Below are 144,179 nucleotides of genomic sequence, written 5' to 3' on the forward strand. Positions count from 1 at the left end.
CAGAGATTAGATGTGTGATAATGCATTGTCACCTAAAATGGGACGTTTTGACACTTTGGAGTGCTAAAAGCAGGGATATCAGTGAGGACTTTAGCACTGTACCCGAGTCACACTAAAAGCCAAGTAGTGAGTGTTTTTTCCTTCAGTCATTTAGGATGTGAGAATACATGAATGGTACTCATATATGGAGGGTTATGGAACCTACATTAGGTTTTCTTATTTGATTCAATGAGGGACTGTTGTGGCGCAAAGATGCCAAAAAGCTGAAAGACAGTGTTGTTATGTGCATAATACGGTATTAGCTACATATGATACCCATGGTTGTACAGGTGGTGGCCAAAATATTCTTGCCATGCTGTATCTTAACTGTATGGGCATGAATATGAAAATATGCATCAGAAAGGCTAATTATTATATTTTCAAAGAATCGTTCACATTTTTAATTCAATTTTACTCCTTTTATGGAAACAAGTTAGAATAATTTCTTAATAATAATAATTATTATAATTTGTCCTGCAGCTCCAGGTTTCTATTTATTTCCTTACGGCATGAAAATCATTTACCTCTTGACTTGTATAATCCGTCATGTATGCGTTCATATTTTGTCAATGTTACATTATTGTTGCCTTAAAAGTAGATTTATTTGAAAAGTTTGAACTAAATTACCCCACTGGCTGATCACACACATTACTGTTTTGTCCATTTTATTTAGAGGCTCTTGTGTAAAATACTTTTGTTGTTGGAGCATCTCTAAATCTTTACTACCTTCATTTCTTACAGTGGTCACTGTGAAGAGAGAGGGCCAGAGAGCATCACACTACAGCTGGAGTCCACAGTTTGATGTTTGCATTCTTAAAGCTTTGCTGTATCCAACTGGCACATAATGTTATAGAGACTCACTGTATCACGATAAGCACACATTTACAGATGAACTTTCCATAACCCGGGTGTGTGTTTCACAATTGTATGGCTACAGATTTGCAAAACAGCAAGATCACTAACCTAAGAACACTTGCTAAGAATGTGGTCTTGTTTACATTGTTCATCATGGACATGTATCAAGGTACACGAGGAGACGGACATTTAAAATGCTGTAAAAGCAAATCCCAGTGGCACTGATGTTCAGATCATGTGTTTGACAGAAAGTCAAATTTTCATAAAAAATAATATATTCACTTGCAGTGTAACAGAAGGAGAAGCCTTTCCAAAGTGTGAGTGCTCCACTGCAACAGGAGATAAATGGATTGAAATCTGTGACATGTGGACAAACTATTGTATTGATCTCATTATGTTAACAAAAGAGGATTAATGTCAAAGGTGATGTCAAGAATGGGACGGAGGGAGGGAACCTCCACAGTTGCTGCCTATAAGATCGTAAGTAGTTTCATATATTTTTCCCAATAGGTTAGAAGAAATGCAGTCTGATTTTTTTTTTGTCTTGTTGTCAACAAATCCAACAAAAAGACCAAAACCAATAATGTGTTAGTCTTTTGACTTCTTGTCCTGTCTGTAGCATTCAGCCCCAAGTCTATTACTGAAGACGTAATATAAAGCTGCACTAATTCTTATATTAACAATGGACTATGTGCAATGTGGAAGGAGTTGCAAAGAGTAAACATCCAACTCACCTGAGCGTTTTATCATCTTTCCGCTCGTTGCCTTTCTAAGCAACCTCGATTCCAGCTGCAGCAGGCAGCTGTTTTCAACGGAAAAAGCTCTGATAATCCCACTGTACACCTGCTCAGCACCAAACGGCAGACAGACACAATCAGTGACTAGCTGGTATGGAGCATTTAGCAGCTAAAGAGCCAGATATTTCTCTCAGGAGTTGATGCAGACCAAAAACAGAGCAAAAAGGAGAGTGATAATGGCCTTACATTCATCTAATGTTGCTTTGTGTCTGATGGATGTGTAAATAGGCATCTGTTTGCTAACAACTGTCACCATATCAACTTAATAAGGTGATAATATGTCAATAATGTATTTACAATGTATTGCAGTGGCCAAAAAATAACTTATTGCAGATGTAAAACCAGACCACAAATATATTGTTTCATTTTGTTTTAAAAAGACTCAGTCATTTCCTAAAACAGCTAGGCATTGTAGTTTTTAGCAAACATTTTACTCACACAGAAGTAAATAGTGCATTTGCTGGGGACTTTATTCAGTCGCGGATTAAAACACATTTCGTGTGCTTGTGAGAATTTACAGCACCTGGACTGTATATGTGGGACCGAGTCAAAATAAACTACAGTGTGTGTGTGTTCATGGTAATGAAGCAACATGTCACCCAGTGCAACAGAGTGACTCATTGATGGGTTTTTTTTTCTTCTAATTTCTAATTTATTTGGAACAGAGGTACAGCTGTACGTGATATACAGCATAACTGTTTTTCCCTCACTGATGTGTTTTTAATAGTTTCTGGACAACAATGGAGCTCTATGGCACAGAGGAAGATCTATCAGGCTTGGGATACGTATAATTAGTTAGTTGGATCAATTCATTGTTGGTTTTGTTTTTTCCATGGGATTTGTTTACAATAAGAAAAATATAGACTATTGCCAGCTTTATCCACAAACACAACAATACAATTCATTGACTAGATGAAGGACTCTCACTTAGTGTTCACATGGGGTATTTACATCTCCTGGGAAATCAATCCGCTGACATGAAACATGCAGTTGAAGAGGCATTTGGCACTCGTCCATCCTTTAGTGTGTGAGAGTTTTTGGCTATGTTTGACTATGTTTACCAACTAAGCAAAATCAGATCGGCCCTGAACCATCTATCAGGCAGGGCCTAAGAGTAGACAGGGATGGGCAACTTTCTATGCCTTTAGATGTAGTTTGACCGAAGTCCCAGCAGATTAGACTGTTGTCAGGCTATCAAATAGGCGTTATCAATCACAATAAGCACCATAGATGTGGGTCAATATGGTTTCCGTGTGAAACCAATAATGTGTAGTTGTCTTTGTGTTCATAGTTATTTTAACTCAAAACACAATGTTTTTTTTCCCTAAACTTAACTCAGTGTATTCTTTTCTTCTTTTTTTTGCCTAAACCTAAAGAAGTTGAAGTTTTGTTGCTTAAACCTAAATAAAATGTAGTTTTATTGCCTAAACATTACTGTTGTTTTGGCGTACACCTAAGGAAGTTGTAGTTTTGTTGCCAAAACCTAAAGAAGTTGTAGTTTTGTTGCCTAAACCTAAAGAAAATGTAGTTTTATTGCCTGAATATATGTTGTTTTGGCCAAAACCTAAATAAGTTGTAGTTTTGTTGCCTATACCTAACAGTTGTTTTTGCCTAAACCTAAAGAAGTTGTAGTTTTATTGCCTAAACCTAGAGAAGCCTTTTTGTTTGTGTTCAAAAGGTGACGTTTCATTCAGTTTTACATGTTGTAACATGTTGCTTTTAAGTTTCACTTTCACTTTTACAATGTAGTAGGCGTAGTAGGCCCCTAATGACCCACATCTGTGGTGCTTATAGTGACTGACAACGTCTATTTAATGGCCTGATAACAGCCGAATCGGGTGCAATTCCAGTGGTTTGAAATGATACAAGAAGATGACAGAAGTAGTTCCTCAAAAGAGCCAACATCCCACATGCTGGCATTATGTCCAGGATATATGCAACACTTGTTCCTTCCTTCTAACAGCGCCACAGTGGTTGACCATTCTATACAGACCTGCTGTGTGCGCTAAAAACTTTATTTGGCAAGTGGGCCATTGTGTATTGTATGGAAGGAAACAATCTGTTTTTTGTCTGAGCTGATGCTTTTTGCTGCATCAGACCCCCTTTCCTGCCTCCAGCCCTGGGGGAAAGAAGGGTGAATATATGATACTCTGAGATGGTAAGGACTCATGTTAAACTCAAGTCACCAGCTGGTGCAATAGTTAAAGGTAACTGACCCCAGAGCCTTACGTGCTGTGGTTAGTTTCTTTAAAATGCCTTATGGCACCAACATCCTCTTTGTTCCATTGATTGATGGTGGTATGAAGATTATCTCAGTGATGTCTTTTAAGGGATTCCAGGCCTATATGATTAAGGAACACTAAAATATCTGTTTGCAAGGATCAATTCTACTATAGAGATCTTTTTCTTTTAAGCCCAGTCATTCCACCGTCTCTCAGCTGCACTCAGCTATTCAAACTGTAATTCTAGTTGGCATTTCCACTACATAATTACAGTGTTGTGGATGTGAAAATACTAGCCTATCCTCAACAGCTTTTATGTAGAAACATGATCAGCTACAGCCCAGGTCTCCCAACCCTTGAACAAGGTCAAGGGTTCAGGTTTAGGGTGGGAAACCTCCTCTGGTCTATTAGTGTGTTTGCTCCAGAAGAAGCAAAAATGCTGCGATGAGAGGGTTTTCACAGTGTTGGGGAGGTGCCTGGGTCAATGTGGCTCGCAGAATATGTGAGAGAGCCAAACCAAAAGGAACATTAGCAAAAACGGAACTGCCCGTACTCCTGTGGTCTTTACCCAGTACATTTTTCTTTGCCACAATAACAGTTCTTTTTTTTTTTTCAATGCATACAGGAATATTAGAGATTTTTTAGAAATGTTTTGTTCCAATGGTATCTTATTCAGCAGACAAAAAGTGATTTATGCTTCGACAATCAGAATGACTTTATGAGTACTGTTACACCATGTATTTCAAAGGGAAAGTGCAGCGGGTGAGGGATTTGAGTGGGTGCACATTCTTTGTGCCAGTTACAACAGGAAAAGGAAAAGTCTAAAAAGCATAAAATAGAAACTCAAAAACGTTGCTGACCGAGAGCTAAGACGAGGTCATCCCCTCGCAACACTCACTCTCACTCACATAAGCCTTTAATCAGAAGATCCCCTGACTTCAATCAAACGATGGCATTCCTAAACGGCCTACTCATGACGGAGCTCTCAGAGCATCTGACCTCCAGTCCGGCTGGCAATAGAGTAAACCTATAGGAGAGGTCAAGATCCGGGTTATGGACTGACCCTGGGTTCTTACACCCCCGAGGAAGGGCACAATGCTGGCCTTCATCACAGACATCCCCTAGGCTCTGTGCGGGTGGATCATAATTCTTGCACTTCCACAGTTTAGCGGGGCACGCTCTGCCCTCGGGCCAGCAGAAGCAGGATGGGCCAAAAGCTCTATTGGGGCAGTAGGTAACCCTGACTCAGACACGGGTCACGTCCCTCTGATCTCAGTAGGCACAGAGCTCGACGCAGGAAGCCTTTGATGAGAAACTGATCCAAGCCTGGGGAGAAAGGCACAACAGCCTCAGCCAGTGAATCACTTTATTATGATGACCTGACCTCAGAGGTCAAAGAGCAAAATGTGACACACTTCAATACTTCTTGAAATACCCCTAAAATTCATTTGGGATATATTTCAAACTGAATATTGGCCCATTAAATTACAGTTTCACAAAAGCAAATTAGATTCATTCATAGCAGCAACATCAAAATATAAAAAAATAGAATTGGTGGATACACCAGTGGCCTTAGTGGTGATCAATTTATTATCATGTTAGCACAGTGTGCCATTGTCAAAACTATATGTGTGTATCACATACTCACACACTGTATATACATACTGTATGTATATGTATGCATTTAAGTATAGAAAGTGAAAGAGACCAGAAATAAAGGCTGGTGAAAAGGGTACAGTTCATTTTTACAAGAGAAAGCATCTGAGAAGTGCCAATAGCAGCTGGTCTAATCCAACAATGAACTACTGTTCACACACACCACTGGGACCTGAGGAACTGCTAAGTAACTAAATTCTCCCTTAAGTGGGAGAGAATATTTAGGGGACCTGATGGATCTGGGTGATTAAAAAAAAAAAAATACATTAACGAGTGAAGTTACATAAAAAGAGAAAGAAAGAAATGTGCTTCGTTTAGTACTAAATTGTTCGACCTGATGATGGCACAAGATGAAAAGTCAGGGAATCACCAGAGTTATTACAATTCGTCCTCTGGCAAACACGAATATCTGTAAACCTGCTGGTGGTGCTATTTGAAAAGACAGGGCACCACCAAAGTTGTTATGATTTATCATCTGGGAACCATGAACGTCTCACCGAATTATGTATCAATCCATCCAGTACAATTCTACAATTTCAATGGATCGGGCACTGCCAAGATGGTTAGACGGCCAATCCGACTTGTTTTGTTTCCAGTTCACAACCTCTACTCTGTTTTCTGGCGGATCACAGCCATGCTAGGGCCAATTTCTGACCAAACGACGCAGTAGCCAAGTTTATTCGCTCAGTAACAGCTATTGTTACTCATCAATAACCTTTTTAGACCAGTGCAGATTGTCTGGTGCTGTGGGCTCCATGAACATCTTCCTACTTGCACTTTAAAGCTATGAGAGCTTTACTGTATATGAAAAATCTATTTTCAAGCTTTGCAGCATTTGTTCCATTGTGGGTCAGGTGAGGATAACAATCTTTCATCCACTTGACCCCTCTGCCCCTCTGATGCGTGTTTGTTTTGTCTGGTAGTGGCCATGGTTCAGGGTGTGAATGTCAACCAACAACAGCTGACTTCCTCCAAATGCCTTCTACTACGGGCAGCGGCACTTTATAGCCCTATAGAGTGAGATGTTTGCCAACTTAGGGACAGCTGAGGAGGGGATTCCACAGATAGAGATCGGATGTTTCCCCTCCCCACCTCCTCTCCACATTTCTGAGAGCTGGGCTAACAATGAGACTTACATGATTGTGCAGCTTTAAATGGGAAGTGCATCCAAAGGAACTATTGCATTTGCATATTTTTTTCTAATCTCGAGGTATAATTGACAAGGTCGGAATATGATCACGAATAATTCAAGATCAGAATGGGTGATTGAAGGGTTTTGCTACTGACAGTCTTTGATCAATGTAGTGATTTTTGTGTTTGAGTATAGGCGGGCCAGAGAGCTGAATATTCAGTTAAAGCTGCACTAACCAATAACAAATGATAAAATGAAATGTGAAAGGTGTTGCTTGTAGTTACAATCAAAATTATCACCCGATGCTGCAGTTCTACAGAGGTTTTTTTTTTGTCTCTTTTAGCTCATTGTTTTGGTTTTAAAGGCTGCAGTTTTGGTTAAGTCTCACCGCCCTCTCAGACAGCGATTTTTAATGAAAAAGCTCTGATTAATGCTCTGTAGGCTACCTGCTGGCACCTAATGGCAGACAGACAAAGTACGACTAGTAACATAGCGGAGCATTTCAGCCAAGTTGCCAGGAAAACCACAGATACTTTTGCATTCAGAGCGAGTGAAAGAGCAGGTGACATTGAGCGGGCGTTATTGAAAGTTACGTGGTATAATACCAGCATAACAAACTAAAAAGTCCACTAAGGCTGGACGGGACGGGTGGTGGATGGGCCAAATAAACACAATACTTTCACCCAGGAGAAACCCAAAGTAAACGTTGACTTTACGCTTGTTACGTAACGTTGTTACGTTATGTTCTTACGTTATGTTCTTACGTTACTTTCTTACATTATTACGTTATTATTTGAACACAAACCATGATCTTTTTTCTAACCTTAACCAAGTAGTTTTGTTGCCAAAACCACTTGGCATTGTGCGTTTCTGCAAGCGATATACGAAGCTGATATGAAACATATGTTTGGTTCAGACACGGTTCAGACAGATATTTTTCTCAGCTGTTGGTGGAGACCAAAAACAGAGTTAAAATGAGAGTGAATCCTTCTAACTTGTTAGCTATGTCAACTTTATAAGGCCATGGCATTATGCATGATTTTTAGCTTGTTGCAAAAAGTCTATCTCCAAGTGGCAAAAATGGCTTGATGCAACTTTAAGAGCAGGTGTGTCAACTTTAAAGTCAACATTTTGTGTTAAGCATTGACAAGGAAACATATGGATACACGGTACTATGTGTCTTTGCCGTGTTTACAGTAAAGACTGTGTGCCTCACATCACACCAATCTCTCCTCATCTGTGTGCTTTGTCTAATCATCCATTTCTGGCTCACTAACCTCTTGTTCTCCTCTCTGGTGAGACTCCTTACCCTGGGGCTATTTTTCTCCCATCCTCTCTCTAAGAGAATAAGGAATTCCAGTGGCAAAAGCAATCAGTAGGCTCCACTTCGAACCAGTCCCCAGCTGCATTTGCTGTCAAATTAAAAGTGATTTGTTCTCTTTCTTTTAGCACTCTGCATCTTTTCTTATACCCACATCCCCTTCCCTTGTCTGTAGTCTCTCTCCTCCTTCCCATTACTAGCTTTGCTCTGTTCAACTCTCTCTTTCCCTCCTGATTTTTCCTCTCCTCTCCTTTTTCTTGCACCACCTCTTCTTCTCTCTCTTCTTTCCTATTTCATGTTGCTCTCAGACCCATTTTTTCAGGGCCGGCCTGCCACTGTTAATTTTGGTCAACATGCCATCTAACTTTAGAAACTGCTCTGTATGCGTTTTGTGCGTATGGAGTATCCTTTTTCACCTGGGTTTTCAAACAGGAGGGTTTTTTTTCTTCCTTTTGCTCTAGTATGCAGAATAAAGAATCAAGGATAGTAATACATTATCTTTTCATTAGCAGAGCTTCAAGAAAGATACACAGATGCATGCAGAGGAAAGACAGGGCTTCAAAGCATAACAAATGCTGCTCCTCTATTATTGAAGCATATGCACTGCAGTTATCATAGATAAATCTAAAGAGACCTGACCCTGAGACAACAGAGACAGTGCAAAGAAATGTGTTTAATTTGACAACACATCAATTATGGTGTCATATCGATTTTAAAGCAACCAAAGAAAAAGTGTTTTTATTTCGACTTGATTTCAGTGACAGTGAAAAATGTATGTTTGGATGCCTTTGGCATTTTAAACAAAGATCTGAACACAGCACTTTAGATGAAATAAAGATATAGAGATTAATGTAAAACTCATATTAAATTGTTTCCATGTTCAGATAGTGATAAACAAAGAGGGCACTGGAAGTCAGACACTTACAGAACCCCCAAATAATTGCTCCACATCCCAAATAATGAAATAAAACCAATAAAAACTGTGAGGCGTCATTGCCATTTTTCCATAATTCAACTTGCTCTGTTTGCGATGACTTGTAATATCATGGCAGTTGATGCACACGGTTTGCTATAGTCATTATACATCTTTAAAGGAATATAATTTAGGTGTCGATTTTATCCAACGTGCCTGAAGTGTGACAGAGTTAAAGGGGTCGCTCTTAGTGATGAACTTACAGACAATTATCAGCTGAATCTGCAATCTTCATAGTGAGTTTATCTGCACGGCCCACAACCTTACTGTTGGTTCACTCTCACAGCTCTCGTAGCGCCGCTTTCAGCCACAGCAGGCAGCTGTTATCAACAATAAAAGCTTTAAAAACCCTCTATACACTTCTTGCTCAGCAGCAAACAGCAGACAGACACAGTTAGAGACTAGCTGGTGAACATAGTGGAGCATTTAGCAGCTAGAGAAACAGATATTTCTCTCAGGAGTTGGTAGAGACCAAAAACAGAGCTAAAAGAGAGTGAATGTTGACTTACATTCACAAACACGATTCCAAATGTGTAAATAAGCAACTGTTTGCTAAAAAGTTTGCCATATCAAGTTAAAAGTTGATGATATGTCAAAAGGCTCATTGGAGATGAGCCAGGCCTGCGCAGAATCGATCACCGGCGATCGCCGCGCAATGCATGCCGGTTAGATTTGTGTCCGACTTGATCACGACTTGTTCTGACGTCATGCACACGTGGGCAACGATAACCTCACGAGATCGAGGCGGCTGCAGTTTTTAGAGTCAGGCCGCTCCACAGTTGCTCTCCACCGACTGCAAGACACAGGGCATGATGGGAAACGTCTGGTTGTCGCATGATCAAAGAGCTGATTGTCTCTCAGCTTGACAAGGAATATCGCATGTTGTCGAAAGTCCAAACTTTCTGTGACATTTTACACTAAATTGTAGGCTATTAGTCTCATGTTGTGCAATAACGGTCTCATCTGTTAAACATATCTTGTGTGGTTGATAATAATAATAATAATAATAATAATGAAGGTTATTTATAAGCACATCAAAACGAGTGCTCATTACAAAGGGCTTTACAAGGCGGACATAAAAATAATATAGGACAGAATCCAAAGCCAGATATGCGCACATTTCCACATATATTTACAGACAAATATCAATAAATCCCAACATGGTCTGAAAATTACAAGTGGCCTCCAGATTGGATCTAACAGGATGCAACTTCTCCTGTGACTTCCAGTAAATTCTTTAAAGGATGCTGGAAACGGCTGGAAACTGTCCGACTTGAACGCCGCTTTTTGTCTCCACCCCCTGCTGCTGCCGCCTGATCTCGTCTACTTTCCAGGCGAGGCGCAATGAGCCTATCATTGTGTGTGCACAACTTGTTTTCACTGCACCCAAGTGGCCAAAAAAATCTGTTATTGCAGATTTAAAGACATATGATGACTATTCCAAACCAATTATTATACCTGTTGAAACTGACGGTCCTCCAGAGTATGAAAAATAATCATACTTTATACTTCTTACATATGGTTTGGTTTGTGCACTCATTTAAACATGTTGACTTTGCAACTTGTTATATATGTCTACTGTGTAGGCACCATGTGTGTGCAGTGTAAGTAGCATCTCTTCAAATCAAAGATGTTCTCATTAAAATCTGGTACTCAGAATCCTCTTTATGTGAGTGCAGCCTTCATACATATGGCTACAGTGAATGTACTGGTGTTTGCCCTCAGAGCTGTACTCGACAGCAGCCTGAGAAACGTGCCAAATGTGATTTCACTTGTAGCATACTAGCCCTACTTTCATGTGGCCTCCAAGGACCAAAGACCATGCTATCAAAGAAGACAACGCAGGGATCTAAACAGAAAAAAAGGAGATAGTTTATTTGAAATGTACAAAAACTATATACACACTCATGCACACACACACACACACCCACACACACACACACACACACACACACACACACGCACACTGAGCATAGTAAAAGTGAATGGTAGCATACACACAAACATTTTAAAGGCTACTTAGAAATTCAGCAAACATAATAAAACTGAGGAATTTTGCAGGGCTAGTTTGCCGATCCTGTCCGAAACAGGATTTCATTATCAAAGTCTGTGTCCCTTCCTGGACTCTCTGCAGTTCATCCAGAGCCCAGGGGGAGTATGTGGTGCAGCGAAGGGGGGGTTGGTATAAATGTGTTAATTAGGATCAGATCTCTACTGAGAACACACAGGGGTACTTGTATATTCTTTTAGAGAATGCTCCTCGTCAGACACAGGGGTTCATGTGCCCTGATAGACTAACACAGAGGCATATCCTTGTCCTTTTCAATCATTTACCCTTGTGAGATGGGACCATGGAGAGTTAATTCCTCTGATCCAGAGGGCGAAGAAGGAAATCTGATTTCACTGAGCCATCCCCGAGAGCTCAGACCATGATCAAAAAGCACTTAATCTCTGTGGATCATAATGTTGTACAACCACGTGTTTAAACTAGGGCCGTCAAATGCTTAATTTTGTGAATTGCAATCAGTCACACATTTCTGCTCGCACACTGAATTTCACGAAGAATGTTATTCCAAATTTTCAGCAATACAAAGACAGGTTGTGCACAAGACATGTTCCTATGAGGTCACTTCTTTGCTTATTTTTTATGCTGCAAGATAGTTGAATTAAGTGCAAACAATTTCCACATGCATGGCTTGTTTATGGGCACTTACTGTCACCTCGGTGCTTTAAGCACGTGCATGTTTGGCGGTGAAGTGACAAGCTAAACAAACTGTAATTCTGTGATAATTTAACTGCCTAAAAATGACATACATTGCCATGTACAGTATGTCCTTCTGAGCCATGAATAGAGTATTACAGCTTAGCCTTGTGAGAATATCTTTTTTTTGTTGCAATCCACGTGGTTAGCACAAAGCAAAAAACAAAATTGTAACTGATTTCATTAAAAAAAAAAGTATTCATTATTCCTTTATGAATTAATAGTAGGTGTCCATATGTTACTATACCTTTGACAGCCCTAGTTTAAACATCAACAATCTATAGCAAGTACCATACAGTATAATCTATACACATAAAAGTCTTCATGAGAAAATATGATCTGTTATCTACATGTCAATTTCCTGGTAACTCCGATGCTCAATGTTGATGTCCTCAGCAAGGTACCACATGTATGTGAACAGTTTTCAGTGCACCACTTTGTAAAAGGGCTATTACACCAGCAAATACTGAATGGCAATTGTTTGTAGGTGCATTTATATACCCTGGGCTATCATATATTTGTAGGTAAAATGTATGGCTTATTAACAAATAATGATAGAAATTGTCCTTAACCCTAGCTATACTTACTATTATTTTTTAATGTAACATATTATAATCTGAAGCAAATATTACAAGATAAGCATATTACTATGGACAATGACGAAAGAAATGTATGAAACAGCCAGTTTTGCATTGTTCAATCAGTGCTTTGTGTGGTCCATATATTCCTGATGTAGAAATGGTTCAGACTGGATGGATGATGAGGTGTTTTGATTGCTCTCAGCTTATCATGTTGAGGAATTTGCTTTCTTCGGCCAAGGCTGTGAGCATGGAGTTCATGTCGCCGATGGCCATGTTGCCGATCCCTGCCGGTACAGATGCGAGGGTGACGGAGTTGCGGGGGGTAGTGAGACGTGAGGAATTCTGGGAGAGGCTCTGCAGAAGGCCGGGACTCAGGGTACCTGACATCAGGCTGGAGTGGTCCCCGTCATCTAGCATGGTGTCAAAGTCGATCTGGGCATGCTCCGTGCTGCCGGATCTGCCGGTGGAAGAATCCACCGTACTGCTGGAGACGTGGTTGACTCCTGGCGAGGCCATGTTGGCTGCAGCAGTGGTGTTGCTGGCAGGAGCCTGGCTGGCATTGGGGGACATGGGGGCATCAAAGCTGACAGAAGGAGGCTCAAACATGTGAATCTGACCTGTGTATAGCACAGCAGAGTCTGGATTTTCAGAGTTGCCGTTGTGGGCTGCTGAGCCACTGGGCCTCTTTGGGCTCGCCTCTGAGGTGTCAGTACCACGACTGGGGCTGAAATCAGATGGCTTGGGTATTCGGCTCGGTTGCATCATGCTAGACCCTGTTTGTTGTCTGGCAAGGGACTTGGGCTCTATGGGAGGTCTGGGTTGTAACATTCCTCTGCCTCCATTATGGATATTGTGCTGCTGCTGCTGCTGCTGCTGCTGAACGCTGTAATTTTGCTGCTGATCCACTTGGTTCACATGAGCATACCCATCAGCCTGTGTCCTTGCTCTGCAACTTTGCAGTTCTGGAACTGCCATATTGTTCCGGGTAGGTCTCACGCTAGTGCTCCCAGATATCGAATTGGGGATTGCCTCTTGGCCAAAGCCTTGCTGGGGACTCATTTGCTCACTAAAGTTCACACTGTTGCATTGCCTCTGCTGCTGCTGCTGCTGCTGGTGGGAGATGTTCATCAGCCTCTGGCTGTTGTGGTTCGCATACCCCTGCATAGACATATTCTGACTCATAGGCAATACCTGCTGGTTGCTGCCTAGGCCCTGACCTTGTCCCTGGAAGGAACCAAAATTGTGCCTCTGCTGAACGACAGCTAGGTTCCCCCGCACAGGATGCTGTTGTTGTTTGGAGAGCTTGGCTGTGGCGTCCACAGTCCCTGAGCTCACCTCGTTCCACTGCACCGGCATGTTATTCTTCTTCATATTGTTCGATGGTGCTGAGAATTGCTGATGGGAGCCAACGGGACCCATCTGGCAGGATTGCATGTCCTGACCAGTCATGGTGGCATCCACCATGGCCATCCTCCTCTGCGCATAAAACGATGCTGGTGGGGCCATGCTTGTCTGGTAGCCCTGAGTCTGATTGTTGGAACGGTAGTCCACTTGCCCCGAGTTGTGACCTGAGGGGCCAGAATTCTGGGTCCTAAGGTAATGCACCACATCATCTGGAAGCACCATGTCCTCCTCCCCACTCTGCTCCCCCCCAATCATCATCCCATCTACTGCCATGTTCTCCATGGCTACATTCTCAGAAATGCTAGGCGGTCTGGGGGCGAATGGGTAGCGTTGCAGGCTGCCATCAGAGCGAGTGTAGCCCTGCATAGCCAGTGCCTGGTGGCGTTCAGCTGATGGAACATTCATGGGGTTCATGCTATTCATGCTGTTATAGCGCTGAACCCTTGGAAAGGAGAGAGGGTCCAGGGTGGGACGACGCACCGGATCACTGGCACGACGTGGAAGGCTAGCGGGTACCTCATGGGGCATCATGCTCCGCGTGCCATACCCAATATCACTACATCGCCGAGGCACCGCTCCAGAGGGTGGCTGATGGAACGGGTGCGACGAGCCTTCCTGGGAGTCACTGTAGAGCGCCATGCGGGTCCGCAGGCTCATTCGATCCATGTTGGGGAGAGGAGTCGGTGGAGCTCCACCAATGGCAGCAGCGTATTTTGCCTTAAGTCGATAATGTTGAGCCGGCGTCAGACTAAGGATGCTTGGGAGACCTCCTCCGCCGCCACCGCCACCTCCACACTGGCTGGCCTCGCTGGAGCGGCGAGACAGATCGGTGGAGATTGGGTCATAGGAGTCAGCCGAACTGATGTTATTGTGGCGGTTCCCACCAAACTGGGACGCCTCACTGGAGCGGCGGCTGGAATAGCAGGGTGAAATACCGGAGGAGCGCCGACTCATAGTGTAAGCTGAGCTGAGGGTGCTGGTGGTGCTGTCGCGGCGCTCGTTCAGCTGGTTCAGCAGCGTTACTTCACATGACAGGTCACCCATGTGTTGGCCAGGGTATGAACCGCTTAAGTTGTTCATCATGTTGGAGTTCTCCAGCAAGGAACCTGCAGATACAAAAGACATTATTACATAATGACACCAACTAATGATACTGTATATGGTTGTTTTGGCTATTGGACTCACATACTAAGACATAATGCGATTCAGCCATCTTGCACCTTCACCACACAGTAAAGGACTTCCTCAACCTTCCACACTTACCGACTGCAGGTATGGGAGGCAGCTTCATGTTGATGCGTTGGCCCTGCGGCGGTTGTGGGGCAGAATTGCCCCAATGGCAGGAGTCCCTCACTGACTTCAGCCTTTCCTTCTTGATGTTCTCCAGCTTGATGGTGACCCCGCCACCATGTCCCACAGCTTTCCTCAACTGAAGCCCCACCCCAGCCTGCTGTCCCCCAGCGGGAACAGTGGAGTCAACCATGGGGCAGTCATCCTGCGCGCTGAGGTCCCCGAAGCTGCCCCCGCTGTGCAAGGCCATCTCTACTCCACTGTCGTTGTTGTTGGCGCTGCTGAGAGGCGACGGCTCACTGCTACATGACGAGTGGCCACCAGGACTGGACTGATACGTCTGGTGGAGGACAGCGGGGAGGAATTAGATGTAAGTGGAACGAAGCTTTATTACAAATGATAGTGCTGCATTGTTACAATTTCAGTAAATACGTAATATTCTGCCAAACTTTGGTAAAACTGCTAACAATATGCTAATTACGAAAAATGGAGAATTTTTTTTTTTTTTAAATATAAAATAAAATAATAAAAGCTATAGTCTCATGCTTGGTTCAGAGAACTCCATTATGTTTTCTTCAATATTAAATGATTACCAGATTTAAGAAATTCCGATTGTAATGGTGTTTTGTAATAACTAATGTAGGTCTACAGTTCCATAATCTCATTAATTATAGAGGAAGCTGATTTATTTACAACAAGAAAACAAGTGGATAATAGATGAGTTCTGTGAGCAACAATCCAGCGGCGACAGTAATTCAAACTGGCTGAAAATGAACTAAAGTCTTGATCACAGCTTGATGTTGGCACTATTTGTTCGGCACACATGCTAAAACAGTCCCAGCCTTTGAATATTAATGTGACAATGACTTTTATCATCGGCCGACCGAGGCTACTGCCAGTGATCTCGTGGACAGAAAAAAACCAGTTTAATGGCTGTGTGTGTCTCCGTACATGCATATATGTGCATCCCATATACATGTTTTAAATTTATAAAAAATGGATAATCATGCAAAAAGAACATTTTACATCATGCAAGAATGCAACGATGTGGCGTGAAACACAAGGACACGTTCCCACATCTCCCCCCATGCTGAGTTGCGACCGGTCAGAGAGACAGTTTGAGTGCTCACCTCAGTGAAGTCTGTCCATTAGAAAGGTTAACTTGAGAAAAGCAAGTTCAAGCAACAACCAGAGAGGTGAGTTAGGAAGGATGCAGGCAGTAAACATTTCACCTCAAAGCAATGTTAGTAGTGGAAAGTGGAAATACAGTAGGAAAACAAGTGTGTCCTTCTCTTTGTTGTGTCCTAAACTTACAAAGGCATGCAAGTATACGATCGTGTTATATTAACAGGTGACATTGATAATCTGGAGTGCTAAAAGTGGTTCATTTCCTTCAAGATGCAGTCACTCAAACTCAATAGTTTAAATAAAAGAACTATCAATTTCCTATCAATATTTTATGAGCTATAAAAGAGGTTTGTGTGCTATGACTTTTTTTAAATTCATGTGATCAGGACCCACCATAGAGTTCTCGGTCTTGATAGATTTGACTTGTAGGCAGTCTTCCACTCCTCTGGAGGTGCTGTTGGCCTCAATCTTGCCGTCCACGCCTCTCGCGCCGAGCTTGGAATTCGCCTCGTTCTCCCCGTTGCCTTTGGGTGGCTGCAGTCTCGGAGGTACGTCGTTTCTTTGTTTCTTGGTGACGTGGGCTTCGGGTCCGTGGACCGTCTTGACATGCTTCCTGAGAGAGCTGGGGTCCGTGTAGCGCTTGGTACAGCCCGGGATCTTACACACGTATGGTTTCTGCCGAGAGGAATTTAAAGTTCAACTGAAATTAAATTGCATTTTTTTGGTCGACTAAAGCATACATACTGTACGTGCTCTGTAAGTCACTTATCCAGTGTTCTCCTTTGAGAAGAAAATAAGAAACTAAGATAATGAAATTATGTATAGATTTTTTGTTTCCTCTAACACTAAGCTGATGGTGGCTCAAATGCATGAAATCCCACTGAGCAAGTCAGTTGATCGATGTGTGTGCGTGAACCAACCCTGTCTCCTACAAAATTACATTCCTGTACAACTAAACTGCATTCTGAATTATGTTTACACATTTTCTCCCAGATTATGGTCACAGTTTTAAACACGTGGTTAACAAAAAATGACAAAACAAAAACATCATGGTTAATGCAAAATCGTTTTAACGCCACTAATTTCTTCAACACATTAACGCAATCAATGTTTCAGAGAATGTAGCGGGCTCAGATTTAAAGCTAGAGTGAAGATACTGACATCCTATGAAACATAAGGAATCTATTGGTACCAACCATGTCATACTAGCTTGTTGCAAAGGAGGATAAATAACGCTAATAACTTTTAACTACATTTATTTAACTAAATTTAACTAAACTAACTAAATTTTGGTGAGGAAAAACTGCCATGGGCATTTTCAAAGGGATCCCTTGACCTCTGACCTCCAGATATGTGAATGAAATGGGTTTTATGGGTACCCACGAGTCTCCCCTTTACAGACATGCCCACTTTATGATAATCACATGCAGTTTGGGGCAAGTCATAGTCAAGTCAGCACACTGACACATTTTTGTTATGCTAAATGCAGTACCTGTGAGGGTTTCTGGACAATATCTGTCATTATTGTGTGTTGGTAATTGAGTTACAATAATAAATATATACATACATTTGCATAAAGCAGCATATTTGTCCACTCCCATGTTGGTAAGAGTATTAAATACTTGACAAATCTCCCTTTAAGGGACATTTTGAACAGATAAAAAATGTGAGATTAAAATGCGATTAATCGCGATTCAATATTTTAATCGACAAACAGCTCTAATAGGAACGTACAGGGCTGGCGTCAACATACCTCGTTAGAGTGTGTGCGGTTCTGGTGCTTTGCCCGGTCAGAGGCGTTGGAGAAGGCCTTGTTGCAGCCTTCATGTTCACACACATAGGGCTTCTCCCCGGTGTGGGACCTGAGGTGGGTCTTGAGGTTCTCCAGGCGGGAGTAAGCTTTTGCGCAGCCCTCGAACTGCAGAGAGGTGGATATAGAGACAAAGACAGTGAGACTGAATGCCTGAGTGCTGCGTTGATCTGTCTGCAGCTGGGTAGAGAAAAGAGCTGGGCAACAACAAAAAAAAGCTGTGTGTGTTTCAGTTTTTAAATGTAATCTACTCTTGGACTCGTGCCCACTTACTGTGGCATGCCACACAAAAGCAAAGCAGTGCTACGCTTTGGTAAAAAGGACTATTATGTGACATATCTAAACTGAGTGTGAGGTGTGGCTGGTGTGCTTTGTTGAGACAAAGAGAGGTCTGTGTTTAGCCTTTGTGTTCACTTGTACTGTACAAGCTATAATTTGGTATTCCTTGTGAGCAGTCATTGTGAACATAATTGGCTTTGAAATTAAAAGAGAATCAAATTAGACTAGTTCAGAAATTGGATATAAAAGTCAGAAGATTCTCCGTTGTAAGACGAGACTAAAGGGGAGTTAGAGTGTTGTGAGAAGATGCACGTGGGATTTGTGCAAAGTATACAGCCTGGTCTTAATAAGGACCCATGGCCCCCTGCTTGTCTGCAGATTTTAATTATACGCCCACGCTGTCAATCAGCTTTCTTCACTCTCTCCTTCACAAGTCATCTGTTTTAATGCATTCACAAGAGCCTGTGAGCAAGCTTTGAAGCCGAGCAAACAGGCCCCTCAATTTGATCTTCACACAGCAAACGAAGCCTTCAATAAAACCCTCGTGATTTATCAACATGGAAAATAGGGCTGAAAATCATATGAACATTTTCTTTCGGGAAAAGGACGGGCTGCAGCATAGAGAGAGGCTGAGCAACATCCAAGTTGTAGTTCCAGTAGTTCGTCAACTAGTTAACCAGTCAGTTAACCCTTAAATGCATGGGTGTGTTTTCAAGCAATTCCGCATAACTGAGGTCTTTAAAGGGTGACTTTGGCATTTTTCAACCTGGACCCTATTTTCCCATGTTTTTGTGTCTAACTGACTAATACAATTTCTGAAACAGGTCCAGTATTGAGGGAGAGCGCTGTAGACGGCAGCTGTTCACGGCCTGCAATATGATGCTATTGGGGCAAGCTGGCACTTGACAAATCTCTCTTTAAGGTGCATTTTGAACAGATAAAAAATGTGCGATTAATTTGCGATTAATCACGAATAACTATTTTATCGACTGACAGCCCTAGTTTTGACAAATCTTTTTTTTTAATTCAGTTTCTCACAAGTCCCCTAATTTCAAGGAAAGGCAATACTAAACACTAAATTGCTGGAGTACATCTTTAAATGCAGCAGTGAGTCAGTCAGTGAGTTAACCAGCTAGTTATTAACAGTACACTACACTGTTGTACAGGGTCACGAGGTCCTTACTGTGCATTTATGCGGCTTCTCCCCTGTGTGACGCCTCATGTGGACCACCAGCATGTACTGAGCCTTGAAGGGCTTCTGCTCCCGTGAACACTCCTCCCAGCGACACACAAACTCCTTCTTCTCGCCGTGGATGTGGTCGTTGTTGATGTGCTGAGGAGACAATTTCATTCAAGTAAATCATCACAATGTAGAATGACAAAGTGATGACACACACACACACATTGTGAGTGACCATCCATTATGGCTGACAGTTATTATGCATCTGTCAACAGGAGGCAGATAAAAGCTGGTTTTGTTTGTTCAGGCTCTGTGTGTTAGTTTCTCAAGGAAGAGGAACTTCCTCGGATCCCAGCAAAAGTGATCAGGAAGAGGATTTATCTTCTATTCTCCCTCCTTTTGATGGATCAGGAAGTCAGTGAAGGACACACAAAGTTTCCTGTGTGATGCTTAAAGTTAAATTGTGAAATTTCAGAGAATTCTCTTTTAAATGTTCAATCTACACTGAAAAATTATCCGTCTTAGTTTAATTCCAGCATGTATTCCACCTTGCATTTTTTTTTTTGTCCTGCTAAAATGAATAATTTTCACTGCTGTAGAAGGAGATGGTCAGATATTGTGTAGACATGCTAGAGAATGCCACAGTACCTTCACAGTTATCTTAAGTATGTCCTCAGACACAACAGGTTTTATTAAACTCAAATGCCTTGTGTTTCTGAACAGACACACTTAAAAAAACTCTCATCCATCCCGTGCACCACACACCCAGAGGAACCACTTCATTTCCTGAGGACATCCAGGCCCACAGCGCTCCACTTATGTGGCCACTTCTCCAACCAGCGAAAAAGCTCAGTGGTTGGCGATTCTGCTAAGATCTATTTCGGGTGAAGGAGGAGGAATGGAAACAAGCGGAGGCCTCTATTTTCAGGTTACACACTACTGTGAATCCATCATTTGGGGGCTCTCGACACAGGATTACTTTGGTTAAGCAGAAGCCAGAAAAAACCCCACAGGTGTGTGTTTTTTGCTGATATTAACCTTGTGTGAAACCCTGGGTGTGCTTAGGGACATGCTGTCAGGAGTTTTTTGCAGAAAGAAATGTCTATTACAAGCCTGGATTTCTGGTTGTTTTTTGTAAAGTTGATAGTAAGCAGAGGCCATGGTCCTGTGAGGATTAAAGAATGTGTTGGCCTCACATTGTCCATCCACACCCAAGTTCAAACCACCGATCCTCTGCTAGCCTACTCACTAATCCTGGCACACTCTCACGGAGTTTGTGGCTTGGGGAGCTGGGGTCGGGGCAAAAGTTTTTTAAAGGTAACTCTGGTCCTGACTTGTAGCCGCCCATAGCAACCCATTCACACAGCTTCCCATCAGTCTCTGGGTCTGAGGACCTGACACATGCCCCTCCTACCACTGCTCTGAGAGAGTGACTGACAGCCAGTCAGAAAGTGGAAAGCAAGAAGAGAAGTTGGCCTGGAAAAAGGGGGGAGTGTGAGGTCCCGTAACTCCAGAGCTTCTGGCACGACGATGGATTTATGGCCGGCCCTCTGGGCTTCAGGGGTAAGGGGTAAGGGGTAAGGGTGGGGGGGGTGTTGCTGGGAGTGAGAGGTTAGGGGTTAGGGGTCATCGGGCTGAGGGGTTGGGGGGGTGGGACGGGGGGCACAGCTGCAGGGCTCGGGCTTGAATGTGGCGAGAGCCGGCAGGCTCATTAACGCTGCGCGTGTCAACCAACAGGAAGGGATCAGTAAGTGGACAGCTTTCTGACCGGACTCAATCAGCACGGATTTAATGAGGAGCAGAAGAGTTGTTTGAACTTTTCACTTTCTACGCAACAAAATGCGTGAAGTGTTTGTGTTCTGATGGCCCGGTTTGGAATTTACTTACTCACTACAGCAAAGGAAACTAATAATGTTGATGACGACGTCCAGAACAGCAAGATGTGACACGTCTGTGAAAGACCTGATATTGGACAGTTTGTGTTTTCACAGTTGTATGGCCTACAGGCTGAAAGGGCTGTAATAAAACAATGCAATGTATCATCATGCATTCATATGATATCTTACGAAAAGTTATTCCTCATATTTCATGCATTTTCCTACGAATGTTCAGCAGCACGTGTCTTGCTGGCTACACAGTCTTTTCAAAATAAACTTCAGTCTTCGGCAATAAAACTACTTAGTTAGGTTTAAGAGGAGATTGTGGTTTGGGTTAAAATAACTCTGGAAGCGGCGCTACTTAAGTACGAATGAATTGAATTGATTTTGTGGGATATACATTGATCAGCCATAACATTAAGACCACTGACAGGTGAAGTGATTAACGTGGATTATCAAGTTACAATGGCACCTGGCAGTGGGGGGGATACATTAGGCAGAAAGTGAACATTTTGAACTTAAAGTTGATGTGTTGGAAGCAGAAAAAATGGGCCAGCGTAAGAATATGAGCAACTTTGACAAGGGCCAAATTGTGATGGTTAGACGACTGGGTCAGAGCATCTCCAAAACTGCAGCTCTTGTGGGATGTTCCCGGTCTGCAGTGGTCAGGACCTACCAAAAGTGGTCCGAGGAAGGAAAACCGTTGAACCGGCGACAGGGTCAGACCTGAGGCTCATTGACGCATGTGGGGAGCGAAGGCTGGCCCGTGTTGTCCAATCCAATAGAAAAGCTACTGGAGCTCAGATTGCTGAAAAAGTTAATGCTGGGCACGTGAACATCAGAACTAGACCACGAAGCGATGGAAGAAGGTCGCCTGGTCTTATGAGGTGTATGGGACCAGCCTGAACAGTGCAACTGAGTCTATCATTCAAACTTCAAGCATTCAAGTCTCAATAATAGCCACAGGGATAGCAAGCCTATCACTCACGTGGACGAGTTGTTCCTGGGTGTCGTACTCCTTGGTGCAGCCCTCCCAGTGGCAGTTGGTCTCGTATACGGCCTCTGGCTCCTGTTTGCACTCGTCTTTATCCAGATCCTCACTCAGGTCCAAGATCCCCCCACAGTGGTCCTGGAAGAAAAAAAGGACAGCACTTTGTCAGTACAGATGTGTGTATCCATTAAAGCATTTCAATGACTAGAATAAACACATTCAGACACAGACTATATCTTTTACCTGAATCCGTGGTCAATATCTTACAGAAACATTCTGCGCTGTTTTGCATCTCTCTTATCTTATCTGTTTCTTAATCCTAATGAGTTGTAAAGTGATCTCCGTGCGTGACAACACCTCTTGTAATTGATTAAAGCTGCATTTTCATTCGCTACCTATAATCAATAAGAGCCAAATTTGCAACTGCAGTTAAAGAGGGGAACAGCTGAAGCTGTTATAGAGATAGCTAAGGTACAAAAAAATCCATGCAGTTGATTTTTTGGAGGTCATAAAGTATTCTTCAAGAAAAACAATCATAGTTTGAAATGTAAAGTGCAACCTCGAAAACTAATATCTACTGTTGCTTTCTCACAGATTAATTGTGCATTTTTTTCTGTTTAAAATGTACCTTAAAGGGAGATTTGTCAAGTATTTAATACTCTTATCAACATGGGAGTGGACAAAAATGCTTGCGTTATGCAAATGCATATATATATATATATTACTATTGGAAATCAATTAACAACACAAAACAATGACAAATATTGTCCAGAAACCCTCACAGGTACTGCATTTAGCATACAAATATGCTCAAATCATAACATGTTTAACTGCAACAGGCAACAACAGCTGTCAGTGTGTCAGTGTGCTGACTTGACTATGACTTGCCCCAAACTGTATGTGATTATCATAAAGTGGGCATGTCTGTAAAGGGGAGACTTGTGGGTACCCATAGAACCCATTTTCTTTCACATATCTTGAGGTCAGAGGTCAAGGGACCCCTTTGAAAATGGCCATTAGAGTTTTTCCTCGCCAAAATTTTGCGTAACTTATTAGCGTTATTTAGCCTCCTTCTCGAACAAGCTAGTATGACATGTTTGGTACCAATGGATTCATTAGGTTTTCTAGTTTCATATGTGGCCAGTATCTTCACTCTCTCTTTAAAACCAGAAATTAGTGGCGTTAAAATGAATTTGCTTTAACGTCTTAACTTTGACAGCCCTACTTTACTTATGTCCACTATTTTTTGATTCGCTTACCTGAGAAGATGGTGAAATGGGCAGCGGACCTTCTGCTTCCGTCTTAACCTTTGACCTCTTGGTGGTCAATGGGTTGACTGTGCTACTCACTGCAGGGTCTCCACTGGCATTCTGAAGGACAGGTAAGAACAGAGACAGGGTTGAAGTTTTTTTACCGTAGCGAATGTGATTTTTCTGAACGACATTCTGAAGCAGAAAAGGAGGCAGAATAACCCTTTCTTTTTTAAACCATTTTGTCATTCATGCAATTTGTCTCCATTTATCCAAACAACCATCCACTGACCCAACAACCCACTCATTCATAATCTATCAATGAATCATTCCATTAATCCTAACACATACCCACCCATCCATGCATCCATTAGCCCTCCCACTCGTTCTCCTATTAATTCAACCATTCATTCAATTTATTAAACCGACAGATTCCACTCAGCCACCACAGAGAGCGACGGATGGGAATGAGATAACGGAGTCAAGGAGCAATTGTGTTTGGCTCGTCAGTGCGCTGAGAAGAGATGTGTGGAGTCCTTGTTGCACCCGGCGCAGTGGCCCATAAGTCAGACTGGGACCCGCCGCCGAGACTAAACAGTTTAGACTGCTTTATGATCGCCAAAGCCGCAAGGAAATATGAAAGAAGAGGAGTTATTGCCCTCAGTACAGAGGGGGGAAGGCGGCAGGGTCTGGGGTTGTGGGGTGGGGGGCTTTGATCTGATTCTTAAGACGACAGAAGGACAAAGACACACAAGGCCTGTTACAGCTCTCTAATGGAGACGAAAAGAAAGGAAAGATATAAAATGTAAAGCAGCTGATGAATGATTGTGCGTGTGTGTATATTAATGTTCATTGGAGGGGGTCCAATACTAGAGGGGGGTCTGTTAATCCCACCCAGACGCTACGGTGCAGTTCGTCATTTCTGGGGGCCTCGATGATTCGCTCAGTTGGCTGAAAACCAAGAAGGAAATATGGTTCTGATCACTGCCGAAATGAAGCCGAATGTGTGTTCGTGCACCAAGTGTGTGAACGGGGGTGTGTCTTCTTTGTGTGTGTGTATGTGTGTGAGCATATGCAACAAGGTGCTAAGATACACTCTTGGATACTCTCAGTGTGTGTCAGTAGACAGCGTGCTGACACAGAGCTGGAGGCAGCTGATAGCAGTGTGAGGTGGAGTGATTCACTGAGTGGGAAGTTTACATGACATTAGGCTGTGGTGTATACAGTGGGCTGATAAAGAGACCGAGGAGACAGTAGGAAGTAAGACAGATGGATCTGGGAGGGAGCCTCCTGCATATTTCGGACCTGAGACAATTTACAAAAAGATACTTCATTCATGACTACTTCTAAATGTAGGCTACATGAACAATATAAGCCTTCATCCTCCATTCTGAATAAGTGCTGAAACAATTAGTCGATTCGTACATTGACATAAAATTAACTATTGCAAATTTGATCATCAATTGATTATTTAAGTCATGTATAAAGCACAACATAACTCACATTGAGGTTCCAGTATTTGTCAGTTCAATATATTGTTTTTAGGACAATTTGTCAGCTTGTGGTGAGCATTTTTAAATGCAGAAAATACATCATTTTGATTCTGCGGTGAGGAGCAGCCAAACTAAAAGTTGGGAGAAGTTGAACTTTTAGCAGCCAGAGAGGACTCACAGCCAATCAGTGAACAAATCTCGTGACTCTTGTAACATGTTGACACGTTGAGCCGCACTCCACCGCTGCCTGGTGTGAATTCAGTGTTAAACAATCCTTAATAGTCTATTCTTTGTTGTGTCTCATTGTCTCCCATGACAAACTTTGCTGTCCACATCTCCAATTTAAAAAGGTCTGCTGAGTTTATGTCATTCACACTGTTTCCCGGGTTGAAAAAGCAACAGAGCCAATTAGCGCTTTGTAGGCGGAATCACATTATCTTCCTGTGTCACAGTCGGAAAACCAGTGACAGAAAAATGACTGCAAAAGTATGAACACAAGCGTGAATGAGATTGATGCAACAGGCTGTTTTAACTGGACACATAACAGCTCCTAAATCTGATTTTTTATCTGATTGTAATGAAATTAGCGCTGTCAAAGTTATCGCGATAATAACGCATTAACGCAAATTTGTTTTAACGCCACTCATTTTTTTTAAAGCAACTTGCGATTTTTACGTTTTAGCGGACTCAGTTTTAAAGCTAGATAGAAGATACTGGTATCATATGAAACTACAAAACCTAATAAATCCATCGGTACCAACCATGTCATACTTGCTAGTCGAGGAGGAGGCTGAATAACGCTCCAAACTTGCACTACATTTTTGGCGAGGAAAAACTGGCATGGTCATTTTCAAAGGGGTCCCTTGACCTCTGACCTCAAGATATGTGAATAAAAATGAGTTCTATGGGTACCCATGAGTTGTTGCCTGTTGGGCTTGAGTTTGCCATGCTATGATATGAGAGTATTTTATATGCTAAATGCAGTACCTGTGAGGGTTTCTGGACAATATTTGTCATTGTTTTGTTAATTGATTTACAATAATAACATACATTCGCATAAAGCAGCATATTTGTCCACTCCCATGTTGATAAGAGTATTAAATACTTGACAAATCTCCCTTTAAAGTACATTTTAGACGGATAAAAAATGTGATTAATTTGCGATTAATCGCGATTAACTTTTGTATGATTATTTGTGATTAAATAATTTAATGGATTGACAGCCCTAAATGAAACACATTAAGTTAATTGCTCCTTGCACCCACAGCTCCAGTGTTCACTGAAACAAAACAAAATAGCAAACAAATCAAGACTTTCTCTTAAAGCTAGGGTTGGTAATCCCATCTCTATATTTGTTGAAAATCTCTTTACATCCGATAGCAATCAATAAATCCAATACTGTAATAAACCCGTCTAATCATTTCATTCGGCCCGAGTGTAATGATTGGACAGGCTACCTACCTGTCTACCTGCGTGCACTCTGCCCGTGCACCCAGTGCGCGTCACCGGAGTCTTAAACACAAGTTGCTAGCTTGACAGCTGTGAGTACTAACATAATGATAATTTTAGGGGAGTGTCTTTAGAGGGAGGCCTGAAGGGACGGACTGTCAGTGTTGATGACTTGGTGACTTTCTCTCTAGATTTAGTGACTTTTGGAGCTAGTGCTGCTAGCTACTCTCAAGAGTTTGCAACACTGGGCTGGGTTTAACAATTGGATCATTTTTTTAAATCTAGCGTACTCTTGCTAGGTTCTTAAAATTACCAACCCTAGCTTTAATACTGTCATGTCAACAGTGGCAACGTTTTCTTTTTACAACATGGCTATTTCTTGCCTCAGGAACATGAACATGTTCATGTACAACGTACATGGAAGTGAAAAATCATCTGTTTGGTAGCAGAAATGATTTGAGAAACAATGTATCTTAGACATTACACATATTGGATCTAAGGTAAGAGAAATTGAAAGAGAAAGTGCATGCCCTTGAATCTGTGCATGTGTATTGGTACACAAGTGTAACATTCAAAGGTAGGCCTACAAACGCTCCCATTCCTACCTGGTTTGTTTCATGGTTGGAGCTGTTGTGGGAGGTGGACATCGGTGAGACAGTGAGGGGGTGTTGGCGAGCAGAGAAGGAGGACGGCGACTGTTGAATGAGAGGAGGTGTGTGGCCGAAGGCGTTGAGACTCCTCTGCTGGGACAACAGCTGCTGGTACGCCACAGGGTTGATGGGATGAGGGAAGCTGAACGAGGGGCTGAGCAAGAGAGAAGAGGAAACAAGTTGGGAAATAGAGACTTTTTTCATTTGAATGAATTCCAACTGATTTGCACCAAAATGTCCCATTTTTGCCACACAGGCTCTAACTGCCAAGTGGAAATCTAGGAATCTTTGTTTATTGAATACTACCGTAAAATCTGTCAGATCTGGCAGACCATACTTGTTTTACTAGTAGGCTATGTATGTTCAAAAGTGTACAGTATATGCCTGTAAATGTGCTTGTATGAGTGTTTGTCATTGTTCAACATGTATGCACATGCACTGTCTTAACTACCTGATCCCTCCGACTGAAAGGTGGCCGTAGGAGCTGCTGGCGGCCGAGCTTGAGCGGGAGTTGTTGATGTAGGCCACCAGGGAGTTGGGTGAGGTGCGGATCATGGTCTGCAGGTCAATGCTGGCGTCTGACAGCGGGGAGATAGACAGCGCCCTCTTCCTGCTCAGTCGGGGTGTCAGCCGTGGACTGGAGAAACGTGATACTGGACACAGACACAATAGAGACAATGTCAGCTGTTTCCACATTGCTACCTCGATGGACAACTTCAAACAGAAATCTGCTTGCTAACAAATACATGATATTTAGAACCGTTCAGACACTGCTGTCACGGCGCCCAGTCACCAGATTGGAGAACTAATGCGTAAACACCTCGTACTTCCACTAACTCTCTGCCTGGCCTCAATAGAAACCAGCAGTTTCACTCTGGACCACGTTAGAAGAAACATTCAGCCCCGAGCATTCTAGTGGAGGTCACAGCCATGCTAAACCACACTCTATCTCCTGCATCTCTCTCTCTCGCTCTCTCTCTCTCTCTCACACACACAGCTCCCCTATTTAACATTCGCATCCTCTTATGCATAATGAATTGCCCCCAATCATTCTCAGTAATTACCGTGATAGCAATCTCTTTCAGACCGCTGTACTTGGGCAAGTTAAATGGAGGCAATTTAAACAAATTGATCTCAGAATACCATTAAAAAAAGAACAAGGCTGACGCACAAAGGTAGCGTTCACGGCCTTCCGCTGGACCTGGCTGTTTCTTATTCTCATAGAAAAGAGCACAAGAAAATGACGGGAGGAGACTACTTTCCCATGAACTCGAAAGAGAAGGCTATTTATTTTTCCATACAGTCGTTCATTCACGTGTATTTATTTCTTTTAAATTTCTGTGACGTGTAGCTCCCACAGAGACGGATCACTTGGGACCAACAGGTGCAGTGTGAGGGGACAGAGAGCAGGACTGGCATGCGTGTCTTTGTGAACACGTGTGATTAGGTCTTACAGCAGACATCATCAGAGGCGCGAGAGGCAGGAAACTCATAATAGGCCCATCACAACTCACCTAAGCACATATTAGCCACACGTCAACCTCACTGCTGTCAATATGCAGCCAACTCCCCGACTCTTTGCTGGTGGAACTCACAACCCCTCAAGCAAAATGAATCCAGGCACCGCCATAATCACCGCACCAGACCTACAGCCATAAACCAGGATCTGACTTCCAAAACTATGTTTGGAGGTGGCGAGTCGTAAAGCGGAGGCATATGCACTTAGTTAAAAGGACGACAGACGGCAGACGACAGTAGTTGGGGGCCTGAAAAAAGAAAAGAAAAAAAGACTGGCGGAGATGATAGAGATGTGTATGAAAGAGTTGGCAAAAACAACAAACGGTTCTCAGGAATGCGCCTCTTAAAGGGCTAATAAATAAATGTGTCATCTCTGGTTAACTACACAGGGATGGAGTAAAGGAGGGGAGGAGCGGAAGGAGCGTAGAGGGTGGAGACTATGTTCCACTTGGGAACATGGACCGTTGTGAGTTCATTCTGATAAGTTGCATACGGGTCGTGCAGCTGCAAGGATTTGCTATTTTTGCAGTGAGGCGAGCTTGCTGTCTTGCCAGCAGATTTAATGTGAGATAAGTGTATTAATATTCCCCCTTTATGAAGCAGGAAACAGGCCTCACAGCCTGGTGGCCTGCATGGTAGCCTGGCGCCTGCCTCACCCCTTCTGGGCACTGTGCCCAAAACACCGCCCTCTACCTCCACCATCAAACCGCCCCCCTAAAATCTATACATCAACCTCAGCTCAGAAGAATTCTTAATGCCTCCAGCAGGAAAGCTTAAAAAAAGTCTATAATGGTCGTTCTCCTAAAGCTAAAAGGTGCGGACAAGCTAGTTTTGTTTAGCTCAGTGTTGTTTTAATGGATGTCATCGGTTGAAACCTAATTTTACCTGGAACAAATTTCACATAAACATGCACACACAACTCTCACCGCTTGGTAAAGGAGTGTTTTATAGGTGGCGGTTATAATTGAAAGGGTGAGCAGGTTCCGGCAGGGAGTGAGAAAACAGATGTTGCACAGGCCATGGCGGCGCGGCAGTGTGTGGTAATATGGCATGTGTGTGTGTGTGTAGAAATGGGAGTGTGTGTCTATGTGTGGGACTGCATCGCGGGCTGGTTGTAATTGTGGGATCTGGATTTATATAGAGAGTCATAATTACAGGGGCTGCAGTGCACATCGATACAGTGAAGAAAAAAAATATATATTAAAAAGGATGGGAGTGAAGAATGTGTGTGAGTGATTATTTTAAGCATTTGCCTGTGCTGTTTTAACTGAAATGGCTTCGTGGAAAATGAAAACACTTTAATTGGAGGGTTGTGCTAATCCCCAGAAGCAGCTAGCTCTCTCAGTGTCATCCTGGTCCCGAGCACATGGAGCACCTCCTCGCAGGCAACGGAAGCACTTCCTTAATACGGCAAAGAGGGCAAACATGGAGAAGCAAAGTTCTTTAGCTTTGTGGAGGGGTATGAAATTAATGCATATAAGTTTAAAAAAAATGTATATCTGCTAATTGCGCGCACATACAGTATGACACATACTTGCCAACCCTCCCGATTTTCCCGGGAGACTCCCGTTTTTCATCGCCCTCTCCCAGTTTCCTCCCGGGGTTACAATTCTCCCACATTTCTCCTGATTCATGGCAATTTTTCACACCTTTTTTTTTCCTTTTTTGTTATCTCAACATGTTTCTGGCGCTGGACAGCGTGTATGAGACCTATTGTTTCCACCCGGACGGCAAAAGAGCTACACCAACTATCGCTTTGCTCGCCACACATCACAGCATCACAGTAAAGTCATTGGAAACAACGGGTTTCAGAGCAAAGTGGGGCCTTCAGTGAGTGAGAGGAGAGAAATGGAGAGAACTAATAGAAAGAAATACTCAAGCAGGGGCAAAAAATGAATGAATGAATGAATGAATACTGATGAATATTTGTTTATACCAGAGATTCACAAAAGTTCACACCAGAGGGGCAAATGGTTCAGTTTTCTGTCCTGAGAAATAAAAGTAAAATTAAAAGTAGGCTTATTTAACAAAAGAAATGTGGTTGCAGTGTACTTATTATTTTGCTATTTAGTTATTTTCATTCTTTAAACGTCACCAGAATGCGGGAAACAAAGTCTCTGAAACTCTAAAAAAGCTTCCAGAGGAAGATGATGAGACGGACGTGACGTTAGCTGATGACATTACACCAGCTGCTGCTGCTGATCAAAGCCACTCAGACCAGTCTTACCAGTGACTAACATTCAACTATTATTCTGAATATGACGATACACTGAATTTGATACGGGTCATGTAAACATCAGATTCTTCTAATAATATTTTGGATATTCTGAATTATAGGGCTTTATTCCTAATGGAGCATTTTCTGATTAACACATGTGGGATATCCTGATATTATTCAGGTTTTAGGAGCATTTTTTGGACATGTATACAGCACGTTAAATATTTATTTAAGTAATATTGCTAATGTATGGAGCCAGTGGATTTACAGATGAGTATGTGTCATCAACCTTAATAAAAATAGAAATTACAGTGGAGTTGATTACTATCATTTTCAATTTTGTTTTTGTAAAAAAATCGCTTCCAAGATATGTAAAATCATTATGTAAGCAAAACCCCCTCTGTACCGCGCAGCTGGCCTTAGTGGATAATCTTTGGCTTGTTCACCTTGACCTTGTCTGGGGTGAAGCAGGCCTCAGCAGAGTCCCCCTCCCCTCCATGATGAACAGGAGCTGCTCTACTCTGACCAACACCCTCCCCCAATCCCCAGCACACTGCAGCTTGAGTTGGTGCCAGCAGGGCCCCCAGGCCTCCACATCTCCAGCCACCCCACGGGCCAGTCGGAGTGGGGAAATGTTTATTTTCCCTGCTAAATCTCACTAATGCTAACACTGTGAATTTTATTAGCGAGGGGGGCTCGCGCTGAATCCTCTATGAGCCCCCAGTGTCCGGCCCAAAGCCGCCGTTGTGTTTGCCAGTGTGTTTATGCACACACTTCCACCCATGTGCTCGTGAACCAACATATAGTTAAGTGTTTGTGTATGCAGTCTGAGGGGACCGGTCCCTACCCCCCCCACCCCTCCACCCCCTCCAGCCCCGACCCCCCTCACCACCACATCAGTACACAAATCTATCTCCCTCGCTCCCTCCGCTGCATCAACACTGAAATCTTTTTCCTCGGGATGGCACACATTTACTTTGGCCGCCACTTTTGTCGTGGGAGCTTCGGAGTTTTCCCGGAAGGCGCTCTGATATTTCTCTGCCCACCCAGCCCCTTACATACCTGCTCGCTCATACACAAACAGACAGTCATCTGAAAGCCTCCTAATGTCAAATAGCATAATGTGACTTTATTTGCACCCACAGTAGTGATGGTGTACCAACGCTAATACTAACTATGCTTAAAGGGATACTACAATATGGGTAGTATATGCAAATGAACAATGTTGAACTCCCCTCCATGTTGCCTGAACCCAAAGGCCCCCGCTCATTTACCATTTTGTCAGAGTTTTTCAAGTCTATAGAAAATCCAGCTGGTTTTTAGATACGTATGTCATTCAAAACAAGGCTCACGCATGTCTGATTCATGAAGATTTGAACCAGCATTTTTCTTTTAGAAAGAAATGAAATGACCCTAAACCAGTTTTACTAAAAGTAATGAGACAGTAGAAGATTTAATGACTCGTTGCTAACAATGTGTCTTTGGAGCAAAATGCATTTTTGTTGTTTTAGTCCAGTCTGCTCATCTTACGTCTCCATGTCACTGTCATCAGATAAAGAGACAGGAGATGATTAATGCGTGAAAAACACACCACAGACTCCCAACACCGACTTACAGAAGCAGCTAAGCGTTTCAGAGAGGCCTTTTACAGCCGCTGCTGGTAACACCATGTTTGTCTAGCAGTCCTGTCCATCACACTGTCATGTGGCAAAATTCTTTGGGAGGGAAAACCCAGCAAGCAGCTTATGGATCTTTACACAGTAAAACAAGAGCAAACAAACAACCATTCTGCCGAGTAGGTTTGAGTTTTAACTGGGGGACATGAAAAGAAAGTCTGTGGTTGTGTATAGTTGAAACGACTTTTACGGCATGATATTTAAATGTTGTCTTCCTCATATAACGGAGAGAAATGTTGAAGTGTCTGATTCGAGGTGTGCCCGACAGTAAATCCTAAAATTCATAAGTGGAAAGGTAAGACCTGCAGCCCTGATAAACCCCCCCTAGTGCATGTGTCCACAACTTTTCCAGCACTCTTCTACACAGCAACACTCAGTGTTTCATGGTTCAGCCGTAAGCCTTGCAATTCACTTATCCAGAGGATAAACAGGGGTCGGGGGGGGGAGGCGGGTGAGAAGCCATACTATGGGTTCACTGAGGGCTCCCAGTTTTTTTGCGGTGGGTCTGCTGAATATTAATGCATAAATTGATTTTTAATAAGGGATTTATCTGCAGTGCCTTCCAAAACTAACGGTGAGGGATGAAGCACATATTTGCCACCTCCGCCGCTCCTCCTCCTCCCCCTCCTCCACCAATGCTCCGGCAGTAAATGAGGCCTTTGATTCAGACCCGAGGCTGCCCGCGATGACCATTAGCCGGCCGCCTTGGTCAATATGGGCCCTGTGTTTGCGGGCCGCAATGGAAGAGCCTCCAGACTGGCAGAGCGGCCCGAAACCTGACCACATCACTCCTTGCACGGTCGTACACTAAATAAAAAGTTGCCGTGATGGTGGCGGCAAGTGTGGAGGCTGCGTTGAGAGTGAGGGGGGGGCGGAGGTTGTGGCGGTTTGAGCAAACAAGCCTCGCCAAACAAGTGCGGGCAGGGCAGCACAGCGGCGGTCACTGAGGTGGTTGGAGGTAGAGAAGAAAACGGGAGAGGAGGAGAGGCCCCCTAACCCTTTCCTTTCACCACCGCTGTGTTTAACTAAGTGATTGAGGTCATTTAAAAGATTCATTGAAAAGTGATCCCGTATCTGATTCACTTTTTTTCCCCTCTCTGTTGTCCTACCTGTGCGTGAGGATGCCAGTGACTTCGGAGAGCGCGACAACTGCAGCGGTGAAGCAGTGGGGCCGTTTTCTCTTTTTCTGGGTGGGTGGTGGTTGGACGGGATGAAAGAAAGAGCGAGGTTCTCCCGGTGCAGGGTCGGGCGTCAGTGCCAACTGGGGTGTTTGATTATCAAGCATCGAAAAGGCTGACTTTCACGGACAGTTTTCCACTCTGTGTGCTTTCTGTTCCCCATTCATAAGGGCTGAAGGTTTCTTGGATGCGTTTCACTTGCTGAAATCAAACGTCTGTTCTGGTGCCTGACCGTCATCTTGATAGAGGGCCGGGGGTTCTAACTTGCATGAACGAACAGGCTGGCCTCTGTGAGTTTTGTGTGCAAACACGTGTGAGCATTTGCCTGCCTATTTGCTTGGCTGTTAAATTTTTTATGCGCATGTGTGTGTGTGTGTGTGTGTGTCAGAGTTAAGCTGCCTCATCCCTGCCATTAAGTGGACAGCACATGCACTCTGTACTGCCTGACACAGAGAGAGCAGACGCAAAGGTCTCAAAGGGTAACACTCCTCCTGAGCCTCACACGGACAAATTCTCTTCATGCTGCCCTTTTTTTACGGTCACCCTGGACTTGTTTTGTAGGATGTTACTCATAATAACAGTAGAAACACACCTGAAACACCATCAGAATGAGAGACTCTAAAGGTAACACGTGTTTTTACGAGCTCCTGGCCTTGGGGCTTTCAGTGTTTATACACCCTCAACCCTCGGCTAGCCGCGGCCCCCATGCTACGTGTAAGTCTAAAAAAGCTCCGCTGGCTTTGATGTGGGGAACTCTTCCATGAAAAAGCCTCAAGAGGAAGAATAAGAGGATGGTATCAACATGCCTGGTGCTGAGAACAAAGGGCTACATGGCTGTTAAGTCTGGCTGTTACTCTTGTACCGGGGATGAAAGGCACGCATGTGCTTTTGTATTACTGGGAAGGCAGTTAATTAGAGATACTTAATCATTTTTGACCCGAAAATATCACATGGACATTTCATGTTGGTGATTCAGTAAGCTTTTCAGTACAGGTTCTTAAAATACAAAGATAGGCTCCAAGACTAACGGATTTCTTGAATCTTCTGTCCCTCCTCCCTATACAGTATGTTATGATGTGCAGATCAGGTATAGCAGATAGATACATAGTAGTAGTAGTATACATAGTATAGTGAAGATACTGGTATCATTTGAAACTAAAAAACCTAATGAATCCATTGGTACCAACAATGTCATACTAGCTTGTCGCGAAGGAGGTAAAATAACACTCCAAACTTACGCAAAATTTTGGCGAGGAAAAATCGTCATGGCCATTTTCACATTAACCACATGTTACAACGTTAACCACATTCGAACCTTCTGCGTCAAGATACTATGCAAAAGGCTGAGCAGAGTGTTAAGTCTTGTAGTGGAAAAATCTGTCAGCTTCAGCAGTCGGATTCTCCCAGTGGAACCCAAATATGCTGCATTCAACTAGGAGTAAAATGTGGGTTTGACATTAAGAGATTTGAACAGATTTGTAAGGATTCAATTTAGATAAGTGACATTTCTTACTGGATTAAGATTTGATAAAATGCTATCGAAATCCAACAGTTTTATAATCTGATGTGCTATTGATGCATATACTGTAATGTAATTCTCATTTTATGAATAGCAAGTTGTAACTGCAAATGTGCTGTTATGCTGAATTGTCGATTCATAAATTGTTCAGGTGCAGTAAAACATCTTGAGTTGTATTTCAGTCAAAAGGCAAATTTGATCCTCACCATCCACGGGGCTGATGTAATCTGGTAGATGAGCTGCTGCCGCCGCTGCTGCTGCCGCCGCCGCCGCCGCTGCTGCTGCGCTGCTCTGCATCAGCAGGTCACCGTAGGGGCTCCGCTGGCTCGCACTGGCCATCAGGTGGTAGTACTCTGTGGGGTTGGCCCCCGGCGGAGGAGGGGGGAGACTGAACAGGGCGCGTTCCTTCAGGTGTTCGTGGGTCACTGCGGCAAAAATGAGAGGAAGAAATAGTAGAAGAAGTTGAAATAAAAATCAAAGGGAGATAGCCTCATTGTCCGTGTCCTATAATACAATATTAACTGATCAGGAGGTACGTTCTGTCAAGCATTTCCTGCTGGAGCTTCAGCACAGTGGTCGTAACCCACCAAGTGATGCTAAACACATTTTGGCATGTCAGAGGGGCTGAGCAAAACACATTTTGATTTAGTCATTTGACAGACCCCTTGACGGAATGACAAAACAAAGGCGAGAGCAGAAAAGGCTGCGAGAAGGACTCAACAGAGGAGACGAGTGATCTGCTTTACAGATTTGATGATTTTGTGCTTGCATGCATGCCCCGGGGCACGAGGCTTTTGATAAAAGATGTGTGATGTCTTTGAGGCTTGCCGGGCTATGGGGTAATATCTCTAGGGAGTAAAGGAAGCAGAGGGAGAGATGGAGCAGGGCAGAGAGAGAGAGGGAGGGTGGAGGCTGCAGAGGGAAGGAATACCACATTCCTGCACTTCTCTGGCGTTGTGTATGCACTAAGTTTGACAGGATGAAGTCATACACGTAGTGCAGGTGCACGCAGACGCACACTCATAATGCTGAGGAAGCCTTAAAATGCTGCATGTGAAAAGGTAATATCGACGTAAATATGTGTTAACACCTGCAGCCACATTTAAAAGTGTCAGGAACTATAAGAGTGAGAGAGATGGATTGGTTTTCCTCTTGCCTACATCTAACCGTGCTTGTGTCCCCCCCTTTTCTTCCATTTCCTGCCCCCGTTAGTGGTGTGTGGAGGGGACACGGGTGCGGCCCGATGGTGGATTAATATGCATGCTGCTGGAAACGTGGGGGATGTGGGGGGTTGGGATCACTGGGTGGGGGCCAAGTGGGATACTGGAGGAGCAAAAAACCACAGCCTCCCCCACCCTCAGACACACACACACACACACATAAACCCCAAAAATCTGGATCTATCAGAACCTATTAGGCCATGGCTGTGGTAACAGTGCACAGGCAGTGTGTTTGTGCTCCAGCAGCAGCGACCCAGGCATATTCCTTTGGTTCCTCCATGGCTGCCAGATCACGTTACCACCTCCGCAGAGTAGCATTTTGTGTCTGTGCGTGTGTGACCTCACTCAACGCAGAGGATGAGAGATAGCAGATCCGCCTCTACTGGTCCCAGTTCAATCAGACAAAAAGCTACTCTGGTAAAAAGCAGAATTTTTTTTTCCAAACACAACATCTCGTCTGAATTCACTCCCTCGTTCACTCATTCACTTCCCCCAATGTAAGAAACACTGAGCAGTTTACTCTATAGGAGAAGTAAATTGAGATTTTGGACTATATAATGTATGAATTTTACAGTGAAATAAAAGGATGAAGGGTAAATGTTATGTGCGTTATATAGTAAATAGGGTGTGATTTCAGTTTAAGGGTCTGCAGCCGTGCTAGTGGCTCTGTGGGGCTGCACGCTTTGAGTCATATGCTGACGTAAGTGACAATGCTAACAAGCTGATGTTTAGCAGGTATAATGTTCACCATGTTCACAGATGGGATTGTCATTAGTTTTGAAGGTATTTGGTCATAAACTAAAGTTTTGGACCAATCTAAGTTTTGACCTGATGATGGCAAAAGATGAAAGGTCATGGGGTCACCAAGGTTATGAAAATACATCCAGAGGAGAACATGAATGTCATTTGAAAACCTGGCGTAAAATTACCAGTGTCATGAGTACGCATTTTAGCCTTTTTGCGTGTCATTTGTACGCCACACAAACGTCCGCAGTTAGGTTTAGGCAAGAAAGTCACTAACTTAGCCTCAGGCTAGAAAGCCACTTAGTTAGGGTAGGGAAAAACATCATGTTTGGGTTCAAAATAAGTATGTAGACTAAGTAAAATACATGAGGAAACAACGTAACACAACTATAGAAAACACATGACAAACATCACTAAAAAAACACGTGACAAACGTCACACTAACGTAACTTGGTGTGTAAAAACTGCGCAGGCTCTCCTTTAGTTTAATGTGTGTGTTTGTGGCTGCAGCTGCTGTTGATTCTATAAGAAGTGTCAAGCTTTAATGTATGTCACTAAAAAACAGTTTGTTGCACCTGTCGTGGTGTCCATAGCTCTTTTTATGTCAGACATTTTTGTTCTCTTTTCTGGTTAATTCTTTTAAGGTGATACAGAGGAAGGCTGTTGTATATACATTTAGAATAAAGGCTTGTGTTGCTGATATTTTTCCACTCGTGTACACAATGACATTTAATGCAATTAAACTAACCCACTTTTTACTTTTAAGTACATTTTTGCACAAGTACTTTTACTTGAGGTCAATATTCTAGTACTCTTTCACACCTTAGGCAGTTATAGGGTTTCACAAAGACCTTCAACACATGCCTGGCACCAGGTATCACTATCAGAGGGTTTACACATGCTCCACTGAGCTCCGTGCTTCCACAGACTTTATTTATGTTATGCAGAGCTGCAGAGTGCCCTCCATTTGGTGCCATACTTCCCTACAACTTTATCAGTGACAGCATCTCTTCCGCATTGCTTCTCTTGAAAGGCGGGGAGGCATTACTTGCCAGCAGCGTGTGCTTGGTGATTTATCGGTGCTGGGTGCAGGCCTGTGGCTCCTCACTTCTCCAACCTGTTGTTTGAACAGGGGTAGCGAGGACAGGTCTGTCATCGTGTGAACTCAATAGTTCGGAGGGCGCCGCATGTTTTTTTTCTGTGCTAATTTCCATGGTTTTCTCCTGCCCAAACATTTGTACGTCTTGCAAATCATACCCCTGATACACCCGCAAATCACCAGCATGCACACACTTGCGGAAACACCATAACAAGCTTGATGAAAGGTGCGCTTCAGTAACCTCATGTAGGCGAATGTATAAGGTGCAAGACTAATTATCACCGTCGGTTAAATAATCAACTGTGTAAACTAAAGCGTGTGTGCAGTGAGCTGCAGCCGAGCAGACACAGTGAGTTTATAGTGAACAGGATACATAAATTCTGAACCCGCTCAACTCTAATCTCACCTCCTTAATGTTAACTGGTCAAAGCAGCCGCAGAATATCCACACGCGACAGATTTTCCACATGACTTGCAGTTTATTCTTCATATTGTGAACATTGCATACATCATAAGAACACTGGCGTGAGTGTTTCCACCTCGCAAATGCATGATGATGACTGCAACCTAACAGGTATGAGAGTGTTTATGGGTGAACAATGTGTGCCTGGGCATTCACACATTAGGCATGTAGAGGTGTCCCGATTCTCCAAATTCCCCATTTTGATATGACTTTTGATCTTAAGGCCCCTGCCGCCACTCAGAGTGTTGTTGTTGTGAGACAAATCTTTGATGGAGTTTAGCTAACAATGCTAGATACTAGGTGGGCAATATGGCAAATATATGGCCAAGTAAAATATGGCAAAAAGTACAACAAAACCTGGGAAAAAGAGAGAGGACTGAGATTGAATTTGCCCTCAAGTGGGGGACAATTCAAAGGCAGTTTGCCGTTTTTGTAAGTGTGATATACGAGCTCATCATGCCGATCTGGTTAGACGAGAAAAAACAAGAAAAATGTAAAGTTACAAGCTAAAAATGGATGCAAAAATGCAAAATTGAAATGAAATGCATGCATGACAAATCATATAAGTAGTGTTCACTTGTGAAGATAAAGTATCATAAATGTGCCAAAGAGCTTATTTTCTGCAATAATCCAAAAGCCAACGGACAAATCCTATTTTTTTTTTGTTGAGGGAACCAGGGCGATGCTAACTTCCTGTTGGCACGTCGTTTTCACATTCTGTTCCAGCACTTACCATAGGTAGGTAAATGTACTTAGTATGTGTGTGTGTATACACATGTATTTGTACAATCTAAAACTAGTGTAAGAGGAAATGATCCTCCAAATTCACCAGACAATGCAGCCCAGTAGGATGGGGTAATGCGCTTTAATAATGGTTGCCAACCATTATGAAAAAAAGGAGGACTTTGACAGCTGCAGTTTGTCTTTATAAAACCATTTATGGTAGGTGGTGCAAATGTAATGTAGAGCAAAGAGCTAAAATACAAAGAGTTAAAAAAACAAAAACATCGAAGTAGTGTCAAAAATCACATCTTCAAACCAAGAGACGATGAGTAGTCAAAAACATCACAAGCCCTGTGCCACATAACTTTGTGTTACTCAAGTGGGATACTGATGTTCAGGCATCTTTTGGTGTCATAGAGGTTGAGGTTTTTCTGTGATATACAGTAGCATGATGTTTTTTCTTTGGCTGTGGTATTAGCGACATATAATTTGTAGATATTATATATATATTATGGTCAATACCTTGGTGGTGCTACTTGGGATAAATCTTACCTTCAGCCGGGCTCAGTCCTCGGGCTGCTGAGATCATGGAGAGGGTGGGGCTGCCGTGTACCGAGCGCAGGTAGTGCTCCATGTGGGGGCTGACGTAAGGATGTGGATGGCTGAACGGTGACTCACCCGACCCGGGCGCCCCGTGGGGAGATAGACGGATCAGGGAGATATCTGAGATTACCGGACTGCCCGTCAGTCCTGGAGGTCTGTGAAGAAGAGGGAGTAAAAAATTAAACCAATGTAAGAAAATGATAGAGAGAAAGAAGGAAAGAAGGGATGGAGAATGAGGGACATGGATAAATAGAAAGACAAAAACAGATAAGTGGAGACCTCCTGTGTTAATGTGATTACTTGCATTGTGCTCAGTTATCATCGTGAGTGATCATCATTGGTATGTTCACAGACAAGCCTTAACTTCTGTTATTCCACCAAAGTGTCTGCTGTCTCAATCCACTTACACCCTTTCCCCTCCCCAGTCCCACAGCTAATACATAATAATCCCCTTTTGTTCGCCTTCTCCTATTAAGCCCTAGAGCTACAGACAAGTCGAGACCAAGGGCTTTCCACTGCGAGGCTACAAGGAAGCAGATTCTCTGTCTCTGTTTGGGTGGGCAACACTGCAGGGTCTATCACATCAGGTATTACATGATAAGAGAGTGCAACAGGATGCTCAGATCCTTCAGTAGCCGCCTATAGCCACCTTTGGCAAGAAAAGTCAGAAGTTCTCCGGCAGCCCTGCCGGTCACATACACAGGCTATCCAGTAAATGTGTCATCTCTGACAGGTAATTGGCTCTGCTTGCAGAAACACAGATGAGTGGGTGTTGTAATTCTCAATAGCCCCAAGGGGCTGAACTCTAGATTAAAATGTCTGCTGGCCGCTGGCTGTGGCACAACCCCTTTGATTGGGCACTAGTACTTATGTCAGCCTAGTGTGCTCCAGCTCTGATAAGAGGCCCGGCCCTCCCTCAGTGTGTGGTAAGAACACCTGGTAGACATCCAGCCCTCAGAAAGACTCTTAAGTGAGAGGAACGATGACTAATAGAAGAATTGTCAATCAACACTGTTGAAGGGTTTCAAATTCACTTTTAGTTGAAACTGCTCTCTGGTTGGCAGGGTGGTAACCAAGCCCCCAGGAAGCCCCCGCCGGTCGTTGATGCCAATTTTCGTAGTGGCCAAATGGCGGTACTGCAACTTCTGTGTCCGTCACGTGATGCCATTGGGCCCAAAAATACTTTTTCCCATAGACTTACATCGGGAAAGAGACGTCTGAACGTCACTTTAATAGTCCTTTTTTAAAATCATTAGGTCCTAAAAGTTGTAGAACGCACTAATAGCTGAATTCAGAGTTATTTTCCTTCCTTCGATCATATGAATGAGACCCAGATCGAGACTGGAGTGAGGGCTGGGAGGCGGAGTTAGCAAGCTACAACGACAGCGTGACGGCTGTGACCCCGTGACCGAGCCATGTGACAGAGCGGACGCTACTGCGCCTGCTCTATGGGCCCAATGGATGTGTAAGATCGCAGGAAGATCCGGGTACTTTTCCAGTCGGAAGTCGAACTATTTTGGCTTCATGCGCCACTGAGCAACTTTCATAGTACTGAACGGGGCCCCGCCTCCAACGCTGTATCCAGTTCTCTTAATACATCCATGGTGGTTACAATGTAGCTACAAGTTAACTACATCCAGGAGAAAGAAAGCAGACCCAGAAGACCACAAATGTTAGCACTAACTACAACTGATATTTGAAAAGAGTGAGTTTGCATGAAGTCAAGTTCACAAGAGAAACCTAGGACCCATAAGCCATTGTCTTCATGACAACTGTCTGTGGCAAGGAGACATAAAACAAGTATTTCATCGTCATGGGAGTGTGGTAACTAGAAGTCATCGATCAATCTCTCTTAAGACAAAAGGAGGAATGTAAGAAAGGGTTGAGGGTGGGAGAGAACTAATGACTCACTGTGATGCTGTCAGTGGTGTAGAGGAGGGCCTTACACAATGGGCCTGAGTAACACATGAGTCAAATGTTAGGCATCGTAGCCTGCTTTCAAAATGGAACCCATGTTTGAGGTCTCTTCACTGTCGGCTCAACATTTGTACGGCTGCAACTAACGATTATTCTCATTGACGATTAATCGATTAGTTGTTTGGTATATAAAATGTCAGAAAATATTAAAAATGTCCACGATGTCTTCCTTAAATGTCTTGTTTTGTCCACAACTCAAAGATATTCAGTTTAACGTCATAGAGGAGTAAAGAAACCAGAAAATATTCACATTTAAGAAGCTGGAATCAGAGAATTTTTTTTTTTGAAACATACTCAAACCAATTAATCAATTATCAAAATAGTTGGCAATTAATACATTTGTTTACAGCTAATTGATTAATCAATGCAGCTCTAAACATTTGTATTCAAAATGTTAATATGCTTTGGTCATTTTGCTCCCATGTTTATCCTTACTTCACGTTTTGAATTTAGTTTTTATGCTGGCCCTGTTGGAATGTGTCAAAGATTACACACTACTCGCTCCACTTCACTCTGTCTCATGATCCAGCAACCCCTTCTCACTCCCAAATACCGACACACCGAGGCACCCTTTAGCGTCCAACTCCAATGTAAACCCATCCGCATCATTACATTACGGTCAGAGCACCTGGCATAGTATAAAGAGTGAGGAAGACTGCGTAGGGTGGGTGGGAGTGGAGGTTGGACGGGTCAAACAAACACAGGACTCATACTTGCCAACCTTGACGCCTCAAAAAAAAGGGAGGATTTCAAAACCAAAGTGGGGGGTCTGGGGGTTCCGAGAGTTTCAGAGACTTTGTTTTCTGCATTCTGGTGACTTTTAAAGAATGAAAAATAAAAAAATAATAAGTACACTGAGACAGCATTTTTAGGCCTACTTTTAATTTGACCTTTAATTCTCGGGAAAGAAAACTGAATAATTCGCCCCTAGGGCGTGAACTCTGGTATAAACTAGACTAATATTCATCACTTTTCATTCATTAATTTTTTTGCCCCTGCTATAGTATTTTTTTTTTCATCTCAACATTGTTGAATCAGAGCAGCTGATATTGGTAGCGAGAGCAACAAGCTAGCTGGACTGCCAAGTTCCGTCTCGCTGCTCCACCCATGGGTGGCACGCAGCGATCAGAGAGGAGAGAGAGAAGAGAGGAAAAAACGAGAGGAGAAAGAGAAACGTGACAGTAAATGACCTATTTACATAACACATCTAGTTATTTTAACCCAAACCACTGTACACAACCTTTTCATAAGCAGCCTAACCAAGTAGTTTTGTTGCGTAAGTAAACCTATAAAGTTGGAAGTGTATATTGAAAAGAGACTAACAAGCAGAAACTGTACGTTTCCTGTGAACACAGAAGTTTATTTTAAAAAGACACCGTGCATGTAACGAGCAGAAACTGACACGCCGTCCCTGACATGCCCAGAACTGACACTATAGGGTAGATAGAGCATCATAGTTTGAAGCGTAGGGCCACTGTTCAAGCGTCGGTATTTGACATGTTGGGAGTGAGAACGTGTTGCATCTGGAGCTAGTCTTTTGCAGAAAATATGACCACAGTGACGGTTGCATACATCAATACAATGTAATAAAAAATAACAGAATAGCTTTAGTCTTTATGAGGGCTTCAGAGCAAATGCTGCTTAAGCTGACAGTTAAGCAGCCTGATGGCTGCGGTGAACACATGAGTGTTTATATGTGTGGTTTTGATTCTTGGCAGCAACAACTGCATGCTTATGAAAGGGGTGTAGCTGTAGCTTGTAACATGATTCATTAATGGTATTCAATTAAATATGGTGATTAGTCTGTGACCTTCTGAGGGGACTACACAACACCCACAGTTTTGCATTTGTGTGCCCAGCAAGACTAATACAGAAAATAGAGACCCTAAGGTCAGTAAATAGTAAGTCATCATTCAGAAGAAGCTTTAATAATCCAGCATACATGTGAATAAAAGCCAGTCAGGGGTGTCAAATCATTTGACTGTGATGAAATGAGTGTGACTGGTGCAGGTTGTAGTTACTGGCTGTGGCTATGAAAGGTGGGCCTGAGACCTAGCAAGCATGCTTGGCAGAATCCCCCCCTCATCATCCCTTCAGAGTTTCCCCCCGCTCAGTCTCCCATTCACTGCCTCTGTGCGGACGCCAACCTGCACCCGGCCCGGCCCTGCCCAGCTCAGGCCGAGCCAACCAACCCAGAGCCTCGGCCCTCGCTCCATTTCCAGTAAGCGCCTGCAGACTGCTGGCCTTGTCTGAGGGCCAACTTTCTGCCGTCAGGCCCAGTCTTCCTCTACAAACAACCATAAAGAGCCCTCTGTTCAGGCGGGAGGGGAGAAGTGAGAAAAAACAGACGCTCCATACACAAAAACACGCTTCCCTCAGTCCGCCCTCGAAGCAGCATACAGAGAGAGCTTGGCAGTGCCGCCTCAGATTAGTGCTCGGCCGCTCCACTGAAGGACTACCTGGGTAAGCTGGCACCGTTGCTGGCTCTCTTTCTTATCAGACTGGGTGACTCAAAGGTCATCAGAGTAATCACACACTGGGATTCCCAGCATTTAGCTAAAGCCTAAAGCTATAATGCAATAAAGCCTGATATGTTTCCTGAATGGATGGAATATTAGAAATGCCTGCCTAACGTAATACAGGAACCTGTTTGACATATTTCATCTTTACCTCCATCTCTGATTGATGCTGATTAAATAATGGATCGCAATAGGTACCAGAAATCAGTTTCATGAGTGTATGGTTCAAATATTTTGTATAGTCATATTTTTGGCAATATTGCATAATTGTCTTACTGTCAACAAATGTCACTACCAGACCCAAACCAACAATGTATGGCTGTCACGGTGAAGGAATTTCCCCTGTGGTGACAATGATTGGTTCAACATATGCAATATTTTATTGCCATTTTTTTTTTTTTTTTTTGCAAATTACTTCATTTATCCAGATTTTCGTGTTATATAAATAAGCTTTATTGTAAGGCTATTATTACGTATATTGTTGCTTTTTAAAACTAGTTCAATAGAACACAGAAGGGCAACGAGGCACAGTGTTATTTCAGCTGAGACGCTTTGGTTGTGTCTGGTTGCTATGATACGGAATATCCACAGAAGTAAAAATGTCTGCAAGAGGTATAGAGCACTTGCTCCGGATTGGAAGGGAAGGGAAGGCTGACGCACGTTGGGAGAGAGGACGAACCCGCTGGGGTCTGTGTGGGTTCATTCCTCCTCCAATGTTGTTGTTCAGCACTTGTAGCCTACATGTAGGATGTGACGGTTGGTCTTTTGTGGTATTTGTCCCGCCCCTCCTCCATTGTGATTGGATGGCTGGGTAAAAAGGGACATTGACGAGCACAGCGTTTTACCCAAAGTTGAACATTTTTCGACTCTCGGCGGCCAGAAAAAAAACGCAATACGTGCAGCGCTCAGCGCAGAATAGACGCTCAGTGCCTCGTCACCCTGCTGGCATTTTTTGTAGCAGAGTGTAAATATACGGCGTTCCCATTGCAAAGAACTCAAAAAGGAAAAAACATGAACATAGCGGTTGCGGCGGTTGCTTGCCATCCCCTGCAGTTGGCTTGTCAATAGCACGGTATTACAATATTACGGTTATTGTGGAAGCCCTGCAACAATGTGTTAGTCCTTCTCTCAATACTTTCCGGGTTCTCCACGCTGTCTGAGCCTCAAGCCCATTGGTTCCTACTGAAGACGTAATTCTTTACTGGCCACAAATGTATAATTAATTTTTGATTTAATCCACATTTGGTGCTCTAGTGAGTATTTCAGACAGCAGGACAGTGTACGTGGGTCAAAACTACAGTGTGTGTATTCATGGTAATGAGGGAACACGTCACTCAGAGCAGTGGCTCATTGATAACAATGGAGCTCTATGGCACAGAGGAATCAGTACACAGGCACCCTATATTAAGATCTGAACATCCTCAGCATGCTTCATGTGTTTGCTGAAAGGAAAATCTAATCAGAACTTCAAGTGTGAACTTGCTTTGAAAAGAAACTAATTTCACATCCATTATAATCAACACACCTCTCATCTTGCTCCACTCACCAAAACCATTTAGCAACATTTCACTTCAAACCTGCATCCGCAGACAATAGCTATTTGCGTCTTGGCCGGTAGCGAACCAGCGTGTCTACGCGCATCACTCTAGCTGCAGTAAATCACTCAACGAGGACCAAGAGTGTGTATGAGGCCTTGATAATAAGGTGAAATTTACTGCTGTTGCCTGTCAAGAGGCTGCAAATAATAGTCCCGTCTGGCAGGTACCATTATTGAAGCCTTGTCGATCCACCCTTTTTCCTGACAAGATGTTACTTGAAGTCTGTGTGTTTTCCAGAGGCTTCAGTCAAAGAGGTTGAATGGGACGCTCTTTGAAGGCTTCAGAGCCCTGGGAGAGAGCCCTGTGTCTTAATTAGCGGCTGCCATTTAAAAGAAAGTTTCATCATACCTGAACACTATGGGTGGCTGTAGCCTATACGTCCTGCTGGAAACACACTGAGAAATGGTGCTCGCATGCGGTTCTTGCGGCCATGAGTTTGTCCTTGTATGGATGAGGAGGAACAGGGATAGATAGAGGGATAGGAAGCCAGTGTGAGTCAGGAGATGACATGCTTTCAACTACGGTAATTGCTATTTGTCTCTGTGTTCTGTACTGTGTGATTACATGCTCTCTGTTGTTCCATTGTTAAAGCTCTGCTGTGAGAAAAAGTGATTTGGACATGGCGCAGCTTGTTGAGTATATGAGTAACCCTATGAGTGAGTGCACGCACAGTGGAGCGTGGCCATGTGAAGAAGACGGAGTTGGGCGACACTTCATACCAACTAGTTCGTCTCATCGAGGAAGAAGTTTGAATGGGTCTTTCTGTAAGCGATGAAAATGATCCATCTTCCCTGCCACAAGATGCTGCCCGTGTAACCTGTTTTCAAGTTGAGGTGTTAAAGCCACACTCCCAACTTCAAGTTCCCTTTCTGTCTGTCTGCCTGCCTCTCCTCTCTGCCCTCCTGGCTGACCAACAAGTTAGAATTTGCCTCTCTGGCATTTTCCCTACTGGCTCGGGGTGGGATGAATTATGATGTGACACACTCCCTTCTGTACTTCTGGGCAGCCAAGGCGATCAAGATAAATCACCACGCTGGCCCACAGGGGACACGCTAAGATCCTGCCTTAGTTGTTTTTGGGGCCCTGATCAGGATGCTGAGGATTTGGACACAACTTGATACTGTACTCCCCGAAGAAGAGAGGACTGTGTACAAAGGAGGGGCCCCAGTAGAACTATGTCAGGCGATGGGATAATGTACTTAAATGAGACGGGATTATACAGAGGGTAATTATCCATTATTCGGCTCCGTCGCTGTCACATACCATTTAGTCTTTTTTTGAGTGCGAGAAGATGACGCTGAGACCGTGTGATTAAACCGTGGAAATTTCAGGCTATTGATTTGCAACTTGCTAGTCTTCTGATTGATGGGTCCCTTGTCTGTTGAGCAGCACATTCCTGGCTGTAACTCAGGGGAGCATCCAAATTCAAACATTAGCCGTGACGATGAGCCGGGAGCTGAAGCCAACAAGCAACAACACAAGATAACAACATGTCTGTCAAAACCACTGACAACCAATCGTCAAACTCAAAAAATCTGCCCCTCCACTCCTCTTTCCATGTTAACCAAACCATAACAATGAAGGGAAAAAACAACATCAACCCAAATGGCTCATCTGTGAACTGTATTTAATCAACACATTCCGTGCTGTGGGGCTGTGGGCCTTGAAACAGGGTTGATTGCCTGGTGAGCGGGACCACATCTGTTTGTGTACAGGGGCGGTGTAGGCCGCAGCTCTGCCACACAAAAACCTTGGGCATATTTCAACTTTTCAGTGCTGCAATTTGCCCCCCGACTGCTTCCCAAAAAGCATAAATACGGGCTGTGGAATGAGCGGGGGATCTGTTTTTCTCATCTGTTGCGTTGTCGTTGAGGTTCTGGGAACGGAAGGCTGGATTTCGGATGCTAATTATCCGGTCAAACATGCTGGCACGGTGGCTTTCCTGGCTTGTGGGTTTCGCACAGAAGATGCCCGACTCCAAAATATGCAGCAAACTGCATACATATAAGTGCCGTCTCTACTGTAAATCCAAGTTCTACTGTCCTCCCACGGGAGGCTCTTCCTAACGTGTCCCAGAGGGCTTTATGTACCAACACTCTAACCCTCCGTAATGCGTATAAATTTGATCATATTGCCCAGCAGATTATTTTATCCACAGCAGACTGAAAGGGCTTGAGACAATTGAACAAGCACCTCAATTAAAGGTCCCATATTGTGCTCATTTTCAGGTTCATACTTGTATTTTGGGTTTCTACTAGAACATGTTTACATAATGTAATGTTAAAAAAAACCTTTATTTTCCTCATTCTGTCTGTCTGTCTGTCTGTCACCCTCTGTCTGAAACGCTCCGTTTTACCTCATTTCAACGGAATTGCAACGGAATTGCGTTGCTAAGCAACAGTTTGGGTCCATGTTTACTTCCTGTCAGCTGATGTTATTCACATCCACTGCAACAGGAAATAAACTGGGACACATTTAGAATGTTTATGTTTAAAACCGTGTAATGGTCTAAATATTGTTAATTTGTGACATCACAAATGGACAGAAATCCTGTCGGCTTGTTTCAAAACGCATCTTTTCTGAATACGGGCTATGTGTATTTCTTATTCGTTCTCCTGCTTTATAGCATAAAATACATGAAAATCTCACTTTTTACAATATGGAACCTTTAAAGCAAAGTCTACTAACAGTCTGAAGGACCAATATTGCATAAAATAAAAAAGATAATATCTCTGGTTCTGCTGCATCTACTTTGATCCTTTTCGTTAAACTGTCCAACATGACTCGGACAATGTTACGGGAGTACAAAACTACTCTATAAACACCTCTAACGCCAAACAAATCAAACCTTTTGTATTTCAGATGAATTAAACAGCATATGTTGAAACATAAAATGAAATGACATGCAACAAAAGTTGTCTCAAAGCTGCTGTACACATGCGTGTTGTGTGCATTGGCCTACTGAGTCCCATTAATCCCCAGTCTATTCCCATGCACTGTCAGCCAGGGAGCAAAGCAGGTAACAAAGCAGTGCGTACCGCAGGATCTGCATTATGACAGCTGTGACATCGTGACCTGCAGCCCTCATTATGTTACATGCAAACAGTGATGAAGGGCGTTCCATATGGAGTTAGCACGATACTTCAGGACAGGAAGTAGGATCCTGACACACAGTAGAAAGCCACTGACAAAATGCTGCCACCAAGCACCCTGCGCCAACACCCTGCTCCATTTCGCCGGGGACAACGCGCGATAATTAGGTGAATTTGGCGCATGCTGGGGGGAAAAGACAGCTCGATCAAGGTCTTGATGAATTAGTGGGAGCACTCTGTCAGAGTCACATCACATTAATCAAAACAAAACCGGGTGCGCAGCCAAACTGTTTCCCCCCTCCTTTCCCCCTCGCTTTGCAGGTGATGAATAGCTCTGCCTTCGCCGTGTATCACCTGATCTCGCTGAATTTAAATGTAACAGCACAGTTCTCACAAAACCACTATTGATCTTACTCCTGGGTTCCCTTCCTGGATTCCAATATTTTAGATAAGCGTAAGAAGGCCTAGCGATGTTAGGAAGGCCAGACTTATGGTAATGCCACATTAATGAAGTCAGAAAATAAATTAGTGTTTCTTTGTAGGTCAGGTTAGGATACAAGTTTCATCCAAGCACACAACTGGACTGCCAGCCTATTTATCCTCACCAGTATACTGTGAGTTCATGGTTTAAAATCGAATGCTTTTTAGACATGAAATATATAAACATATGATTGAGTTTGACATACTTCTACTTTGTTAGCCAATAACATTTTACTATGCTGCCAGTTTTACTGACCAACTTGCAACGTTGTCTTCCTACTGGGCTTTCTTCCAGCCGATCTGTTCTACTAGAGACTACTAGAAGTCCCACAACATGTAATTTTAGGAGAGGCGATAGAGGAGGAAGTGTCAACACTCTATTGTATTGGGCTAATGTGGCGTGTCTCTTCCATCTCTGTCTCCCTCTTGCTCTGTGTATCTTGTCTGGCTTTGGTGTATTTGAACTTGGCTCTGTCAATGAATGCTCAGGAAGGGGGGCAGCTTGTAGTTCCAGTTCTAGTGCTGACAGATAGGAAGGAGTAGTAGTGCAATTCTCAGAGAGAGAAAGCAATGAAAAGTGACAACTGACCTTCACAAGTCATATTGAGCCACTATTATTTACCTCTATATACAAATTCAAGTATTCACATGGGTGCAATGACCGGCCCAAGGGTGGGCCACTGTTTATTAAGGAAGAAACACTGTGGATGTCACCATGATTATTTATTTAACAATGACTAGTGATTTCTAATGATACTCACTAGGGCTGTCAAAGTTAATGCGATAATAATGCGTAAACGCAAAATCGCTTTAACGCCACTAATTTCTTTAACGCATTAACACAATTGAACTTTCGGAGGTTGTAGCAGGCTCAGTTTTAAAGCTAGAGTGACGATACTGGTATCATATGAAACTAGAAAACCTAAGGAATCCATTGGTGACAACATGCCTTAGCTTGTCACGAAGGAGGTTAAATAACGCTCCAAATTCAAACAAATTTTGGTGAGGAAAAAATCTTATGATCATTTTCACAGGGGTCCCTTGACCTCTGACCTCCAGATATGTGAATGAAAATGGGTTCTATGGGTACCGATGAGTCTCCCCTTTACAGACATGCTCACTTTATGATAATTACATGCAGTTTGGGGCAAGTCATAGTCAAGTCAGCACACTGACACACTGACAGCTGTTGTTTCCTGTTGTGCTGCAGTTTGGGTTTTTGGACAATATCTGTCATTGTTTTATGTTGTTAATTCATTTACAATAAGAAATATATACATACATTTGCATAAAGCCGCATATTTGTCCACTCCCATGTTGATTCCTTTAAGGTACATTTGGAACAGATAAACAAATGTGTGATTAATTTGCGATTACTCACGATTAACTTTAGCCAATCATGCGATTAAATATTTCAATCGACTGACAGCCCTAATACTTACCCATGCATGGCGTGGAGTGGGTGTGGCTCATAATGGTATCGCCCCTCATGGTGTCTCATGTCGATCGGGATGGGCGTATGAAACGTGGGGAAGAGGTGGTGGGTACCTGTGAGTGTAAAGGGAGAAATGGTCACAATTAATAAAAAATAAATAAAAAATACAGTGAAACAAATACAGTGAATGATAACACTTTTTCTTAAAGCTGGTCAAGTTGTGAGAGTACTGAAATAAAGTAGAACAAGACACACAAATGTTAAGGGTGTAATACAGTCCCTGACTAATGCCTGCAACGCAGCATGGGATGCAACTGTACCATTTTACAGTTCCTGTAATCCAGCAGTAATTGAAACCTTCTACACTGTCTGTGGCTTTTGCCCCCGAGAACTGTATGTTCATTAATGGCCCTCTCTATCCAGTGAGACCAAAGCAGAGTTTACACAACAATGAATGTGTTTTTATGTGTCAGACAAAGAATGCACGAATCCACCATTTCCTGCCATAAATGGTCCGATGGCTTGAGGGAAGTCTCATTAGGACAACACAGCCGATCTTCATTAATTACTGTGATTACAACGGCTGAGTAGGAGACATTATTGTCTTGATTGAAGGAGGAGGAGAGCTCTAATCAAAGACAAAGGCCTACTAATTATCTCCAGTTACATATGCTAAAATTTCACATTTGGAAAATAAAAAAATAAACCAAAAACAACTACACTGAATAACCTCTAACCCAGAGCAGTGTGTGTGTTTGAGTGTGCGTGTGTGCGTGTGTGTTCGGTGTGCGAACTATGGAGGGACAGAGACAGAGAGTATAGTGCATTGGCGCTCCCTTGGGTTGATCCCCGGTTGCTATTAGGATTCTTTGGCTGTACGGTCCAGTAAACCTGGGATGACCTGGGAGCAGAGACCACCAGGGTTAAAGGTCAAAGCTCAGTGAGAGCAGATCATTATCTCTACCTGAGAGGACCACTGGGACTAGATGACAAGGGGGAAATGGGTGCGTCTTTTTACACCAAATGTGATGCCAATATCCCACGAGTAACCAATGTTTAAAGTCCAAAGGATATGCTGCCAGAATGAATAGACATTCAGCAAAATGTCAATTTTTCGGCAGCCTTAATTCAGTCATGCCACACTCACTTATTGTCCTCATCTTTTTTAACAGAAATACTCATTTCATTCACTTATCAATTTATTATTTTCGATCGCTGTTAGGCTACTGTCAAGGAAACCCAAAACATCCTGCTAATTTTTTCACATTAAAGGTCTGCCAGGAAAGGAATTAATTATACCCATTCAGCCACTGGAGGGCTTTTGATGTGAAACATCTGTGCAGGAAGTTTTGTTTTTCATTGATGGTATCTTTCACAGATTGGGGGGAAAAAATAGAAAAGTGGAAGTGACCGGAAATAATTTGTGAATAAAAACGTAAAACTGTTCAAAACATAGACTGTTGAGTAAATATTTGGTGAGTAGACTGTACATTATACTGACTTTATCTGTGACCGCTTATCCTATTCAGGCTCGGGGGGGGAGACATTGGGTCAAGGCGGGATACACCCTGGACAGGTCACCAGACTATCACAGTTGACACATAGAGACAGACAACCATTCACACTCACATTCACACCTTTGTGACATTTAGAGTCAACAATTAACCTAACCTGTATGTCTTTGGAATGTAGGAGGAAACTAGAGAACCCAGAGAAAACCAGCGCAAACACGGGGAGAACATGCAAACTCCACACAGTAGAGCCCCAAGCCAGATTCAAACCTGCGACCCTCTTGCTGTTTTACTGCATGCAAATTCATTTTTGGATACATGGAATTTGCAATTTAAAGCCCAGTGTTTTTCACCGCGATCGCCGCGATAATAATACACAACGGATTTTCTTTTCAGTCTGCAATTTTTTAAACACCTCCCCGTTTAAGCCGTGCCTTAGGGGTCCCAACGCGCTGCACGCAGCGCTGTGAAAACAAGGTGTAACAGGACTCCGTGCCTTCAGGCTATGGCAGAACGCCTCATGTTGTTTTTAGGTGATGCCAATTACAAAGACAGACATTACTGCTACTTAACCCTGATTGAGGCCTTTTGTTGTTGTGATTGAGGTAGTTATCATGACGTTGTACCATCTTGTTCTCAGTTAATTCTGATGGGATTACACACGACTAGGAGAGGAGTTTCCCTGAGGGCGGCCCTGAACTGTGAACCATTTGACTGGTGTGGAATTTGTTTAAGAACAAGCATTACCCGACAACGAAAACACTGCCATGATGACATTTGCTGGAGTTAAATTATTTTGTACAATTGGCTGATTCCTGTTTTTGTGAAGCAAAACATGAAAGCTAAAATACTCAAAACTGTCCTAAAAAACAGATTGTTTAGTATTACCAGAGGACCTATGTCTTCAAAACATGTAGGATCAGTTCTACTTCACAAACTGCAGACATGGCAGATTTGCACTGCAGTAAAATGAATGAATACCCTGAAATTTTTGCAAATCACTGGATGTCCGCTGACTCAAAATGTTCCACTACACTCGCACAGAATAGTGAAAATTGCCTGTGAAGCCAAAGTGAGTTGTAAAAAATCCGTCTGGTGCCCCGCGCTCCTTGTCTCCTCTCGTCTTTGAGCTCAGAAGGCCAAGGGCTCTGTGTTTCTGTCAAGATCTATGCCGCTGGATCTCAGCCAGTGACCCTCCCTTGCTTTTGTGCGTGAGACGGGCGGCCAATTCCGAGTCAACTTGTGTGTTACAAAGCCAAAAGAGGCACCCAGTAAATGAGTGAGAGGGAGTGAGAGCTGGGAAAAGGAGTTTGAGCTTTGTTTCACAAGTGGAGCCAGAAGTTGGGGCTTTGTCTGAGAGGTGCCCCCTGCTTGTGCTGCCTGGCACATCTCTGGTGGAGAGAGGCGGCAGGGCACGGGACAAGGAGACTAGACCGAGACAAAGACAGCAAGGTTTGTGCTGGAAGTCAGGCCAGCACAGTAGCTTCTTTTAGACATATTGGAAAGCTGATCAATTAAACCGTCAAACTGCAGGACACTTGTCTTTTGTCATTAATTCATTACTTTGCATGGCACATGTGTTGAGATGTAGTGAAGTTTTCCAGCTGGGGTATCTTATATTGATATATTGCTGACACCTGCCTGATATCAGATATTTAGAGTAGCAGATGTGAAAGCTTTCATGAAGTGAGAATCACTGTCATCAATGAAAATTGCTGATGGCAGTTTTATTCATATGAAAAAGTTATAGATTACTAATGATTTGTGTTTAAATTCCCATGCAGAAATAATGTTCGGTCCATTAGTGAAACACAACACACTAAAATAACCCAGCAGAAGCCCCAGAGGCCGATCCCCCTCCCCTGTCTGCTCACAGCTCGGGGCTGCTGAATGTGGGGGCGATAAGGGCTGAACAGGCCCTTCCATCACCCAGACAGCTGCATTGTTTCCCGGACTACAGGGACAGCTACCGACGGCTACCGACAGGTACATGGCTGGGACGATTCACATGCCTCAGTTTCTAGATTTACCGCCCGTCTGGCCCCTTTGGGTGTGTTGGCATGCAGGGCTCCTCCACCCGGGGCCTCAAACTATATATCCAAAACAGACTGTTCAAACCGACATTAGCACAACTTAGAGGTGGACGATATTTTTTATATTGATCGATAATTATCATGATATAGGCTATATTTGATAAAATGAATAATGCTCAATGTACAGTTTAAAGAGTTTTCTCCTTAGGACAGAACCCTAAAGAAACCACAAGGTTAATTCTGGTTTATAATGTACAATTATGTATTATCAGAACGGGTCGGGTTCTTGAGGGTTGATTACATACAGTATGTACAGTATATACACAACACTTGTCACTGCTGCACTGCGGGGATAAAATAATTAAATCGTGCGGCTCTTCTAAACTTTCCAAATGTTACTGAATTGATCAAATCCTGATGGTGAATTTCGCAGGGGTTGTGACACTATTTATCCACCAATTCACAGTCGCAACAGAAGAGACGGAGCTACGGCAGAGCCGGATGTTTTAGTAGTTTGGTAGGTGGAGGAAAGCGGATTAAAAAATATATCTTTATTGAGAATACATTTCATAAATTTACGCAGATTTTATCAGCCAGCCCGAGCACAACTTGCTTCAACTTTTACCACAACCCAATGTGACATTGAGACGAAGGATAAAATGGTCACCGTGATAGCCAGGTTGTAAAATCCTGTCTTATAGTGCCGTGAACCACTGTGCAGTGTTTTGGCATCTGATAAGTCTCCAAAATCAAGGCTCTACTGCTCAAAATGGACTTCCTGAGACGTATTCTATCGTCTCACTGGTACCTGAAAACACACACCCTCACCGATGGAGCCCTTTTTCAATACAGTGCTATTTTGGATCTAAACAACTGCTTATGAAAAGCTGGATATCATAACCATGATGCCTCATTTTCAGGTCATTAACTCAGATAGGTAATGTAAAGGTTACTAAAGGTCCATTGGTGTTTTGTCCTTTTCAGCTAGGCTATGTTTTACAGTAAGGTGCTAATTTTGTAAAACCGGTGTAATCTTACACCATAAATCAATTCAACCCACAGGAACCTTTAACTGGTGGTCGTTTTCAGCCACTATATCTGCTCCGATCTCTCATAACTAATCTTTCAAGACTGAACATATCTTTGCCCCCCTATAGCCCCCATGATGAGGCTCAGGCGTGCCAAACATCCTGTCACATCTTCTCCTCCTTTTTTTTTTAGTTTGCATCCTAAAGCCTCACTAAAGACAATGCCAGGTGTTGGATGTTAACAAAGGTCCCCTTCGAGTCTCATGACTCAGAGACAGAAGAAGGAAAAGCACTCTTTCATTATGTCCAAATGAAGCCCCCCGATCAGACCGCGCTGAAGTGGCGAGTGGAGTGGGCTCATGTCTTCGAGGAAGTACTCAACGATAATAATAATGCCCTGAGAGGCCGGGCCAGGCCAGGAATAATTTTGGGGGAAAAAAAATCCTTTGTCGTGCTTTGAGAGAAAGGGGCAGTGAGGGGGGGGGCACAGAGAGAGAGGGAAGTGAAGAGCAGAGGAGTAGGAGAGGTGGGGGTGCTCAATTCAGACAGGAAATTCCAGCAGAAAAAGTTGGCCTGGGTCCTAACTACACAGCACCGTGCCAACGGCTATACACAAATGCTCATGTGCATGCACACACACTCTCTCACACACACCCACACACACACACATACAATAACACACACAGACACTGATTTGTTCTGCAGTTCACTCTCGGTAAGCAACCATCAAGAGTGACTGAGACAAACACAAATGTGTTACTTTGAGGTTCAACAGACATGCCTTTCTTAAACACACACACACATACACACACACTACAGCAAGTGTTATGCCCAAGGTTAATAAAAAAGTGTATGTTTAGCCTAATCCGGGAATCCTGCGCTACACACACAACATGAAACCTGCAGGTTTAGTTTGCAAGACGTCGCTTCCTCTAGGGCAGTACATGGGCGAGTGATGGCGACAGAGGGATTAGGGGCTTACAGGAGAGCACGGAACCACTGCCATCTATGAAAGGAAGTCTTAACAGAGTGGCTCTTTACTTTTAACAGCCCTCGGGGAGGGTAAAACGATACCTTTTTTATTGATAGGGGGATTTTGGGCAGAAGGTAAGTGGATTAGGCCAGTGGTCTCTGTAATGACACGAGATGGTTGGAGCGGAAATTCATTAGTCCCTGTGAACTCGTGCAAAGTCTGTATATGTTATGATGTACACATCAAACACTCTCTCCCTGGGAAGACTTTACACAGTTGTTTTCCAGAGGCTTTGAGTCAGCACTGTAATGAGAGCGTGGTGCTTGAAGCTTGTAACTGTTTTTTTATAGCACATTATAAAATCACATGTTTATCTTTCAAACATAACAATGTCCATTAGTCCGTAGTTGTGGCTAGGACTGGGTATTGAACCTCAACACTTTTATAGTACAGACCGAAATGTGTCCAATAGCACATAGTATTCAAAACTAACATGGAATGCATGCTAAGATTAGCAATTGTGACTGTTTTGTTTAGTCAAATTATTTTACGGCTGCTTGGGTTTAGATGGAATGTAACATTTGTATTCTTTTATATAATGAGAAATAAGTTTCCAATAAGAGCATATTGCTGAAGAGTAAACACACATACCCTGAAAGTGACCCTACTGTATAATATACTTCCAACAGACACGGATCAACACTAGCATTAATTTGGAGCTGTGTTTCTGGCGACATAACAAAGGTAAGTTCAATATTCACTCTCCTTTTAGCTCTGTTTTGGTCTCCACCAACTCCTGAGAAGTACTGTATATATGGCTCTTTAGTTGTTAAATGCTCCACTATGTTCACCAGCTAGTCGCTAGCTTTGTCTGTCTGCTGCTTGGTGCTGAGCAGCTGCTAAAGACAAGGTTGATGAGAGCGGAGAAACTGAACCAAAACAGTGACTTTGTGGGTAGTTAAAGTTAAAATAGGTAACATTGGAGAAACTAGCAAGAGTACGCCAGATTTTTTGAATAATCAAATCTATAAAACCAACCCAGTGTTGCCAACTCCTTTCCAATGAAAGTAGCAGCACTCGCACTAAATCTAGAGAGAAAGACACCAAGTCATCAACACTGACAGTCTGTCCCTTCAGGTCTCCCTCCAAAGACACTCCTCCAAAATGATCATTATGAACATAAACAACGGACATTGCTGTCGTTAGTACTCACTGCAGTCAAGCTAGCAGCTTGTGGAAGACTCTGGTGATGTGCAACGAGTGCATAAATAGGTAGACATGTAGGCAGCTTATTACAGTCCTGCAATGGCCACAGATACCGTTTTTTTTTTTTTGGTCAGAGCATTTGATTTATTAATTGCTGTTGGGATGTAAAGATAATTTCAATAAATATGACAAAAAATGAAGAAGATGTTTATATAAAAATATAGATTGCTGCAGTAAAAAACAAAAATTCAAATGATACACGCCTTTTTGCAGTGAGGTCTGTATTTATGAATGCAAAAAAAAACAAAAACTGAGTTATTATGAAAGCCTTGTATCTGTGTTTATATCCCGTTGCCATGACGCCCTCATCCCTCCACCGCCCAGATGTGTTGTATCACCTTGCAGGGGCTGTTGTGTAGCTGGCCGGGCCTGCGCTCCTGTCCCGTGTTTACAGATCCCACTCAGACCCAGCTGGCCTCTCTCCTCTGCGATCAGTCTCTGTCAAATCTGCACGCCGGCCTCAGCCAATCACTCCTTAGTCTCAGCGTCAACCCTACGAACCCACCACCAGCATGATCCATCACCTGGGCTACGAGGTGCTGCACCGCCTCTCCTAATTGTTCTGAAGACCGAGTGCTACTAAGACCTTTTCTCACCTGGGTTGCCATCAGCTGGTGGTAACTAACGTCCATTGAATGTAAAAGAGGCACCAAGGGAAGTGGCATGGCACGAGGAGACTCTTGCTTTTGTCAGACGCTTGCGCCTCCAAACTGTCAACAAGTTCCCTTCAAAAATATTGCATTTCTGAAATTGTAGTTCTTTTTCTTAAAGCTCACTAGCAAAACGTTATAATCTCAGCCCACTGAGACCCAACTAAAAACACCAAAATCAGAGTTCATCTTGGAGGTGATGGTATAATCAGTAGTGTCCAGCAGCAGCACTTGGGGATCATTGCCTAACGACCGCCATGCATCACCCAGCCGGAGTGTTAGGCGTTTAGTGGGGCCGGGTGTACCCTTCATGTTAGCGTACAGGTATAGCTTGGCTTAGCAAGCCTCTCCTTGTGGCAGGCAGCGGGCCTCTCTGTGAAGACTGATGAGGTGTCGGGATAATCAGCTTCCCGTGCAGACTTCTGATTTATCTCCTGGCCCCCTTTGGAGCACAGGTGTAGGGCTGATCAAGTAATCAATGCGCCGGGTTTGTTATTGTTGCGGCGGAGGTAATTTCAATTCAGAAGGATGCAAGGAGAAAAGGAGATAAAAACCTTGGTCCCAGTTAGAGAGTGGACTCATACTTTGAGTTATATGTTTTCTGCTATTCCCATATAATAACATACACAAAATCAGTTCACGTGTGACTTCATCAATCTGTTCCTCGTTCTCTCAGGTCCAAACAGCATTTGCTTGCCAGTTTTTTGGCAAGTGTAAACGCACCAATCAAGCCGAGTCACTTCAAACGGCGGGAACTCAGAGCTTTCCCTCTGTCTTCCGTGAGCCCTTTAACCTCCGGGAAACACAGCTGACGGAGAAGCTGCCAGTTCACACAAAGAGCGTCCTCAGCCCCCTATGACGGCATCCTTCAGCACAAGCTCAGCACTCCCCCCTCCGCGACTTGTAAACAGGGCTTTTTTCTTTTAGGGAAAGGCAGAGGAAATACCCAAAAACAGCACACAATGTGTGGGAGAGGGAGGCAGTGCACATCAATCTAAAAGCCGTCTCGGCTGGGGGTCACCATGAGGTGAGGCGCCCCCCACCCCCCCCTAGGGGAGACTGCTCTCCAAGCCCAAGTGGTAGGCTGGGGAGTATCTCCTGGATGGAGACCTGGTCTCTATCAAACCGTGTCTGTGGTCTTACAGAATGATGCACAACGTTTTCCCCCTTTTGAACATCGAAGACACCAAAATGTTATTTAAGACACAGATGGATTTAGGCTTAAAAAGGCCAGAGGTGAATTCTAAAATAATCCATGTCCATAAAAAATGTTTATACCCGTCAGCAATGGAGGTTTTATTAAATAAACGACTGATATCCATTCATTTCGTGATGACATTAATAGCAGCAAAGTTTACAACAGCTCTAAAAAACATGTGGCTCATTTCAGACTTATAGCTGTAGGACACAGCGAACGTCCCTCTACTTTGTCTTCACGTGTGTTTGCATTAGAAAAGCTGACCGATTCTTGGTATCTTAAAAGCCTGGTGACGGGTGAGAATAAACTGTCAAAAACATTCAGTACCATCCGTTTGTACCATCTAAGATGAGGCTTACTTACATTTGTTTATATTCGGCGACGGTTGAATCAAAGGTCGACTCTCGCTAAAATAACTGTAAACATCCTCTGAGTGTTACTGAAGCTCAGTTAAGGGTTCATACTTTTAAAGCCGGAAATAGATTTTGAAGAGATGGAGGGCCAACTCTGCTGACTGTTGGTGGCGTCCATAACACAGGGCAGAGTGTCTTCAGTGCAGGCCCCTGGGCTCTCAGGTCATCTATCCCGATAAGATAAAACGTTGAGACCGAGCTGTTTATATACACACATACACACACACACACACACTCACAGCAGTGGGGTCTTATAAACCCCCTTCTTGTCTGGCCTCCTTCTTCAGGGCAGGATTGAGCGTGGAAACCATCTCACTCTGGGAATTTGTTTTAAAGCACTAACAAGAAACAGCTGTGAAGCAGGTCAGAGGGCTTCCGACCAACTGGATTGGATCTCAGGTGATCCCCCCCCCCCCATCCCCGGTCTGATAATAGTGCCTCGCTCTTTCTGTTTTTGTGAAGTGACCCTCATTTTAGGGTCCATGTTTTAACAGGAAAATATGAAGTTGATATTTAGTTAGAATGACTAAAAGGGCTGAAAGCCTCTATCCCTAAAACAGCGATGTGTTTTGGCTGTCTCTCTGTGAGTTGCTCTGGATATCTGCTTAACAGAAACACGATAACTTGTTTCAAAAGGTGTCTTGATTGAATGAACTGTTTCTTGACATTATGGAGTGATCGGTCTTAACAATACTGAGAAATACAACTACCGGAATACACGGAAAACCTGCAATCCAATGTCAGACTCTAACGTGTCCCCTGTTGCTGCCCATAAGTTATTATATAAGCTCCACGAGCTAGCGAGCTTGCTAACGGTCAGTTAGCAAACTCTTTAGCTCATTGACTCAGCTTAGTTAACATTACAGCATGTAAACATGTTCTAGTAGAAACACAAAATACAAGTATGAACCTGAAAATAAGCATGATAAGGGACCTTTAAGTAAAAGTGAATGATGCAACACAGCTAATAAGCTATAGCGATAGCTTTGGACTCTCTGTCCAAGGCTAGCAACGTTAGCAGCTAACACTAAAACACAGTGACTCGTCCTCCTACTCCCAGTTTAAGGCAATAGCTGAAACCATTAATTGTTTATTTACAGGGGCATGTGTCTGTATGGTGTGAAAATACTAAATTCAGATAGATGACACTGACCCACAAACTGAGGAAAATAATGCTCTCAGTATTTATTTATTTTAAATATATTTTTAGTGTGGCAGCAGATGTAGTTATTACTATATAGCTATGCTACTACTCTGAGCATTTTATTCAGTACTTAAACTGAGGAAATACTGATGCTTCTTTTGTCATTTAATTACTCAGAACTAATACAATAATTCATGAGCTAGTAGAAATATCAAATCTCTAATCTGAATTGAATTAATAGAATATTAAATCACTTTGAACATCAGTATATTGTACCATTACAAATGTATTGTTTTTGTACAAGATTGTCTCTAATCGAGAGAAATAGATAAAACCCCTTCTTTTTCTGATGAATGTTTGTAATTACTGTAAATTAAATTGTGATTAAGGCAGACAAAGTGTACCCAACCCTATATTCCTGCTGTCGTGAGCAGTAAACTATGGCATGCTTGCTGACTTGTTTTCCATCTGTTGTTGTTTCGGCTAGTTGGACTCCGTTGTGCTGAAAAGGACAACTCCTACCTATCACAGTGACGACAGAGGACTGATTTATGAACCAACTTAGCATTTTAACAGCACAGCCTCGCTAGTTTCAAACCCTGCACAGCCACTCTGATAAAGAACTGTGGGGAGGGATAAGGGGGTGCTCTTTGACATGAGACTCTTTATTGAAGCATCCTGGTTGTTTTATACAGAATCAGTGAAAGGAAGTAGTCCCATGGTTCAGCATAGAAAGCCAAAAGGTCTGAAAAGGAGCAGAGCAGGGGGAAACCTCCGGGGTCTGAAAAGTGAAGCCAATGCTGAAGTGCCTTAAACCTGCATTCTTTCTAACAGCCAGCAGGGGGCGACTCCTCTGGTTGCAAAAATAAGTCTGATTGTATCGAAGTCTATGAGAAAATGAGCCTACTTCTCACTTGATTTATTACCTCAGTAAACATTGTAAACATGAGTTTATGGTCTCAATCGCTAGTTTCAAGTCTTCTTCAATACAGCATGATGTTCATTAAATACAATATGGTCCCATTTAGACTCAAATAGACCATAAAGCAGGGGATGCTTTAGGGCGTGGCTACCTTGTGACTGACTGGTCGCTACCACGGTATTGTCCAGTCTGGGAGATGACTGTGTTTTCGTCTTAGAACTTAAAACCTTTCACAATGTTCAGTTCATGTAAGTTAATTATAACCATTTGGTCTCCTAAAAATGTCTTATCAGCATTTGACTGTACTTAGCTCCACCCTCTCGTGTCACTGCTGGTTGCAAAAAAAAAACAGATGTCGACAGCCAAAAACCAAGATGACGACGGCCAAAATGTCAAACTCGAGGCTTCATAAACCATAGGGGACAGCTCGGTGACTATATGTCCACTATACTGTCTATGGTGCAGAGACGGGGGACAAAAAGCATATTTTTTTTCCACTTTTCACAACTGGTGAGTGATGTGGAGTCCGAGCTGTGTAGTTTTAGTGACGTGTAGAAAAGCACACGGGCAGTGCTACTGGTTATTGGTACATTTAAACAGCATGGGTTTTTCCTTCCTGTCTCTTGTGGTTTCAGGTAGAAAAACAAGACAGCCTTGCTTCAGGCTAGAGGGAAGGAAGAAGTGAAGAGAGTCAGTTGATACAGTGATAAGAAAAGATGAAAGGAAATAGGAAGAAGGCATGGAGTCAACAATGGCATGTAGGGCCACAACCTCTGGGATCTGCCAGGTTACAAAACATGTGATTTAAATGTTTCTGTGCCGTGGGGGTGCTAGGATTACTAAAGAGCCCTCAGGCTGAGAAGCTCCTTTTTGCAGAAAAACATTCTTGACTTGATTTCTTGTGACGATGTATTTTGTAAAGTGTCTAGTTTATTTCCCAGATGCAGAGGCTTATTATTCTGGAATATACAACTGCACACAATCTTTACCCTCTACTATATCAGTGCTGAATGACATTAATCAGCAAGTTCATTCATTGCCAGGGAGATCTAAGTCTCCTCCCTGCAGCTATACCTCGTTGTGAAAGGGATCTGAACGACGAGCGCTTGCAACTCTCTGGCTGCTCCGCAGCCTGGAGGGCAGTTGATGTGTTTACTTGGCCTTAATGCAAGTATGGACGTCAAATAAACAAAGGGCCCGATGAGTAACACATGTCGCTTTCATCAGTCCCTCGCTGGCAAAAGGGGTCGAACCGTTTATAAAGGAGTTTGTGACATTGAAAGAGAAGGGGAGCTTGCTCTGTGTTGGTCTACACGTCCGTCTTCATTAGATTGTATGCAGGCGAATGGAAAGGCCATCAAGCTGAGTGGTGGGAAGCTCAAGTCAGAGAGGAAATGGCAAACACAGAAAACAGTTAGTCTACAGAGCAAATGACACCTGAGTTTGTGTACAAATCAAAGAAAGTTTGTTTTTCTGCAGAGCTGCACTTGAAATCCTGCGTATCTTTGATTGTGTGTGTGCTCAAGTGCGTACACGTGCACACACACACACACACACACACACACACACGACTGTAATGTGAATGTGGTTCCTTGACAGTTGACGGCGGAGTATAGCTGAAGCCTCTGAAGGCTCCAGAGACACGAGCGAGTGGCCAGGACATTACTCAGCAACAACAAACAACAGCCCTCAAGATAAGGAATCATTCGTCACTGGAGCTGCACTGACAAACAGCATGCATTGTGTGATAAAATTAACCCAACATGCCGCATCCCTTGTGTGACACTGAGAGAGTTGAGTCACCTCGGGGTAAGCCTGTGGGGGAATCTCCTTTATCTGGATATTTATCTGGAAGGGCTCTCAATCATCAGGAAGTTGCTCTGCAGTTGTGTAATGTAACATTCATTCACGAGGGGTTTGCGTCGAGCTGGATAATTATTATCCTGTTTCAGCACGTAAATGACATTATGATGGAATAAGGGAATAATGAATGACAAAATATAACAAAGAAGAAGAGAAATTAAACAGAAAATAGATAACAAATTGATCTAATATAATTTTTTTTATTTTTTTAAATCATACATCTCCAAGTTAACAGCTATCTATTAAAACAATGTTTTAGGATTATTGTGATAGCGGTTCAGAATCAGAATCAGAATGGTGTTTATTGCCAGGTGTAAGAGGTATACACTAGGAATTTTCTTTGGCATTATTGGTGCGAGACAAACTGTATAATAACAAAAGAATAGATAAAAACAAAAGAATAGATAAAAACGTTAGAATAAAATAATAAAAATGTACAATTTACAAATTACAAATTACAAGTTTATCTGTTTTTCACACTTCCCTCAGTTCTCTGTTCAACATTTACACTATTGCATACATTCATATTGGGAATTCGCCCAGTTCAACCACAGACCCATGTCTACTGATGACCACTGTGCAGCTCTACTGGAACATTTGGCCTTTAGTGTGTGCCTTGCTCAAAGCCACTTTAATAGTGGCACAGATTTTGCCAAAAGACCTGGGGATTCAAACTAGCAACCTTTTTAAAACACCATGTAACAACTTTGGAAACAGTTGGCATAAATTATGGCACCTTTTTCAACTTAAATTCCCCATTCGTATGTACATTTATTACTGTGTGAGAAAAATGAAAAAGAAACATGTTTTTTCTACAATAACTAAGTATGAAAATGCAACCTGTGTTCAGGTATATCGGATGTTTGAAGCAGGCAGCCGCATCCAAAGCTGTTATTGCTAATAGAATTGCACACGTATGGGCCGTGTTTGTAATGGAGTAAAACCTGGGAGTCAATTGAGACTCCTTCGCCAAGTTTTCTTCACACAATCCTCGAAGCAATCTCAACAGCAGATTAAACACTGTCAGAGGATGGAGGGGGAGCGTATAGGCCTACTGGCCTCCATGTCTCTCTTAGCTGAAAATTGGCGGCAATGACAGGCTGGGCAGTCAGGTCCAAGTTTATGCCCATTAACACTTTTGCATCCTTGAGAACACATAAACATGCAAGATGATGCAAGGGTTATGTCTGCCTTCAAAGCTCCCACTGTTCATGTGGAACAAGTAAAAAGGAACTGACTCATATTAATCTATTGGATTCCCATTGACTCACAGCAGACTTTCCCCTCTGCATCTGGACTGCATTGTGTGTTCATTTGCCCTAAACTACTCAGCTATACCCTTACAATGTTGTCAGCGAACATGTCAAAACACGCAAATGTCAAAATAAAAGAATCCAATTCCACATTGAGGCACATGATCAAAAAGCTAAAGGCTGCTTCGAGGAGGAGGGGGGGGGGGGGGGGGTTTAAAGCAAATGAAAAAGAGAATGGAAATGGCGATGACAGCGATACAATCAAGTATTTGAAAATGTAACTAAAGCATGCAGGTTCTGATTAAAGCCTGAACTCCCTACATCCCTGGTCCCCATGCAACCTGACACTAACAGAGAAGTAGGCGACTGAGCTGTGATTACAGAGAGGAGGGCCTCATTTTTAGAAGAGTTGAGAGCACATTTTTTTTGTGCATGTGAAAAGAAAATTCAGGTTTTACTTCATGGAAAATTGCCATCAATCTCAGAGTCAGTGAGTGACAGATTTCTGATTTTCAGTATAAACGCCTTTACACACCGGGGGCGTGATGAATAAACAACACGGAAATGCGAAATACTCACCTGCGAATGTTGTATGTCTAGGGCTTTTATTGTGAAAGGTAAGAACGGAAGGAGTTGATCTGGTATGCGCTGCCTTTGTCAAGGTTGAAAGGAGTGATGAAGTTTGCTATGGTCTCAATCGCTAGTTTCAAGTCTTCTTCAATACAGCATGATGTTCATTTAGTAAATTATGGTCCCATTTGGAGCCAAATAGACCATAAAGCAGGGGATGCTTTAGGGCGGGGCTACCTTGTGATTGACAGGTCGCTACCACGGCGTTGTCCGGTCTGGGAGTTGTCCGTATTTTCATCTTACAACTTTAACCCTTTCACAGTGTGATTTCTCAAGGCCTCAAAACAGCAGTCCACAAACCAATGGGTGACGTCACGGTGACTACGTCCACTTCTTATATACAGTATGGTGAAGAGAAACGGGACAAAAAAAATATTTTTTTTCCACTTTTCACTCCAACTTTAATCAAGTGCAAAACTAAATCCTTGGTGGATGACTTTCAGCCTGTTGACCAACATTATTTGCAACATGTTGTCATCACTCTTGGTGACCCATACTTAAGAATTCTGACTATAGGCCATCGTACTCTGTCATTGAGCCCTTTTCCAGACTGAATTACTGCCTAGAGAGCTTCTATCAACATACAATGTGAAACATTTGGGGAACAAATTGAAGAGTGTCTGTTAAATGTTTCTTTCTTGGACTACAACAGTGATGATAACAGTGGGATTTCATCAAACCTTGACATTTTTGGAGGGCTAAAATAAGACACCCAAAAATGGGAGACTGCCATTTGCTATCTGAGTCTTAGTGACGGCGCAATTGAGCGGCGACATGGTGAAGCAATTACAGTGTGGACTCACGCCAAACTCCAGGCTCCAGAGCAAATCCAGGGTAAAGACTTGTACGCTTATCTTGACTCCATTCAAAAGGAAAAAAAGAAAAATTGGTAAATTGTCTTTACAGTCTGTTTCCAGTGCGGAGCCCCATTTAATATACCTAGAAAATGTTGTCATTTTATACGTCTTAGAGAACCCCCAAAGGGAATTTCTGCTCAGCTTTTATGTACTAAACAAACACATGACTACAGACTGACTTATCATATAATTATTTCACTATTTTGTTTCAATAGAAACAAACAAATACCATCTGGCTCCTTAGGTTTGGAGATGGTCGTCTACAGTTTAGGCATCGTGGCTTTTGTTTTTGCAAGACCTTGATTAGAAAGCATTTTCCCTTTGCCCTGCTTCAAAGCCCCCAATCCAAGAGCACATTGAAGTTTTAACTGTTCCTGCCTGGCTCTTGATAATGATCCACATGTGGCACAGAAGTGATCTACATCAACCAACTCTTGCGGGGAAAGGGTGCCACATGCTGCCACTGTATTATTCTTAATCTCCTATTTAAATGAACCACATTAAGCGCTTACAGCAAACATCATGTGAAGTCACACTGCACGCTGTGGTTTAGGAGAGGGGGGAATGAGTCATGGCTCCAGTAAAAGGCAGTAAAAACAGTTGTGATTTTGGTGGCTTCAGCTATCTCTAGCGTAGAGAGAATGCACTGCACCCACTAGTTTCCACCCATCTATCTAAAGGCCCAGACACACCAACCCGACATCAAAGAACTAGCAGCGACGAAGGCCGCCTGTTGAGTCGCCTCACGTCGCCTTTGTCTTGGTCAAAAGTCGCACTCGAACTCACCGCAAAGACTACAGCCGACAACCAGTTAGCACGCATGTTCTGCGCCTGCGTGTGATGAAATAACTCTCCACTAGGAGAGCCGCTAGGTTTCCACCCGGTGCCTGTTCCGCCACGTATACGGGCTGTGACCGCTCCGTCCTCCTCACGGTGATTACCTCATTAACATTATTGTCCCCTTATAGCATTGGATTCAAAACCTCAAATATTGCCAAATAGGCGCTACTGCTTTTCGCTTCGACACCAAATCCTCCGCCATCGTCTTGTCTGTCAACTCGTCCCTTATGTGTGAAATCCGACTCCTGCTACTCTGAGCTGAGACTCTGTACGGAGCAGACATATTTACTTTCAGTTTGTGGCGTCTGTCGTCCGACTATGTATGGATAACATGGCGCTGATATGCGAAAATGAACTAAATGGGTTTTATTTCTGTAAAAAAAAGAAGCAAAATGACTTAACATGCTGCATCGGCCGGAAAAACTCTGACACGGGCAGACCTTGAGCCGACCGGGCGGGACACACCACAAAACCTGTTCACCCTGCATGTCTCAGAGATCCTTTCTGTAATCCAACCAAGGTCTGTAGAAGCAAAAAGTCTGAGGTACTTACTACACACCAGCTGTGTATGACGTATTTTTCGAACATACTGCTGTGTTCAATGTAAGACCACACACTAGCGTTGAGGTGTGCTTTCGTAAGATGCACTATGCCAGGAAACCTATTTGGGTTGTCCTATTTTTTCCGGCGTCAATACCAGTTGACACTCCGGAAAAGCTGCGACTCTTTCACATTCCCCATGGATTGGTGAGAGCATGTCTTCTTGTGTGGTGTTGTAAGTGTCACAGTGGGCGAGGAGAAACATTTCTCTGAGTTCTGCCGACGTTGACGAACCACAGTCCCAGTAATAACTTCACAACAAGACATTTCTTGGTAAGGAGGAGAAATACTGTATAAAAAAAAGATCGGATCTTTAGGTGAGGGAACAACGGACCAGGCTGTCCTCCCAAGAAAAGCAACAGCATTAGTCACTTGTTCAAAAGCCTAGTGTGACCTATGTATGTTTACCTGACAGAGACTCTGGACAAATTCTTTACACTTCGTACTATGAGGTGTGGCCTTGCTGATGTATTCATTGCAACGCATTCATTGTGCACCTCAGGCAACTGACAACCCACATCATACATGTTAAGGCTGGTGAGTACTCCACTGATTCAGCATTGCTCTCATTTGAAATTGTATCACTCATGATGGATAAAAAAAAGAAGATCAAAATCGATGCAGCAGAACCAGAGATGTCATTGTTCCACACATTCTTCTTGATGCCTACATTACCCACAATGCAACTCCACTCTTTTAAAGGGACCCTGTGGAGTTTTCTTGTAAACAAACAAAAGTTGTGTGTACGTTCAGTGTTGCTGCGTTAATGCGTTGTGTGTGTCCCTGAGGTCTAACAAACGTGTCAAGTGCGTTTCCTTCCTCATAAAACATGATTCAAGTCTTTTGAATCCAGAATTGTTTACAGCCATGTTTACTAGCTTCGAGCCTTCTTCTTCCCTTTTTTGATGCATTGCAGCATATCTTGGCTTGTTACCGCCACCTGTAGATGAGTGGAATAGTGTGAAACCATTGGCTGGACTGTATTGTGTAACCCGCGTACACATGCATCCTTTTGCACATGCACAACGTTAACAAAACGGGTACCCACTCATAGAAAAACAGCTCTACAGCATTATTAGAAGTCTAAGAGTGCTTTTAAGCCAACATTTAGTCTGTTGTAATCGAACTCTGGTGCGGTTTGTTTGGGGAGTTGTGAGCGCAGTACTCTTACTCTGATGTGGACCAAAATAACCGGTCCGAGACCACTTGTGAGGGGCGATCTCGGACCGTTTCCAAGCAAACCGAAACGCCAGCTGCCTGTGTAGGCATTTGTTGACATGGACACAGGTAACAAGTTTAACCTGAGTGGGAGAGGACTGACCTGGACTTCTGCAGAAGTCTGATGTTTGCTTGACATCTGGGCCGAAGAGAACATACACAATATGCTAAATAAAGTCCATAGAAATAGTTTATAAAGTCAGTCGAGGTAAACTGGGGGAGAAGGGATTCGTGCTCACAGTAGATCAGTGCAGAGTGCAATATATCAAAGTCTGTGATTCCCTGAATAGAAGTGGCAGATCTTGAGACGGAAAAATATTAATTCGCTCCTTTGTACACGCCGCTCAGCAATTTTTTTTTTTTTTTATTTGGTCTGCTTTAAATTGTGCACTGTGAAACCGAACCAGACTAAATAGAAAACAAACCAAAAAGTATCAATTTCACTCTGATTCGGACTCGCCAAACGGACTACGGCTTGTGAAAGTGCCCTAAAACTCCACAGGAGCCTTTAATTAAAAGGATTAGTTTAAAGATGAGGGAACATATGAATTCCAGCTAGCCAGCTCTAGAATGATGGCGAGACCAAGCAGAAGGGGAGCCATGAGTGAGTGTTTCTTCTGTACAAAGACTCTATTTAAAGCAAACCACTCTGCCATAGGGCCCATAGACACAGAGCTCTGTTTCTATAGCGATAGGCCAGCCCAAGCCATCTGATCTCCCCCTGTCAGACCGCCACTTGTCAGCTCCTATTAGGGCCAGCGGTTGCCTCTGCTTACATGTGGTACCCATCACCCCCAGACCATGAGGTAGCAATCCTGTTTGGCTGCCGCAGTGCCTTGCCCCCGGGGACGCTCGGTTCACTCAGTCCTGGGATCACCTCAGGTTATATGTGCCGTGTTATGACAGCCTAATGGTGCTAGTAACTGTGTGGCAGTATAGAGTGCGAGAAGGGAGGAGGAGGGAGAGAGAAAGTTAGAGAGCGGAAGAGATAGACAGAGGTTAATAAGCATACAGATGCTTGTCTTTCCCAAAAACAGCTCTATTGCAGCTTCCCTTGCATCAGTTAGTCAGGATATTCCAGAAACACAACAAGACGTCTTAGATACTAAATAAAGTTTTCACTAAAACCTTCTTCTCTCCTTTTGTTGTGTAAACATAAGAACATAAATTGCCCTCGATGGTTCCATGTTCTGAATGACTTGATTCGATGAAATGCCAGGTATGGTCTTGGTATGGTCCCCACACTAACGATTATTTTCGACACTGACTAGGCTGCAGATGACTTTCTCCATTCATTGAGTGGTCCATATACAAATAGAAGAATGCCCATCACAGTTTTACTGCAACCCAGTTGCCAGAAAACATGTCAGAATTATATGTTTCTGCAAACCACAGGATGAATGTTGACGTTTCTGTACCAAAAATATGTTTCATAAACACATTTCATATCAGCCTTGTATCACGCGTATCAACAACATAACATTACAATATAACGTAACAATATAACGTAACAACATAACGTGACAACATACGTAACGTTGTCAAGTATTTGATACTCTTATCAACATGGGAGTGGGCAAATATGCTGCTTTATACAAATGTATGTATATATTTATTATTGGAAATCAATTAACAACACAAAACAATGACAAATATTGTCCAGAAACCCTCACAGGTACTGTATTTAGCATACAAAATATGCTCAAATCATAACATGGCAAACTGCAGCCCAACAGGCAACAACAGCTGTCAGTGTGTCAGTGTGCTGACTTGACTATGACTTGCCCCAAGCTGCATGTGATTATCATAAAGTGGGCATGTCTGTAAAGGGGAGACTCGTGGGTACCCATAGAACCCATTTTCATTCACATATCTTGAGGTCAAAGGTCAAGGGACCCCTTTGAATATGGTCATGTCAGTTTTTCCTTGACAATATTTAGCGTAAGTTGAGCGTTATTTAGCCTCCTTCATATATGACAAGGTTGGTACCAATGGATCCCTTAGGTTTTCTAGTTTCACATGATACCAGTTTCTTCACTCTAGCTGTAAAACTGTGCCCGCTACAACGTAACAACGTAATGTGACAACGTAATGTGACAACGTAATGTAACAGCATAATGTAACAACGTAACGTAACAACATAACGTAACAACATTAAAGGGACTATAACAACGTAACTAACGTAACTAACTTAAATAAATAACAACCACCCTTAGCGGACTTTCTTACGTAAAGTTATGTAACAAGCGTAAAATTAACGTTTACTTTTGGTTTCAAGCATACAGTCATTATTTACTTTTGGTTTCACATGGGACATGAACAGTGGTCTCCTGGGTGAAAGTCCTGTGTTTGTTTCTGTTTTCCAAAATCATGTGAAAATGTCTTGAGAAAAATGAACTCCCATTGAGGTTTTTGTCACTTGTCACTTCAAGTTAAACTGCATTTAAAAGAAGTGAAAAACACAAACCCTCTGCACATTTCTTCAGACTGAATGCACAACTTAATAACTTGTTGATGGATAGTTTTGCATTTGTATCCATACATTTGATCCGATATACTTTGAACATTTATAACTTAGGTCAATATTTGCTCATGTCTGTCACGATGGCTTACTGTGCAACAAACCAGTCTGGACGTTACATACCAGAGTTGTTATGAGACGGCTTTTGCATTAAATGCTCCAAATTTGGGATGGTTTTTTGTAGTGATTTCCAGTCTGTAAAGGGGTAAGGGTCCCCAGGGTTTTGGCAGCGTGTGCCAACCCCCCCTCACCCGTCATCCTTCAGGCCCAGACGTCTATAAGTCTCCACCAGTAGAGTTGGTCTGGCCTCACGGAAGGAAATATTACTTGGAGCGGAGCACTAATTGGCAAGCGCCCAGACACCCCAAGAGTGCTAATGAACAGGCAAAATGGCCACAGCAAAGAGGGAGTGAGGAATCCAGATCGAGGCTGAGGAAGAGGGGGTCCAAAACTCACTGAGGCTCTCTGTGAGCCCTCACCCTCTGTCCGGGGCTTAGGGCTACTTCCTCCTCTGTAATTAAGGGGTTATCCCCCTGCACAATGGAGAAATTAAACTGTAAAACCTTGCTAGGTAAATTACTGCTTTTCCTGGGAGTTAGAGGAAGCGTCTTGATATGTAAACAATACCCCCTCTTCAGCTGAGTACCCTCTCTCTCTCTCTCTCTCTCTCTCTTCCTCTCCATCACCCCCTCCCCTGCCTCTCTCCCGCCTTCCTCTTTGTTCCGTGGGAATTTCAGATGGGCCAGATTCTCTCTAAGACTACAACTCTGCTGAATAAAGAGGATTTACAGTACCTTTATCGCTTAAGCATCTCAAACCTGTTTTGCCAAAGCTAACACTCAGAGAATGTGCACTCATGGAAGAAGCATACACAGAAACACACACTGCCAGTACACGTGTTTATAAAATGTGTCTTTTACTAGTTTTAGCCAAGCTACAAGCACTTTGCATTTATGATAAAGTCAAGATGGCAATATGTGAGTCCCTGAGGAGGTGTGCATTGACTGATATAAGCTGTGCATCTAGCATTGGAATAGCTTGGGTGTGCTTGCTGAAGAAGCACCATGCCACAACATGCCGGACAGTATACAATCTTTTACCATGACAGTTTACTTTATAATCTCTGATAAGACAACAATATGGAGACAGGCTGCTTTAAGCTGCCAGGGTCAAGAGGCTAAATTTGAAAGCCTTCCTCGCTAGGATTTCCAGGTTGTCTTCATTAAGCTCCCTGTCCACACTGGAAGGCCTGAACAATAGGAAGACAATTACATCTCGTCTTCTTCTTCTTTGGGTGAACAAACAACAAAACTGTGCTTCCAACATCTGGCAAAGAGTGGGTCTGACCAGTTATTCTGCTGAGTCTCAAATCTTGAGTATTAAATCCGTAGAGGAAAATGTCAGCTTAGTGTGGATGGAGGAAAAAACTCTAGAGAGAAATATGTGTTTCAAATTTAACACACTTAAACTGGATTTATAGTTGTAGTAATAAAGGGGTTACAGTGTAGCCGGCAGAACGTAATTATGTCCAATGGATCTCATCCCTACTATTATATTTTGCCTCTTGGGCAGAAGCCCCTGGCATCACTCTAATGACGCTGGGGGCAGTCTAATGGTCACGGTTAGTGTTATAGAACATTGTTAGCATTGTGAAACGGTCGCGGTTAACGTTGTAAAATGTGGTTAGCGTTATTAAACGGTTGTGGTTAACATTGTAACACGTGGTCAATGTTGTAAAATGGTTGCGGTTAACGTTGTAAGACGTGGTTAACGTTGAGAAATAGTGGCGGATAATGTTGTAACACGTGGTTGATGTTGTGAAACAGTTGCAGTTAACGTAACAAACGGTTTACGTTGTAACACACGGTTAAAGTTGTAACACACGGTTAAAGTTGTAACACATGGTTAAAGTTGTAACACACGGTTAAAGTTGTAACACATGGTTAAAGTTGTAACACACGGTTAAAGTTGTAACACATGGTTAACGTTGTAACACACGGTTAAAGTTGTAACACATGGTTAAAGTTGTAACACATGGTTAAAGTTGTAACACATGGTTAAAGTTGTAACACATGGTTAATGTTGTAACACATGGTTAATGTTGTAACACGTTAACATGAAACAGTTGTGGTTAAAGTAATACACAGTTCACGTTGTAACACATGGTTAATGTTGTACCACGTGGTTAACGTGAAACAGTCGTTGTTAACGTTGTGAAACGGCGACGGTTAGGTATAGGCAACAAAACCACTTAATTACCTTTAAAAAAAACATGGTTTGGCTTAAAATAACTACGCTTGTACAGTATAAGCTACGGACGTAACATCATGTGACTCAGTGACGTAGCGTCTCGTAACAGACCGTTGTCAGTAAAAATTACTCAACTTATGATTTCCTCCTGCTGACAACAGACAAACAGATATAAAAACAGAAATCACGACCTCCTTGGCGGAAGGTAATGAAAGAATGTAAACACAGTTACTGTGGGGAGTGGAATTAAAGCACAATATGGCTGGATCACATCCATTTAGTCCTGCGGCGGTGCTATCAACTCAATTAATTAATAAATCGACGACACCTACGCCATAGGTATGTGAGGCAGGACCACAGTTAACCCCTTGCATCAAATCTAAATACAGCTTTAGTGTGGATGCACTCTTAGACGGTATTCCTTTGCACGTTGTGAACGTGTGTGAATGTAAGTATAGGGCTGACGCTAATGATAGTTTTCATTATCGAGTGATCTGTTCTGAAAAATGCCCATCTGAAAATCTAATCTGAAAATTACCAACACAATTTCCCAGAGCCGAGGTGTCCTCACATTGTGAGTGTATGCGTTTGTGTGATAATACTGTATATAGTAAGTGTGGAAGGTTTTCATTTCAACTACTGTGCTGAGACAATTCTACAGTGTTTTTCTGAAACTACTTCTACAAATCCTTAGACAAACTGCAAAATGTGAGATGATGGTGGTCAAACTGACAAACAGTCTGCCTGCAGTACCGCGCACGTCAGATCCATGTCTGCCATGAACATGTCTGTATTCGCCGCTGCCAGGGGATGACCCCGCTGCTCTTTGAAGCCAGCGCCAAAAATTCTCAGGCTTAGCTAACACCATCGGGGAAATCACCTGGCAAACAAAACACAACAGGCTTACACGCTATACTAACACACAGGCTTTCATTCAACAAACCCTTTTCATTTGTAGACAGTTTATTAGACAGCCGCCTCCTTCCACTTACGTAATGCAGCTAAAGCAATGCGATGAACCTTGTCGCGGTAATCACAAAATGAGGAGTGTAATTATATCTCCGAATAGAACAAAACTTTAAATTAGCAGTTATGGAAGTTTATTTGACAGATAAAGGTTTGAGGGTATTTTCATTGTTGGTATTATATGAATGAATGGATGACTGATTCACATTTTCTCTCAACAACATTTATCGCTCTGTGTTATCTATGATTTCATGAGTTTCAGGCTGCCCTTTAAATCTTAACATATTCTTGTGTAATCACATAAAAAAAGCAAAGAAAGTCCCAATGAAACTATGTTTTAATATTTCACAAGATCTACTTTGCTGTACCACCACCTTAGAATTGCACTGAGGCCATCCAAAAAAAAAAAAGGGCACAGTGTAGCGGCCAAAGGGCAAATGTAATGTTTGGGTAAGAATTTAAGATCCAAATCTCAGACATCCTGTTTCTAGAGACGTAGCAGCTTCTTTCTTACCAAAAAAACTACCCTGCCAACCCCAGCCAGGGTTAGCACTCAATCTTCTCTTGCTACCCAGCTGTTACAGAATATTCCTGTTTCCTGCAGCCGTATGATGAATGACATTACAAATCAGTTTTCCATATGGCAGCATTTTGTTTGCCTTTTTTTCAAAGGACCATGACAACCATACAATGGCCTTATGACAGGCTACGCTGTGATTACAGAGCAGCGTAACTAATAGTAGTGCAGTCCAGAAGCACTTTCTCACAAAGAATACAGCACTGTAGCAAATGGATGCTTATGGCTGGCAGATATATACTTTTTTTTTTTTTTAAATCCTGGGGTAAAGAATGGTACAAGAGGAAATGTGCAGGAAAACCAGCCTCCAGTTGGAGTTCCTTCTCTTTTCTATTCTGTGTGACAAAATAAATTCAACTCAGTGTCCGCCAGAGCATTCAACCACATCTCACAGTCTTCATTAGGTCATCGGTCACATGATAACAAGTAGGGGCTGTGTATTAGCAAGAATCTTGTGATACGATACGTATCATGATACAGGGGTTACGATTCAATCTATCAAATGATATTTTTTAAATCTAATTTTAGGAAAACTGTCATAGTATAAAGAACACACCACCATATACATAAAATCTGAGTAAAAAACATCCAACATCAGCACTACTTTTTGTGCCACGAATCTTTGCATGTAAACTATTCATTCAAACTCGATGCAGTGTTTTTGAGAATCGATACAGTATCACAAAACTTGAAATCACGATACTCAAGTGTATCGATATTCTCTTACACCTCTAATAACAAGTGCATGCCAAAGACCATGACACCAGAATGCTCCATTCCCTGATGAAGACCATGAGATGTGGTTGAAAGAACCTGAAAAGCTAACTGGACCTTTGAGTTGAGATTTACATTCTCTCACACATATCAATTGCAAATATTCTATTCTATTTTAAGTGTGAAAAAATAATCTCAACAAAATGTAAATTTACTAGCTTTTATGGAGATTTCAATAGAGAGGTTTCCTGTAGTGAGTGGTTGCTGGTTGCTTGGAAATCTCACAGTCACTGAAGAAGTCACTGCGCTTCCATGGCTGTTGTTTGACAAGTAATACTTACGACTCCCCCTAAAACCACAAACTGCTGTTTGTACATTTCTACATGTCTGCAGGTGTATTTTTTTTAAAACTTTGGACAGAGTTAGGCTACCTGTTTCCCCCTACTTCCAGCCTTTATGCTAAGCTAATAACTTCCTGTCTCCATACTTAACACACAGACGCGAGATTTTTTCATCTCGCTCAGATAGCACATTTCCCATTTAACTATTCCTTTAACCTGTCACAGTACAAGGTCTTCGGTGTCCACTTGTTATCATGTGACCAACATTCCGTTGAGGTCACGTGATGAAACCTGAGTCAACTCCGTTTGAAGGAGAAAACGGTGAGATGCAATGGAAATCTCTGAGGTGACCTTTGAAATGGGATTTTGTCACGCATACTGCTTAAAATCTTTGACTTTATAATAGAAAGAATGTAGTAGAAGTTGTGCGTCATGAACAAACTGCAGGAAGAAAAAATGACGCTAAATTTGATATGTGACATTTATTTAAGAAGCCTTTCAGTTTTTCCCCTCTGATCCTGTTTTTAGGACGTGTTCCAAGAGCCCGTGAATCGTGGGCATAGACAGCAGTCCACTGTATTTACCGAGGCAACCTCATCTGCTTATTTTGCTGGTCGCACGGTTTACTGCGACTTGTCTGCGTTGGCCGGTGTCGCGGCCGCACACTCCATCTGGAGACAGATTCCCCCCCCCCCCTCCTGGGGATGTGACCGTGCACATATATTGTAAAAGTTTATTTTTTTGCATAAATGTTTATGGAATTCCTCCCCCATCGCGGCAAACCTAGCCCGCTGACTGGGCAGGTTGGTTTGCTATTGTTTCTGGCCGCGACCAGTTTTATTTAAAACTTTGAACCCCGGTTCATTTCACTGGCTGGCCAGGTGACATATGTATACGAACAAGTCTGCCTCTATGTGACTGTGACCCGGAGCTCTCAGTCATTTGGCTAATTGTTAAACGCTAGCAGCGGCTGGAGAGCAGCAGCAGCAGTAGTGAAACTTTAGATCTGTGATTACAAGAAGCAGTGAGAAGTTTCCCTCAGGACGAATTTCACTGATGGCAAAAATCAATTTCCTCCTCTTGATTTCTCGGGAAGCTACAATACAATGACACCAGGCATTAATTGAGAAGACACCTATTGTCCACTGTCTGGAAGGCTGGAACACTTACGTAGCTAATAAAACGTTCTCCTTGCAGAGATACTGTATATGATGATGCAAACTTTTCAAGATGTTTATTGTTTTATATATTCTCGACTGAAGCCTCAGTAACTGCAGACATGCACTTCTCACCATGGGTGAGTGGGCTTTTTAGCTCTATGCAGCGCTGTGATTGATTCTTTTCCTCCAGCAGCGTTTCTACGAGGGCGGACCACAGCTGTGTCTGCAGGCGAGGAGGGGGGGGGATGCTGGTGGTGGTGTGTGTGTGTGTATGTGTGTGTGGGAGGGGGGGGGGGGGACACGAACCGGAAGAGCCTGACCACAAACTGTCCGCCTCTAGACCAACTCAGCCGTAGGAACCAGGCCTGTTTACACAAGCGCCTCCCGCCCGTGTTTACAGCTAGCACACATTTTTGTTTTACCACGTCTAAACTCCTCGGACGTTTATTTTGCTTCACTTGAACTGTGAGTGTTAGGGCTACATTAGCAGGATGAAAGTAGCCGAGGCTGGCAGACCGGTGGCTCGAGTCCGATGGGTGTTATACACTGGGTCAGAGAGTTTGACGGCAATAGAAATGCACAGGCATGGACTTTCAACAAGTTCTTTAATAACATGCGCCGTCTTCGCCGTCAAAAGAAAAGCGGTTGCCTGAGGCGACACCTCGGAGAAGAGAAGAGAGCTATAGGCACCTTATTGGGCTGATTCCCATCAGCCCGACAAACAAAACAGGCAGGAAATGTCTTAGAGGCGGGGGCATGGATTACACTCTGCATGCTGGGAAAGAGCTTTCTGTTTAAGAGAGGATGAAGCTCGAAAAGAAAAAAAAGAAAAAAGGGAAGTACAAGCGAGGGAGAAGGGGAGAGACTCGAGGGATAGGGAGAGAAAGCTGGCGGATGGGGTGTTGGTTAATCCCCTAAAGCATCCATATATTGCCTCCACCTCCTCTCTCACTGCTTGTAAACGGCGAGGAATGTAACATGTTGTCTTTGGGCCCTGTGTGTGTGTGTGTGTGTGTGTGTGTGTGTGTGTGTGTGTAGACGCCTCTGGTACAGACAGATTTATATTCGCAGACATTGCCCAAAGCATACCACGTCGCTTTTTTAACTCTGGGTGCTTTGAAGCAGAGGCAGAGCGTTCCAAAGAAACAACCAATATCAGAAATGTCCTCTCATTTGAGCCTGATTTATGTTTCATAACCACATTAGAGAGCTTCCAAAGGCTGACAGTGCTCCACTCAGTCAACATACTATAGGCAACTGGCTCAGAGAATACAATCTGAGGACTGGGCTGCTTAATATTTGCCTTTATGACTTGTCTTGTAAGCATTCACTAAAATAAACATTTGTCTTGAGATATTCTTTTTTAAAAACTGGGAAGACAAGTCTCTATAGTGCATTCAACTTGTTAAGAATTCCTCTGAGCTCCATGGTTGGATTCAGCTCTTTGCTTACTTATTTCAAGTAAACATAAAAAAGAATCCAGAAAACTAATGTATAATTCAGTTTTAAATCAAAATAAAGTAATGATATATATATATATATATACAGTAGACTATATTTGGCTTCAAAACCCTTGTGAACAATCGCTACCAATCACTGGAGGAGAACGTCCTACTGCATTTCCCTTCTCTTAGGCCCTGTAATGACTGATGATAAAGGCTGCGAGTACTCAGGGCTCAAAAAACCTGTGTTTCAGGCTTTTACACAGCAATCAGCGAGGCCAAAAAAGCAATGAAAAAAAACAAGATGTCCCCTCCTGCTGCTTTCAGTTAGAATATCTAATCTTTAAATCCAGTCTTGGCCAGCCGGTGAACAAAGTGAAACTCTAGATAAGAGAGAGAAAGATGCGAGGATGGGATGAAACTGGGAGGGGAGTTGAGGAGTGACTTGGAAAGCGACCAAGTTAACTGTTTATAAGAGCCACATGAAGTAATGTGAGCACTGATCTCTGTAACCCAGATAGCTGCTCAGCAGTTCAAGTATTTCAGCAGGGTTGGAGGCATTATGTTTTTTCTGGTTGTCCGTTTGTCCCTCCTATTCTCGTGAACGCGGTATCTCAGGAACGCCTGGAGGGAGTTACTTCAAATTTGGCAAAAAAAAGTCCACTTGGACTGATTAGAACTTGGTGGTCAAAGGTCACTGTGACCAAAAACAGGTGTCATATGCTAATTATGATCATTTTACACAAATTTCTATTAAGATCAAATGATGAAGTGATGACATTTTGGACAGACATGGATGTAAACTGCAACTTGACTAGTTGGTGGAGGCATACGGCGGTAATTCTATTTTTTTTCAAGCAGGCCGGTTGGGATTATGGGAATGAAAAACTAGAATTACCGCCTCGCAGTTTTATGCCTCCGTCATCAAAATTAGCATATGAATTCTTGAGTTATGGCCAAAAACATGTTTTGTGAGGGCACAATGGCCTTGATCTTTGAGCACCAAGTTCTAATCAGTCCATCCTTGAGTCCAAGTGGATTTTTGTGCCAAATTTGAAGAAATTCTCTCCAGGCGTTCCTGAGATATTGCGTTCATGAGAATGGGACACACGCGACTGTCGCCGGCATGGAGGCATAAAAATGGATGTAATGCTGCATTAGACGTGAGCAGTAAGTGCACATGCTGGACATATCAGGCACAAAGAAGTGTAAACTGACTCTGCAGATGATGAAGGCCATAAATTGAAAGTCATTCCGGGACAGAAACAATATCGGCCTCTCTTGGAAGTCATTCTTGGAGGACAACAGCGGTGAGTTCCTGATAGTGTGCGGCTATAGACCCTGACAGGAAAAAAAACAACACTGGGACTTGGTCAATAGGCCTTCCTGTAAGCTTGTTGCTCGCAGGTCTTCTCAAGTATCAAGAGAGGCATTTATTGATATGCTGTTACAAAATGTTACTGTAGATGACACCTGATCGAGCTGATTCTTTCTCAACACTGGGGGATACGAACGGGTACTAAAAATGAAATCCATGACATGTTTTGGAGGCCTCCGGGGACGTGTTTCTTGTACGTACAGCCTCGTATCGGCAGTGCTTCTTTAAATAGCAAGGATACATGATAAAAATCGCATTGCACTGCACACTTAACCCCAACGTTTGTTCGCCTTGGTCAAAAAATAATGAACTCTTCCTGATGTTACAGAGTATCACGGCCATTGTGAAGAACAGCATTTTTTTCTTTTTTTGCTAAGTAGAATACTTCAGGAGATGGATTCTCTGATTCTTTCAGCTGAGGTTGGAGGGCCAAGGAGTTAAACCAAAGGGGGCACAGGAGTCTGGCTTGAATGCGGTCATCCCCTGCATAACCCCGACCCCTCCACCCCCTCCACCTCTCACCCGGTCTGTGGAACCACAGCAGCGTAAGAGCCTCATTTAGGAGCATAGAAAGAAAGGCAGAAATCTCTTTCTCAGGAAGATTAGTGGCTGTCCCTTTGGAGTAGGCCTGTGGACGGGGATGGAGCTTGGGGGGAGGAGGGGGTCTATTTTGCTCTGGGACATTTTTCTCTGCCGGAGGGGGCTGGGAGGTGGGGGGGGCATGACCCGCTCAAGAGAAAGGCCTTGTGGCCAGTGCGGAGACCCCAGTGGAGACCCTTCAGACTCTAGCTCCATCTCAGCCATGATGGCCGTGATTAACACACGGCTCCTTATCTACTCCCGGCAACACTAATTATACCACACTTCTCTTCTTCATCCATCTGCGCCACAGTGACCACTCCCAGTCAGGTCTTTTGCGACCGATCCACTTTCACGGTGGAAAAAAAACTGGAGGTGGGGTGATTTAATGCCGTGTTCTTGTTTGAGTACAAGCGAGACGGCAAGTGTTGACAAAGGTGAGGACATTTTTTTTTGTGGCGCCTCTCATTGGCATCCTCCTTACATACATCAAAGCTGTGAATAATTATCTGTGGACAATGTGTTTCTTACGCTGAAGAACATCAATCTCTGTCGGGAGTTCCGGAGCTACGGCCGGACTCTATAAGACGGATGAATACGACACACTGCTTAGGTAGAAAATAATCAGAGTGTTAGCGAGCTTGTCTGCTCCACTGGCCTCGTACAGTCAACACCAATGTGAGGGATGGTGGAAAAATTCTCTTTGGCAAACTTTCTCTGGAATATAATAAGGGGCCGTAAAACAACAAGTTGGCAGATCCGTGTTTGAAAGCGGTCGGTCTTCCTCTCACAGTGCGCGGCACATCTGAGCGTCCATATGCTAGTCTCATGGTGTGAAGTGGTGGGGAGGAGGGGGGAGTGCATCAATCACAGGTATTCCTTTGAAACCGTGAGATGTTTTACAGTCCTGGTACCTAATCTGGACACATGTTACTCTGACATGGTAAAGCACAAGCCGACGCAGACTCGTAAATCCCGAAGGGCCTGGGAGTCGGGTTGCGAGGGCCCAGCCTGTGGAAGCACGCCCCGTAGCTGCCAGACAGATGCAGGCTGTCACACAGAATGTGGGCGCCCATTTAAAACCATTAACAAGGCCCCGAGAAAGAAGATTCCCATCGTATGGATCGAACCGACCTGCACTTTTCATGCCAGTATCCTTTTATGCCACTTCCCCCTTGCACCCCTGACATACACTCTGCATTAGTGGCCAGACAGACACACTTCCATTATGTCTTCACACACAGACAAAGACGAGTTCAACAAGGCAAGGCATGTCTCTATGAAACACAAGCAAAGTGAGCTCGTGAAACAAGTTATGAGGTTTCATGGCCAGCTGACACGACGGGATGAGGGTGAACAAGATGTTCTCAGGATGTCTCTGCTTAGGTTACACTATTATATTGTGCGGTTTTCAAGCTTAATGTAGTCGCTTGGAGTACTTTGCAATTCCATTTCAAATACAAGTAAGCTGGATAAAACAGGACCTTTTAAGTAAGCCAGATTGTGACATCTTACAAAGAATGTTTCCGAGCTACTTGATTTATTCACATTTGCCCCACATTTTTTTTTTTTTGTTTCCACATGCATACTAATTTGAGAACCAGTTCAAATAAAAAAGAAAGAATAATCAAATTGGAAACAAAAGCAGAGCATTAAAAGTATCTAATGACATACTAACGTCCTACTTTTTGCTGTTCCCCCGTGTGACAAAAAGTGAGCTTTGTGATGGCAGGCCACCAGGCCCTTCATTAAACAGTAAAGCAACTTGAGTGATATGTTCCTGCAGTGGCCCCTCAGATGATGCCAGTGTGTCGTCCTGAGGGGGTTTCAGTGTCCACCAGCCGCCTCCACCAGCAGGCGTTAGTAATTCATAACACCGGTACCTCTGAGGCCATGAACAAGGTCCTCAAACCTCGTTATGAGAAGTTTTCATCACACATTCACTAATGAAAACATGAGCTCTCATCTTTTAATTATGACCCCTTTCTAGTGAGAATCTGCACACCCTGCAACCTCGGCACTACCACCACACACGCACAAATAAGCCCTAATGGCTGCAGACTACTTTTTTTTTTTTTTCAGTGGTGCAAGGTTATGAAAATTCAACCACGGCAGCCTACATAACACACAATGGTCATAACTAAATGACTAAATAATTCATGTCATGGCAAGTGCAATGTTTTCTTCTTTTTTTTTTCTTTGCTGGTTTGAAAAACTTGTGGCCTCTTTGTGGAGGTGCCAGGGAGGGCGCACTGAAACGTCCTAGTTTCTCACCCCGCATCCCTGAACAATTAATGCGCGTGGCTCCTCTCGTGGCAGGCCACCAAGCCCATCATTAAGCAGAAATACCGCTAACGCCACAATGTCGTACGACATCTTCTTAGCATTTCAAAGGTGCCTCCCTCCGCCCGGCCTTTATCCGAGGACTCTGATACACCATGTCGTCCACTGCTACGCCAGCCTTCTTTAGTAATTCATGAAATTTACACTCGGGAGGTGAGAACAAGGTCTTTCGACCTCATTATAACATTTTTTCATCACCCATTCTCTGACATCTCTGAAACATGCGGCCCCCTATCTCTTGGTCTAACTCTTTTCATGTGCAACCCGGCTACTTGTGTGACTGGCCGTAATGTTTCAGAGAACATGATGCTACAGAAAAACAAAAGGATACAAGAGTGCTATATTGTAAAAGTGTTTCAAATGAACAGGGCTGAAGTACTGCCGGTTTTCTCACCAAATTACCAAATGACCTTGCTAACACTTGCTAATCACTCTGCAGCAATTATGGGTAATATACCTACCGTATGTCCACCCTATGTTAAATATCTAGTAGAAAGGGTAAATGACTTTACCTCTGGTCAGAGTGGTGGGCGAGGGCTTCTTTGGGATTTCTGAGAAGCTGCTTCCATCCAGACCTGAACCCTTACACTCCTTCTTCTCAGTGGCTGTTGGAGCTGAAGTCTCCATGCTGCTCTTTAAGTTCCGTCACAACCTGGAGAGAGGAGAGAGACACTGATGTTAGGTCAACTATTCCATCTTGGCTGTGACCACCGTGCAATAGAAAAACAAGACTTCAAAACAGAGTATATGTCTGGACCGTGTGCGGTTAGTCTGTGAATTTGTGGCTAAATTGTTACACAAATAGTCAGTGGTCATAAAATAATATCTATAATGTTAAATCCAGCGGTACATGTCCACCAGGTCCAGCGAAGACACTAGGTGACGCGCTGCTCCACTCAACTGGTCGTTCAAGCGGTGACGTACACTCTCGTGGAATGCACCTGATTGGTCCCTGGTTTTCTGCTCGGCGTTTCAAACAGGAAACAACATGGCGGCCTGCTCGTAAACTTTCTGTTATTCCGTCTAAACAATCCACCAAAATCTACTTCTGAAAACATTTGAAGCGAGAAATAGGCGATGCCACTGCTGAATCTGGTTTCATTTTAGAACTAGATGGCCTAGTTTCACAGCTTGGTCCAAGCTTAGTGAGTCGGAAGCGTCGGGCTGGACGGGCTCATTTGCATATAAGGACTGTTCCCGCCTTTTCATTTTGAAAGAGCAACGGCCAATGAGGAAACTCCAACATTCGACCGACCAATCGTGTAACTTCAGCACTCAGTGATAGACTTTTGCATTTGTAGGGCTGGCCCTCTGCGGTCCGGACAACAATAAAGTAATGCATGAAAAAAAGTTCATGTGAGCTTTTTTTATAAAACGGTCACTATATCCTGACAATAGTGCATAAAACAGATAATCTGTGAAAAATCCTCATGTTCCTCTGTGTCCTCCTGCGCTCATAATGGCATTTGGAAGATTCCACGACGCCCGAAGGAAAACAACCAATCAGAGCTGAGCCGTCTTTAAAGCAGCTGACACTCACTGCTCGTAAACAGTCCATCCAAAACCAAGCAACGCCCACCGGCCAGAAGGACTTTCTCAATTTACTAGGGTTGTCAGTCGATAAATAAAAATAGTTAATCGCGATCAAATTAATCACACATTTTCACACAACAACAGCTGTCAGTGTGTCAGTGTGCTGACTTGACTATGACTTGCCCTAAACTGCATGTGATTATCATAAAGTGGGCATGTCTGTAAAGGGGAGACTTGTGGGTACCCATAGAACCCATTTACATTCACATATCTGGAGGTCAGAGGTCAAGGGGACCCCTTTGAAAATGGCCATGCCAGTTTTTCCTCACCAAAATTTAGTGCCAGTTTGAAGCGTTATTTAGCCTAGTTTCATATGATGCCAGTATCTTCACTCTAGCTTTAAAACTGAGCCCGCTACAACCTAAAAATCGCTAGCTTTGTTATTGCGTTAAAGAAATTAGTGGTGTTAAAACAAATTTGCGTTAACTTTGACAATTTTACAGCTAAACAATACACTGAAATATGTTTCTGGAAACATTTAAGGAGAGAAATACAGTAAGAGAATATTGACTCATAATTGATCAGTATTAAGTATATTAAGTATTCTTAAATGTTTCACTTTTTTGGTCAAATACCAGACCAACTAGGAAGCAAGAGAGGTAAGTTATCTCTTTTTTTTAAAATGTTGTAACCCAAACTGAAGCGTATTACAACATTTACTCTGTGACTTGTATGTATTTATTCTGTCAGTGTAACTAATGTCAGGTCAGGCTTTGAACACACAGACAGGTTTCTCAGTTTGATGTAACGACTTCACAGTCCTCTTCTGTTCCAATAGTAAATGTGAGTGGCCCTCAGCGCTGAGGTTTTAACCGCACGCACACACACACACACTGTGTCAATACCTCCTCATGTCTGTGTGAATGGCTCGATGACTTGGCAGCGTGCCACTTGTTTGACTTGGTGGGACCTACAAGATCATCCTCTGCCGAGAACAAACAACTACCCAGTCCCGGTGGTGTGGGAGGGAGGGAGGGAGAGGTCATTCCACACTCTCCAGCTAACTGGTGGTCAGCGCTTTTCCACCTGCTTTCAGACACCGCCGTGAAAATGTCAGCGTGCTTTGACAGAACGCTGAGATGACATTACGGCGAGACGGAGCCGAGTGGATGCGATCAGAGTGGGGGTGATTTCATGTTTCACAGGTGCGAGGGGAAAGGGCTTCTTTCCATATTTGGACAAAAAACATTTTAGTCTGCATCTGAATGCTTTGGGGCATCCGAATGAAGCACTTCTCCTCGCACCTGTTGGCAGCTATGGGGAAGTCAGTTTAACTGAACTTTACAGGAAATCCTTTTGCAGTCTCAAGTCTTATAAAACAAAAGTGTTTATGACCTGACTTGTGGCCAAAGGACACAAACAACACCCTGAAACAGCAATTAATTTTTCAAGTCAGGGGAAACAAATGTGATTTTTGGCTGTAAGAAAGACCATTAAAAAAAAGGATCAAAGGATATTAAAAACACTCGTTGAGGGGTATGAAAATATGGAAACACAAATACATAACTATGAGTGCTGGGAATGATACTGTCATTGAAAGGTAAACGTAATTGCTCAGTGATCTGGTTACCGCTAGCCGAATGTGTGAAGTGCTGTTTTTGGTTTCATGTGGCTATCCAACATGTCATCCTTTATTGTGACGTGTGTGTATTAGCAGCCATGTCTGTGACCCTTCGGAGGTGCCAGTCGCCTGTCACCGAGCCAGTGTAAGCCGATTAGAGGTGGGTGACTAACAGGTTTAGGCTGCATCTGTTTCTTTTTTTTTTTCTGGTGCCAAAAAACGTCCTTGAGTCTCGTCTTGGAGAGAACTCCGTCACTCTGACATCACCTTTGTGATAGAATTTAATGTGCTCTTTCATGGGCTTTTATCTTATTCGGAGTTGGCCAGAAAAACAGGCTCTTTTTTTTGGTAGTGAACCCTCTTGGCAAAGATAAGATGTGCCCATGAACACACCAGTGCTCACAGCAACAGAGTTCGCCTTTCAAGCAGGCTGCCCCCTTAAAAATAACTGAGAATCCTCCCTTAACGTCACCGCCTGATGAACATCTGGCACCGCATTAATAGCTCTTTCCATGCTTTTACAGCATGCCAACTATTTGCTTTTCAATTGCCTCTGAACCTCGAGCCAATATTTTGATGAGAGGAGGTTTGGGGTACAAGCACCTGTAAAGGTCATTTAAAAATAATAATTAAAAAAAACAGAATCAGCAGGCGCAGTTTAGTTTTTAGATCTAAAAACTGCCTAGAGGATAATTTGGATCTGATCATGCTCCTCCTTATAATCGCGGGGGTGTTCCTGATTCGAGGCTCGTCTGAACAGATTATCTTCCACAAATTACCCTGTAGTGTTACTGTTTTACAGCCATAATCTTAATTTACCGACTGGATCAGAGTCTGCCCGCTTTAAATCCTTAAGCGTGAAAGGAACAGCGATGGAATATTGAGCAGAAACCCACAATAGCTGACCAGTAGGCATCACCAACCAGATGTTATGTACTTCTGAAGAACAGAAACATGGCTGCCAACAGCACCAATAGGAATTTTGTCTCTAGGTGGACAGCAGGAAAGGAAGACTTCCGATTCGATATGTATTGCGATTTTTGTTAACTTTTTAAACACTAGACCATGGGAAAAAGTTGAATCATACACTTCTAGGGAATTTTAGTTTGGAAAATATCTAAATTAATGCAGTCAAAATGTGGATTTTCAGCATGCATGTAGTAAGAGATGTCCTGAAGTCAAATATATCATCATTGTCAGGAATCATTTATTACATTTTTTTCCAGCAACTCAAAAATCTAAGAATAAAGACATTTCCCTCACAAACTAGTGATGTTTTTCTTTTTCATTTATAAGGAACATGTAATGTTTTATACTTCTGGTGAATATAATCCAATCAATCTTATTTCCATATATGTATGTTGTATATACAGTTCCCTTTGTTAACACCTTATTTTGAAAACCGGACGTAGTCACACGGATGTACTTCCTCTAATTTCTCCAAGGTGGTCTCTAGCTTTCCCGTTAGCTCCGTTCTCTTTATCCATCCATGGTCAGCTCCATCGGGGCCGTTTGAATGCATTTAACATAAATGTCAGTATATGGGTGCTCTACAGTTGTAGCGTCGGCCCATTTGACCACGGAGATGAGAGTGACGGCCGGCTCGACCGCAACGTTACCGCGATACGACAACGTTTCCTGTTCCATGACAGAGTTAGCATGCAGCTTTAGCCATGATGTCCAGCTCTGCTTTTCCTAGTAATGTGTGAAACACAAAGTGTTTCCATACTTTACTGGATGTGTAATGTTTACCACTTTGGATTATAAAATGGGAGGGTGCAGGTCGTATCCATGCAGACCCTCTAACGTTTTATACTTTCTCGTTTCGTCTCACTGCGGTTTGTTTTGGTTGACGGATACGGAACGGATGTGACGTCACGTTACTCAGACTACAACAATAAAAGCGGTAACTTCCTTGTACCTCCACAAAGACTCAAATGAAGCAAATATATCGATTCTGGCATTACATTTTTTTTTTTTCCCACCCCTAATAAACCAAGTGTGTGGTCTTGCATCTTGACTGACTCGTCTGGTGAGTGCGTTCTTACCATTAAAATTTTTAAAAATTGGTTAAATCTATCGTTATCAGTTATCAGTTTTAAGATTTGAAAATCTTCTAGTGAGCACCAGGCTTGAATAAAACTGCTAGATTTGAGTTAATTTCTCAAAAAGTGGCCCCAACTTCACCCTGACCCCCCTCAATTCTGTGGAGCTGTTACATTACCCCCTTCAATCCCCCATCCTAGTGTCTCCCTACAGGCCAAACCCGTGTTGCCCCTGATGACAGGGAAGCCCAGCTCTGACAGGCTGGTACAGGTGTCAGGAACCAAGCGGACAGATGGCAGGGGCCAAAGGCGAACAAACAACAAGGGTGCACTTCTTTTCTCATCTTCTGGTTGGCTGGGCAGCCCGTTGCAGCACAAACAGGATAAGCAACCCCCTCCTTCCCACACACACCTTCTCCTTTCCCAACCCTCTTGTGCCATGTGACCACAGGCTGGGGACTTCAGATAGCAGGATTACCCCCACTCACAAAATACACCGTCCCCCCAAACTCCCAAGACATCAAAGGATGATTCGTTGCTTTCCAAAACATGAAAACGACGTCTGGTGTCACAGGAAGTGATGGTGAACAAAACGTACAAGTTTTAAAATCGTGGGAAAAGACGCCCCAGGATCGGCTTTACTGTCTGCTTACCGAATGATTTCTGGGAAGTGCTGAGCAAAAACACCAAAGCAATGTCTGTTTAGCAGCCAAAATCCCAAAACAAGAATCCTCCAGATTACTGCTTTAAGTGATTTATTTTCGTTCATTTCAATGCAAAGCTGCTTTTTTTGTAAGACTAGACAAACCATATCCGAAACCTTAACCCTAAGTTTTACAGTGAGGCTGCTTTGTTCTTTCTCCTTCCTGCCACACTGAGCCACAAAACGGGATGTTTTTTTCCATTGGGACATGTCTTTGCCTTTAGTGAATTATCTTACACACATTCAGAGGGAGGTTTGCTGAAGAATCTGTGTATGTGTGTGCGTTTGTTTTTTTCCCCCCAAGTGCAAGACTTGACAAGGTTTAATTGTTACGGAAGTGAACACAGATGGCAAGAAATATGTCTTGTATTTCATAAATTCAACAAATTCTTCAAGTCCGCCCACACCGGGAAGACTATGGATATGTTTTGGTTTATATTTAATGATTCATCACTAAAATAGGTAGCAGAAAAAGGTTTTTTTTGGAGCGGGGTTAGTGCACAGAATGGTAAATATTAAGAGAGAAGAGTACAGTTTATAGCAGATGTTGTACATCTTGATTTTCCTCCACCCAGCCCTCGCTCTGATGGAGCATCCAGACATGCCACTTAACCACACGAGGCACAGGGAAAAAGACTGAGGTAATGGGGAAAGTCACTGTTATGTTTTCTTCTGCCAAGGTCAGTCTTAAAAATCATAAGGGGGATCAGATAATCCCATTTGTTTCCAGTGCGGGATCACTTGTTTGTGTAGCTTCTTTTTTTTTCTGACAGAATGCTGATGAAAGTCAGAATTCTCAGTTGACTAATGAATTTACAGTTCAAGTTAGTACAGTCACTTGCTCCATTTGCAGCTTTTCTCTGATGGGAGACACACTCCTATAGGCAAGAACATCAGTTTTTTGGGCTATTTTGCTTCCATAACACGTCTTCTTTCAGAATAGTGTAACAGAAAATTCACATTAAGGTGTTTATTTTACTACTTTGTCTATTTGTGTCTGTAGATTTCTCCTAAATTCACCCCAAATTAGCATTACATAATGCCTCATTTGCATATTTAAGGATACATTTTCAGAAAACTTGTAATTGTCTTAATGTCAGTAATCAACAGGGGAACTTTCATGGTGATATTAGTTTAAAGTTTGACCCTATTCCCCTCTAGTGTCTCCCCTTAAAGACAACAGTATCCGTGCCTCGTCTTTTCTTCTCTCTGAACTCCTCTTCCTCTCTCTCTTGTTAATTTACCTTCAGCCCCCTCCTCCACCTCACACTCGCAGGACTTTTTGTTATGAGACCTGGTGTGTGTTTTTCTTAGCGCCTCGGTCAGTTTCAAGTGTTCCTCTCCTCCACTACCGTTCAACAGCTCCCCTTTCACCAACACTGAAAGGAATGCAAACACACATCAAAAGAGGCCCTCTCATTTTGAAGATTTCCAGGCTTTGCTCTTCTTACTTTCTTCCTTCCTATCTTTCAGTCAATGTGATCCGTATGCTGGTAGAGGCTCTCTTTCCTGGCAGCACACACACAAACACACACACACACACACACACACACACACACACACACACACACACACACACACACACATTTACACGGGTGCACACAGTGAATTTGCACATACACAATGACAGGCTCGCCAACTGCTGTCCCACACTCTGCTCACTTGGCAAACACACACACAGATAGATAGGTGAGGTCTCCTGCCCCTACGCCACCTGCAGACCTCTCTACTCAGGTTTCTGAAGTACACTCATGCAGGTTAACATAACAACCATCAAAAGCCAAAATATGGTTTTGTTTCACATATTTTCACATCACAGAAGCAATGTTGACGTGTTATTTTTGAGAAGCGATTGAGACTTTTGTAAGTCTTATATAGCGCTGTGATCAGGTTTTTCACCAGCCTACTGCATTACTATACTAGAGATTATTTTCCTTTGTTGTGACAATGGGACAGTAACTTGGTTAGTGACAGTAGTGGAAAGTAACTCACCTACAGCACTTACAAGTTTGAGATACTTGTACCTTGTTCTTGAGTATTTATATTATAATTCAACACATTCTCACTCCCAACTCGTCAAATACCACCGCTTGGTCAGTGCCCCTCGGATTCAGAGATCCATGCACGGGGTACCCCTTTTGCATTACTTTTGGACGGACCAGGGACAGCGTGTCAATATACGCTTGTTACATAGTGTCCTTTCAAAATAAACTTAGGTTTAGGCAACACAACCACTTAGGTAGGGTTAGGAAACGGTCGTGGTTGACGTTAACTTCACTGACTCGACTCAAGCGACTAGCGACTCACGTGACTCACGGAATGGACGATAACGACGAGTCACATGACAAAAAACTGACGTGACAAAATAAGTCGACGTTCTGCAAGATTTGACAGACTGGAGGAAAACCGAGTATCGCTTTAATACTACGTCACTCGCTCCGACCGTCTAATAACGCCATGGGCGGGTTTACATTGGAGTTAGTTCAAAGCCCAGTTCGTCACATACTGTTGCTAAAGATGGCTCCGTGCGTCGGTTTCCGGTGCCGAGGGGCGCTGACCAAACGGCGGTATTTGACGAGTTGGGAGTGCGAACGGGTTGTATAATTCTACTCCATCCGTCATATCTTTAATTGCTGGTTTCTTTGCAGAATATGATTTTTTAACCACATTGCAACATTGCTGATATTGAATCATTGATGGATTGTTATATAACAGTATATAAATTAGTTAACCACCTCGATCAGCTAGAACAAGACAATTCTGTTCATACATTATTTGATCAATAAAACGACACACAAAGTTAGCAACTAGCTGGTGAACATAGTGGAGCATTTAGCAGCTAAAGAGGCAGATGGTTCCTTAAGGAGATGGCAGAGACCAAAAACTGAGCTAAAAGAAGAGCAAATTTATGTTTTGCCAAGTGGCAAATAAAGTGGCTAATGTTGCTCCTTAACTGCTGCATGTGTAAATAGGCAATTATTTACATTTGCAATTCAAACTTTATAAGGTGTTGATATGTCAATGTCAGTGTGTTTACAGCTCGTTTCTGTTGTCTTAAAGTCGCCAAATATCTGTCATTGCAGGTTTAAGGCTTGGGGTAGACTGTGGTCACAGTTTAAATAAAAGAAACCACTGACTTTATGCGACACGATGGGACAACTGTCTCTTGTGTCAAGAGTGCTTGCTTTGAATTCCCAACTGGCACACATTAAATAACAGGCTGGGATAGTATATCCTAACAGAAAGGATGACAGGAGGAAAGATTCCAGTGACTAATAACTCTTAAAGAATTAAGGCAGACTTGTGTTTAAGCTGTGATACATATGGAAAACCATCCAGTCTGCTGCAGCTCTTAACCCTTCCTCCAGTTGCACCCTAAATGGGGAAAAAGGCTAAAAACAATGTTACACTCAGGAGGAATGCTGGAACCGTCAGATTTAATTTACAGGTGGACAGGTGTAGGAGCGAGGGCTTCTTGTTTCACTGTACTTCAGTTGTACCTTCACTATATCCGGATCCAGAGAGCTCCTTGCATAATTTATAGAAAATACAGCTGTTTTTCTCCTCACATGGACAGCCCTAACCACATTGGCCGGACTTTCTCTGGTACTCTCTGGCGACAACTTCATGAGAAACCTTTAATTTAACTTACCGAATGTTCTCTCCAGCTTACCAAATACTTCCTTCTCCAGATAGGGAGAACAGCTCATTTTTAGTCTTGGCTGCTACAGTACTAATTGGTGGATTGGAGCAAGCAATCTCATATTTTATTCTGGTTTCTCTTTCTTATTATTAACCCCTTTTTTTTGGCACCTAACGACTTCAACACTGTTTAATATAGAAACTTTATTCAAACTTCAGACTGTTGAGGACATTATCTAAATTACTTTTAGTGCTTGTATCTTTCGTACTTTCCGAAATATTTAACAATTTTGGAAAACTTTCCTCAGAAAAAATACAGAAAAATAAAAAAATAGTTACACATTGAGTGCTATGAGCCTCAAAGTGACAGGAGTGCCATTATTGACTACAATGTACAATGGGACCAGAATTTACAAGAGGGAAGCAAAAAATGACTTTTCTAACAGGCTCTATTTCCCACATTTGTGACACCATGAACGCATCCTTTACATCATCGTGTTCAGCAGAGCCCCCTCTCTCTAACGATATAAACATTTAGATAATAGGAACTATGATCTTTGAGTAATAAGCGACAGTTTCAGCTTAATCACTATTACATGAACTGTCTGACTCAGCAGTTACCATCATCATGGCAACCTTTAATTGCAGGTGGGGACACACAGCTGATTGTGATTGGCTAATTAGACTGCTTCTCTTATCTCTGTGTCATTAAACAACCACTTGAATGAAAATTTCAGAGAACACATACAAACATTTTAACTTAAACTACTGTTTCAGCTCATTTTATTGCCCGAACAAATTGTTTCATCATCATCAATATTCCCTTGAGCAATGAGCTTTCCTATTATTCCAACTCAATACTCCTTCAGCTGCTATTTCATTTAAAGTTAACCCAGCAATGCAGTTTAAACACCCAGCTATACATGAAGCAATGCAGTCCAGCCTCCGGCTTTTCAAGCTGCCAGGAAACCCACCACAGTTTCTTCAGAAATTGCATTCTCTAGGTTTTAAACCACATTCGAAAACTTTCAACTTTTGGTTTACCACATTCAAAAACTGTATTCCTGCCAACTTCAATCATTTAAATGTTTTAACTTTTCTTCATTTTCTAGGTCAGGATAAAGAGAAGAAATAATAACACGCCCCTTGGGTCATGGTGAGGTGAAAGAAAACTCTTTGAAATCAATGAAACACAAAGCTGACTACAAACCAAGATCCTAGACCACCAATCGTAGTGACAAACTCACCAAGAGTTATCCCCTAACTGTGCAGTTCCTCTAGGATCTACGGAGCATTTAAGCACCTCTCAGCTAGTTTTTTTTTGTTGTTGTTTTACGGCCTGTAACTTTACTATTTTTGTTCACACTGACCGCTCTAACAGCAAGTTTTCAGCCACAGCAAACAGCTGTTGAAACCCACTATGAAGTGCCTGCCCAGCACCAAATGGCAGACAAAGTTAGCGACTAGCTGGTGAAAATAGTGGAGCATTTAGCAGCTTCACAGCCAAATATTTTCCTCAGAAGTTAGAGATTGTTAGAGACCAAAACAAGTCAACTTACAATTGTCAGATGGACAGAAACACGACTATCTAATCTAATATTGCTGCGTTGCCTACTGGAGGCATTTGTATGCTAAAAAGTTAAAAGATGATAATATGTCGTTGTATTTACAGCTTGTTCCTGCTGCCCCCAAGTGACCAAAAAATCTATTATTGCAGGTTTAAAGACGTTCAGAGGACACCGACAATATCTGACGCTCTTCCAAGAACGAAGAAGAACGATTTCACTGTATATCCTTTTGTCAATGTCTTATTTGATGATGACTTCGTGCCTTTGTACTTTTCAAAACCGGTTGAAATCTAAAAATCCAGCAAAATTAACACGACACCGTCGCAAAGCAATTCACATCAGACTGAGAATGTTTATGTTGACAGATGACACACCGCTATGGATGGCGAGTTTCAGAGACCTCTGGGAGAAGACAAGTTTAGACTGGGACAGGGCACATTCTCCACAAGTGAATCACTCTCTGGAGATGCGTCTCCCCGTGAGGATTTGAAGCTCAGGTCTAAAAGGTCATGAGGTAGATTGTGAGAGGGCTGACAGCAACACATTAGCCATTAGTCTGATTCAGAGGTTGAAACAACATCACTACAGGCTGTCACACATGTATAGATTACGCTCACTCAAGCGGGAAGGAGAGTATTGCCACAATATCTTTTCTCAAACCAGGGTGCAGTTTTTCTATAGGTATGTCGTTTAAGTGCTTCACGTGGCTCAGCAACTAAAGGAAATTGGAAAGTAAGGGAAATTTAACCTGCAGGTGATTCAAATTCCAATCCAAAATTATGTATCACATTGACGTTGAGCAAGATTCTCCATATGCTGCATGTCAATCCTGTTTTGAATCATGTAAATTTAAAAAAAAAAAAAATCTTAAAATAAATCTTCTATCCGTTACAAATCTTTACAATCTGCCAACTGCACATGGGGACTCAAATCCCTTACCAAAACCCAATCATCCAGTGGATTGCAGAAGCTAGAGAGTAATGAGCAGCTAACAACTGATGTAATATAAAAGGCATCTAAAACAGCAGAGAAAAGCCCTGTGGATGAGTTCTTACCCCACCCCTGAACCTGACCTTTCCTGCTAGTAAAGGCAATATCCTGTGGTTGATCTCTTCGTCTCCCTCGACCAACAGAAAACAGATGTGGAGCTCATGGCCTACACACAGTCCCGGGCAGGGAGGAATCGACATGGATGCAATTTGGGGTTTTTTTTGTCTTCAGAGAATCAAAAAAACTGCAGTGAAGGAGCAGATACTGATGCAAGGGTATCGAACAGATGTACAGACAGGTGGTTACAGGAGGATGTTTGAAGTGCTGGACCAGTTAGTTGATTAATCAATTGACAGAAATTAACGGACAACAATTTTGATAATCAGTTAATCTAAGAGTCTGCAGCCATGGGGGAGGTGGCTATTATTTTTGCAGGCATTTGGACATACCCCAGAGAATTGGACAAATTGAAATATTGATGGTGAGAGTTATCAATTCACTAAAAAACAGGGAATCACCAAAATCAGTAATCTTCATCCTCTGGGAAATGTCTGGACAAAATCAAATGGCAATACATCCAATAGTGGGTGAGATATTTTAGTCTGGACCGAACGACAGACATTACCATCCCTTGAGTCGTGCCGCTAACGTGGCTAAAAATCCTAAATGTGAATATTTGCTGTTCATTTCCAAGCGGCAACCTCTGGTGCTGAAAAATGAAGCCAATGCGGAAAACTGCAGTTCCTCAAATGGCCACTTGAGGCTCCAAAAGGGTCAATCCTCATAGACCTCCATGTTAAAATGTCCAACTTTACAGCAGAAATAAACATGTTTACAACCTGGTACAAAAAATAAAATTCGGTCTCTGTAGCTAATATCCCCGTTCATGACAACTGTACGGGGGTGGATTTTTGTAAAACTAACCTGCTTAAATAATATTAAGACTTAAAGTTAGGCATAATTGAAGTCAGTCACGACGGCTCTTCTGTCTTTGGGGGAGACGTCACGGAGACTACGTCCATATTTTATACAGTCTATGATCATCTCAGATGTATGTAATTGTAAACTGAAAAACAATTTAAATTTGTCAGCTTGGAATCTGGGAAATTGTGCATTTTTCTATATTTTCGAACATTTTATATTCTGAACTATTCATCAAAGAATTACAAGATAGATTTCTTGAAAATAAAAAAAATAATCCTGAGTTTAAGACTGTGATGTTTTTATTGCTGACATGTCACAGCTGAAAGAACACTAAACTGACCCTGTAACCATGTAATGGAGGTGTGTGTGTGTGTGTGTGTGTGTGTGTGTGTGTCACAGCTGTCACTGGTGCCACATTGCACACTGCTGAGTCGAGCTTCCTCTCTGAACCATTTGGACTGGGTCATTCATCCTAAATGTGTTGTTAGCACTTATTCTCGACTGCTTCAGCTGTCAATAACCTCGCAACTACTTAAGCAAAACTGGCTTTGTGTATGTGCGTGTGTGTGTGTTCCTCTGCAGAACCACAGCGGTGATGCCAACAAGCCAGTGAGTAAAGATTTGGCCGAATCAAAGTTGGCATTTGCTGCACTCAGGTTTCACTGCGGTGCAACTTCCACATTGTTGCGGTGAATTCCCCCACTCCAGTAGAAGTGCTCGTGATAGCTGACAGTCTGCGGTTGTTCATTGCTGCTGGCCCACAAGAGCCAGGTGCTACTACGGCCAAGTCAGATCTCAGGCCTTTGGTGACGGGAGGGGGACTTCCCTTGAAGTCGGAGGGGATCTTAGCGTATGTGTATGTTTTTGTTGGCCCAGGACCTGCCAGTAGCAGCTGTCAGAGCGTGTCACCAGGTGAGATGTTGTGGTAATTGGAACTAACTATGTCCACACTAAGCCGGCCAATGTGTCTTTTTCTCACCATTTCATCCTTCTGTTCACACTAAGCCTAGCGCAATTAAATGACTATGTTGTGCTCCTACTGTTGTAAATGAGAACAACTAAATCCTGAGTTTGCTGTAATAAAATGCTTGAAAGAAAAAGAGGGGACAGAAACGAGATGTAACCAGTTGAGATTCAACAGAGTGACTGGGCTGTGTCTAGCCAGATGCACCGACTGGAGGAGGACTAAGAACGGGAGGTTTAACCATGTTTGCATTGTTTAGATGTTTTATTGAGGAAGGAGATATTTCTGAAATCACTAGTGTAGGCACGTTCACACATTTCCCATATTAGAGCGGAAGTCTATTGCAATATTACTATTAGGGATGTCACCAGAACCGATACTTTGGTGCCAAATTGATGCCAAAATTCTGAAAACATGACGGTACTTGACGGTTTTTACCTTGGCTTGAAACAAACTCTGTCTCATCGTCCAGGGACCGATAGGAAAAATTCCCTGATAATGCTACAATGGGAAGAATAAATCCCTATTGAAATCGGCAGGAGGAGAACTAGTAACACTAGCTGTTATGCCGCTGAGCAGCACAGTCCTGCTTGGTTAAAGAACAGAGCTAACAGCTAATATATATAGAGGTTGCATTGAGTTACACAATGATACATTCAGGCTCTATTCAGTAAAAATGAGGTGAAGGTTACCATGATGACGTTATCATGTGTTCATAGGTAAACTTGTAATATGTAGCTTTGGTGAGGAACTTAAATAAATCCAGTTGTTTGAAGGAGATGTTTTCACAGCAATATAAAATAGATATTAGAGAGAGAATTATGACCTGTTTAACTTCTTAACATAAACCAGTATTAAAGGAGTGAATGTTGAATTAAATGGGGTTTATTGTTGTGCTTTTGTTTCTTACCGTGGTATCAAATTAGGTATAGGGAATCGTGGAATTTAGCTTGTATTGGTATCGACTACTAAAGTTCTGGTATCGTGACATCCCTAACTGCTATTGCACTTCTATAAAGTTGGTGGACTCTCAAGATAGAGTTTAAAAAAAGGGAAAAGAACGATCAAAATCCTGTCGTTTAGTCCATCGGATGGAAAAAAACCAAACATTACCCATAATGCAACCAACTATATTTTCTCATTACAAAACATTCTAAGCCCGGACTGATGATTAGGAAGCTCCTCTGCCACAGAAGACATGATACTAGCTTCACAAGCTGAGCAGTACTCCTCATGACGAGTAAACTGGCACTTGTGTTTAAAACCAGTGGAGTGCCCCTTTAAATGTGTGTTCTGATTGATCTGGTTTAGTGGGGCAGTCTAAAGTATATCAGACTCTAAATGTATTCAATCAAGAGCCACATTACAACCACTTCTAAACACAACTTCTGGTAAGTGTTAATATAGGCCTAACCATTTTAATATTGCTGCCTTCTTACTAGGGCTGTCAAAGTTAAATACTTCTCTATGAAGAGTAATGTGTACTTTATTGCTATACATGCAGCCTTCCACTCTGAGAAGAAGAATGTCATGAATGTAGATGTTCTGCTGTCCTCACCAACTTCTTTTTCCTGGAATGCTTTGCTACGCTACGACCACCTGTTGACACCGCTGAGTTCAGTCCGAGAACAGCCTGACATTACCCAAATCTCACAATGTGAAACAACCGAGCACAAATATGGCCCTGCACGTAACCAGCACGGTTTTCATCCCACTTTCTCTCTAATGAGCTGATTACAAAACATGAGCTCCCTTTGGCCCAGAGCCAGGGCGAGAGACCGAGAGACCGAGAGAACAGAGAGAGGAGGAGATGATGATGATGATGATGGCAGCAACAGACACGTTGAGAGGGAGGAGGGGGAAAGTTGCGGAGCTTGTTGCTAAAGACAACCACATGTCTTTATATATCCAAGCACAACTGGGTCTCTCCGTCTCTTGTCTCCGGCTTCTATCTGAGAGGAGACTGTGGCCTGGCACTGAGTCAGCGCCATTTGGAATCTAATATCTCCCATCGTATGGAAACGTAAGAAAAGCAGCCCAACCGCCCTGCCCTAGAGGCCGCGTCGACTTTGTAGCTATGGGAGGGCTGAGTGTAAATCATAACTTACTCACCCGTTACCCTCTCCCCTCCCAACGCAAACCCCAGAGTTAGGAGCACAAACAGATCCCACCTCCCTCCCCTCTTGCTTTCTTTCTCTGTATGTTGGCTGCATTTTGTTGTCAGTGGCCTCTGCATAGACCCCAATCTCTGCCTCTGCATCAGATTAAGGCCCGCGGCAAACAGCGCAGACAATACGCCATTGTCTGCTAGCCTGTGTGTCACTCTATCTCAACAGCTCACAGTCACATAGCGAAGCCTGTTGGGCTGTTTGATGAGGAAGTGTTAATGATACAGTGGAAGGGAGATCATGATCCTTCTCCTTACAGTCTGCCCGATGGCACTATAACAGCTGATCATCTTTTTACAACTGCCAGCCAGGACTTCATTTACCAGATGAAAGCACCCATGAGCTCTCATATTATACACCATGCTATCCCACATAGCTGCCAATTATTTAAAATAATGACCAAAAGGCCCATCACTATTTACTAGAGATGAAAATGATGTCTTAAAATTGCCTGTTTTGTCAACCAACAGTTAGTCTTGATGCAGGACTGCCATGCTACACAGGGTTCCTCCACTTTAAAGGTGCAGGTTACGCGTTAACGCAAATTCGTTTTAACGCCAGTAATTTCTTTAACGCATTAATGCAATCGATATTTCGGAGGTTGTAGTGGCTCAGTTTTAAAGTTAGAGTGAAGATACTGGCATCATATGAAACTACAAAATGTTTCACTAGCTTGTCGAGAAGGAGGTTAAATAACGCTCCAAACTTACACTAACTTTTGGCGAGGAAAAACTGTCATGGCTATTTTCAAAGGGGTCCCTTGACCTCTGACCTCCAGATATGTGAATGAAAATGGGTTCTATGGGTACCCACGAGTCTCCCCTTTACAGACATGCCCACTTTATGATAATCACATGCAGTTTGGGGCAAGTCATAGTCAAGTCAGAACACTGACAGCTGCTATTGCCTGTTAGGCTGCAGTTTGCCATGTTATGATTTGAAAATGTATTTGTAAATGCAGTAATGCAGTACCTGTGAGGGTTTCTGGACAATATTTGTCATTGTTTTGTGTTGTTAATTGATTTCCAATAATAAAAATATACATACATTTGCATAAAGTAGCATATTTGCCCACTCCCATGTTGATAAGAGTATTAAATACTTGACAAATCTCCCTTTAAGGTGCATTTTGAACAGATAAAAAATAATGCGATTAATCACAATAAAATATTCTAATCGATTGACAGCCCTAAAGAAAATGGTGAAAAATCCCATAATACCTTTCCAGAGCCCAAAGATATTCAGTTTGCCACCATAGAAGACATCAGCAAACATGCACATTTAAAAAGCTAGAACTAGAGAATTGTGGGAATTTTGTTTCTTAAAAAATAAAGCAAAGAGTGCAAAACTCATTGCAGCTCTAAAATTGTTGAGACGTGAAGCCAAATGAGAAGATTCAAAGCGTCGGGATAAAACAACGTGTTTAGTTCCCATTGTCTGTGGAGTTTATCTTGTGTTGAGATAATGAAATTAGCTCCACCATCCCCCCTCCTACAAATGAACTGACCTTCCGTGACCTGGGCAGGGTCCCCCCAGTACACCCCAGAGCTACCAGCACCATTGTTCCATTGTAGGCCGATAGACAATGATGAGGTTACTGCTGAAATGCTTTTGGGAAACTGGGTTTCCGATGAGTCAGTATGCGAGTGAAGGAGTGAGTGCGGAGTTGGGAAAAGACGTGATGGGAAGATCTCTGCGCCGTGCCGGTGATGACACATCATGCATCACACAGAGTACACTGTATATATACAAGACTCAATCTGTTAGAGCGTTCCTCCCTTTTGGAGGAATTATTATATTACCTCAGCCAGCTCCATATTGGAGCTGGCTGAGGTCCTTCTGCAGTGTGAGAATCGCAGAGGCGCCGGCATAGGGAGAGGGTTGTTAGGACCTCGTTGCATGACGTGGAAATACTGTTTCCGCTGCAATTCCAGACGAAGGGGAGCGCCTCCGGTGATTGATGAGGTCAATCGGCCTGTAATGAGCTTGTCGGTTATTTTACCATACAGCCATTAAAATGGCTTGTTAAATGCACATCAGGCTCCGCCGCCCGTTTCTCAACGACATGTGTTTTTTTAGAGGCCTTATGGCGTGAACATGTTCTTTTGACGGCAGTGGTACAATCCAGCGTGACCTCAGTTTCTGTTCTGGGATTGGAGTGGCCACTCATAGCTGCTCTAGTGTAAAGAGGGGGAGGGGCGGGGGAGAAGCAGGAGGACCGTTGAAATGTGCAAACCCCAACCCAGATATGATGTGAGCCTATTTAACCTCACACACTTGAGGGAGAATGAACAGGATGCTTCGAGGGGAGTGAAACAAGAGGCGTTAAAACAAGCAGGGATTGTCCAGCCGCCGTGCCTGCATGCCAAAAGCAAAGGAGATGGGGATTCAGTGAAGGGCTCTACAGATGAATGTAAGCGGCCATCTCTCTCTCTCGCTCTCCCACTCGTCTCTCCGTCTGAAGTGCAGGCTGACTGTGAGAGATCGCTGTGGCATCGCCCGACACGTAGCTTGCCTTTTACAGCCCCCTAAATGGCCATTAAAGTCTCATCAATTCATCCCTGCACATGAGTCAATCCACAACACACCCCGACAGCCAAAGTCCCACTCCGATCACTGATGATAGAACAATATTTCTCACCATTAATCATTATTTGTTAAAATGATTAAGTAAAAGTAGCAAACAATTGCTGATTCTCAAGTTGTGAATACTGATATTACTGTTTCCTGTGCCTAAAATGAAGGGGAGACAATACAGGTGAATAGGGTAAAAAAAAAAATAATAATAATAGATATCACTATGAAACTTCCCCAGTTGATTACTGACATTAAGACAATATTTTTTTGAATTACAAGTTTTCTGAAATGTTATGTTTAAATATGCAAATGAGGCATTACCTAATGCTAACTTTGGGTGAATTTAGGAGAAATCTACAGATTTTAAAAAGTGAGAGAGATTGCTGATGGTGGGACGGAGGGGATGTGGATGGATCCAATTTTAAAAATGGCCTGTGATTGGTCTCTACTGTATATCTCCTATATTTTATTATCCAGTACTATATCACTTTTTTCACTATATTCACATTTGTAATGGTCCCATATCTCGGTTGTTACCCTGCACTATGTTCATTTTTAACAGTTTCTTCTGCACTATATTCACTTTTTTAATAGTCCTGTATCTCAGCTGTTACCCTGCACTATATTCAGTTTTAACAGTTTTCTTCATCTCCTGGTATTTTTATATCTGGTATATTTTTTGTACTTTGTACTTTGTACTACTGCCTTTTTACTAACATGTTTGCACTATGGAACTGTGATGCTGGAAACTTGAATTTCCCTCGGGATCAATAAAGTTACTATCTATCTATCTATCTATCTAAAATCTTCCGTCATGGGCTAGATGTTTTAAAGCCTGAAAACAGAGCCATGATGCGGTGCAGAAGTCTAGATTTCTTTCAGAACACTTGAATTACAATATGCTGAAAGGTTATTATGGATGTTATGCCCAATGATGCCAAAAATATACTGCCTACTGAAGCTTCAAGCCCAACTGTGATGTTGGAATGTCCTTAAAATGTTGTGTTATTTCTACGCCACCCCATGAGATCAGGCTCAACTATGCTACTCCACCACCTACGGCCAACCAAACATCCATTCTCTGGGCTTTGTATAAAGTCACTCTATTATGGGAAATGTAGCACATCAACTAATTGAAATGAAGGAGAAAAAAACTGAGAAGAAGGTTGGTACAAAACAACAACAGGTCATCACCAAATAACTCCAGAAACACACTGAAGAACACGTCTATGATGAGACTTTACTGTGAGGATGATAATGACTCGTAGCTATAACTACAGTATGTTTAGCAGCAGGTCAGAGGTTTACACAGCGATTAAGGGGAAACGGCAGCAGCTACCCTTCATCCACCGCCACTAAATTCCAGTGCAAACATTTTTCAGCCAAACCACAGAGGCCTCAGAAGCACCCACCCTCCCACACACACACACACACACACCACCTACCGCATCCCCACACACAGGCTGCGTTTTCTTACAGCTGCCATCACGGGGTGACAGGCCGCTGAATGGCTTCATCGGTACAGTACGGCGTGTTAGATCAGTGGAACGAGGGTCACGGTGGGATGGGCTGGGGTGGGAAGGTATTCTCTCCTTTTTTTGTTTCTTCTTCAACTTTTTACTGAGTTTACTCAGCAGGAGTGGGGGTGGTGGTGGTGGTGGTGGTGGTGGTGGTGGTGGGGTGTGCTCCTCCCCCTCCTCAGAGTCACTCAGACTTCACCCTCTTCACCCTCTCCTCCAACCCTCCTCTCTGTCCCTGTACGCTAGACTTCATCGGTATTTGCTTTCAAAAAAAGCTGTACCCCCCCACCACCACCACCGCCACCACCCGTCTCCTCCTCCTCCTTGCCCTATACCCCTCCAACACACACACACACAACACAGTCACTCCTTTTCCAGTATTTGGTTCATTAAATTTTCTGCGGACTTCCAGAAAAGAGGCAAAAAAGAAGGGAACCAGATCAATAAAGTGGGGCCTGTGCAGAGAGGCGATGTGTGAAAACGGGGGCTCCAGCAGCATCCATACAACAGCACCCAGGGGCCGGGGCTGTGGAGATGAAAGTGACATGGCCACTATGGGTCTCCCCCGAACTGAGGCTTGAATGAGCTGAATAGGCTCATCCATTCTTTACTCCTTTCACTCTCCGTAGGCCCTAACTGTTGGAACTCTTCATTCCTCACAATGGCCAAATGCACTAAAACTTTTTCTTTCTTTTTTTTCTCATGCAAATCACCTCAGCCAAGACTGACTGGGGTTGTCATCATGTGAAGCGGAAAAAACACACATGCACGTATATACTCCTTTTTTTAAAAATGTTGTTATTTATGAACTTTTACACATTTGTGAACTTTTTTTTATTTACTTGAATTAGTCATCTATTTAAAAGCCTGCGCTTCTTATCTTAAACCCCAATAATGTTACAACTTTTCTAGGTCTGTTTCTCATCAGCATGCACAAAAAAAAAAAAAACGTCATCCAAAGAGGGAGCCCGTTTTTCAAATGTGAATTATATGGGGAGAAAAAAAAAAAAAAAAAAGCTTTAAGAAAACACTTTCATTTATATGTAGGCCAAAACAACTAACACAAAAAAAGTGGGACTCATAAGTCCACACATGAGTTTGGAGATCATTAGCAGCGCCTGTTAGATAGGAGTAAAAGCCAACAGCAAATATAGCTGCTTAAGGGCCCCACAAAGGCGTCAAGTGTTTGTTGACTGCTCAGGCTGGAGAGCAAACAGTAAACTCTGAATCTTTCAACAATAAGTACACATCTCCCACAGTCCTGTCACAGGCTGCTGCTGCTGCATCCCTCACACTTTCTGCCTCATGTTTGGGTCCTTTTGCTTTGTAGCATTAAGAGATTAAAAAAAAAGCAAAGAGTGGGGTGACATTGTAATTGTTTTAACAGTTTTTCATTCAAAGGTGAAATGGTAGAAAAAAAACACACAGCTTAGTGGTTTTCTTGATGTTGGAGAATGTACCTAATTTGAAATGTTGCATGCTATTTTAATTGTTTTGTTTTTTATCTTTAGTTTGAACCATAAAAGCACTGTTTTTTGGAGACCTGAGTGGAAAACACACTCCAGACAGTTTATGTTGAACTATTATAAAGCTATGCAAAAAAGGGATTGGCGCCGAGCTTTCTGATCACATCTCTTCCCATATGGATCAAGTTGCAGGACAAAACATTTTTTGGATTCCTGTGTCAGATAAGTTCAAAGTGCAAATGAGATGTGAAGCTGCCCCCTGTTAAAGCCTCATCTGCCGCTGACACGCACGGCAACAGAGAAAAGCAGAGAAGAGAGGAAAGGAAAGCAAAAAAAAAAAAACACTGTTAACTCCACTGAAGTGAGACTATAAGAGCAGAAAAAGACCAAAAACACAGAAGCTGCTGTCAGCATCACCACAGACTCCCCTTACCTTCCGCTGCCGTCTCTTTTTCACTCCCAAAGCCGAGGCTCTCTCTCTTCCGCTCACTCTTTTTTTTTTTTTGTCCCGAGGAAAACTTTGCCTGGAGTCTGATTCCCGTAAACTAGGAGGACTGAGCTGGCACCACCATTGAACGCAAAACGCGCAAACAAGCCTCTCCGGACTTTACGCGAAACTCCATGAACCGAAAAAACAAAAAAGTTTGGAGACGCTCAAAGTTCGCACTACCAGCATTACCAAAGCTCCTCTAGTCCCGGAGAGAGAGTCAAGTCGAGTCGAACTTTTTCTTACAATCCATCTTCTCCAGAGAGGTTGCGCTCTATAGCGTGTGGAGTGCTGCTTTGCGCGCTTTTCAGCAAACTAACATGATGCGTAAAACAGATTTGTTTTTCTCTCTCTCGTGCGTAAAGTCTGCTGCGTAAAAGTTTGGAACTAAAAGCGGGGGTTTCACTCGACAGTTGTTGCAGAGACATGCGGTGGTGTTGAGATCTTCAGGCTGCTGATCTGTTTTCAATCCGAACCCCCCACAACCCCCCTCTCTCACTCCCCGTGCTCCCTGGTGAGTTGGGCCATTTGCTGCACCAGATGGGCCGGGCTAACTCTATCCAGCAGTTGCAAGACGGAGGGAAAAAAGTTAGATAAAGTTTCATTTATTGTTCGATTTTTCACGGGCTTTAAAGGGGACATATCATGCTCATTTTCAGGTTCATACTTGTATTTTGTGTTTCTACTAGAACATGTTTAAATGCTGTAATGTTAAAAAAAAACTTTATTTTCCTTATACTGTCAGCTTGAATATACCTGTATTTACCCTCTGTCTGAAACGCTCTGTTTTAGCGCATTTTGAAGAATTGCAACAGAATTGTGTTGCTAGGCAACAGCTTGGTCCATGTGTACTTCCTGTCAGCTGATGACATTCACATACACTGCAACCAGGAATAAACTGGGACATATTTAGAATTTTACGTTTAAAATTGTGTAAAGGGTCTAAATATTGTATATTCACGACATCATGAATGGGCAGAAATCCTGACGGCTTGTTTCAAAAGCAGAGTTTCTGAATACGGGCTGTGTGTATTTCCCTGTGGATTGAGTGTTTCGATACTTTCACAGTATTTATATAGGACTTAAGCCTGCTTTATAATAAAAAAAAACATGAAAATCTCACTTTTTTATAATATGGGACCTTTAAGAATGTCTATTGGAGCCGGTTTTGGTTTACAAGTCACAGGAGCTATCACACATCATCAGCTGCAACTGTAGAGCTCCACAAAGCTTTTGTTAACATCAAGTTTCTTGCAGTTGTAAAAAAAAAAAAAGAAGAGAGCTCTTGAAGCTCTAATTGTATTGTTTTTCTTGAGTGATTCCTGTGAGTGGGTGGACAGATGATCAAGGCGCTCTCAAGAACCAGAACAAACCAAACGCACATTCCCCCAACAAACACATCCAGACCCTATAGTTAAAGCTCGTTGATTTTAGCAAACAGTCTTCATAATTCATGCTTTGTTTATTCCCATCCCTTTTCATCTTGGTTGGAACCTTTCATTCAGCAGGGCATTCCTGTAGGGTTTGTTATCCAAAGTAACCCTGTCCGTGCCAGTGTAAATGCTCATTTAGTGTTTTTAATTCATGGTTATTTCTAAGGAAAGTGAAGTAGAGAGAAGAAAGAAAATTCCTCCCTCTCTGTGTGTACAGTTTTTTTTTTGCTATCCTGGAATACGACTTGGCCACAGATTAGCTGTGTGATTTCATTATTTAAAACATGAATTTAGGGATACACAACATATACTGTAAGCGCAAAAGTGAAATGATGAAGGTCTTGAAACTAGATTAGATGATAAAGCAGAAACATCTTTAACCCTCCTCCTACCGCCCGAGGTCTTGTTTTTGTCATATAATATCTCACAGATGCTTTATTCTATCATTCCAATTTTTCACAACTTTGTCAATCAATTTGTTCCTAATGACTTCATATCATTGTTTAGTGCTTTTTAAAAAGACTGATGTGTTATTGCAGCCTGTTTAAATATTTAAAATAGAAAAGGTGGATCAAATGTTTGCCATGGGTCCTTATTTAAAGTGTCACACACTATCAGGGCGGCACTCACACTTACTCATGTGCTCTGTCTATTTTCATTTTACACAATATGCAAATTAACTGTAATTTTCCTAAAATAATAATTATCTGTTTTTCTTCAGATGACATTAATTACATAGCTAATAACATTTTGAGAATAAGTAAGTTCACATTTTGCTATGATGGTTGTTTCTTACAGTAGTTTATTCAGTCTGTAGTCCTAGTAGGTGGATGAGGGTTAAAGGACCAGTGTGTAGCATTTAGTGGGATTTATTGGCAGAAATGGAACATGATATTAATAAGTATGTTTTCTTTAGTGTATAATCACCTGATAATAAGAGTGGTTAGTTAGCTTAGAATGAGCCGTTTATATTTATGTAGGGAGTTGGTCCTCTTCACGGAGTCCGCCATGTTGCACCGCCATGTTTCTCGAGTAGTCCAGAACGGACAAACCAAACTCTGTTAACACTTCCTGCTTGGGCCGGAGTCGATAACGTTACTCACTCCAAAATATAAAAAGACTTCTGTCAGTTGACGTCCATGTTCCGAAGAAAGAAGAATCATTGCTGCATAAAACACACTAAAAGCAAAGCAAAGACAGGAGAATACAATATAAAAACACTGTTTTTGTCACAGTCCATGCATTGTCAAGATGTTCGGACCATGCAAAAGTCTTTTCATTAATTCAGTATCTTCCAACTAGGGCTGTCAATCGATTCAAATATTTAATCGCAAATTAATCGCACATTTTGTATTTGTTCAAAATGCACCTTAAGGGAGCTTTATCAAGTATTTAATACTCTTATCAACATTGGAGTGGACAAATATGCTGCTTTATGCAAATATATGTATATATTTATTACTGGAAATCAATGAACAGCACAAAACAATGACAAATATTGTCCAGAAACCCTCGCAGGTACTGCATTTAGCATAAAAAAATATGCTCAAATCATAACATGGTAAACTGCAGCCCAACAGGCAACAACAGCTGTCAGTGTGCTGACTTGACTATGACTTATAAATTATTATTAAAATATGCCCCAAACTGCATGTGATTATCATAAAGTGGGCATGTCTGTAAAGGGGAGACTCGTGGGTATCCATAGAACCCATTTTCATTCACTTATCTTGAGGTCAGAGGTCAAGGCACGCCTTTAAAAATGGCCATGACAGATTTTCCTCGCCAAAATTTAGCGTAAGTGTGGAGCGTTATTTAGCGTAGGTTTTCTAGTTTCATACGAGACCAGTATCTTCACTCCAGCTTTAAAACTGAGCCCGCTACAACCTAAAAATCACAAGTTGCGTTAAAGAAATGATTTGCATTAAAACTAATTTGCATTAACGCGTTATCATGTGAACTCTGACAGCCCTACTTCCAACAAAACGTAATCTTGTTTAGTTCTACTGAATCATCCGTTCATGTATTATCATATATATCAAAGCAGTGTTTCCCAAACTTTTTATTTTTAAATTTTAATGGGAACCCACTGTATAAAACTAAGAAACCATCACAACCCAAGTCACAACAGGCCTTATCTATACATCGTGAGAAGAGCAAAATTGTGCATAAATGAACGTTTCTGACCATTTTTACCGCCATTTCCACATCACCTTATATTATCTAGATCAGGTAAGGCAGCCATGTCGAAGAGATATGTCTGATAAATCACAACTTTGTTTTATGCATGTCTTATTGAAAACTTACATGTTAGATACTTTATAAATGAGACCAAATAAATGCATTGACGTGGATTTAACAGGCTCTCAACAGAATGAACGCTAGCCTGTCATATTAGATTCAATGTGATTAGTAGGCTATACATCAGAACAATACCAACATCTAGGCCCTCATGTGGCTCAAAGGTGTCTTGCAGATATACACCTTAAATAAAAAACGATGGAAGAAGCTGCTAAAATCTCCATCAGTGGGTCCCGACCCAGTACAACGGAGGGACGGGGGTAATATTCATAATTTTAAAAAAATGTGGTCAGAGATTAAAGTCGTAAATTTACGAGAAAAAAAATCCCAGATATTCTCTGAGATTAATGCAGCAGATTTATGAGGAAAAAAACTCACAAATTTGCAAGATGATATGACCCAGTGTCACTCAGTAAAAGTACTCTTTTCACAGTCTTTCAGGTGTGTTACATTAATATATATTTTATATTATTGGATTATTATCTTGTATTATTATGCATCCATGAGTAAGCAACATTTTAATGTTGTAGCTGGTCAAGGTGGAGCTACTTTGAACCACTTTATATAGTGTTGGGCACTTCATAACAATGCACCATATCTTATGAACTGATTATATGTTTGATAAATGCAGTGGAGCAAAGTAAAGTAAAAGTACCTTACAATCTACTTAGTTATGTTGTGAAATGAAATGCTACCACACAGTCCTCAGTATGAGGCTGCTTCCCCTCATGGCCTCCACACTCACTCCGTCATGTAGTTTTCCCATGACTTGCTCATCCCGTACAGAGTGTAAGAGGCAGTTTGGTATCTCTAAGTGACATGCCTGGTCTTTTATATGTGGGAGAGAATTCACACAAACATGGTAATCACATGTAAACTCCACACAGACTAGTCTCCCGGTCCTTACGAGACAGCAGACAAAACGAGGTGGCTAGATGAGAGGTTGAAAAGAGACGAGTCACAGAGGGACGGTCAGGCCTGGTTGCTTTCGTGGCTCGAGGTGCTGCCACCTATTGTCTCTCTCTGTGCCTGCATCATGCCCGAGTGGCCACTCTCTAAACACGCCATGTGCACATGAGCGACCTGTGCAGCTCTGAGCTTGAGCACGTCCTCAGAGGGTGAATGCCAGTGTCAGGCTCTCTGGCCTTCTCTCCCGTGCCGGTCTGGTCTTACAGGCAGGAATTTTAATGAGCTCGTTGGGCCTTTTCTGATTGGAACAGAAGAATGTAACTGCAGAACACTGACAGTAAAGGATCACAGAGGGAGGAGGAGGAGGAGGAGGAGGAGGAGGAAGAAGAGGGATAAAGTTGAGGAGGCGAGGAGAGTTTGATAGGGAGACCATAAGATTATGGTTTGATCATATTACCTCATGCATTCCTTTGTGATAACATCTGCAGCCTGTGATGGTGCAACTCGTTATTTACCCAAATGTTTATGGGGCACATGTTGTTTAAATGAACTCATCGCCTCTTTTAGTGGATAATCCAAAACAAATTTTCATATGATGTTGTGGTCAACATCTTGTTATGATGCAGTGTGTAGTTTTGACTGATACATTGGTAAGCTAGTGATCATTGTACTGCTGAGTCATGTTGACGTGATGAATATACCAGCACATTTGTCATCAAAATGAGTCTCTTTACCCATTTCAGTGTTTAGTATGTGTTTAGTATACATATTTAATTCATGTTTTTGGTAAATGTCTTTCTCTTTCTCTGAATTTCATGATCTAATGCTTTTTTTCTGAGGTTTTTCAAGCCTAAATGCGAAATGGTTTGATGCCTTATGAAGGTCAATGACTGAAATGTTGGTTCTTTAAAACTATTTTTGAGGTTTTAACAAATTTTTCTGCCTAAAAACCACAACAAAAGAATCTTTAGAAATTGGGTTGTTCGCACAAAAGCAAAATATATTAGCTCATAATGATATTATTACTATCTACCAGGCACCTTACTCACATGTATAGACCAAAGAGCTTTTCTAAACCAAGGTTATAATAGTTCTGCATTTTCTATAAGTTTTTACTTTATTTTAGTTTTGATTTTTTGATTTCATTTTAGTTTGGTTTTAGCTAGTTTGCTTTTTTTTTTAATTTAGTTTCAGTTCTTCAGAAAGGTTGTATTAGTAGATGTATTTAGTTTTAGTTTTACAGTAGTTTTAGTTTGTTTTTGTTATAAAGTCTCACAAGTATGTGGCTCTATATACATACAGAATACATGATTGGAGAACTGTGTAGGAATGGCCATAATGTTTAATGTTTAATTTTTGCGCAATGTACTTTGCGGCATAGCGCCATGTGGAATATCAAGTCTGTTTAATTTCTGTGCTTCAATGTCACAAGAGTCGACAGAAATGTATGCCGTCTCCTTTTTTTGGTAGTGATATATTATAGCTAAAAAAAAAACTAAAATTAATTTACTTACATTTTTATTAATTTTGTATTTGTTTTTTAACCAGGCAATATCATTTCAGTTTAGTTTTAGTTTTTCTTAGAGTATCGTTTTTATTTTTTAAATTTAGTTTCAGTTTACCAACAATATTTGTCACTGCTTATTTTATTAACCCTGTCCTGAATGACAGTCTGTTCCATTGCTACATTAGTTTTATTCATATAGCCTCAAATCACAGCTTTGCCTCGGAGGGTTTTACAATCTGTACAACATAAAAAGACTCTCTATCTTTAGACTCTTTAGATAAATAAGGTTGACTTCACTCACATCCATGTAGAGTGGACGAGGTGAGTGAGGAAGCCCTGTGCTGGAGTACAGTAGTGACTTTGTCCTCTTATCTGCTCATCACTGAGCTGACAGTCTATTCAACCACACTCTCTGCGGCCTCCACAGCACTGCACTGTTTCCTCAGGGCAGCAGACTGGCTCGACCTCTCCCCGTGTCTACCAGGTTCAGGTTGTAGATACCCATCGACGAGTGTTCAGACAGGAGCTTAAGGTGATTCAAACATTTTACTTTACATATGCTAAATAATTAAAGTAATTCAAAAATAAATATTTTATTCAATTTTTGACTTGGGACATTTCTTAAAGTCTACTGGTTTACTCTTCTGCATCGTACACGTGTTATACTAGGGCTGTCAATCAATTACAATATTTAATCCCGATTAATCCCATGATTAATTGCAAATTAATCACACATTTTTTATCTGTTCAAAATGTACCTTAAAGGGAGATTTATCAAGTATTTAATACTCTTATCAGCATGGGAGTGGGCAAATATGCTGCTTTATGTAAATATATGTATATATTTACTATTGGAAATCAATTAACATATATCAATGACAGATATTGTCCAGAAACCCTCACAGGTACTGCATTTAGCATAAAAAATGTGCCCCAAACTGCATGTGATTATCATAAAGTGTGCATGTCTGTAAAGGGGAGACTCGTGGGTACCCATGTTAGGAGCGTTATTTATCCTCCTTCCCGACAAGCTATTATGACACGGTTGGTACCAATGGATTCCTGAGGTCTACTACTATAATAAAATACTATACCAGTGGTTCCCAACCTGTTTGACTTGTGACCTCTTTAGAATAGTCATGTCTACTTGTCACAGGTTGTGGCCTTCGTGTGGACATGAGATGTGAGCAGTTCAACCAAATAGTTTTTTTTTCTTCTGAGGTTGTTTCATTTGAGGGACTTTTAAAGGCCTGAAGTGGTGAAAATATTCAGGATTTCAAGAAAAATATCTGCTGACCCCTCAGCTTGACCCCCAGGTACCACAGTATTATACTTTATTGCTATAGATTTTTAAAAAAGTACTTTGAAGTTTGAACAACTAACTTGTCCAATAGAAAAAGGAATACATTCAGTCGGTCTCACAGAACATGTTAGTTAGAGGAAGCAGTGGTGTGAATTTCTTAGAAAATGCCGCCCTCTATTGGTCTTTTGAAATATTACAGCTTGTTTGTCACACAAGGCTCAGTCATTACATTTTTATCCTCCTTGAAAAACAATGCCTGTTTGCTGCTGTGTTTACAAGCCTTTAGTTAAAAGGCCCTACACAGCCATGGTCCACCCACACTGGTGTTGCTTATTTTCCCTAATAACTAGACTCCTTCTCAGTACCGTATGGGCGTTTAAACACGGTGTTTGATTAACATCTCTCTGACCCTCGTCCTTGTAGTTTGGTTGCATCTGTTCAGGTGGGAAAAGTTGTACCTTTATCATTCTTATTGGTTCGTGAAGTTCGGTGACCTCATGTTAGTTCCAGCACAGCTCCACCCTGAGCAGAGAACCGCTGTGTGACTGTGCGGGATCATTAATACTCATAGTAAAGACCTGTGAGTGGGAGAGGCAGCACCATTTGGAACAACAACCCTGTAACACCAAATCATCTCACTTTACCATTCATTTATGCAATATAAACATTGTCAAGTTATTGTTTAAATATGTGCAGTATCTTGAAAGAAACTTGAAAGAGATTGAAACATCCACTCGAAGATTTCTAACTGGAATCCACTCAATGACAAACAGCTTTTCCTTTTTCTCTCCTTTATTTTGTAGGTTGAGATGAAAGTTCAGTTGATTTTGGAATTATTATCCATTTCATTTAGTCATTAGCCATTAGCCATTAGGTGAAAAACCTTTGAAATAGAAAAGATACAGAAAAGAAAATATACACATTATTACAAAATAAGTATAAATAAGAACAAATTCATTTTATGAGTCTTTGAAAAATTCATTAATCCTCATTTAATTTAATACACACACTCCTATTATTTATTTTCTATTTTTTCTTTCTGATTTATTTATTTTCTATTTTTCTATTTATATTATTTTCTTAATTGCTATTTATTAATTTTTATAAAGCTTAATTTCCTGCAACCTTCAGTTTGACTTGACAAACATCATGCAATAACCTGTACATACATCTTTTTACTGTCTACCAACTAGACCACAGCCCCCTGTTTGCAACAATTGAATCTGAATGTTTGTATGTTTTATTAGGTACACCTGTAAAATCTGATGCAATCCAATACAATACTGCAGCTCGGTCAAACATCCTACCTTTACAAAGATAATAATGTTCAGTTTTCACTGACACGGTCAGAGAGGTACACATTCAACTCTATGTTTATTACTGAGGTTGTTGTTTGTAATGGTGTTGTATGGGACAGCATTGTATTGAAATGTGTTTGTAATATTCATTTATGTATGTATGTGGTGGGCAACATTAGAGCAAGCAGAGCTCCTGAACAACATGTAAGATTTAAGAGTAACTGAATGATTTAACTGAGAAGTAATTAGATTTATTGAAATAATCCCAGTCTTAACTGTGGAGACATGAATCTGATATTTGTATATACACTGTCCAATATATCATACAATATAATGCATTAACCCTCTAAGACCCGCGGGATTACTGTCTTTCAGAAGCTGTAGCAGGTTCAGTTTTAGAGCTAGTGTGCGTGCTAGTAGCGTGAAAGTACAAATATCATATGAAACTAGAAAACCTCAGGAATCCATTGGTACCCCGTCGAGGAAAAACTGGCATAGCCATTTTCAAAGGGGTCCCTTGACCCCTGACCTCAATATATGTTAATGAAAATGGGTTCTATGGGTACCCACGAGTCTCCCCTTTACAGGCATGCCCACTTTATGATAATCACATGCAGTTTTTTGAATGCAGTATAAATGTGTTATTGTCTCCTATCCTAAAATGGTGTATCTGAATATTTCTGCATACTGGGCTCCATAAACAGTCTTGAATTACATACATTGGGTCTCACTGTAAAGCTGAGACTCTTGTGGATCCAAAGAGCCCAACTTTATTCATGTGTGATGATGTTAGTCCCCATAGGAGCCATTTCATTGTAGTGAGACCATAATGAAACTTGACCTCACTGTATAAAATGACCTGTAGTGACCTCAAGGATAATCACAGCCTCATGAAACTTTACAGCCACAAACTAGAGACCTAGAGCATTCAGAGGATGGATGGATCAAACTACAGACCTAGGGCATTCAGACGATGGATGGCTTCCCTAGCTAGAAAATGCAATTCTTGCAGAAATTTCCAAATGTCAAAAGTTTTTGTTTCCAAATCACAACATGTATTTTTCTATGGTGTTCCTCAAGGTCTTGGTGTCTTAATGTGGTATTTTGGAGGGATTATTGATCATTCTTTATCAATTTTAGAGTGGTAGAAAATGGTTAAATTTAACACCAAATCTGTGTAACAAATAGTATCAACCCCAAATTTGCTGCAACAACTTATGAGACAATAATAGAGCATGGGGATGACCATGTTATACTTTCATCATAATGTTCGAAACATTTATGCACTTTTACAATTTATTTTAATGAATTCATGTTTATTTCTGATTAATAACTAGAACAACTTGACACACAGTGCTGAGCTGCATCTCATATTAATCTTCAGGTTCACAGCTTTCAGATGATGAACACCACTTCTGTGTGAGGGTTAAAGAGAAAATCTGCCACTTTTTATGTGGATGTCCAATCAGTATTGATGATAAATGAAACAATAAATTCCTCAGTGTGTGCTATATATATATAAGCAGAAAGTTCACAGAGTTCACAGCTGCAAAACTTGTTGTTCTTTTTGCATCCAGTGCCGTCATTTGACGTGACAGTGAAATAGCTGGAGGCCAGGAAGAACCGCAGGCTGCTATTTCAGCTTGAATTACCATTACACAACAGTGTATATGCTGTATGCCTTATAAGGACAAAACATTATACCTGATAGTTACTCTTTAAATAAATTGAATATACTCTTTTTGTGACAAAAGATTTCTGATTCATGAGATTACAACAAAATGTGTATCCTTCAGTTGGACTGAACTGTAGTTGACTCAAAATATGTCGAAGAACCAACAAGCTATCCAATTTCACAGTTTACAGTTTATAGGATTTCATTGTTCAAGTTGGATCACACATGAACACTGAAACTGAAAGAGGATCTCCCAACCTCTGAATTCAGTGACATTTGGTCTTTGGATGTCCCAACCACAGCAGTTAGAGTGTGAGTTTCGTTGTGACAAAATTGTCCTGAGCTTGTAAGCCTCAGTTAGGCATTTGTTCTGGCTCCGCTTTGGGAATCCCCATTTCCAGCATTCTCAAAGTGGCCATCACAAAGGAGCGTCCGTCCGGAGGTACGAAAGCTACAAAACAGCCCTATAAACTGAATGGAACTGTCTTAGTGGCTATTTCCTTGCCTTGGGTGGTAAATCACAGCGTTTGTCTAGGTCCAGGTTTATGTTGTTTGTGCACAATCTGCCACCACTTCAAAGCTGTGGGAGGGGACCGAAAGGGGGGTGGGGGAGGAGGGTGTTGTCCCCTTTCAGTGACTCATGGTCAACCTCAAAGGATCCGGTCTATTACATCCGGTCCTGGCATTTTGTTGGCTTAACTGGAAGAAGTGGTCAAGAGGTTGTCATTGTTTGAGGTTTTTAAGAATCCTGCAGGTGGGAACAAGTCATTTCAAAGTTTCAAGACTTCAAAAACCAACTGAACCGCCTCGATTGCTAATTCTACTTTCATCTACAGGAAGAATTACAAGGCTGCTTCTCTCGGATATGACTTCGCCTGGGACTTTCCTTCATCTCCCCTCTGAAGACCATGAGAACGTAGTTCTGGTCACTTGAGGTCCAGACTCCCGACCACAGATTGCTGCAGATACAGTAGCTGTCAGGCTATCCACAGCCAAAGCCTCACCACAGCAGTCACAGCTGGCTGAGTGAGCTGGCAGTATAAAGCAGGCCACAAGTGCCCTGTCTTCTCTGACTCACGGCCCAGTCTGGTTTTCCGAGTCACGGTAGCGTGCGGTGCAGAGCCCATGGAGGAGCATCAGACGCCAACACGCACCCCCGACCACTAATCACACATTAACAGTCCTCTCTCAGGGGAGGAATCAGTGAGGGAGTTCTGTGATGTCTCCAAATGATCCAGTAAAAAAAGTTCCCCCCCGCTGTTACGGTAAAGAGGAGCAACAAAATCACACATTAGAGGAAGGTTTACAGCTGGAGCCAGTGTTTTTCTTTTATAGAAGTAATAAATGTTGCTTTGTGCTGAGTTTAGATTCTCACTTCAGAGATGTGTGCCAGGTGTCAGGTGGGATACCTTTAGTGAACACTAGGAGGAACCAGTGATCTGTGGTCCTGTGTAAAAACAACTTTTTTTTTTAAATTTCATGAATTCAAATTTGTATCTGCTTATTGCTTTGATATTCTAGTGGTTTTCCAGGTCAATGTGTATCTGTTTTAACAGGTAACACATTCTCTTTTAGCCTAATGGTTTTAGACATATTCCTTCCTAATGAGTGATGACAGAAAACCTTCCATTGGATTTCCACATGCCAACAATATTAATAAAAACCTGTAGATTTGAGAATAATAAAATAAATGTGAATGTACTTTATTACTAATTAAAACAAGCATTGGATTGCTCTTTGCCTGAAATAATCACTTTCTACAGAAAGGCCCCATGATGGGTATTTGACTGATTCTATCATCATTTGTTCACTTGATGACATCATCACTGAAGAGGTGAGTCCACTACTGAAGATGACTGCTGAGGGTTATTCAGTTTCACCAGGTACACGTTTGACATGTTGATAAGTCCTCGAAAATTTGAAATTCCATGCAAATAGATACAGCATTTTGTTACTAACTTGTTCTAAATGCCATTGCTTCAATATTCCAGTAGGTTTATGATAACAACACTGGATGGCTGGGGGGGAGATGTCTGATCAGCCTCATCCATAAAGCATTAATACCACTGGTACTGAAGTGCTTGAAGGCTCAGGTCAAAGTGAAACCATTTCAGAAGCATGGTGCCTGACAGGGTTCGGATTCAAAGTGACCCAGGTTTGACATTTTCATCTTCAACAAATATCCACAAAGAACAACGGAGATCATTGCTGTTATATAGTACATTAGACCTGAGGCCACTGTGACGTCCTGTAGGAGACAGAGACAGAATAGTGTGACACAACCACCCTGCACTTTTTCTCAGTCTTTGCTAATGATGGTGTGTGACCAGGGCAGGATCACCCTGCGAGGAGATCATGGGAGAACCTCTATTGGAACCCCCGTTCTTTCCACTCTCTGTGAGTTGTGTGTGTACCCTGTTGTCTTTAAGTATGCAGTGCACACAGTGGGCTACACGTGGCAGCTTCATTATATTTTAGCTACAGCCCCAGAAACCAGCCCGTATGTTAGCAATAATACTATTTGATGTATGGTCAAATAGCTTGTGAAAACCCCCTCCCCCCACACCTTTCCAATGTCTGAATTGGGGGCTTTGTCGGACAACATTTACAATCAGATCAGGATGCCCACAGCCACTGGCCAGCTGTGCAAAGGTGAGTTTTTAAGTTCTCTCTCAAGCTCTCATTGTTATTACCATATTTGAGTGATCATCACATCTCATCCCTCCCTGTGACGGCCAGCTTTTCAATCCGTCTTTCAATTGTTGCCATCGGAACAGGCATAAACACTTTTGCCTTTGGATGTGGGCAGACAAAACTTCGTATGAACAACTTAGTCCCGAGCACTGACACCTTTATCATTTTAGCTTATGCTTTAGTTATGGATGGATTACTGAACGGGCCTACCAGGCATAGGCCCAGGGGCCAAGGGGTCAGGGGTCCCAACTCACAAAATGTAGCTGAAGAAAACACATAACGATCACAAAGAGACGCTAAATGACTACAAACACACACAAAAGGACTACAAATGAACAAAAATGACCTCAAAGAGACATGCGATGACTATAGAGATGCAAAACGACCACAAAGGGATGCTGATTGACTGGGAAACAGACACAAAATGCCCAAAGATGTATACATTACGACTACAAACGACCCAAAACGACCCCACAGAAACGTAAAACGCACTAAAAATAGATGCAAAACCACTACAAGGAGATGCAAAATGACCACAAGGTGACCCAGAGTTACAACAAAAAGATGCAAAATAGATACAAAACAATCACAAAGACATGCAAAACGACCACAAAATGACCACAAGGAGGTGCAAAACAACTAAAAATAGATGTAAAAAGACCACAAAGAGACACAAAACAACCACATAGAAGCAAAACGACTACAAGGAGATGCAAAGTGACCACAAATGTAGTGAGGGTGGAGGGCCTTTTACATGCTCAGGGGCCCATTGTCTCATAATCCATCCATGCCTTTAGTGGTGCATATTACAGATTACACATTGCAGTTCATCAGTTACCAAAAAACAATTTGCACTCAGAAAACTTGGGGCTCATGAGAGTCTGCGGCGATCTCCCAATTTGGCCAGTTGATAAACCAGTCTTGTTAATCACTTACTCTATGGAAGCTTTGGATCTGTACTATATCTGTATTTATAACCACCTCATTGGTCAAATTAAATTATAAAGAGTCTCCAAGCAGAGCAAATTTGATTAAAGTTTGTATTTTGGACCTTCTTTTACAAGATCTCTGGAGAAATAAAATGCCTTATATACTTAAACTGCAGATGAGCATATCAAACAAACACAATCGTTGTTGTGGAGCAGTTACCAGCCTGTATGTGAAAGACCTTGCGGCAATCTTCAGCGATCTGTGGCGCTGATATGAGCGAGGAAGAGTTAGACACACATCCTCACCGAAGGCCGTTTTAAGGACATCCGCTCAGTTAGCGCTGGTTTATTTGCCAGTTTTGCTGACAATAAAGCAACTCTGTTGGTCTAAACTACAACACACATCCTGTTGTTCTCTGACTAGAACAATCTGTTTGAAATTAGACCAACCACGTTGGCACATTGACATAATTAACTTATCAGCTGACTTCTCCTCAAGGCGTTCCGCAAGAGTTGGCGATTTTTAGTTCATCTACCCGTGGCTTCGGGGAGGTTTAACAGAGATCCAGCTGATGGAATTTCAAGACCATCAATGCATCTCTTCAGGTGACACCAGAGTACACCGTGCAGCGTATTGTTATTATGTGGTACCTCACTGTCTCATAAATCACCAAGCCATTGACCTATGAAGCACCTTTCATGCCCCGTTTTGCATCTGGGACCACTGCTGCTGCTTGCGGAAACGTGAGACGGCGGACATGCGTCGAAGCTGCACTCCCAGCTGCCGATGTCGAGATAAAACTCAGCGACTGTGTGCGTCAATCTCTTGTCATGGTACTTTGAATACTATCAGCTCTCTTTCAAGCTTGCCCAAACACAGAGGGGCAGTTTGAGGAACCCCGGGGAGGGATCAGTCCAAGATATGCAGGCCAGATCTAGATACAGGAGAATAAAAGGACAGCAGATGACGGGAAAGGAGTAAACTCTCCCCTCATCTCTCGATCTCGCTCTCTCCCACGTCGCTTGCATTCAGTCTTCCTTTCTGTAACTCTTTCATTTCCCTGTGACGTCTCTGCCTCTTCAAGTGCCCATCTTGATGCGTCATCCTTTATGAGCCCCAACGTGTTCAACACATTTAGTTTAGGCCTGCAACTAATAATTATTTTCATTACTGAACAACAGATTAGTTGTTTAATCTATTATATACACTCACCGGCCACTTTATTAGGTACAAGGTGTACCTAATAAAGTGGCCGGTGCTAGTACCAGGTGGTCTTCTGCTGCTGTAGCCCATCTGCTTCAAGGTTCGACGTGTTGTGCATTCAGAGATGGTTTTCTGCATACCTTGGTTGTAACGAGTGGTTATTTGAGTTACTGTTGCCTTTCTATCATCTCGAACCACTCTGCCCATTCTCCTCTGACCTCTGACATCAACAAGGCATTTTCGTCCACACAACTGCCGCTCACTGGATATTTTCTCTTTTTCGGACCATTCTCTGTAAACCCTAGAGATGGTTGTGCGTGAAAATCCCAGTAGATCAGCAGTTTTTGAAATACTCAGACCAGCCCGTCTGGCACCAACAACCATGCCACGTTCAAAGTCACTTAAATCCCCTTTCTTCCCCATTCTGATGCTCGGTTTGAACTTCAGCAAGTCGTCTTCACCACGTCTAGATGCCTAAATGCATTGAGTTGCTGCCATGTGATTGGCTGATTAGCTATTTGTGTTAACAAGCAATTGATCAGGTGTGCCTAATAAAGTGGCCGGTGAGTGTAGTGTCAAACATAGTAAAACGTTGAGGTAGTCGTGATGACCTAGGGGTTTAAGACGCTGACCATGTCGTCGCCATGTACTATGTGCCGAAGATGACATCTTCAGATTGATTGTTAGGTTCAACCACCAATCCAAAACCCAAAAAGTTTCAATGTCTGATGATATAAAACAGATACATGTAGCAAGTAACCACATCTGAGAAGCACAATCCAACAAATATTTAGTATTTTTAATGAAAAGTTACTTAAAGGGGACATATCATGCTCATTTTCAGGTTCAGACTTCAACACACATTACCCCAATCTTGAATAAATCCCAGTCTGCTCCGATTTGATTGAAAGAAAAATACGGTGCACCTTTGCAAAGGTAGTTCTCCAGCTGTGGGCGGTATATTCTAATGAGCCTGCATGTGACATAGGAAGGGGAGCCAGATCTGAATGGCTCGTTAAATCACATGTTTTCTGATCCAGGCAGCCCACAAAAAACTGACTGGGTTGTCTTGTTTCACAGTTTGTGGGTTGGTAGGCACTCCAGATACCCACACTAACAAAAGGAGATTTTCAATATGTCCCCTTTAAACAATTATCAAAATTGTGAATTTTCTGTTGACCAATTAATGGACTAATTGTTCCGGCTAGTGGTTGAGGCAAGTACTCAGATTGTATACTTAAGTAAAAGTAGTGATACCCCAATGTATAAATACTTTGTTACAAGTAAGTACAAGTAAATGTACAAAACCATAATTTGCTAAATATACGTAAGTGTGAAAAGTAAATGTGCTCACATGCCATTCTGACAGAGGCCATTTTGCAGTATGAGCACATTTACTTAGTAGTTGGTTGATTTGGAAATAATTGTAACTACTTTATATACTATTGGATAGTTTAATCTATACAAATCACATTTTATATATTGATTATACGTCTAATAAGGCAAATCTTAATCTGTACACTATATATGTCATATCATGTAGGGGAGTTAAAGTGCAATATTTGCCTCTGAAATGTAAGCGTAGTATAAAATGGAAAAAACTCTGTTTCTCAAAATTGTACTTTAAATACAATACTCCAGTAAATGTATCCAGTTATTTTCCACCACTGTTTCCAGCTCTCTCAGTTTCTGTTTATGATTTGGAGTCTTGCATACAGCAGTAACCTTGCTGCTACCTTTATTCTGTGTATTCTTGTAAAATTGCATGCCTGTTAATGTCTACCTTTACTACCTGAATTTCATCTGAGAGCTTTCAGACACCTGTCCGAATGGTGTTGCCCAAATGCTGAGCAGATGTATGAGATCAAGGCCATTCTTTATTGACATGCCTTCCTCCCTCTGTTTTTATTATAGTCGGCCTGCGCTATATTACACGGTAACCTCGATGACTGGACAGCTTGATGCTTCCTCTCCACTGAAAGACCTGGCTGTTTTTTTTCCTATATGACCGAACCGTCTGGGAACCTCAAGCGTCGAGACAGACGGGGAAATAGGACATAGACGCTCTGCCTCCGGCTTCCCTCTGAAATCTGCATGTTGTAGTCTCCAGAGGATCCACCCCTGTTCTCCCTCAGATATGATCCAGTAACTGACCCCACCTTGGATCCTGCTGTTCACAGAAGGGTGGCTACAGTTAAATGCAACCAAAGCTCACTGGGCAGGAGGGGGGGTGGGGATTGAAATAAGGGGTTCATGTGTGCCACATCTGAGTGCTTTAATTCCTCATGGGAAGTCTCATAAGGGAAAAGGTCAGAGGTTGGGGAGTTTCCCCACTGTTTCTTGCTTTTGTTGTGGTCTCTCGCTGCAGCTTTGGTGATTAAGTTAAGGTGCTTTGATGTACCATTAGACGAGCTTGTAAGTGACAGGGCTGGGGCGAGGGGGCTTTCACAGACAGGTGAGTGATGGTCTCAGACAGGTGAGTGATGATGAAAGACAACGGCAATTGTGTTGTCAACAGTCTCAGACCTACTGTAAAAACACCTTTTAGTATCTGAGCTAAGTTACAAAGGGGATTTGCTTCAAGAGCGCACTTAAAACCTGCTAAGTCAAAGTCCCAAATGACCACGCTTTGTGTCACTCAGTGTCTTGTGTATCAAGTCTTTATGCCTGTATAGACACGTTACTGAACTAATGTTGTTTTGGAACTACATTTCAAGTATGTTGGTGTGAAAAACATCTTGAGGGCCTGTTGTGATTGATGTCTGAGAGGAATCGGCCTGCAGTGACTGAACCAGTCCCTATCGGTATCTGACACATATCCACAGAGCAAACACAAGACTCTTATCACATTACCTGAGCCCACATATGCCGAGTTGTGTGTAACTAGGTATTTTAAGGACAAAACGTTGAGAACAAAAGATCTTTTATGGTCCTGAAGCAGTTGCTTTGGAAAGCAACAAGACACATTATTCCTCTTAAACCACGAAGCCAACAGGTCTCACACCACAACATGGCATGTAGGTCATCTCGGAGGTGAATCAGCCAGACTGGGGCAACTGTCTGGGATTTCATGGTATTCCCCAAGTGACCGTCTCGACTGTCTTAAGCCTGTTTACCTTGTCTCTGCAAGTCAATGCAGGAGGGACATGGGAAGCTGTCCTCATTTAAGAATCTTAAAACCTTTGCTTGGCAGGAATCACTTCATGTCGCTCACCTGAGTGTCTAGTGTGTAAGTGGCTTGATGTCACCTTTGGCTCAACGTTGGGTTCTTTTGGCATTGAAATATTGCATTACAAGAATCCAACAGCAAAATGTCTTTTCAAACATAAATGTCCCTGTTAGTCTGGATAATCCACACACCTCGCTGTCAGTTTTCATAGGGACTATTTCATCGGTAGGAAGTAGTTTCAATGAAAACTGTGGACAGAAAAGATCATCCAGACTAGCATGCACTCTGTTTCTCCAGAGCCATGTTGCTGATTAGTTTATTAAATGTTACAAATTTAACATGATGTAAAAAGCTTCAGTAGGCAGCTTCCCTTTAAGGCTGTGAGTACAACTTTAGAGTGAGAAGAGCATAAATTCCATTCAGCTCCATTGCACTGGCAAGATGGAAGAAATCTCAGAGACAGATATCTCAAAATCTAGACAAAGAAAATCAAATGTTTCTGCATGGCTCAATACCACTAGTGGTAGGTCAGAAAGTATGTGCTTTGGTAATTTAGGTGAACTAGCCCTTTAATAGAGTTGCAAAGTGGGAGGAGCTGTTTTGGGCATCCCACTCAAGGTGTTCCCAAGACATCACGTTCACGAGATGGGACCGACGGAAACCTAAAAACCCAACACCTCGGGCCGCGACTGTCGGCAACACAGAGGCATAATTAAAACTGGTGGTCAAAACATATACCTATAACATCACTACATTATCCAGGACAGTCCAGTGTTTCTGTGATAAGTAACACAGAGGACACCTCACACCTCTATTCACCGACAGAGCAATGCCTTGGAATATACATCGATCAGCCATAACATTATGACCACCTGCCTAAAATTGAGTAGGTCCCCCTTTTGCTGCCAAAAAAGCCCTGACCTGTCGATGCATGGACTCCACTAGACCTCTGAAGGTCTGCTGTGGTATCTGGCACCAAGACGTCAGTAGCAGATCCTTTAAGTCCTGTAAGTTGCGAGGTGGGGCCTCCATGGATCGGACTTGTTTGTCCAGCACATCCCACAGATGCTCGATTGGATTGAGATCTGGAGAATTTGGAGGCCGAGTCAACACCTCCAACTCGTTGTCATCCACATGATGTAAAATAAAACGTGATTCATCATACCGGGCCACCTTCTTCCATTGCTCCGTGGTCCAGTTCTGATGCTAACGTGCCCATTGTAGGCGCTTTTGGCAGTGGACACGGGTCAGCACGGGCACCTTGACCGGTCTGCGGCTACGCAGCCCCAAACGCAACAAACTGCTCCTCACTGTGTGTTCTGACACCTTTCTATCGGAACCAGCATTAACTTTTTCAGCCGTTTCAGCTACAGTAGCTCTTCAATTGGATCAGACAACACGGGCCAGCCTTCGCTCCCCACGTGCATCAATGAGCCTTGAGTCTGACCCTGTCGCCAGTTCATCGGTTCTCCTTCCTTGGACCACTTTTGGTAGGTCCTGAACACTGCAGACCGGGAACATCCCACAAGAGCTGCAGTTTTGGAGATGCTCTGACCCAGTCGTCTAGCCATCACAATTTGGCCCTTGTCAAAGTCACTCACATCCTTACGCTTGCACATTTTTTCTGCTTCTAACACAAAGTTCAAAGTTCAAAATGTTCACTTGCTGCCTAATATATCCCAGGTGCAATTGTAACGACATAATAAATGTTATTCACTTCACCTATCAGTGGTCTTAATGTTATGGCCGATCAGTTATACACAGTATCATTGCACACATACATGTGGAAATGGGATTAATCTTTTACTTTACATTCCCAATCTTTTGAAAAACTCATGATCTGAGGATTTGTAGAATCCCTAAATGATGCTCTGCCTTTGCACAGTTTGCCTTTTCTTTTAAAGCCATTAAGGATTGGAACAAGTTCCCTGACAGTTTTTTCCTGTGATGTCAAAAATGTATTTTAAGAAACCAGTCTTGGCTACATTAATTTAACAAAGACACAACAGGGACTACAGATGAAAACTAGGCGGGCACTCGGAAAGTGCAGACTTCCGCCAAGGCCAAATGCCCTATCTCGCAATGTTAATGAAAGTGAAAAATAACTTGTCTATCTGCCCCGTGATTTGGATCCGCTCCAAGTTGTAATGGGTTCTTCCTTTGCCCATGATGCTACACCCTTCCACCAAATGTCATGGAAACTGGGCTGTTAGTTTTCCCGTAATCCTGCTGACAAACAAACAAACTGAATGGAAAGCATAACCTCCTCGGCGGAGGTAATTAGCTAGTATCTAAATCTGACACAATGCATCTCTTCTCCTTATGTGAGATAAATGTTGCCCTATGTGGTCCGTGACAAATAAATGTAATAAACTAAACTAGCTGAAACCCGTGATCTTTGTGTCACATGCCTGCATCTTTGGGATGAAATTGTCCTTTTACATAAGGAGTTGAAAAGACAAAATCCTCCCTGTATGTAGTATGAGTCCTAGCCATTGAGGAATTCAACCTGGCACATTGGTGAATGAAAACGAAGCCCAGAGAGCTGCCCTGTATTACAACTACAAGTGTAATCACAGTAATCTGGCTGAATCCCATTATAGCACTACCGGAGTCTAGACAGCGTGATCTCTGCAGTGCTCTGAACTCTCTACTCATATGACATCAGTGTATTTCATACCATTACATTTCTCCCACACGTACAAACAGAAGCCCACACACACACACAGCCATCCAATAATCCTACGTAAATCAAACCCCAGCATAACCTCGCATGATATCAGACAGAGAGACAGAGGATTTGCTGTCTTTCTAAAAATACAACATAAGAGATGAATGACTGGAATCCGTCGCACTAAGCTGTATTACACATTTGCGTATGCACACGCTTTGTGTTCATTTTTCAACTCTGTTTTGTTTTTCAACTCTCACCCTCCATCTCCTATCAGTCAATCAGCATGTCCTCTGTTTTCTGAGCAAAGTAGATGCTTAATAGTCTGCTTCATGAGGCGGGACATGTTCCAGACAAACACATGGATTAGGGAGCACGGGGACATATTGTAACCCGAGCACAGGCAGATGAAAAAATGTTGTTCTGGATTGACTCTGCCGAGTTAAAACTGTCCACATGAACACGAGTTCACATGTCCTTTTGTGTTTTCACTCACAGTGATAATGCCGCTGTCCTTAAATGGAGGGCATCAGCACCCTGGCAATGAAAAAATGCACGTGAGACAGCCCAGTCGCAAGGACGTTCCTGAAATAGTCACACACTTTAATGTATTGATTCATGTACATAGAGCACGAAATCAATTAGTATGTAATCCACGTGATTGTGAACTGGGGAGTATTAAGAGCGACGAACGCCACGTAAGGAGGAGGTCGGGGTGGATGAGTGGGTCAAAAAACACAGGAATTTCACCCAGGAGACGGATGTTTGTGTTCCGTGTGAAACCACAAGTCAAAGTTGATTTATTTGCCATGTAACTTCCGTAGTTAAGTTACAGCACTTCAGATGTTGTTTTAGGACAAACCACAATCTTTTCCTAAAGCTAACTAAGTAATTTGTTGCCTAAGCCTAACCAAGTTGATCTTTTCCTAATCCTAAATAAGTAGTTTTATTTTGAAAAGACTGGAGCGGAAATTGACACGTGCGTCACAAAAAAAAAGGGAAATTCGTGTCACAAGAATCAAATAGATTAAATGTTGTGACTATTTCACGAACTGCTGTGAGACTGTGTTGCGTGAGAACAATAACACTGATAGTGTCCTCAGAAAGAAGTTTCTGATGTAAAACATTGAGTCCATTTCAGTGCTCTGCTGGTTGGAGGATTGTTGGTCCCATCTTTGGTCCAGAAGATGATATCTCGACAACTTCTTCTCTTCCAGTCAACAGAGAATGATTCTTATAATTTTGGTTTCCCACTGAACACCAAAATGTCAATATCAAATTAGACCTCTATGACCTGTGGTGTCCCCCTTGGGCGTTAGAGATGAGTCCAGTATTAGCCCCGGGGCTAAATTATTAAAGGCCGTAGTATCGATAAGCTCCAACATTTCTTTTATCGGTACTTTCTCTGTGTCGGGGCTGAGCTCCTCCAACTACGCTCATTACTGTAAGTGCAATAAAACCTTCACTAGTAAAAGCCAATACTTTATCATTACACCTGTTTAACAAGCATAAACATGATGTAAACATGTAATGGAATAATGGTCTGCCGACAGAGCAAGTATTTCAATTTGCTCTGTTGGCAGTCTCTCATCCACCGTAGCTATGTTTGATACGAATCACATTAAACTTAATATCTGCTGGCTGAGACAAAGCAGCCCCTCCTCCCTCTACCAGCGGTACTGAACCTCATACCTAAACCTAACCAACCCAACCAATGAAGGTAATGAGTATAAGACGCAGAGTGGTGGGTCATGCCTTAGCCAGTTGGAAATAAAATCATGACATCATTCTGCATAACAGTGAGCCATGTGCTTCTGTCTGTTGCACGAAGAGTGGGTATTTTCAGAGCAATGGGCCTTCGGAATAATGGTCTGTCTGAACAATGGACAGTCCCCTTATAAAGAGCGACAGAGTCTGCATATGGAGGAGGTCGGGGTTGATGGGTGAATTCAGAAGTCAATGGTGAGTTTTGTTGCTTAAACAGGTTCTGCACTGCAGGGGCTTGCACAGGCACACTGAGCGCTTGTGTTGCTGGACATTCGTAGGAAAACAAACGAAAAATATCTTTTCTTAAGATATCGTGCGAACCGTTGTATGACGATACGTTGAAAGTTACATTAATATGAGCATACAATATACTGTATGTACTGCAGGCCTACTGATGATTAGACTCATATTGTTTCAGACATTGTTGTCTTTTTCAGAACAAACTCTTTGTCATAAAAGTACAATGCACAGAAGAGTATACAACTGAAGCTGGATGTTAAAGGTTAGAAACAATCGTTCTACACAAGAGCCTTTTGTTCTTCCACCAAAGGATTGCTGCATTTGAGTTACCATAGATAGTTATACTGTTATGCAACTGTAAGAGGAGCTTCTTTTATATGCATCTGTTACCCCCAAGTTTTCCTTATTCATTCAACTCATCTGTGGTAGTAGGCCTTTGAGATATATTCAAGAGTTCATAATTGAATGTTGAGCTTTTTAAACTCTGTTCAGATATTTGGATAGCTCTAATATGTAGAGACCTGTTGGATGTTTTCTTGCATGGGATGTTTGAGCGTTGCACCATGGAAGCGAAGCCTGCAAGTTAGCTCAGGTAGACAACTTGGGTGCTACACCCAAACATGGCATGCTTTACTCACCGTAACAAACGCACCCTTTGCATTAGGGTTTTGTATTTACAGCGTCTACGTCTTTTGATCTGCCATGCCTTCCTGCTGCTGCACTGCTCGCCTGAAATCACTAGCTACCGCTGCTGCTGTTCATATAGCATATGCCATAAGCTCCACCTCCACCTCCACCCCAACACCCCACCTATAGTCTCTACTTCATTATCATCACTCCCCAATCTCTGTTGAACTGAGTTTGGCGTATCCTTGCCGCGAGTGACAAGGTCAGAACCCTAGACGCCAAATATCTGCACATATTCTGCATTCACATGATAATGTGTTCCACATGAGATGGCTGACTGAAAGCTAGTAGATGATGGGCTTGGACATCTCTCAGTGGTCCCTCCCCACATGCACATGTTGGCATTGCAGAGCACTAAAGTACCACTTGATTTGAAGAGCTAAGCAGGTCTGGAGGACTGCCAAAGGGGAGCTCCGATTGCAGTGTTGACATTGCTCTTTCTCATCCTTCACCTGCTATCTATTAGCTGTGTGCTGGTGATACTGGGGCAGCGCTGCATTGTTTCTTCACCGGGGTAGTTTTTGCCTGCGGCTAGTTTCACTGTTTTGGACGATTGGTTGAAAATTAGCGTGGGGGCCCTTCTGGTATCATCAGTGTTATGGAATACCCACTTGCTACAGTTCTGGTTATTTAAGGAGATTTTAAGTGATTGCACATTGTGGATACAATGATTTTCATCTTCCCGGAGCCAAAAATAACTGTAATGAATTTCAAATGTGTGCCAATTACTCTGACAATAAGGTTTGTCTTTTAGAGTGTAATGTATTTATCCAGTATAGTGATACGTTCTGTCTTTGTTCCAATCGTGTGAGAGGACAGAACGGTTTCTGTTGTGCCCAGCTTACATCTCCTATAATGTGATTGCTCGGCTTCTTGTTGCTTTGTTTCCACCCTGTGGTATCAATGACATGTGAATTATAAAGCCATTGTTCTGTGTTTTGGTCATGATGCGACACATATTTCAGATCTCAATATACAGCAACTCCTCAGAGAGACGTGTCATGGTAGTGTGTGTTACCACCCCCCTGAGGACATGCGGGTATAGGTTTACACACACACAGACACTCATGCATACACACAATTATTGTATGCACACATATACACCTACGTCTGGTTTAAAAGTTTTTTTTTTTATTTTAACTCAGTCTACACTGCATGGCTGTGACAATACTTTGTAATGGAAACCCTTCAACTGGGCAGCTAAGGGGATTTAAAGGGTTGGTTCACCTAGATTACAAAAAAATAGATATGTTTTCTTCATTTGAAAAGCAACACGTCTTTCCAGTAACAGTGTCCCAGTTACTGGAAACAGTTGTTATTCAACCTACTTCCTACTGACGAAATAGTTCCCACGAAAACGGTTGACAACATGTTTGTATATATTTACATATATTAGGGCCGCCAATCGATTAAAGTATTTAATCACGATTCATTGCATGATTGTCCATAGTTAATCGGGATTAATCGCAAATTAATCACACATTATCTGGTCAAAATGTATCGTAAAGGGAGATTTATCAAGTATTTAATATTCTTATCAACATTGGAGTGGGCAAATATGCTGATTTATGCAAATGTATGTATATATTTATTATTGTGAAATCAAATGCTCAAATCATAACATGGCAAACTGCAGCTCAACAGGCAACAACAGCTGTCAGTGTGTCAGTGTGCTGACTTGACTATGACTTGCCCCAAAACTGCATGTGATTATCATAAAGTGGGCATGTCTGTAAAGGGGAGACTTGTGGGTACCTGTAGAACCCATTTTCATTCACATATCTTAAGGTAAGAGGTCAACGGACCTCTTTGAAAATGTCCATGACAGTTTTTCCTCGCCAAAATTTAGGGTTAGTTTGGCCTTAAAGTTGGTATTTAGCCTCCTTTGAGACAAGTTACAACCTAAAAATTGCAAGTTGCGTTAATGTTTGAAATGATTGGCGTTAAAAAAAATGTCATTTGCGTAAATGCGTTATTATTGCATAGTGCAACTAAGGAGAGATCACTCTCCCTGGACGGACAGATATGCAATATGTTGTGTGTACCGAATAGACCAACATAGTCAAATTACAATATGAACAATTAGGGATGACAAACTGAGTTGCCACTGAGCAACTCTCATAGGAATGAACGGGCGCCTGCCTCCAACGCTGTATCCAGTTCTCTTTATACATCCATGATTAGTACTCACAGCTGTCAAGCTAGCAGCCTGTTGAAGACTCAGGGGACATGCAATGAGTGCACGGGCAGAGTGCACGCAGGCAGGCAAGTAAGGGGTAAGTAGGCCGCCCAATCATTTCATTTAGACCAAATGAATAGACGGGTTTAATACAGTCCTGCAACAGATTGTTTTTTCTTTTTTTTTCGTCAGAGCATTTGATTTTTTCATTACTGTCGGAATGTAAAGAGAATTTCAATAAATGTTTTTGAAGAAGATTACTAACTCTAGTTTTAATACCCGCACCCACTTGACCCAACCTGCAAACATTTGTGTTGATCAACCGACTCAAACCCGACCCGCAAAACTGCCAACTCTCTGCATTATAGTCGGACAACATTGTCAGGACTTAGACAAGGACAGAGACAGCGCTCTCCGAGGCAGCCTTGCGGCGCTAAATCCAGGAGCAGCTATGCCTAGAACTGTCCAGAGTGATCTCTTTCTTGCCCCACCGACAGTAGGAAGATCTAAGCTAGATAGACAAATTGTTTCAAACTGTATTATTTATTGTTGAATAGCAGCAAAACAAGTAGCCCTTCATTAAAGACATGAACTCTCCCCGAAAATAATGGATTCAAAAGCACTTTTCCCCTTATGAAAGTAACACCAGCGATTGAGCATATCAACCAAACCAATCGACCAACCAACCCAAAGGTGTCCGCCCTAGAAGATACAGATCCAAAATGTCTGGAAAAGATGCACCGCCAGCCAGGGAGAGAGAGAGAGAGAGAGAGAGAGAGGTCCCAGGGCGGCTGATGGTCCAGCACCTCTTCCTGTCTCATGTTTCTATGAGATCTTGTGATCTTATGAGATCTTCTAGAAGCATGGGTACAAATCTTTTACTAGCATAATTCATCCTGTGAAGCTTGCTGTGAAGTTTCCCCCCCCAAAAAACCTGAGGTCAAATTAGCCTAAGCAGCAGCAGTCAGTCTGCAGAAGGGGGGATTATCTCATGCGCTGTGCAGGCTAAGCCAAAGAACCCTCTACTGTCCGTTCCTTAATGCTTATTAAGCGGTCTCTGCCTCTAGTCAGCTCCTTCTCATAACACACACGCATGCACACAAATGCATTGGCACTGGTATGAGTTTGACAGGACCTTTGGTCATGTGTGCTATGTCACTTTGGAGTCATTGCATTTTATTGGCTTTATTGGTGTTTCATTAGTGTGGGATAGAAACAGTTACACACATTGGTTTAAAGTGTCCAGTAAAGAGCAAATGTTATGTAATACTTCTGGAATATGCATGCGTCTAAAAAGTCCATAGAACACAAGTTTGTACACAAAATGATAATTTACATATTATTTTACTCATGCATAGTACACATTTTAAGATCATCAGATGTCAAATTTGAAAGAAAATGTGCTTCCTGAATTCATTTCACTCTCAGTGAAGTGTTACCAAACTCGCTCATCGTGCCTTCGCTCTGAGGTCAAGGTGGTTAAAGAATAATCCCGCCTTGTGAGAGAGTGAGAGTGCGAGCGTCGTATGCCGTCTGGACGGCATCCTTGGGACTGGCGGCTCTGCACGGCAGGTCCAGACAGACCTCGAGAGGGGATTTGGTTACGCTGGAGTGGGAAACTGGGGCACACTGGGATCTGTGGTCCTCAGAGCGGAGTCCTGGTTTTTATTGAATGAGCCTGGGCCGACCCAGCCGACAGTTGCCGCCACATCCCATTGGTCCAGCTGCAACTGGTGGCGTGCAGATATTGGTAGATATCAGCTGTTGTGCTTGACAGCTGTCAGTCAGTCACAACCTGCCTTTGCTCTGGATTGGCTTCTAGACTGGCTGTGTGGCAGGTCTTTGGACTGTGTGTGTGCGTATGGGACTGGGACACCAGATTTCACAAGGATGATTTTGGATGTTTTTTTTCCAACTTCCATGGATTAGGAGAATCACTGGAGCACCAGCATGTACATGTCCAGCACATACCTGGGGTGAGTGTGATTCATTTTCCAACAGCATGTCCAGTGTTTGTTTAATATGGACAAAAATAGCACACGCTATTAGGTTGAACGCGAAAGGATCCGAGTAGATTGTCTTATAGTCTTACCTGATACGACTTGCCAGACCAAGGATTTGCCTCTATTTGTTGTTACTACTACGGCACTAAATATAAGTCAATGTTTTGATACTCAGGCTTTAGTGTGTGTGTGTGTGCATGGGTATGTGCTCATACAGTCTGCAGGGAACACACAGGAATGATAATAATCACATTATAGGAGGTATAAATTGGTTCTGGTCTCTTGTGTGATTGGAACACACACAGAATGTGATGCTGTTATTGGATAATAACATGAACTGCATGAAAAATACTTTTCCTACTGATGGGTATACATGTTTTTAAGTCATCATAGAAACCTCTTGGCTCTGGGACAATGTGTTTGTTTTCAACCAGTGGCACAGCAGGTGCTGCATACCCCCCCCCATACAGACTTATTACCTAGCCTTTGCTGATTGCTTGTTATGCCTGAGTGCGTATGGCTGAAGGCGCGCGCTGGTGTCAGTAGGAATGCCCTCTTAATGGGGGCAGCAATCAGGCAGCCGTAGCTCCTGAGCCAAAGGAAAACACGCTAGAAACATGCAGCATGTCAGAGGCTCATTAAGGAACGGAGCAGCGTTTGTAACAGGAACAGTAAATCACTGTGCTCCCCTAGAGCGCTGAGTGGAGGGAGTCCTGCCCTGTTAAATGCACCGGTCATCATTCTACACACACCACTGACTGTGTGTGTGTGTGTGTGTGTGTGTGTGTGTGTGTGTGTGTGTGTGTGTGTGCTCAACAGTGGGGGAGAAGAGGCCCACTTTCTCACTGTTTCTATGTTCAAAGGTCTCCAAAGATCAGGGGTTACAAACTATGAATGTGATCTATATAAGTAAAATTGTGCGTGCGTATGAGTTTGACATATGTGTGTGTGAGTGCTTTGCAGCATTTCAGTTTTGCTTATGATGAAAAAAAGGGACTCATATCTTAAAAAATGGGAAAATCTCTATAGAGTCTTCTGACTGTAGCTCCATATTTAAGCTAGAGTTGGTAATCATGAGAAACTAGCAAGAGTATTATAATAATTATAATCTTTATTTATATAGCACAGTTTCAAAACACAGTTACAAAGTGCTTTACAATGAAAACAGAACACATTAAAACAGGGATAACAAAAGATACTACAAGCCAATAACTAAACACATAAAACCTAAAGGTTCACCTGAAACAACTAAAATGTCATAAAACATAAATAAAATCAGAGAAAAACAATTCTAAAAAAGTGAGTTTCAAAAAAAGACTTGACAGAGTTTGCAGCCCTGATCTCCTCAGGCAGGTCATTCTGTAGACTATGGGTGCCCTGACTGCAAAGTTACCCTAACCTTTGTGTATTAATCTGGACCTTGGAACCACAAGGAATGACGCATATGAGGATTTCAGGGTGCGGGAAGGGATATAGAGCAATAATAGATCCACTAAATAACTTGGGGCGAGGCCTCTCAGGGCTTTTTAAGTAATCAGTAATATTTTAAAATCAATTCTAAAAGCAACAGGTAACCACTGTAAGGAAGCCAGGATCGGTGAGATGTGGTCATGTTTCCTTGTACGGGTCAAAAGCTGCAGAGTTTTGGATGAGCTGGAGTCGGGAGAGGGATTTTTCGCTGATGCCAGAGAGCAAGGAATTACAGTAATCTAATCTACTAGTTATGAAGGTGTGGATAATGGTTAATGGATAATGGTTTCCAGGTTTTTGGGAGAAAGAAATGGTCTAATCCTTGAAATGTTTCTGAGATGATGAAAGCACGATTGAGCCAATGATTTAACATGTTTGTCTAAACTGAGATTTTGATCAAAAATGACACCAAGATTTCTGCAATGCTGAGTTATTGAATGGGACAGAGAACCAAGACTGTGTGATTTTTTGGAGGTTGCACTATCTTGACCTATGATCAATAATTCTGTCTTATCAGCATTTAATTGCCGGACTTTTTGTGACATCCACTTGTGGATATCGTGAAGGCATTTCAGCAGGTTGAAAGTGTTCTGAAAGTTGTTTGCAGGGTCTCAGCTTAGATAGATCTGAGTATCATCTGCGTAAAAATGGAAACTGATGTTTAAAATATGCAGAATAGAGGGTGCCACTGTGTTAAAAAACGTCCTTTAGAAATTTTACTGGAAGAATATCTAAAGGACAGGAGGAAGGTTTCATTTTCATAACTATATTAGTCAATGTAGATGGAGAAATTTGATTAAATAAGCAGAGGGAAACTGCGCAGGGCATCTCGATGGCAATTGGAGAATCTGGGGGAGAAATTAGACTTTTCAGGGGTGCCATCTAATATCTGGCCTGGGGAAGAATCAATGACACTGGTCACAATGTTGAACAGCACTCTAGGGTTTGACTGATTGTTGTCGATTAGCGTAGCAAAATATGCAGATCTAGAATTTCTATACTCTGCGCTAAAAGACTGAAGAACTGTTGCAGGTCAACTGTGAGTCTAGTAGATTTCCACAACCGCTCCACCTTGCGGCATTTACACTTCAGTGCCCGAATGTTTTCATTTTATTGAGGGGATTGAGAGGCGACTTCATCTAAGATGGAGGAGCATGTGTTATTAAAATTATTCAACAACTCACTTACAGAAGGAGGTGAGCCAGAGAGACTATAGTGGGGATATTAAAGGCTGTTGAATTTAGTTGCAGAGGATGAGTTAAAAATTCTAGATCTAGTTCAGAGGACTGTTCTTTAACTGTGTCAAAGTCTCCCATCACGGGATCGATTTTCTAAAGCCTGAAAACAGAGCCATGAGGAGGTGCAGAAGTCTAGTTTTCTCTCAGAACACTTGAATTACAATATGCTGAAAGGTTATTATGGGTTTTTTGCCCAATGATACCAAAAATATACTGCCTACTGCCACTTTAAGTCTGACTAACCAGAATAACAAAACATATCTAAATATGGTTTCGTACAATGTCCGATTTGTTTTAGTCCTTTAAGGCTTGTCACAGTATGATGCTTCAAAACATTTTAATCAAATTTCGATTCTAGCACATTTAAATGTAAAAAAAGACTAGCTCTGAGTTACGATGGAGTAAGAAAATAAAAAAATAAAAAAACATCTTCAATTTAAATTCTGTCATAAAATCTGAGTTCACCTTGAACCAAATAAAGACCCCTGCCAAAGATAATAACAATCTCACCCATTTGACTCTGCTCCATTGAATCTTTCATATGAAGCATTACCGGAGGAAACACACTGTGTGCACAGTCTCAACCAAAGAACCTGAACGCATCAATTCTTCAGACATTAGCTCTTGATTAACTCTTCCAATTAGATAGCCATCAGCAGGACTGGGGCCTGATACAAACCAAATGGGATAGCAGACACACGGCCAGAGTGAATTGTGTCATTGTAAGGCTGATAATGGCCGCCTTCTTACACACATTAAATGCAAGTCAGGGGGGCCCTCGAGGCCCCTGGCGGCCTGTTTTTGCATGAAGTAAAATGCCTCCCATTCAATAGGGCACGGGCAGCACCGTTAAACATTTATGGAGGTTGTTTAAACAGCCGTTAACTGCAGATTAAGTAAGATCTGCACTCCTGGTTTTGAAGAATCGTTCAGTCGTTCAGACCCTACACACACACACACACGCGCGCACACACACACACACACACACACACACACACACACACACACATACTCAATTGCAAGCAAGAGAACAAGACAGCATGTGCACACACATATGAATGAAACCATGGCATGTACATACATAATCACACACACACACACACGCACACGTCTGAAAAACAGGCTGCTATGTGTGTGCATAGACACACACACACACACACGCACACACACACGCACACACACGCACACACACACACACACACACACACACACACACACACACACAAACACATAGATCATTCACGCCCCACATCCCCTGCTTTCCTCTTGGGCATTGGGCTTGGGCTGCTGGAGTTTGGGCCTGTCATGTGTAACTAAAGTTTTGGATTCTAATGGTTCCCTGATGAATCGTATATTTATCTAATAAGGTGTTAACATATTTAGTATTGGGCTGATATCGAAGGCTTTGACCTCATACACAAAAGTATTATCTCACGTTTATCCCAACAGAAAATGAATACATTCCTTTCTCAGCAAAAGAAGAAATGTATCTATATTCTTCATCCTTTTTCAGAGGTGAAAGACTTTTTGATTGATGGGTGTCCATCGGTACTTTTTCTACTTTTTCAAACACCTTTTACACAAAGGACCCATGACCCACACAGAGAGACTGAAATGGAACAATAAACATTGTAATTTGATGAGTTATACAAACCAAATAAGTAGCAGCAGTCTTTGAAGCTCTATACGATATCAGAGCATTGATATAGCAGCAAACAACTATTTGCTATGTAAATATATAGAGGAGTAATGTCTACCTGAGCAGAGAAGAAGGTCTTGGTTGTAATCCGAGGTTCTCTGTGCTTTGTTGACATGGCTGGGCCAGCCATGCGTGCTTTTAGTGCATGTGAGCGTGCCCCACTGGCTAGCTCACAGTCGCCGCACTGCACTGCTCTCATACGGCGATTACAGCTGATATTGTAGTCGCGGAAGCAACTGTCGCCATGTTGAGAGCTGTGTGGAGGCAATAGATATGCTCTGAATTTCAAATTTAGCAGTTTTAAGGAGGCTCTGACTAATGATGAGTCAGAAAAAATAAAAATGTTCATGTAGGCCTATGACCGTATATAGTGGCTCATGTAATAATGCTGCATTTACTTGAGAGGAATATAATAATTAGGGCTGTCAATCAATTAAAATATTTAATTGCGATTAATCGCATGACTGTCCATAGTTAATTGCAATTAATCGCAAATTAATCGCACATTTTTCATCTGTTCAAAATGTACCTTAAAGGGATATTTGTCAAGTTTTTATTACTCTTATCAACATGGGAGTGGACAAATATGCTGCTTTATGCAAATGTATGTATATATTTATTATTGGAAATCAATTAACAACACTAAACAGTAATAAATATTGTCCAAAAACCCTCACAGGTACTGCATTTAGCATAAAAAAATAGAAAAAATAGACCCCTTTGAAAATGGCCATGCCAGCTTTTCCTCGCCGAAATGTAGCATTAGTTTGGAGCGTTATTTAGCCTCCTTCCCAACAAGCTAGTATGACATGGTTGGTGCTGATGGATTCTTAAGGTTTTCTAGTTTGTTTCATGTGATACCAGTATCTTCACTCTAGCTTTAAAACTGAGCAGCCACAACTTAAAAATCGCAAGTTGTGTTAATGCGTTAAAGAAATTAGTCGTGTTAAAATGAATTTGCGTTAATGCGTTATTATTGCTTTAACTTTGACAGCCCTAGTAATATTCTATCTCTACTTTCATATTTAATTACAGAGTATCTCAATGATGCATAAGGAAATTAGGAATTTGCTAAATTGAAAAGATCCACTCAGCGAGTGTCTTGTGTTGTTTATGAGGATTACAAATAGGAATGGCATCTACCCACTTAGCCAGCTACCTACCGTCAGTTGTGAAAATTTTCCAAAACCCCAATAGTCCAAAAAATGTCACGTCAGCCTGTCATCCCGAACAGAAGGACAAATTAGTATGCAAAATGACATCATAAAACCTTCCTGTTTGCAATGTTTTTTTTCCTACCATGGCGAAGGCATGACCCACCCTACTGTACCTCTGGTTGGTTTACCCTGATATTCTGACCCTAAACCTAACTAATCTCATTCCTCATGCCTAAACCTAACCAACCCAACCAAAAAATGCAACAAGTAACAAGAGGCAGGATGGCGGGTCATGCCTTTGCCAGTAGGAAAAAAATTGTGGAGGTCTGATGATGTCATTCTGCATAATAATGAGCTTTTTGCTTTGTTTGTTGCACGGAAAGTGTGTGTTTTCGGAGCAATACAACAAGTGGTTGGGCTCTTTTTATAGCAGCAGCAGATTTTGACCATGACCAGTGTATAATGTATACAATGTAGCCTACGTATCAACCAGTCATTAGTTAAACATGTGTCCCCCCTTTTCACTGAACAATCCTCATGTGCACAAGTTTGACCCTGATCTGTAGGGGTTGCATGTTTCTGGAGATGGGGCAACCTTTTTACATCCATATTTGAGAGCGTGGTGAAAAAAAGTTTTCCCCCTCAATGTATTTCGAAGAAGGTAAAGGGAGTAATTTGTTTGCGATTATGACATATTCAGGTAGTATTTCAACTGTCCTGGTGCCCTGATATTGGAGTGTGTGTCCTGTTTTTCACTTGCCCTTTCCTGGCTAATCTGGCCTTGAAACCTCTGTCTGAGTGGACAAGAACCTGGCCCTCTGTAAAGGATGCGACTGTTATGGAGATTGTGACCAGACCAGATTATCTCTGCCGGTCCTTTCCACTGTCTCGGTCTCAACCCAGACAGAAACGTGATGTAAGGTTGAAGTAACCCCCGGAGCTGCAGTGTTGCACACTTGCGCCGTCTAATATGGAGTTAGCCTCCTTTTTCGCCGCTCTGTAATTAGCAATGGAGGTAGGTTAGGAGATGGACTGTACGTGGAGAGGAAACTCCATGAGGTCATGAGGCCGGTGGTGGGTCACTGTCAGGGTCAGGGACTTGTTAATGAGGCTAGGATGTTTTGACTGCGCTGATGAGTTAGTTGGCTTGTGGAGAGAAGTGGGAGTGGTGTGATTTGGACTCAAGGCAGAAAAAAAAAAAAGAAATCATAGGTCAGTGCAATGCCAACATGGAGCTCGCAAAAATTAAATTATGAAATGTTAAAAATCCACTAGATTAATATTTTCATAATCGTTAAATGAATCATCTGAAATGTATCACTGAAAACAGATTTTGTAATTGCGCTATTTGATCGACATCCTCTGAGCTGGTGTTTGATATATGGTAATAAGCCTGCTCACACAGTTGAATTGGCAGCGCACACAGTTGGCTCGTTGTTGTTTTGGTGTTTTGTGTGGGCCGGGGCCGGGGTGCCTGCCGAGGCGCTGGTGTGGACAGCTGGCCCGTCTGATCCCTCTAGTCTGCTCTTAAATCGGTTTTAGCGGCAGCACTAATAAAGCTGATTATCTGTGTGGCTCAAGGCCCCACTAACCCTGTGACACTCCTGGCAGCTGGTGGGACCGGGAGCTCGGGACCCGTCCACACTGCAGAAAAAAGAGGCATATTAATTAGTAATTTTCTCTCAAAACAGGAAAAGAATACAACACTGGCACACCCAGCAAAGGAAAGATACATTGCTCTAATCTGTTTTTTTTCATCCCAGTGGATTTGTTTTCACGAAAATACTTAATATGCGTAAAGCTAATTGACCTCCTCCTCCTCCTCCTCCTCCTCCTCCTACATCCACTCTTCTCGATTGACAACTAAGTCTCCTTCCTACCTCCTGTTCCCCCTTTGGTTTTCCCTCTCTCCATCCGCCCTCCCTCCATTTCTCCTTCCCTCGCTCTTTATTTCTCCCCCTCCCTCTCATACAGTCGTCACTCTCTGGGCAGCTGCTGCTAAACCCTCTCTGCTGCTTTGCCCCCACCGAAAACAAACCCCCCCCTCCGCCCCCCACCACCACCACCATCGCTGCTTGTTCCCACTTTACCCACTCTATCGACACATTTGGCATTTGATGTACACACATTGTGCGTTGTATGAGCGTCTTTGGCATGTGCAATCCTGGTAATCTATTCATGTTCACTTTATGTTCAGCGCATTGTCACTCCCTTATGTGTAGTCCTGTTGTTGAACATGTGGGGTCACAGAAGGGGGCGGTGTAATTGTTTAATGTGCTAAATGTGTGCTAAATGACTCACACTGACTGTGTGAGGTATCGGGCATGGAGAGTTGGGCATCGGACTTTTTTCCATTGCACGCAGAGAAAGCACACACAAAGAGATTATGGTGTCTTCATATTCATATTGATTAGTGTGTGACGTTGTGTTGGGAGGGCAGCAGGGGACAGGCATCAGGCGGGGTTGGGGGGGGGGTTATTTCAGTCAAACATGAGTCACATTATAATACTTGAAAGCAATATTCACACGGAACATTCACAAACAACTCATTTACTGTGAAAATCCAGATTATGGTAATAGTTAGATTAAGGCTTTTATGTGATTTGCAATGACCTCAACAACAGTTCAGTTATTATCCGGAAGGACGCACAGAGGCAAGAAATAGGATTGTAATAGGAATTTTACAGAATCCTTAAGAGTTTACATTAAACCCCATGTTTCATTCTGTCCATGACTGGATGTTGTAGTTCACCTTTTCTGCACAGGATTGGTGTTGCGTATACCAAGCACAGGAACAATGCATGCACGTATTGAATCTTCACAGCCCAGGGTTAATTCAGTTGCACTCAGGGCTGCCCTAATGGCTCATACACATTATCATCAGCACTTGAAGTATTTCAGCATATTGGATGAAGAACTGTGGGACATATACACTCACCGGCCACTTTATTAGGTACAAGGTGTACCTAATAGAGTAGCCGGTGCTAGTACCGGGTGTTCTTCTGCTGCTGTAGCCCATCTGCTTTAAGGTGCGACGTGTTGTGCGTTCAAAGATGGTATTCTGCATACCTTGGTTGTAACGAGTTGTTATTTGAGTTACTGTTGCCTTTCTATCATCTCCAACCACTCTGCCCATTCTCCTCTGACCTCTGACATCAACAAGGCGTTTCCGTCCACACAACTGCCGCTCACTGGATATTTTCTCTTGTTCGGACCATTCTCTGTAAACCCTAGAGATGGTTGTGCGTGAAAATCCCAGTAGATCAGCAGTTTTTGAAATACTCAGACCAGCCCATCTGGCACCAACAACCATGCCACGTTCAAATTCACTTAAATCCCCTTTCTTCCCCATTCTGATGCTCGGTTTGAACTTCAGCAAGTCGTCTTCACCACGTCTAGATGCCTAAATGCATTGAGTTGCTGCCATGTGATTGGCTGATTAGCTATTTGTGTTAACAAGCAATTGATCAGGTGTGACTAATAAAGTGGCCGGTGAGTGTATGTTAAAACAAACTTGCCATTACCTCCAGTAAACACAGGTGTCGCTAAATAAACCAGGACTGATGGATTTTATCGTATACTATTAGCACTGTGAAGCAATTTCTTTGAGCGGAAGCATGTTTTTAGCACAAGGATACCGTAAAACAATTAAAAGTCGAGCCCCAAATAGAGACCAAGTCCCTTCTATTCGCCGGGTGTGGCTACACGTTCTGACAAAAAAACGCAGGTCTCAGACGCTAGGTAATTTCTGTCAATATGGACGTGTTACACATCGTTAGATCGGCTAGATTCTCCACAATTCAATAGTTGAGTTAATTTTACAGAAACCATGAGCACCAAAGTATAATTCATTCAGATTTACCTGCATGGTAAACAAGAGAGATGGAAAAATAGTGTAGAGTTGCACTTTAACTGACATAAACAATCATTTCTCTTCTTCCTGCACCGTGTTATCAGGTATGCTTGTTTTCGTTACCTTGCTGGCTACAAAATAAAAACGTCCTCACCTTTTTTGTTTAGTTTTCACCCCTTTTGGTGGGCAAGTGGGATAAATAGAAAAATCCCATTCCCATCGAGGGAACCAGGGCGATGTTAATGTCCTGGTTGGCCTACAAACATATGCCATCCCTGGATCGCTCTGTGGTGAGATGTTTGGTTGGAAACACTGAAGATTTCAAGAAAAATAGAGGATACCTTTAAGGATTATAACTTTAATGCAAGCGTCAGGCATAAGGTAGTTACAATGGGCCCCAGTGCACGCTATGATGACGGGCCCGTTTACTGCCTCTTATGTCTGAAAGGCACGACTGTTTGCTCAACTTGCAGATGTGCTCAGTTTGTCAGTCATGACAGATTTTGCGCCTTATCTAGCTCCCGTATATCGTGATCCAATGGAGACTTGACACTGGACAACATTAACATACATATTACCCAGCAATCATCATTGCATATCTGTATATGACAAAAATACCAAAGAAAATAAGAAATTATTAATTGAATTGAATGTTTTTTTATGTAGAATAAGCATATCATTGTGTTATAGATTGCTACTGACTAAACTTGTTATAT

General features: G+C 42.4%; 1 protein-coding gene across 2 annotated transcripts; it reads right to left on the reverse strand.

Moving 5' to 3' along the window:
* Nucleotides 1-10,845: 10,845 nt before the first annotated feature.
* gli2a (GLI family zinc finger 2a) lies at nucleotides 10,846-106,693 on the reverse strand. Of its 2 annotated transcripts, XM_037790507.1 has the most exons (15): nucleotides 106,024-106,693; nucleotides 84,382-84,521; nucleotides 51,207-51,312; nucleotides 51,047-51,088; nucleotides 40,048-40,253; nucleotides 35,454-35,672; nucleotides 27,590-27,791; nucleotides 27,094-27,292; nucleotides 23,556-23,666; nucleotides 22,294-22,434; nucleotides 19,432-19,581; nucleotides 17,913-18,077; nucleotides 16,553-16,834; nucleotides 15,005-15,371; nucleotides 10,846-14,847 (listed from the first exon to the last, which is right to left on the reverse strand). In XM_037790507.1, exons 2-15 carry the CDS (start codon nucleotides 84,494-84,496, stop codon nucleotides 12,536-12,538), a joined length of 4,617 nt encoding a protein of 1,538 aa, XP_037646435.1. In that variant the 5' UTR covers nucleotides 84,497-84,521; nucleotides 106,024-106,693; the 3' UTR covers nucleotides 10,846-12,535. The 2 variants fall into 2 exon arrangements, with proteins under 2 accessions (XP_037646435.1, XP_037646436.1); XM_037790508.1 differs by lacking the exon at nucleotides 51,047-51,088.
* Between the last annotated feature and the right edge of the window lie 37,486 nt (nucleotides 106,694-144,179).

The sequence above is a fragment of the Sebastes umbrosus genome, chromosome 13 (assembly GCF_015220745.1).
Source record: "Sebastes umbrosus isolate fSebUmb1 chromosome 13, fSebUmb1.pri, whole genome shotgun sequence".
NCBI lineage: Eukaryota > Metazoa > Chordata > Actinopteri > Perciformes > Sebastidae > Sebastes > Sebastes umbrosus.

Coding starts and splice junctions, on each gene's coding strand:
- gli2a (XM_037790507.1), bottom strand. CDS start 84,496: ATGGAGACTTCAGCTCCAACAGCCACTGAGAAGAAGGAGTGTAAGGGT. Junction 51,313..84,381: donor GCCCACCACTCTGACCAGAG/GTAAAGTCATTT, acceptor TTACACTCACAG/GTACCCACCACCTCTTCCCC. Junction 22,435..23,555: donor CCATTTCACCATCTTCTCAG/GTAAGCGAATCA, acceptor TTTTTCTTCCAG/GACCACTGTGGGGGGATCTT.